This window comes from Lampetra planeri, chromosome 1 (assembly GCF_965212315.1).
Source record: "Lampetra planeri chromosome 1, kcLamPlan1.2.h2, whole genome shotgun sequence".
Classification (NCBI taxonomy): domain Eukaryota; kingdom Metazoa; phylum Chordata; class Hyperoartia; order Petromyzontiformes; family Petromyzontidae; genus Lampetra; species Lampetra planeri.
In genome coordinates this window covers 38,025,903-38,168,873 of record NC_136107.1, presented here as the reverse complement: position 1 = coordinate 38,168,873, position 142,971 = coordinate 38,025,903, and the positions used below count along the sequence as shown (strand labels likewise).

At 50.3% G+C, this 142,971-nt stretch overlaps 5 protein-coding genes across 6 annotated transcripts; 1 reads left to right on the top strand and 4 right to left on the bottom strand.

The window, feature by feature from the left end:
* Positions 1–51,444: 51,444 nt before the first annotated feature.
* RPS15A (ribosomal protein S15a) lies at positions 51,445–57,314 on the bottom strand. The gene is made up of 5 exons (XM_078600265.1): positions 57,033–57,314; positions 55,331–55,478; positions 53,915–53,994; positions 53,242–53,327; positions 51,445–51,587 (listed from the first exon to the last, which is right to left on the bottom strand). The coding sequence occupies exons 2-5, from the start codon at positions 55,461–55,463 to the stop codon at positions 51,494–51,496; spliced, it is 393 nt and encodes a 130-aa protein (XP_078456391.1). The 5' UTR covers positions 55,464–55,478; positions 57,033–57,314; the 3' UTR covers positions 51,445–51,493.
* Positions 57,315–58,079: 765 nt separating this feature from the next.
* Positions 58,080–63,855, top strand: LOC144722094 (uncharacterized). Its single transcript, XM_078600239.1, has 5 exons — positions 58,080–58,882; positions 60,956–61,216; positions 61,775–61,942; positions 62,408–62,609; positions 63,309–63,855. Exons 1-5 carry the CDS (start codon positions 58,838–58,840, stop codon positions 63,419–63,421), a joined length of 789 nt encoding a protein of 262 aa, XP_078456365.1. The 5' UTR covers positions 58,080–58,837; the 3' UTR covers positions 63,422–63,855.
* Positions 63,552–68,468, bottom strand: ARL6IP1 (ARL6 interacting reticulophagy regulator 1). Its single transcript, XM_078600252.1, has 6 exons — positions 68,284–68,468; positions 66,578–66,711; positions 65,886–66,005; positions 65,318–65,435; positions 64,717–64,801; positions 63,552–64,377 (listed from the first exon to the last, which is right to left on the bottom strand). Exons 1-6 carry the CDS (start codon positions 68,323–68,325, stop codon positions 64,259–64,261), a joined length of 618 nt encoding a protein of 205 aa, XP_078456378.1. The 5' UTR covers positions 68,326–68,468; the 3' UTR covers positions 63,552–64,258.
* A 654-nt stretch (positions 68,469–69,122) lies between these two features.
* On the bottom strand, positions 69,123–120,298 carry SMG1 (SMG1 nonsense mediated mRNA decay associated PI3K related kinase). 2 transcript variants are annotated; one of them, XM_078600215.1, is made up of 65 exons: positions 119,800–120,298; positions 118,211–118,329; positions 116,596–116,754; positions 116,024–116,157; positions 115,501–115,559; positions 115,182–115,395; positions 114,694–114,819; positions 114,170–114,242; positions 113,578–113,675; positions 112,718–112,891; positions 111,995–112,219; positions 111,398–111,499; positions 110,423–110,701; positions 109,886–110,016; positions 108,994–109,155; positions 108,380–108,498; positions 108,177–108,264; positions 107,207–107,308; positions 106,160–106,309; positions 105,453–105,661; positions 103,310–103,509; positions 102,595–102,759; positions 101,817–101,971; positions 100,944–101,086; positions 99,791–100,010; positions 98,941–99,050; positions 98,190–98,343; positions 97,927–98,086; positions 97,098–97,224; positions 96,252–96,542; positions 95,676–95,845; positions 94,273–94,396; positions 94,027–94,171; positions 93,708–93,846; positions 92,532–92,792; positions 91,865–92,051; positions 90,883–91,044; positions 89,885–90,117; positions 88,956–89,110; positions 88,327–88,549; positions 87,217–87,463; positions 86,584–86,813; positions 86,113–86,361; positions 85,823–85,961; positions 85,490–85,599; positions 85,098–85,319; positions 84,556–84,749; positions 83,802–83,974; positions 83,022–83,301; positions 82,458–82,730; positions 81,871–82,111; positions 81,031–81,257; positions 80,070–80,226; positions 79,305–79,494; positions 78,532–78,785; positions 77,633–77,875; positions 76,756–76,893; positions 76,096–76,248; positions 74,587–74,766; positions 73,482–73,712; positions 72,887–73,098; positions 71,844–71,950; positions 71,502–71,675; positions 70,877–70,983; positions 69,123–70,748 (listed from the first exon to the last, which is right to left on the bottom strand). In XM_078600215.1, exons 1-65 carry the CDS (start codon positions 119,871–119,873, stop codon positions 70,671–70,673), a joined length of 11,130 nt encoding a protein of 3,709 aa, XP_078456341.1. In that variant the 5' UTR covers positions 119,874–120,298; the 3' UTR covers positions 69,123–70,670. The 2 variants fall into 2 exon arrangements, with proteins under 2 accessions (XP_078456341.1, XP_078456351.1); XM_078600225.1 differs by having other exon boundaries at positions 99,791–99,989.
* Positions 120,299–125,457: 5,159 nt separating this feature from the next.
* LCMT1 (leucine carboxyl methyltransferase 1) lies at positions 125,458–139,795 on the bottom strand. The gene is made up of 11 exons (XM_078600202.1): positions 139,592–139,795; positions 137,948–138,039; positions 137,310–137,431; positions 136,572–136,648; positions 132,860–132,921; positions 132,586–132,688; positions 131,364–131,484; positions 129,265–129,366; positions 127,869–127,960; positions 126,969–127,066; positions 125,458–125,976 (listed from the first exon to the last, which is right to left on the bottom strand). Exons 1-11 carry the CDS (start codon positions 139,687–139,689, stop codon positions 125,948–125,950), a joined length of 996 nt encoding a protein of 331 aa, XP_078456328.1. The 5' UTR covers positions 139,690–139,795; the 3' UTR covers positions 125,458–125,947.
* Positions 139,796–142,971: the final 3,176 nt, after the last annotated feature.

Below are 142,971 nucleotides of genomic sequence, written 5' to 3'. Positions count from 1 at the left end.
GTTCAATTGCTAGGAGATGTCAACTACCTCGCCTGGTATACAGGAGGTCATGGGTTCATATGCTAGGAGATGTCAACTACCTCGCCTGGTATACAGGAGGTCGTGGGTTCAACCCCGACCATGACGCCTGCTCTCTCTCCCCGTGGCCGCGTGGATTTTTCTCCGGCTCCTCCCGTTTTCCCCTCCACATTAAGAATCAACGTCACCACGCGTTGAGAGTCTTTGGCTGCTAAAAAAAAGTCCACACGATGAACAACCGACTTCGTTGAGCTATCATTTGTGGCCAGATCGCTTCTGAAAAAAGATCGACATCGCTCAGTGGGCCTTGCCAGCTAAAATAACAAAAAATATAAATAGTTCAGTTGAATTGTTTTTACTTATCGGCATTTAATTAGAACCCTCGTCATGGAGCGCTGGGCACAGAATTCTCCCGGAGCGTGCGAGACGCGCTCTCCTGTGCTGCCTTGACCCGAGCGAGCGGGGAGGAGTGGGGTGGGTGGGTGGGTGGGGTGGTCCCTCTCCGATTCGGAGGGATGCCGACCTCGCCGCGCCGAGTCAAGCGGTTCCCCCCCCCCCTCGCTCGCTGCATCCGCGTGCGGACGCCGGCCACTGATTTGCCGGCCCACGTGGCATTCAGCGGAGGCTGTGGTTTTTGGGTCGCGGTGAGCGGAGAGACGGAAGTGGGCGGCAGAGTGTGCAGAGCGCCATGCTGCTGATGATGCTGCTGCACAATGCTTGCTGCTGATGATGATTCTGCTGATGCTGCACGATTCCGCTGCTGCTGCAAGATTCTGATGCTGCTGCTGCTGCTGTAGCTGATGCTGCTGCATGCTGCACGATGCTGCTGATGCTGCTGATACTGCTCGTGCTGCTGCAACCATTGAACAAGGGGCGTGATGGAGGCGTGAGAGGAGAAGCATCAAAGGAGAGATAGAGAGGCAGAGGTAGAGCGAGAGGAGGGTGAGAGTAGCGTGGAAGGATTGCGAGAGGAGCACGAGGGGGAAAGATGTGTCGGAGTCAGAGGAGCACCACGGGGTGTCAGAGAATCACGGGGGGAGCGTGAGATGGGAGTGAGAGTTGCATGGGAGAAGCATCAGCGAAGCGTGAGAGAATCACGGGGGGAGCGTGAGATGGGAGTGAGAGAAGCGTGGGAGAAGCATCAACGGAGCGTGAGAGAATCACGGGGGGAGCGTGAGATGGGAGTGAGAGTTGCATGGGAGAACCATCAGCGAAGCGTGAGAGAATCACGGGGGGAGCGTGAGATGGGAGTGAGAGAAGCGTGGGAGAAGCATCAACGGAGCGTGAGAGAATCACGGGGGGAGAGAGCGAGATGGGAGCGACGTGGGAGCCGCAGGAGGAATTGGGAGTCGTCGTGAGAATTGGCATCGCCGCTGCTGATGGAGGCCTCCGTGTGCCGGGATACCCGTGGCCGAGGCGAGGCGACACGTGATCGGTGTCCCCGCTCCTGATTCAATCGCCGACTTTGCCCCAAACAAAAGCCATCGGAGTGTTTCAAGTTTAAGGTTTTTTTTTTTTGGTCAACCAGGTGAGCGCTCGAAAGACCAGGATCGGAGCGTCATTTGCGAGCGTGACCTTGGGCATTCGTCCGCCAGTACGGGCCGATGATTGCCGCCGCCGCTGCTGCTGCTGCTGCTGTGTAATAATTATACTCTTAGGTTTTTTCGGTAAAGTCACGTAGGTAAAAAATTAAAATGAATAAAAGTAAAATAAATTAATTAGAATTTTTTACCTACGTGACTTTACCGAAAAAACCTAAGAGTATGAATCCTTGCAGTCACGAAAGCTTCAAATCTAGAAATGTGTAATAATTCCCACTGAACAATGTGCTGTGCAATTTTCTAATTTGGCAACTTTGAACCCCTGACGCCGCCGCACCAATGGCACCCACTCTGAGAGGGGGGGTCTTTAACGTCCACTGCGCGTGTAGCAGACGGCGTGTGACGTTTATTATAGTAGATATTGCAACCGCGATAATAACCAGGGCGGCCACAGGAGTCGAACCTGTGACTCCCAGCGGCGGGCGACCAAGGGGAAGACCTCAAGCCAGATGATTGAGCTGACTGGAGACGAAGGGCAGACCTTCAGAGATGCGATGTTAACTCTCAAGCGAATTCGAGCTGGCAGAATGAAGGAAGCCATGGCGATTCGTGGTGGCATCGGCGGTAGCGAGATGTTAAACCCTCGCCTGGTATGCGGAAGGTCGTGGGTTCGATCTCTACCCTGACCCTTGTTGTGTATTTGTAGTTTCCGTGTGCTCGCTCCTCTGCGATGAACACGCGTGGCCACGTACGGTGCGACAGAAGTTCAACATACATGCGGTACACATTTAGACACACGCGTTTCGAGTATTCGGCTGCCGCAATTGTCCGCACGACGATGAGCCGCCAACTTCGTCGAGCCGTCATTTGTGATGGCCAGGTCGCTTGTGAAAAAAGAGCCACATGGCTCAGTGGAGTACCTGACTTGGTAGAGAAAAATAACAACAAATAAAACATAAATGGTGACCCTCCTCGAGCTGTCGAGGTCAGGTCCAATCGCGTGCGTCGTGAGAATGTCCGCGGTGGCCCCTGGGGGCTTTGCGGCCCCATCCCGCACCCTCTGGGCGTGCACGCGCGATGCTTGCCGTGCATCATCGCGGTGATTTGGGTAATTTGCGGTATCGGTCACACCCAGATTGTGTTAAATGATGACTAATTGCGGTACATTGCGCGCATTAACGTTCATTGAATAATCACATCGCGCGGCCCAGCTCCTCCTGCACCGGGGTTGGATCGTCAGCACGTTACCGATGTGCGCTAGATCGGCTCCCCCGCATTCTTCCCTGGTTCCGGCCCTTTCAAATTGATCGTCGCGAATTGTAAACATTTGTGTCACGCTGGTAGCGGTCTGTGCCCTCTGTTGCGTCTGTAACCTCGTGGTGAGAGAGAGAGAGAGCGAGAAGGGGGGGGGGGAACCTGGCTGGAAATTGGACCTCTACATCACACGTGCGGCGAATTACATGATGATTTAGAGGGTAGCATCCGGAGCGCTTTCAATTCTCGCAGAATGGGGGACATAAATAGTTTATTCAGGTGATTTCACGCGCCCGCGATGAACACCCACGGTCGCGGAATGATAATGTGGCCAGGCAGAGGAGACATTGCCCCGCCCTCGTGATGAATAATCAGGACACACACATACGTACAGACACACACACACAGACACATACGTACAGACACACACACACACACAGACACATACGTACAGACACACACACACACACATACGTACAGACTCACACACAGACAGACACGTACGTACTGACTCACACACAGACACATACGTACAGACTCGCACACAGACACATACAGGCACTCTCACTTAAAACAAAGATCTCCCGTGTAGCCTTAACAGACTTGGGGCAAGTGCTGTTTGCGAGCACCTATGAAGGCCGGCACGGCACACGAAGGGGTGAGTGGCCAGCACCACGCCCGGCCGCCTTTGTCTTCTTAGTGGCGATGTTTTCACATCGGACCAAATACTCATTTGAGGCTGTGTCGACCTAGGGGAGGCCCAGGACTGGTTCAAATGTTCCTCGCTAGTATTGGCCGTGAATCAAACTCGGGTCGCCGGGTTCGTAGCGCAGCGTGCTAACCGCTACACTACCGCTCCCCACACCCCAACGCACAGTGAGACACACACACACACCGAGACACACGAACCTACAGGGACACGCCGCGCCTCCCGGCTTTCGTCATCACCAATTCTCGTGGGGGAGCAGTGACGATGGTCGGGGTGGCGCGTTGCCCCCTCGAGTCGACGCGAGTGACGCCAACCCGCGTGTCCGGTGGCACAGAGCCTCGGTGTGAGCCAGAATATTTATTTGGACTGCAGGAGGAATCCGATGAGCTATAAAGCTCTTTTTGTTATCACAGATTTCCAGTACGGGCACGGGGTCAGAACGTTACCACAACAAACAATAAAAACGATAGGAGTGCAAAGTATTGTAAAGGTAAACAAATCACGTAAAATATATTTATATATGCACATAAAAAACTAAACTATGTTTTATTTTACCAGGTAAAGCCCACTGAGGTATTGACTTATTTTTCAGAAGCGATCTGGCCGCAAATGAGAGCTCACCAAAGTGATTTTATCACCACCACGTGGAAATTTCTAGCAGCAAAAATTGTCTAAATAATCTTAACTTATCCCTCTCTTCCCCCCCATCTCATCATCACCGTCTTTGAGCCACTGCGGATCGTGGTGTCCAATCAATGTCCGTCAATGACGAGGAAAGCCCCCGTCGCAACAGAAAATGAACGTTGGTCACGTTCATTTAAGGACCACACCAACGCTTGCAGTTATTTTGAGCTGGTGGTGTGGATAAGGCTGCCAGCGTCTCTAGGCGCAATGATGCACACCCCTGCGTATTGCTGAATCTGTTTCGGTGTTCAACGATCGGCAGATGCACTAGAGTAGCCATCGAGTGTACCTCGGTCATGGAGATTGTCTGAACATACTTCACCATGCTGGTCAGTGCAGGCTTTCAGTGGCCCGCTTCGGGACTGATTTGGGACCGGTTCAGATATATGCTTTGCCACTTTATCCGCGGACGGGTTTTGAAGGGCGGTTGCTCGCCATTGCGCCGCCGGTCCGCCAAAATAACACTGCAACGAGCTCGTTTCTCATTCAACTGGGGGAGCCCCCCTTTCTTCATATCGTCCAATTTGGCTTCAAACAAACAAAAACACCAGGATTAATTTGCTGCGTCTTGGTCAGATGTGAAGATGTAGAGAATAAGCGATACACAAACGAGTCCTGTGTATGCGCTCGTTTTCTCACGGCAAGGCCCCCCGCTTGCTTCTACAACAACAACAACGGCGACATTTGACACAAACGAGAAGCGAATGCCAATTCATTAATTCGGCCACAAGGGTTTTATTTTTGGTCTGAGCTCAGCATTTCTGTCGCCCCTGAATACCACGTTGGCGATTTGTGTTTGTTCCTTGGCTATTTCGTGAGTGTGCACGCGCGCCAGCAGGAGCGAATGAATTACAACTTTGACCACAAAGGGGCATTAAATTATTTTCTCTGAAAACGTTTATTTTTATTTTGTTTATACCCGTGGCAGCACCACGGGAAATGGGGATTTAAAGCCAACGACGTAGAGTTTGGAAAACAAAAAGAGAAATGAGCTGCAGAAGAAAGGGAAGCCGGGATGGACAAAGAGGAGGAGGGAGGAGGGAAGGAATGACCGGGTCAAGGTGTCTGGGATGAGAGGGTGGCTGATGGTGATGATGAGAAGGGAGGGGAGGGAAGAGACGGAGAAAGAGGAGAAGGAGCGAGCACGAGTGAGCTTCACGAAGGATCAGCGGCGTCTGTTTTCACAGGGGGCGGTCGGGGAGAGGGGGAGGGGAGGGCAGCGTGGGGGCTGCCACGCAGGTCACGTGATTTACGGCAGGCTTGAGCTATGGAGATGACTGCGCTTTCACGAACGCAAACGATATCTCCTTCTCGTTCAGCATCCTCAGCACGTTTTTCATACAAATTAAGGGCATAAAACAAATAAGCGGGCCTTCGGTGGAATAAATAACGTTCGAGAAAGTTATACATATACAGAATATTTATTTTGACGGGGGTTGGGGGAGGGGAGTGGTGGCGCAGCGGGTTACTCGCCACTTCACGAACCTGGCGACACCTGAGTTTGATTCTAGGCCACACAGCTGAACTACAATGGTGGTCGATACGTGAAGCGTTTTTGGGGCCTCTCCTCTTCACCAACCGGTGGAACGGACCGGCTTGGTGAAGTATGGTCAAACAACCCCATGACCAACAACAGGCTGCGGAGGCCTTGACAAAGGGGTGTTTCACGTGTTTATTATTATTAAATAAACTCTCCAATCCTTGCCTTAACAGCACTTATTCAAGTAAATAAGCAAATTGGAATACCCAGCCATGTGAAGATCATGCCCCGCGTAGGTCTGCACCTCTCTGCCACGTCAACAACTTCTCCTTGTTGGCGTTCGACGTTTTTTGCTCCACGTGCTGGGAGAATCTTCAAGGGAACTGAATTATTAGAAACCCTGAAGAGGAAAAACAAAACACATCGAAGAGGAAGCTGGGCGCCACGGTTGGCAATATGGTAACTACCTCGCCTGGTATACAGGAGGTCGTGGGTTCCATCCCGACCCTGACGCCTGCTGCTGTATATTTGGAGTTTGCGTGTCTATCTCTATCATCATCAGGGTGGATAGGAGATGTTAACTACCTCGCCTGCTATGCAAGATGTCGATGGTTCGATCCCGACCCTGACGCCTACTGCTGTATATTTGGAGTTTGCGTGTCTCTCTCTCTATCATCATCATCATCATGGTGGCTAGGAGATGTTAACTACCTCGCCTGCTATACAGGAGGTCGTGGGTTCCATCACGACCCTGACGCCTGCTGCTGTATATTTGAAGTTTGCGTGTCTCTCTTTCTCTCCCCGTGGTCGCGTGGATTTTTCTCCGGGTCCTCCGGTTTGTTTGTCTCCGCGCTTGGAATCAACATCACGCGTTTAGGGTATTTGTCTGCTACCATAAATCCCCACACGACGACGATAAGCCACTTTGGTTGACTCTACCATTTGTGATCGCCAGGGTCGCGTCTGAAAAAGGTTACATATATAGCAGCACAGGCGGGCCCTACCTGCAAAAAAAAAAGAATAACACGGAGGCTTTCGCGAACAATATTATTCATGATAAAGGTTTTTTTGGTTAGATCGCGTTATTTATAAATGTGTCGTAACCCTCCACCACCCGACACGGCCAAACAGTAAAACATGTGCCACGTTTACAAAGGACAAATAGTTCACTACTTTAGCCCACCGGTGTGTTGAAGAGTGAATTAACATCATTTACAATTTGAGAACGACGTTTCGCTGGTAATGACTCTTCAACACACCGGTGGGCTAAAATAGTGAACTATTTGTCCTTTGTAAACGTGACACATGTTTTACTGTTTGGCCGTGTCGGGTGGTGGAGGGTTACCCCACATTTATAAATAACGCGATCTAACCCAAAACACCTTTATCATCAAAAAACAGTCCACTACCCTCCCCCGCCCCGTAGTTAGTTGCTTTGTTTGAGACAGCACATCAGCCGGGGGGGAGTGGGGATGGGGGGAGGGGGTGCCGTGAGACACGGAGGGAGACGCAACGGCCAGCCAAGCCTGCCAGCCTCTCGTCATCCGGGCTGTCCGCGAGCCCCAACAGCAATGTCCCCTCGTTGCCCTTTGCAGAGACGAGCGCGCGCCCGTGACGGCGCTGGACAGATACAAATATCATCGCAGCTTCCACGACCTTTCACCTCGCCCCTACCCCCCCTCGCCCTCCCCCCGTGTGCTGGGCCACGTGACGGTTCGGGTTGGTGGCTTCCCAACGCGCGGTTAATTGAACCCCCCCCCCTCCCCCTGGCCCTCTTCTTTTCTTTTGTACTTTCAATACGTAATTTAGTCTTGTGGTAGAATTTTAAGCAAGGGGTTGTAATTAAACAACCAAACTCCAGCCCTGGAAATGCCACGGCAGCTATAATTGTAAGCACAAATCGTTCCTGAAGTTTTAAGGCGATGGACTTCCATTAAATTTTGTTTTAATGTGTGTCCTTTTCTGGAAAGAAAAAAAAACAACTCGGGAGCTAATTTCTTCCTGATTTATGTTACCCAGGCTCGCCGCTCGTCACGTTCAGTCGTAGATCGCCCCGGGTTATTGTACCACATCATAAACATTTGAGTAATTAGACTGCATTGCACGTCCTATAAAGAAACGGAACTAATTAGCCTGGCGATACTGCTGTGCACAAACAACAACAACAACAACATTCGTCAATAATAATATCAGCTCGTAACGCGCCACCGCTGCTGCTGCACAGCGCTCTCTCGCTCTCGCACCGACAGAGAACGACTCGGAGACGCGAGGAGGAACCACAGACACACCAAAGATCCCCCGTATAGCCTGAACAGACTGTTGGGGCAAGTGCTGTGAGCGAGTAGCACCTATGAAGCACGGCACACCGAGGGGGTTTGTAGCCAGCATCACGCCCGGCCGCCTTTGTCTCCCCAGTGGCGATGTTTACACACCGCACCAGGTACTCGACCTAGGGGAGGCCCAGGACCACTTCAAATAATCGTCACTGGTATTGGCCGTGAGCGGGAATCGAACTGGGTACGCCGGGTTCGAAGCGCAGCGTCGCGCTACCGCTCCGACGGGGAAGGCGGCAGGAGTAGCGGCCACGTGGTTTTATTCTTTCGTACATCTGCTGATGTGGATGCAGGACAACGACTACAATGTCACATTCAGGTGGTCAAGTCAAGATAAGCGCGTCCAGAGCAGTAGCGGAGTAGTGTATCATCGCCGTGATGTCTCCTTCGTATTTGTGAATCGGGCGTTGTGCCGCTCTACGTTGTGCGGTCCCTTCTGGATGACCACAGTTGCACACTGATGATGATTGCTTGTGTTGCAATCGAAACGTCGTATGCTATTTTTTAATTTATTATTTTATCTTTATACGTGACTTTACCGAAAGAACCAAAGAGTAATTCCTACAGTCACGAAAGCTCCAAATTTAAGATCGATACTCATGGAGAGTTTTTAATTTTCCACTTGTGCATCAGGTATCCGCATCTACTGCCATAATGATTTGTGCCGATTCGATTTAGAATGGATCCATGAGCTTCGTGCAAGATCAATCCCAGCCAGTGATGATCTGGCACAATCAACAATAACCCGAGCTCTGCGGTCCTCTATGTATTAAGGGTGCTATTGGTCAATCAATCAGTGTTTACCTTAAGAGCACATGTGATGTAAGTGCTACGAATGAGGAGCATTGCTTGAAACGTTGCCTATTATATTTCATCGTAAGGACACGGTGTTGTTGACGAATGTCGTCTTTGAGTTTATGTATATATCTCCAACTGAAGCCCCTTTGAGAAGAGCTATGGCTTGAACATGATCAATTGAAGACGACGCATCCAAGCTGAAGTGGCTCAATTGGGGGCCCGCATGGGGACTCCCTCGGGCGGGGTAGCTCCCATCGCCCCCCACTTCAACCCCCACTTCACCCCCCCACCTCACCCTCCACCTCACCCCCACCCCAACCTTTGCCAGCCGCAGTCCAACACGCGTCTCGCTCGTCTGCGAACTCGCCTGAATTTGATTCATTTCCGGAATTAGGCCGCAAAGCTAAGCGGTGGGTTTTATCATCGCGCGCGTGCCGATAACGCAACATAAATTACCCGAGCCGAGAAGATGAATTGGTTTACTTGGCAACGCAGGAAGAGCTTCTGCTCAAGTATTCTGCGGAGATTGCCGGCCATCCGTCATCTTTTTTATCCTAATGGGTGAAAAGGCACGGTATTTGTAGGGATGTGTAATTAAGCATGAGATTGCGCGCTTAATAATTGATCCGTAAATCGGCACCGCCTCCGAGAAAGAGAGAGAAAGTTCCGGGGTGCGAACATCACGGTGGTGACGACGGCCTCGGCAGAGACGAGCTCCACGTGGCAGCCTCCACACCTACGTGACTTTACCGAAAGAACTAAGAGTATGAATCCTTGCAGTCACGAAAGCTTCAAATCTAGAATTAACACCCTCTACGGGGAGGAATTCCACCTATCTGTTAGAATTTTTAACAGACAACGAGACAAGAAGTCACAGCTTCTCGAGACGCTGGCCTTCTACATTACAAAGGCTCAGTTCCAGCAGCAGTACTGACCATCTCACAACTCCTCCTCTCCCGCGGCCCTTCCTGGCTCCTCCCCCCCTTAACCAGTATATAAGGTCGTACCTCTTGGGACTTCTCTCCACTTGATACAGATTTTTTGCTGTGACAGTTTCACCTGAAGACGGAAGCTTGTGTTGCCTCCGAAACGTCGTGATTTTATTGTTTTTATTTTTATTAATTTTTATTTCATTTTTTACCTACGTGACTTTACCGAAAGAACTAAAAGTATAAGCCTCCACACCGCCTCCCCTCGCCCCCCCCATCTCCCGCGGCGGAATCGACGCGGTTTGTCTACCGCGCGTTCTGCCCACCGGCTGTCTCTGCGTGAGCTGCGGGGTGAACGCGTAGCTTACCACGCAGCCTCAGGGTCACGCGTCCCTCGCTTCTCCATCGTGTCCCCTCCCGCTCCCCAACCCCGGAAACTCGCCTCGTCCCCCCCCCCCCCCTCTCCGTGCCGCGTCCTCGCAGAGCCGAGTGGCGCCACGGCTCAAGGCGACTCGCGCCTCCGCGCGGCGGTGGTGCCAGCCCTCGCTCCGAGAAGGGGCATTTTAGCAGCAGCAGTGACCAGTCATTTTCTTATTATTCCCGACGCTGACTTTCATTAACCAGCTCAGGGGTCGAGGGGATAAAAGGTCACGTTTCTGGATTGTTGTGCAAGTGGACAGAGATAAAAGTCAGGAGGCTGGGTGCATCAGTGATTGTCTGGGTAGGAGCGTAACATCGCGCCGTCAGTTTTACAGATGCGCAGAGTGACCCCCATGATTATAGCAAAGACGCCTGCTCCACAGCAACACGATCGTTGTATGTTGAACTTCGTTCGCACCGTACGTAGCCAACCGCGCTAATGCAGGGTGCAGGGGAAGGACAACAAACTAACAACAACAAGCAGTTCTAAAGAAATTAGTTCGTCAATCTAGGTGAGTTAAAAGTGCATAGCTCCAGTGGCTTCCTAACATCGGAATGGAAGAGCGTTCCAGACGGCCGCCGAAGCTCATCTGAAAGCGTCGCGCGATGCGGTGAGCACCGCCTTTGTTCGGTGGTCAGCCACAAGCCGCGGCCGATGCTGCTCCGAGGATGACCGCGTGATCATGGTTTATGCTCCTTGACAAGATGGCCGAAATGTTCTCTCCACCTGAAGCAGGGCTTCTCGCCCAGGTGCCGTCCCTTGCGTGGGGCCGTGGTGGTGGCGCGGGTTGAGCTGCGTGAGGCCTCGAGAGGGGTACGAGAGAGGTGGAAGTCACGCAACGTTGACCTGCTATGGTAAAGCACACCTTGGATTGGACGTGGCCTGTGCAGATCAAAGTGGAGAACGAAAAGACCCGAAAAAAAAGTCAAACTTGGCAACTTTAATGACCACCGGAAGGAATCGGCTTCAAAAATAAAGGAGTAACTTGATGTGTGTCAAATTTCGATTTAAAGCTTTCGTGACTGCTTTCCGACAGACCTGTTCTTCACCTGAGGACGGCTGCTTGCGTTGTGGCCGAAACGTCGTGAGAATTATTTTATGTTTTTTTTTTACGTGACTTTACCGAAAGAACCAAGAAGATGAAGGTTGATGTGTGTCGTCACAAGTTTACATCCAGTGCGTCTTGCATCAACGCGTATCGATGGGCAAGGTTCGTTCGACAATCGCCGATCAATGCATGTGGAATTAAAAAAATAAAAGATAATTTCACCTCTCCCGCACATCCAATTAGCACGGTTGAGTACGTACGGTGCGAAAGAAGTTCAACGAACATACATAGGACCCGATGTCCGCCTGGAGCAACCTGCACCGGCGAGGAGCTATGCGTGTTGAACTTCCTTCGCACCGTACGTAGCCAACCGCACTGATCGAGCAGTGCGCGGCGCCCCTTGAGCATCCTGGAAGCGGTGCAGCAGCCAGTCGGGAGACTCGCGGGGTCAGTGGGGCGTGGTGCGTTTGGCTGCCGGGCCGTGCGATAGAAGAAGGTGCCGCTGGATGGGGGAGGTAGCAATAGGCGCTGTACTGATGACCGCGTCAACCCTGACCACGGGGGGTGGGGGGGGGGTGTCTGGAATGATGTCGCAGTTTGTGTAATCGACCAAGTGAGCCGTGGTGTTTGTTGCCTCCTCCCCCCCCCCCCGCTGTGCACGCGGCACCGCGTAGCCGTCGTCTTGCCGCGTGGACTGGCAGCGGGAGCTCCACGACTGAGCGCACGCGGCATCGGCCGCGTCCACCCTGGGTGATAGCGCGTCCACCCTGGGTCACATTCGTTTGTTCCCACGTCGCGAGGCTGCAGAGTAAACGTTTCTGCTCAGTCGCAAATGTTGCCGTACGTTTGCGGTGACTCCGTTGTTCTGACAACTTCTGTCGCCCCCACCACCACCACCACCGCCGCTAGCTACCACCATCCCAGCCCATCGCCAGCCAGGCTTTGCAGTGCGATTGTCACGTGCCACGACTGACACCAGCGGACACGCGCACTCTGCCAGGGCTATAACAAATTTACGAGGGCGAACACAAACATACCTTCATGCACCATTAACTGGCTTTTTTTTTTACCGCACGCTACACAGATTATTTCCCTGCTCCTCCTCCTGGGTGCAGGGCGCACGGCGTCATACTCCCTCGCCACGCCATGCCCCCTTGCCCCGCCAAAACCCCCTCGCCGCACCTCCCCGGCAAAGGGGGCGTGCGTGGGCTAGCAGCCGCGTCCGCGTGGCTGCTACGCGCAAGAGAGGGATGCCGTGGAGAGATGCCGTGGGGCGATGGAATCGATGCTTCCCTGCTGAGGAATTCGACTCCGGGGTCAAAGATCGGCCGTGGATTCTTGGCGCTTTGAGATTTTCTGGGAAGGGTCGCTCCCTTTTATCGTGAAGTTTTTTTGTTTTTTTGCGGTTGGGCTGGATAGGTCTTCGTGGTATGTTTTTTTTCGTGTTGTTCGGCGTGATGTCCGACGTTTTGCACAATGGCCGATGTGCTGAGAGCTGCTTCAGTGATTGAGGGGCCTGCCCGTGTTTGCTTCCCTTGTGTCAGATTCCCACCTTCGTGGCGAACTTTTTAAATTTCTTTGCCACGGCGCTCTTATAACATTCACCTGAGGAAATGAAAATATATCACAAAAGGGGATTTTCATTTCAATTCTAATCTTCATCTTTTACTCAGATGCATTATACGGGGGTTACAATGCCCTCTGCATAATTAATAGCATTTATCTCTTTGGACTTGGAGAAAAAAAAATTAGGCCATTAACTTGGAAGGACTTTATAATAAAGGGAGAGATATCTCCACGTTGAGATGCACTTGTGTTACTAAATGCCCCCTCTACTCTCCGAGCCAAGCCTCGCGAAAGGTTCCCATCAACGCCGCTACTGTAGCCACGAGCACCCGCAGCCGAGAATCAGCATTTAATATGCAAAACGACTTCAATAAATATTCCGCAGAAATTGTGTAAAGACAGCCTCGCATTTGCATTTAAATAGAATTGCGTTAGTGCCCTACTTTATGAATGTAAAGTGCCCACGATGCCGTGGCACGGACCGCGGAATTCCAAGTAGGGCCCGGGCGCGGTGGGGACGCGACTCCCGCTTCGGGCGGCGGTGTCTCTGGGGCTCGGGGTTGGTCCGGGGTGGAGGGGGGGACCGAGGGAGCGGCACCGGAGGTCGAGAGGGTGGTCGGGCGCAAGGGTCTACACGGGAACGGGGGGGAGGGGACACGCGCTGTGACCCAGGATGGACGCGTTGTGACCCAGGGTGGACTTGCTGTGACCCAGGATGGATGCGGCGTGACCCAGTGTGGACGCGGCGTGACCCAGGATGGACTTGCTGTGACCCAGGGTGGACGCGGCGTGACCCAAGGTGGACGCGGCGTGACCCAGTGTGGACGCGGCGTGACCCAGGGTGGACATGGTGTGACCCAGGGTGGACACGCTGTGACCCAGGGTGGACTTGGTGTGACCCAGGGTGGACGCGGCGTGACCCAGGGTGGACGAGGCGTGACCCAGGGTGGACGAGGCGTGACCCAGGGTGGACTTGGTGTAACTCAGGGTGGACTTGGTGTGACCCAGGGTGGACGCGGCGTGACCCAGGGTGGACACGCTGTGACCCAGGGTGGACGCGCTATGACCCAGGGTGGACGCGCTGTGACCCAGGGTGGACGCGGTGTGACCCAGGGTGGACGCGCTATGACCCAGGGTGGACGCGCTGTGACCCAGGGTGGACGCGGCGTGAACCAGGGTGGACGCGGTGTGACCCAGGGTGGACGCGCTATGACCCAGGGTGGATGCGGCGTGACCCAGGGTGGACTTGGTGTGACCCAGGGCCGACGAGACGTGACCCAGGGTGGACTTGGTGTGACCCAGGGTGGACGCGCTGTGACCCAGGGTGGACTTGGTGTGACCCAGGGTGGACGCGCTGTGACCCAGGGTGGACGAGTCGTGACCCAAGGTGGACGAGGCGTGACCCAGGGTGGACGCGGCGTGACCCAGGGTGGATGAGGCGTGACCCAGGGTGGACGCGCTGTGACCCAGGGTGGACGAGGCGTGACCCAGGGTGGACTTGGTGTGACCCAGGGTGGACGCGCTGTGACCCAGGGTGGACTTGGTGTGACCCAGGGTGGACGCGCTGTGACCCAGGGTGGACTTGGTGTGACCCAGGGTGGACACGTTGTGACCCAGGATGGACGCGCTGTGACCCAGGGTGGACGCGCTGTGACCCAGGGTGGACTTGGTGTGACCCAGGGTGGACGCGCTGTGACCCAGGGTGGACGAGGCGTGACCCAGGGTGGACTTGGTGTGACCCAGGGTGGACGCGCTGTGACCCAGGGTGGACTTGGTGTGACCCAGGGTGGACGCGCTGTGACCCAGGGTGGACTTGGTGTGACCCAGGGTGGACACGCTGTGACCCAGGGTGGACGCGCTGTGACCCAGGGTGGACGCGCTATGACCCAGGGTGGACTTGGTGTGACCCAGGGTGGACACGCTGTGACCCAGGGTGGACGCGCTGTGACCCAGGGTGGACGCGCTGTGACCCAGGGTGGACTTGGTGTGACCCAGGGTGGACGCGGCGTGACCCAGGGTGGACACGCTGTGACCCAGGGTGGACGCGCTGTGACCCAGGGTGGACGCGGCGTGACCCAGGGTGGACTTGGTGTGACCCAGGGTGGACGCGGCGTCACCCAGGGTGGACGCGGCCGATGCCGCGTGCGCTCAGTCGTGGAGCTCCCGCGGCCAGTCCACGCGGCAAGACGACGGCTACGCGGTGCCGCGTGCACAGCGGGGGGAGGAGGAGGGGGCGGCGTTACCCGCCCCCCCCCACTCGCAACAAACACCACGTCTCACTTGGTCGATTACACAAACTGCGACATCATTCCAGACACCCCCCCCACCCCCCGTGGTCAGGGTTGACGCGGTCATCAGTACAGCGCCTATTGCTACCTCCCCCATCCAGCGGCACCTTCTTCCATCGCACGGCCCAGCAGCCAAACGCACCACGCGCCACTGACCCCGCGAGTCTCCCGACTGGCTGCTGCACACCGCTTCCAGGATGCTCATTGCTCCTCGCTGGCGCTGGTTGCTTCATGCGGACATCGGTTCCTATGTACGTATGTATGTACAGTATCTTTCGCACCGCATGTGGCCAACCCGTGCCAATCGGAGGTGCGGGGGAAGGACAACAAACGCAAAAAGCGGTTCTGAAAAAAAGTCTTCATAGCTCCTGTGGCATCCCAATATCGGAAGGGAAGAGCGTTCCAGACGGCCGCAGCAGCGCATCTGAAAGCACCGCGCGATGCGGTGACCACCGCCGTCTTTGTTCGATTGCTAAGCCAAAAGCCGCCACCGCTGCGGCGAGGATGACTGGAGCTGGCGTGATGATGGTTCATGCTCATGGACGAGATCAGCGACGCGTTGTGGGTTTATTTGTGGCGCGAGCACTTTGTGTGCGTGATGAGTGCGACCGAGTGCGGGGGAAGGTCGAGGGTTTGTGAAGTTCGCTGTGGCCCTGGTGAGCGTGGGCCACTGCAGCACCGACAGTGGCAGCAGCAGCAGCAGCCTTAATGAGGTAACTTAGCGTCCAATTAGGGCACCACGGTCGCACACTGATCATCGGGCCCATAATTCTTGTTGACAGTAATGCATAATGCAGCCCTAAATTAAACTAAACCCTGTAATGGTTTTCCTTAAGGAATGTTCATCTCTCCGTGGCTCGGAAAAAAAATAACACCATCAGGACCGAGTTATTCCAGAGAAATGTTAATTACATTTAGCGCGTAATTTTCGGATGATAGGGGCCAGGCTGAACGAATGTGGCAGGCCTTCAGATGTGAGAGCGTCGTACAAGCGCGCAGATTAGATTAGCCCAGCAACAGTTAAACATCAAAGGTATTCGATTACATACCAAGGTTAACCTCTTTACTTACAGCAGCGGCAGAATGTGTTGAAAGATTTATCGCCTCCCAGATCGTTCTTCGGTCCCAGATCCGTGGACCCATACCAATGAGCTCCACCAGTCGCTTCTCCGTCTGGGAGACCGATGATGTTTGGAGTAAAATCACGCCGTGGCATCCACGGTGCGAGATGACGGAACGCAACCGGCAGGACACCGTGAATCCACTCCGACACTCCAATACCACCTACACCCGCACTCCCCGACCACCACCAAATCCACAACCCACTCCCCTTACACCACCACCAATCCGATCCCAAACCTCACTGCCACTCCCCCTATACCACCACCACTATCAACCCCACCACTCGCCCCACACCACCAACCACACTCCCATAACCAATACCACCTACATCCGCACTCCCTGACCACCACCAAATCCACAATCCACTCCCCTTACACCACCACCAATCCGATCCCAAACCTCACTGCCACTCCCCCTATACCACCACCACTATCAACCCCACCACTCGCCCCACACCACCAACCACACTCCCATAACCAATACCACCTACACCCGCACTCCCTGACCACCACCAAATCCACAACCCACTCCCCTTACACCACCACCAATCCAATCCCAAACCTCACTGTGCCACTCCCCCTATACCACCACCACTATCAACCCCACCACTCGCCCCACACCACCAACCCCACTCCCATAACCAACTGCACCACTCCCTCTCTGTACCACCATCAACAAACACCACGACCAGCATCCCAGAAGGAGTTCTAATCACACCAGCAACCTCGCAAGCCAGTCAATGAGTTTCGTCCCTAAGTGTAACCTTAATGTGGCTAATTACAACAAATCACCAGCTCGCCACGATAGCATACACGATAGCATACACGATAGCATACACGATAGCATACACGATAGCATACATGTATAGCATACATGTATAGCATTCTCTGCTTAATGTGCCATGAACTCGCAATGTTTTTCATCAGGACCGCCGCCGCTAGTTCGGAGGCCCCTTACAAGCTGCCATCGGGGGCGATTCGAAATTCGCCGATAGAACAACGGCTGTTGTGTCGCCTGTACACCCTCGCGGCTTTTACAGACGATCTCCTCGGGGCATTTTGTTTTTTTTACTCGCGAAAGCTCCTTCCTTTCTGTCCGCATCGCTATTTCGCACCCCGAGTAGGCACTTTTCCCTTCATTGAAATGTAACGTTGGCCGCGCGAAGCGAATCGTCGTGCTCGAGGTTACGCACGCGATCGGGCAGAGGTGCGAGAGACGGCTCTGAGCTTCCCCCACCCCCCATCCTTGCGCCACGGTGGGTAGGAGATGTTAACTACCTCGCCTGCTATGCAGGAGGTCGTGGGTTCGATCCCGACCCTGACGCCTGCCGCTGTATATTTGGAGTTTGCGTGTCTATCTCTCTATCATCATCAGGGTGGCTAGGAGATGTTAACTACCTCGTCTGCTATGCAGGAGGTCATGGGTTCGATCCCGACCCTGACGCCTGCTGCTGTATATTTGGAGTTTGCGCGTCTCTCTCACCGTGGTCGCGTGGATTTGTCTCCCGGTCCTCTGGGTTGTCCCTCCACATTTATAAACACGCGGTGAGAGTATTTGGCTGCTATACATTTCCACGTGATAAGCCACTTGATTGAGCTATCATTTATGGCCAGGTCGCTTCTGAAAAAGAGCCATACAGCTCAGTGGGCCTTACCTGGTTAAAATAAAATTAAAAGTTTAGTTTTTAAATAGGTTTAACATAATCCGGGTGACAGATCCACATCCCATTTCTGCGTTTTCCATTCATTAGTTTTGTTCGTATAATGAGGTCGGTGCGCCACGGCCCTTGTCTCATTCACCCAACGCGAGCGGCTATGGCATCGTGGTGGTGAGGCGGGGGTATCGATTACAATCTCACGATGCCAAGCGGTGGCAAGCATGCCACTGCCGGGTGCGGCGGGTTGTGGGTTTGTGTTTGCTCCGGGTCGCTGGAGCCCAGCACCCTGCGACGCGAGTGATAAAATCTATGAAACTATTAAAAACATTTCCTTCTATTTTACCCGGTTAAGGCCCCATTGAGCTATGTAGCTCTTTGATTCAGAAGCGACCTGGCGATCGCAAATTATAGCGCTAACGAAGTGGCTTATCGTCGTGTGGAAATGTACAGCAGCCAAATACTCTAAACGCGTGTTTCTAAATGTGGAGGGGAAAAATCGGAAGACGCGGAGAAAAAATAATCCACGCGTCCACGAGAAGAAAGAGACATGCAACCTCCAAATATACAGCAGCAGGCGTCAGGGTCAAGAACGAACCCACGACCTCCTGTATACCAGGCGAGGAAGACATCTCCTAGCCACCGTGGTGATAATGATGAAAGAGAGAGACACCGAAACTACAAAAATACAGCAGGCGTCAGGGTCGGGATCGAACCCACGACCTCCTGTATAGCGGGCCAGGAAGGCAACATCTCCTAGCCACCGTGATGATAATGATGATAGAGAGAGAGAGAGACACGCAACCTCCAAAAATACAACAGGCGTCAGGGTCGGGATCGAACCCACGACCTCCTGTATAGCGAGCGAGGAAGACAACATCTCCAAGCCACCGTGGTAGCGAGAGACGACCAATCATGCGGCGAGGAGGAGGAGGATCTGCGGCTGCAGCGGCGGCGTCGAGCAGCAACGGAGCAGTGGAGAGCCGAGTGCTGTCCGGGGTAACTAATGAAGACGTTAGGAGGCAATTACGGCGCCGAGTCGCGATGCACGCAGGCGCTGACCCTTGGGCCCACGCGAGCGGGTTGGTTGCTTTATTTATTTGTCATCGGCGCGGTAACGAACCCGGCCCCCGGTGGCGTTCCCCCCCCTCCCCCCCCCCGTCCCCGTGGCGAGGGCCCCGAGATGATGTCCGCGATGTTGTTGAGGACGCGCGGCGAAGGAGGGAGGGGGAGAACGAGCGGTCGATGAGGACCGTGGCCGCTGTTGACGCCAGCGAGGGTCTCTCTCTCAGCTTGCTGGGGGGGGCGGGGGGGGGGGTTACGTTCCAATCGTTGCGCGTCGCGGTGATGGGTGATGCGGCGGACGAACACTTGAAAGTCGGAGACAATTGCGTCCCTTTCAGAATCATCAGAACGTTTGTTTGTGCTGGAGGAATCTAAAAGTGTTTTAACACGATAGGAGTGCAAAGTAACTGGTAAGGAAAACAGATCGCTTGAGAAAATATACACAATGAAACTAAACTCTGTTTTTGTATCTTACCAGCTAAAGCCCACTGAGCTATTAGTTTATTTTTCAGAAGGGACCTGGCCACCAATTATATCTCAAAGAAGTGGTGTATCACGTGGCTATTTAAATTATTTAGATTAGTTTGCTCATCTAAATCATCTTAACGGGTGTTTAATACAGACGCTCAAGGCGACTCTCTCATTCTTTGGATTTGTTTACTCCCCAATTTTTTTCGAACTGTACTATCTTGGCGTCGTTTCAGGAGAGGTAAAATATTTCCATCCCAAACTCGCGCGGCATTTGCAATGTGCTGCGGGAGAGGCCGTGGAAGATGACATCACAGAACTACTCAGAACTACTTTCCAAGTCACTCTGAAGAGCCTCTTTGTGTATCCAACAGGAGCTCGCTTTTGCACAAAGTTCTGCAAAGAGCTTTGGCAGCTCGAACCAACGTGGTTTTAATTCTCACACCCGCTGGGACCCGTATCATCGCGAGGATTTTACGTGGAGATTCGTGCCACCAAGGGGACCCATGTCACATGTATATGCGTGGAGATTCATGCCACCAAGGGGATCTGCGTCGCGAAAATTCGTGTGACCAAGGGGACCCATGTCACATGTAGACGCGTGGAGATTCGTGCCACCAAGGGGACCCATGTCACATGTAGACGCGTGGAAATTCATGCGACCAAGAGGACCCATGTCACATGTAGACGCGTGGAGATTTGTGCCACCAAGGGGACCCATGTCACATGTAGACGCGTGGATATTCATGCCACCAAGGGGATCTGTGTCACCAGAGATCCGTGTTACACCGAAATTCACGTGATTTAAAGGGATCTGTGTCACGTCGAGATTCATGTTACCAAAGGCGACAGAATCAACATCTGAAATCTTTATTTAGACTGCATAAATCCGATGAGCTATGAAGCTCTTTTTTCACAGATGTCCAAGTATATCACAGATGTCCGGGCATCGGGGAAGACGACACGGGGAGCTATAAAGTGTTTACGGGGACAATCGACGACGAGTCGCAACCGGCAGAGTGTTTTGATCGTCACGGCGCCGTGGTGCGGCTGGCAAACAAACGGGCGAAGCAATTGATGCCGAGACGAGAAGAAACGACCACGACTCCGATTTCGCGGCTCTGTTTGTCTCCTCCTCCGAGATAATAGCTTGAGCGAAGCCCTCCCTCCCGCTCGATAAGATTCTGAATATGGACGTCCCCGCGCCGATTACGGGGAGGAGGCATAAAAGCAATTAAAGTGTACAAATGAGCGCATTATGAGCATTGTTATTTATAGAGGGGAGTGTCGCGACAGCCGCGGAGTGAGTGATGTCCGCGGCGCGTGCGTCTGCCCGCGCCGCTATTGACTGACACGCGAAGAGTTCCACGGTCATAATTCCTCGGCGAGCCCCATGCATTTTGCATGAAGTGGGAGTTGGCATGAGATTGTGAAGAAAAATAAATGAGATGGGGGAGACTTCATAAATCTGGCCCGATACGTGGCGACGACACATCTATTCCCAGGATTTATCGGGAAGCGCCGAGCCATCGGTTATGCCAGCTTATAATTTAAACAGCCGTGCGCGACAACGTGGCCTCGACGCCGCCAATCTACGATCCCTCCTCCCCCTCCTCCTCCTCTCTCCCCCGGGGGCCTTTCGCTCCACGGCCACTACCACGGATTTCCTGCCGCCGTCGCCGCTTGCACGCCCCCACCCACAGCGGTGCCCTCTGTGCCCACACACGTCTGACCGTGGGCACGGAACGCAACAGATTCCGCCGAGAGCGTCGTGTGTGTGTGTGTGCGCCCTCTCTCTCGCGTCGCGCTAATGCAATAATATCTATTTAGGCGAGCGCCCACGAGCCAAGCGGCCTCGTGCAGGCAAAGCCGCCGTCCCCGAGACGCGAGACTGAAAATTGTAATTTGCTCACAGCGGGGCGAAGCCGCGGTGCCATTTGCCGCAGATGGAGATAAATGACAGCGCGGCCGCTTGCGCCCATGTGCGTACGACAACATTTGCCCCCCCCCCCCCTCTCGAGTCGAGTCGGAGGGCTCTGGCGGCCGCCACGACGGTTGCGAGACGCTCACCGCCGGCGACGCGGATTGTGACGAGCCGTGATTGCTGCCGGTTTCATGGGAGAATCAAAAACGCAAGCCGCGTGCTCGCTCCGTCTACGGTCGCATTGACGGCGAACTGCGACGTCCTTGCGTGGTGCTGAGATGTTGCGCCGCGTCGGTCTCTGCCGCTCGTTGTCACCTCCGGTCGGCAGCACACGGTGACCTGACCCGGACATGGAGACATGACCCCCACAGTTCCGCGGTGTCGCGTCCATCTCACTCGCCCGCCCACTTAACCCGTACACTTCTGCAGTGTCAGGCCCGTATACCTGAACACATTCCTGCTGCGGAGGGAGCTGGTAGGAACACGTTGGGTTGCTCGGTCAATGGCCAGGGTCAACGGCGGCGTGGTGTATTCCGCAAATATGCCCGACTGCGAGGGCGGGCAAAAGCCGGCGTGAGTAGGTTAAACGCTTTATAAGGGCACCACGGGGTGACCAGCCCCTCCCCACCCAGCCCCTCCCCACCCTCCCCACCCAGCCCCTCCCTGCACGACGGACGGACGGACACAATAATCCCCTGTGGGGCTGGTGTAACCAGGAGGTTCCTACCAGTAAAACCCCACTTCCTATCCCTGCGAATGTCACTAAACCCTCAGCGAGTTCTGTAATAGGGTCAGTTCGGTAACATTCTCCTAGAGCTGACAAAACACGATAAATAAACACCTTCGCGCGCGCCCGTGTGCTTTATTAATAACGGCGTAAACACGCAATGTGTACTTACCATTGATCTCCACGCGAGTCTCTGAGTCTCTGCGTGAGGCTACATGCATCTCCGTGCTAGTCTACGCGTCTCCGTGTGGACTCGAGTGGGGGGCCACGTTCTGGCATTTAGCGATTTACGGGAACGGCGCGAATACCAAAACGCGCTTCTTGGTATTCGCATTATAATCGGAGGCCGAATTGGCTCTCGCCTCTCGATCCTCAGCCCTCCTCCCCGCTCCCCACCCTCGCTGCAGTATTGGACACGAAAGGACAGAGCATATTTCTCGGCGGTCCCTGGCCAGACGTTAGCGTGAGCGATGGGCGGTGGGGAGCCGTGTTATTGATTGTAATGGTTCGGAACTGTGTGGGGGCCGAGCCAGGATGAACGCGCTCATGCATGCAATTTATTAAACCGCAGCGAACGCCGTCTCCGTGCGTGCGCGTGTGTCTAAGGGTGGACACGTGAGTAAACATTCGCAACGTTTGAGCTTGCAACCAAATTCGTGTCACTCGTGCGGCGATGATTGAATCGCTCCCCCCCCATCGGAATGCATCGTCCGATCTGCTCGGAGCTCGGCAGCTGCGGCGGGGTACGAGCCCGTGGCTAACGCGTCGTGTTGGTGACCGCCGTGACATTCAGCTACGTGGATGGGGACATCGGAGGACGACGTTTCGACATCGGCGCTCCACCGCCTTGAGCAAGCCCCACTGACGACCAGCGCTGTCGAGGTGTGGGGTGGAGCGGCGTGCTTCATTGCAAGGCCCGCGGGCTACTGGCGACCCCTGGTGGTCTTTAGTGCGGGCCCCCGACGATACACGAAGAGTGGCAACACTCCCATCGTGATGCCAGCTGTGTAGCGGCCCTCACACTGATGATGTCTTACCGGCGAAAGTGCTCCGCCCCCCCTCCCCCCCGCCTTGTAAAATTAGTGAAGAACGTAAGCCCCACTTATTTTTGGTAAATCTGTCGGTCGTCCCGGGAAATTAAAAGTCCCCGGGTTTTTTGCCTGTTCCGTAATAATAGTCAGACGCCAATTCACGTGGGTATGCATGTTAAACTTCTTTCACACCGTACAGAGCCAACCGCGCTAATCGTAGGTACGGGGGAAGGACAACAAACGGAACACAAAAGCAGTTAACGTCGAGCTCTCCCATCTCGTGGTATTGTGGGGGAAAATATATTCATCTTATTCGTCTTCTTATTGTTGATGTTGATGTTGTTGTAGTGTCATGGCCCCGTGCCTTGTACCTCCCATTGAGGCGCAGGGCTGGGTGCCAGGGGAGTGCTGGGTGGGGTGGGCCCTGCGCCTCCACGCACGACGGTCGACTTCTCCGTCGCAGTATAGTCACTGTCTCGACGGGGGTGGTGCGCGCAGCGGCTCTGCGTGAACCCACGGTGACCTCGCTCATCTCGTCGAGGAGCCTCATAAACCATCGCCAACTCATCCTCGCAGCAGCAGCGGCGGCTTTTTGACTGACCTTTAGAATTATATCACGGGTGACTTTAACGTCCGCTGTGAAGCAAACGGCATGTATCATTTAAAGGTTAATACGGTACTAAGAGCACCCGTAGCAAGAGCCGGGGCGGCCCGTAGGAACCGAACCGCGCAATCGTCGGCAACAAATGGCGAACGCGCGACATGGCACCGCTACAGAGAGCGACCTCGTGCAATGTCGATCTGCATTGGCTTCCCGGTTGCCGGACGAATACGTTGCACGGTCGCGCTAATGACACACACCACAAGGTGCTCGTCGCAAATGAACCACAGCACCCTGCTGCTGATCCCGTCAAGGCGCATAAACCACGAACCACGCGGACTCCGGCCATCCTGGCAGCGGCGGCTTGTGGCTGGCCGTCGAACAAAGACGGAGGTCCACCGCATCGCGCGGCGCTTTCAGATGCGCTTCTGCGGCCGTCTGGAACGCTCTTCCCTTCCGATGTTAGGAAGCCAATTGGAGCCCGTCCGCCTTTAAATCATCATCTAGATTGAAAACTCATTCATATAGAACCGCGTTTAGTGTTCAGTTTGTTGTCCTTCCCCCGCAACCTCCGATGAGCGCGGTTGGCTACGTACGGTGCGAAAGAAGTTCAACGTACACACACAGTACATACTGGGGGGGGGCCCTCCATCCGACAGGCGCTTCTCACGAGAGAAGCGGTGGGCCCCACAGCTTCGATTGTTCTCGACGGACCGGTCACTGCCCCCCTGCAACCCCCCTCCCCCCTCCCTCCCACCATGACCCGACCCCCCCCCCCCCCCCGGGTCACGAACGCACGGCGACTGTGATCGTCGCGGTGTCTCTCTCCGGGCTCGCGACTGCCGCTCGGGGGGAGGGGGGAGGGGGAGGGGTGAAAGTGACCGCGCCACGGCGTCCTCGACACCGCCGGCGACGTTCTCCCCGCACCGCGTGCGTCGGGGGGGGGGGAGGGAGAAGGGAGAGGGGGGGTTAAGACGGATGATAGATTGTGCAATATAGCCATCGCGGTGGTTTGACAATATTGAATTACCGCGGAAAAAAATGTTCCACCATGACTCATTTTGTCTGGCTGCTATACATTCTGCAAAAGTTGTGCGGGTCGGCCTTATCGTATTATGATAAAGGTTAATTATGACACCCCCCCCCGCGGCATCGCTCTGTCCATCAGGAGAGGTTCACTCGTGCACTTGGTCAGCTTCGTGTGTCCATCACGAAAGTCAACGTCACTTGTTGCTCAGACGAGCCACAGTCAAACAGTGGTTGTCCTATGGAGAGACACTCCCTGTGGCAGTGAGAGTCTCTGCCATAGGCAGTGGAGGGACACTCCCTGTGGCAGGGAGAATCTCTCCACAGGACAACCACTGTTTGACTTCCCCACAAAGTGGTACCTTGAATTTTATCGACCTCCAGACGGATAATGCTCTGAGCTACCGGGGCCCGGGTCCGCCCGAGTGGTGCACGAGGATCTCGCAGGAGGGAGCGCAGCGCGCCCCGGGGTGTGGGAGCCACCACCCCCACGTGCTCATCGGAGCCCAAGGCCACACTGAGTCTGCGCAGACTTCAACCGCTTGCCACGCGGCTGAAATTTAATTTACATTCCAACGCAAGGCGAATACTTTTTTGCACTTCATATATATATAAAAAAAATTTGATATTCAAGATATAATTCCTTGTTAAAGCTTGAAACTTGCGTCGCGTTTGAATGTGCAGTGCTGAAATCAAACTTTCGAATTCGTAATCGGTTTAACCTTCACGGCGCCGCGCCGCGTGCACCTTAATGTTCAACGATAGTTTCTTCATTGCGTACTAACGAGCACCATCACACAATTCACCTTGAGGAGCCCACGGTCTGGAGTGGGGAGAGGTGGGGGGGTGGCTTAGTTTTCTTTTGGCTTGAACGGCCGCATCATACGCAATCACCCCGGCACGGCTGACATCGGTGAGCAGCATTTGGACCGCGAGGACGACACGAGGCGTCCAGTTGTCGATGCTTCGTTAATCTTCAGCCGCCTCCCGACGGCTGCCACTCTCGCGCCGTGCCACGTGACCAAATCAACAACAAAAGGGGGGCCTGCCGACGCGATTTCGGATTTTTTTTTGCCGTTCGGCAACACAAAGGGCGCGCGACTTTCCGAGCCTCTTGGTTTCGTTTCACTCCCCGTCATCTCCATGTCGTTCCCTCTCCCCCCTCCCCGATGCCAAGTAGGGGACGTGCACGCAAACTGCTTCACAAGGGCAGGTGGGGGCGTGGGTGGGTCAGTGTCCACCGCAGGCAGTTTCTGTATTTGACACAGCGATGCTATCGCCACTGCGAGCCCCACACACCCAGAGATGCTCACGACGCCTCGATGGGCGACGATGCCTCTCTTATCTCCGCCTCACGGCCAATGGTGGAAGAGCAACGCGGGGGCAGCGCGACTGTGGGCCGCCTGACCTCCCTTCACTATTGACGGACCTGCAGCACAGCACACGGCGCAGATGCTTTCACAGTGCGACTCACGACCTCCTCTCGTCGATACCAAGACCCAGGACGGTCACGGCTACGCGCCGCTTCTCGGTGGCTGCCCCGCAGAGTCTGGCACGCCACCCATCCCCTCCGCACATTCGCAGCATCGCCTCCATCGCCTCCTTCAAGAGACACTTAACAACTCACCTCTCTACAACCTGACTTTCGAGTGACTCTGAGCTTGGCTCCGCGCCTCTGAGTTGCGGCCATTCCGTCCGCAACATTTGCGAGCGTTACAAATTGCATCTTTATTATTATTAGAGAGAGAGAGGGAGAGGCCTCCACCGACGCCCCTAATAAAGAAATCGCCGTTCGCTTCGTTAGATTGTGCCACGAGGCGTTGTCGCCGTCATTGTGGTGGTGGGAGAGAGACGCAGCCACGGTTTGTTTTGCTGTGACCCCCCCACCCCCCACCCCTTCCCCCCGCGGTGGTGGCAAACCGAACGGAAAGGCGAAATGGGGCGCCCTACGCGAAATGCATTTTGGCCCCACAACTCTGAACTCTTAATGGGTTCTAATTTTTGTAGAATGCGCAGTTCATCAGCTGCTTTTATTTTTCTACCCTCCCACCACCCAACCCCTCCCCCCGCTCCCCCCCAAGCATCACAAAAACTGAATTCTTCAATAATGTATGTGTTGAAATCACGTGAAATGAATAACGCAACAGTCACCACAAAATCCCTTTCAACTCATGTTTCCTGTAATCCTGTGGAATCGCCTCCCACCAACACCCCCCCCCACTCCACAGGCCTACGCAGGGCCCCACTGAGATTCCTGCTGGGATCTGGGAACCGGGCTCTGGTGTCAGCCGTCTGTCCGTGCTGTAACGAGGCCGTGGGACCCCAGCAGCGTGGGGTCACCGGGGTGGGGGGTGGGGGGGTGGGGAGTCCCTATAGAGACCCTGAATTCATTGTGTGTGAAATGTCCACCTTTGATGGTCTAATCAGAGGCAGCGGCTTCGCGGTGCCATTGATCCATCAGTCGGCCCGCCACTCCTAAGCCTCTGTGCAGCGCGACCACTCTACCCCCGAGACGTGAGAGTTGAAGCGAAATGAAACCTTCCCTCGTGCGGACGCGGACGTGAGCGAGACGAGAGGCGCGCGTTTGTGTAAGCGGGGCCGTCGGTGCGAACACATTTTCAAAAAAAAATTTTTTACCAGGTAAGGTCAACTGAGCTATGTAGCTTTTTTTCAGAAGCCACCACATGTGATAGCTCAACGAAGTGGCTTATCATCATCATCATCACGTCGAAATGTATAGCAGCAGCCAAATACTCTAAACGCGTGATGTTGATTCTAAATGTGGAGGGGAAAATCGGAGGGCCTGGAGAAAAATCCACGCGACCACGGAGAGAGAGACACGCAAACTACAAATATACAGCAGGCGTCAGAATCGGGATCGAACCCACGGCCTCCTGCATACCAGGCGATGTAGTTAACATCTCCTCGCCACCGTGATGATGATGATGATGAGAGAGACACGAAAACTCCAAATATACAGCAGCAGGCGTCAGGGTCGGGATCGAACCCACGACCTCCTGTATACCAGGCGAGGGAGACAACATTTCCGAGCCACCATGAGTGAGATGCATGTCCTTCAGACGTGAACTGCGTGCGCTCGCATCTACACTGTGATCCAGATCTTTGGAGACGAGGGTTGGAGGATCACACAAAGAGCTGTACAACTCTCCCAAACGCGCTGCTGGGCCGCGTCATCCTCCCACGTGCTCGAGTTTTCTCCGGGTTCTCTGCTTTCGTCCCACACTGAGAACGCCCTCGATAGGAATCGCGAAACACGCGAGTGGGTAGGGACCTCCTCTAAAAAGCCCCTTGGGACTGAGTTCAGGCGTTTTTGAATAAATAATTATAATGATGATGATGATGACGACAACTGACGGAGCCTCTTGTTGGACGTAAAATTCCCTGCCGATGTACGCAACCCATCGCAAACCAGCGGCTGGCTTCCCCATGCAGACTCCGCTGTCCCATCCACACGGAGCCTTGTGTATTATTGACATGGCATCTCAATCCAAATGGCCGTTGTTGCGCCGGGAATCGGGCGGTAAGAGGCTTTGAGCTTTAAAAGTGCTTCTTCTCGAACAAAGGCAGGAAGCTCTCGGGATGGGGGAGTGACTTGACATCGGTATTTGTGTGACATCTTAAACTGCGAAGTGTCAGTGCCAGGCATTTAAAAAGGGGGATTTAAACTCACGCACACGTGTTCCAGGAGGTGGTGGTGGTGGTGGGTGGGTGAGCGGGCGGTGGACACGACATCTCTGGCTGGGAGAGAGCGATGCCAAGACGCAGTGGGTGGACTACTGTGGGCGTCGCAGCGTCCTCGCCGGGACGATGCTGTGCCACGAAAATGCAGGATGAGTGAGAGAGCCACGTGGGTGTCTACCCCCCCCCCCCACCACGTGAGGATGGTGGTAGCAGCAGCAGCAGTGCTCGCTTCGAGCTCGAGACAAATCCGCATGTGATCTCTTCATCATTCGCCTCCCTCTGAGATGGAATTATTATTTTTTAATTCGCAATTGGATTGTCGATTTAAAAAAAAAACGACGCAACAAATTTTTAATTAAGCACACACCGTCTGATGATGCGGTTTTAGTGAATTCTCAGGCACGCAGTACCAACGCAGTCGCAGTGTGTGGGCACCCATTGAACCTAAGTATCGGCGGACACGCCTCATTAACATTTAAAATTAATTTGGCGATAAGCTTTAATTGTCATTAGGGACCCAAGTGCCGACGATTGATGCCAAATTCATTAGGGCCGAGTGCCGCCACCCCCCAAAAAAAAATCTTCTACGCGTCACTTTGATCAGTTTGACTTTCCACTCCGTGCCCACCGCCTTTGCTTCTGTGGAATTGCTCTGTTGGCAGGAGAGGCAGGAGCCTTCGGGAGAGCTCCTGGGGGGTCATTTCTTTTGTTTTGTTTGTCTAAACCCTTGGCAGACGCCGGTCAGAGACGGCTCGGAGGACTCTGCGTGATGCCAACGGAGGCTCCGCGAGAGGGCCCTCTGTGTGGCAATACGCGGGCCCGACCCCCCCCCCCCCTCCTTGTCGGCGAGAACGACTTTAACCACATGGCCACCAGCGGCGTGGTGACAACGACATTATCGGCTCAGGGGGGCGGGGTGGGGTGCGGCAATCGGTCAGGTGGGGTCTCCAATATTTGCTTTGTCTCTCCATGGCGGTTGTCAGGGGATTTGGGGGGGGGGGGGGGGTCCAACTCGTAGCTGTGGACACCACGGGGGGAGTGGTGGGAGGGGAAGGCACTTTACTCTTTGGTTCTTTCAGTAAAGTCACGTAGGTAAAAAAAAATAAAAAATAAAAAAAGTTTTTTTTTTATATAATAATTTTTTACCTACGTGACTTTACCGAAAGAACCAAAGAGTATGGATCCTTGCAGTCACGGAAACTTCAAATCTAGAATGAAGGAGAAGGCACTCCCTGCCCCCCCCCCCCCGCGCTAAGTCACGCTCCTGCTGCCCGCAATGCTCCATCGCGTGGCCCCCTCTGCCGGGCCGAGCACAGCGGGGCGAGACGCCGACACCTCCCGCTCGGGGTTCGCTCTTGAGCCACTCTGATCGCATCCACCGCTCCTCGGTGGAGTTTGTGTTCTCTCCCGCTCTGCCACCTGCAACGAGAGAGGTTCTTTTTTCACGGCGGCAAAATTCGCACGCGCGCGGCGTCCACTGCCCTCTGCAGGCTGCCCGCGGTGGCCTTGCATGGGGGATGCTTTATATATTTATATAAACTTAACTATATATGTTTTTTTTTTATCTTACCAGGTAAGGCCCACTGGGCTAAAAAACTATTTTTTCGGAAGCCACCTGGCCACAAATGATGGATAGCTCAACGAAGCGGCTTATCTCGTGGGCATTCACAGCAGCCAAATGCTCTAAACGCGTGATGCTGATTCTAAATGTGGAGGGAAAGAACCGGAGGACCCGGAGAAAAATCCACGCGACCACGGAGAGAGAAAGACACGCAAACTCCAAAATATACAGCAGCAGGCGTCAGGGTCGGGATCGAACCCACGACCACCTGTGTACCAGGCGAAGGAGTTCACATCTCGCCATCGTGCCGCCAAAAAGAAGACGTTTCCTCTGCTAAAATCACCCGGCCTATGACCGAATCATAGCCGAAGTTCTGTCGATCTGATCAGATCTCGGCAGGATAGTGCCTGGATTTAGAGACCACCACCGACTGCAGGTTGCTCGTAGCCGCGGGACCCCGGGGTAGGCAGCAGAACCAATCATACTGAACTTCTATGCCCCCCCCCCCCCGACGTCGTTCCACGCTCCCCGCCTTCACCAACCCCATACCGAGCAGCGTGGCGTGCGTCGTACGGTTCAACAACTCCCCTGACCCGCGCGACGTGGGGAGGCACTCACCCAGCTTGAAAACAACACAATCAGCACGTGTACACATCGGTGAGAATGTAGGTAAATATGTTGAACTTCTTTCGCACCTTACGTAACCGATCGTGCTCGTCGGAGGTGCGGGAGAAAGGACAACAACCTAAACACAAAAAGCAGTTCTCAAGAAATGTGTTTTCAATCTAGGTGATTTAAAACCGCATTGCTCCAGTGGCTTCCTAATATCCGAAGGGACGAAGAGCGTTCCAGACGGGCGCAGAAGCGCGTCTGGAAGCGCCGCGCGATGAGGTGACCGCCGTCTGTGTTCGACGGGCCACCTCCCACGCCGACCATCGCGCGAGGCAAAAAAAAGACAAAGATCCCCCGTATAGCCTTAACAGACTGTAGGGGCAAGTGCTGTTAGCGAGCACCTATGAAGGCCGGAACAGTACACGAGGGGGTGGGTGGCCAGCACCACGCCCGACCGCCTTTGTCTCCCCAGTGGCAATGTTTACACACCACACCAGGTACTTATTTCAGGCTGAGTCGACCTAGGGGAGGCCCAGGACCAGTTCAGATAATCGTCACTGGTGTTGGCCTTGAGCGGGAATCGAACCCGGGTCGCCAGGTTTATAGCGCAGCGAGGCGCACACCTGCCCACGTGCAACAACAACGAGGAGGAGGTGCCACACCGCGCGTGTGGCGAGGCGAGCCCGGGGACGCGGCCGCTCTCGTCACTCCACCGCGTCCCCGGTGTCGCCCCATCCGCGCCGCCCCCTACTCTCCCCCCCCCACCCCCAGCGCAGCAGCAGAGTCGTTGTAGGGCGGGGGGGGCTAGATCCCCTTGAACAGGGGATCAAACGACGCTGTCGCCCCAACCATATGCCACCGCCCTTGGTGAATTCCGACGTCCACGCTGCCTACAGCCGGCACCGCCAGGGCCTCCAGCCAACCACCCGTCAGCGAACCCCCCCCCCCCCGTCTCCACCCCCCCCCCCCTATTCCCCAGCCTGTTCGTAGCCTCGCAAATTGGGCCCTTGCCGCCCCGTGGGTCCCGATGAAGTGCTGGCAATTGCTGACAACAGAAAGGCGCCAAATCAATCTCAACGTCGCTGCACAGTAAATATGCAACGTTGGGCCAAGTTTGGCGCGTTTACTTGGGGTAGGCGTCGCTAGATAGACATTCTAAAGGCGTCAACAATGTCTCGAGACAGCGTGCCGAATAGCATTTCGTCAACAAATGATGCGGAATCATTGCGGAACAAACCGAAACTATTTTTTATATTTACCAGGTAAGGCGCACTGAGCTGTATAGCTCTTTTTCAGAGGCGATTTGGCCATCAAAAATGAGAGCTGAACGATGTGGCTTATAATCGCGTGGGCATTTATAGCAGCCAATTACAGTAAGCGCGTGATGTTGATTCTAAATGTGGAGGGGGAAAACCGAAGGAGCCGGGGAAAAATCCACGCGACCACGAGGAGAGAGACACCGCAAACTCCAAATATCTGGATCCGCTCCGATGACATTTACATGTTGTTCATAATATACGTTTTTCGGGTTAGATCGTGTAAATATACATGTGTCGTTAAACCCTCCACCACCCGACACAGCCAATTAGTAAGGTTTGTCACGTATGCAAAACATGGCAATGAGTTAAAAGTTCAGAACACCGGTTGTGTCGGAGAGTAAACCCACAACATTCACAACTGCAGGAGGTCCTCGTCCCAGACAGTCGCTGGTCCCCCTGGTGAAATCTTCGCCAAAGAAGCCCCAACCCCCCCAAAAAAAAAACATCCGTCGACAAAATCGCTAATGTTGGAAAAGACTGCCCCTGTGCAGTTGCACCGCCTGCGCACTCGAAAGCGGCACCACTGCGTGCGTGGGTGGCGACGGGGACGACGAGGGGATATTTGCCCATCTTCATTTGTCTCGCCGAATGAATCGCGACTGTTAGAAATTTCAAGAAAACAACTACTTGTGGCCTTAAAAAGACAAGCTTATAGTGTAATAGGAGACGTTTCGGGCAATGATCCTTCTCTGGAGCACACAGAGAGGAGATTTCTCTGGCTTCTCTGTGCTGTCAAGAAATTTGTTAGCATCTCTGTACCGTGAAGAAGGACCATTGCCCGAAATGTCACCCTATTACATACCTACTTCCGATCTTGCGTACAAAGAGTGCCGGCAGATTGAGAGCCGGTGTGGACATGCGCCTATTCCTCCACCGCGGAAGGAGCGTAGACCACCGCGGTTTACTCCACAGTCCACGGAGAACTTAGGGCAGTGTGGCTGACGAATGCGTTGAGGGTTTATTTAGTTATTATCTGTGCTTGAGCACCACTACAACTGCAGTAGCAGCAGCAGCACAAAATAATAGCAAAAGACATTTTTTATTTATTCGAGACTCAGCCGTGAAGATGACGGCGCGCGCGCGCGCGGGCTGTGCCTGCAGACTGGACGAGTCATTAGCAGAAGATATTTCTCCGAAATACATTAGAGAGGGGGGGGGCGGGTGACGGGCGGCTGCCGTGGAGCTGCGACAGTGAACAATGTGAGAGATGGTCACCTCGTTTTGCCTTCACAGCTTCAAGCAATGCCATCGCAATTTCGGCAACGGAAAGTCATCAACGTTCACGAGACGGCTCTACTAAATTATCCAGGTCAAAATAAATAAATAAAACCCAGCAGCGCTTTTTTTCGGAATCACGTGCAAAATATCGTCAGGTCTCTGGACTTTTATTATCAGGACAGCTACGACACATTCGGCCACTATTAGGTCGTGACATAGCCAACACGGTGGCGTTGCAGCATAGTATCGACAAGGCTCGATTGTTGCAACTCACTACTGTACGGGACGTCTGGAAACAGAAAACATTACCAAGCTGTGTACAACATGATCTGGCGCGTTTAGTGACGGGCACTGCAAGATCCAACCGTGTTCGTCCAGCACTCGCTAAGCTGCATTGGCTTCCGATTGTTGACCGAATACATTGTTAAAAGGTCGCACTAATTACACAGACAAAGCGCTTGCCATAAATAAACCACCACTACCTCGCTGATCTTGTCAAGGAGCATAAACCATCACGCGAACTCCGGTCATCCTCGCAGCGGATTTTGGCTAACCACTGAACAAAGACGGTCACCGCATCATGCGCTTTCAGATGCGTTCCTGCGGCCGTCTGGAACGTTCTCCCTTCCAACAGTAGGAAGCCACTGGAGGTATACCCTTTTAAATTATTTTTGATTGAAAACTAATTTCTTTAGAACTGCGTTATGTTTGTTTAGTTTGTTGTCCTCCTCCTGCACCTCTGATTAGCACGATTGGCTACGTACGGTGCAAAAGAAATCAAACGTGCGTACATACGAACTTTACGTTATCGACCGCCGCACGAATATCGAGACGGGGCGAGCGAGAGAGAGACTTGCTGCGCGCATCTCGTTCCTCGCGCCGTTTGTTTTTGCGGGGTCGTTTTACAAATTAAGGAGGCGTCTTAAGCAGTTTGGATGTTTAAATGAGATCCGGTGGCTGCGTCAATCACCATCCCGAATGGCTGCGATGCTCCCTCGGTCTGCCACGCGTCACGTCAAGTGCATGCGCATCGCAATTATAACGCCGTTATTGGCGAGATGCTATTTCGGAGGTAATGCCTTCTCTCCAACCAAATAGACCCTTGACATAAAAAGAAGGCAGTTTCCAAACTGCTTCCGAGCAATTAAAGAGGATAATCAGGAGTCATTAGGCTCCGGCAGCAGAACAGAGGGCTTCTGCAGGGGCATTGTGTCTCGTTGATTTGTGACTCTCCTTGTTCCCCGCCAACGGCACGCGGGTCACAGCCAGGCCTGGACTGGGCCACAGGGCAGCAGTCCGTAGGGTAAATGCCTCTGTGGGCCGGTCCATTCCGAAGGGCCGGTGGGGCCGGTCTGTGTGTGAAAATTTCAAATGTGATCAGAGTAAATATATATTCATCTTCTTGGTTCTTTCGGTAAAGTCACGTAGAAGGGAAATAATAAAATAATTAAAATTAAACATAATAAAATACAATTCTCACGACGTTTCGGCCACAACGCAAGCAGCCGTCCTCAGGTGAAGAACAGGTCTGTCGGAAAGACAGCTGAGAATTGTATTTTATTATGTTTTATTTTTATTATTTTATTATTTCCCTTCTACGTGACTTTACCGAAAGAACCAAGAAGATGAATCCCCGCAGTCACGAAAGCTTTAAATTTAAATATATTAACACTAGCTGTACTACCCGGCTTCGCCCGGGACTTGGATCCACCACGCCCGGCCGCCTTTGTCTCCCCAGTGGCGATGTTCATACGCCACACCAGTTACTCGTTTTGAGGCTGAGTCGACCTAGGGGAGGCCCAGGACCGGTTCAAATAATCGTCACCGGTGGTGGCCGTGAGCGGGAATGGAACTCGGGTCGCCGGGTTCGTAGCGCGGCGCGCTAACCACGACACTACAATGCGTTACGCTTCCGTTGTAGGGTTTGTATAAGGCGCGCCGATCCGTTGTAGGATTTGTGTGAGGCGTACCGATTTGTGAGGCGCGCCGATCCGTTGTAGGGTTTTAGTGAGGCGCGCCGATCCGCTGTAGGGTTTTAGTGAGGCGCGCCGATCCGTTGTAGGGTTTGTGTGAGGCGTTCCGATCTGTTGTAGGGTTTTAGTGAGGGGCGCCGATCCGCTGTAGGGTGGTGGGGTGTCGAGGCCTAGTACCGTGCAGAGCCTCCGTCCTCGCCTAGATTGCCCACCCGGCTGAGGCTGGGTACTGGGGCCGTCCCCCCCCCCCCCGCGCTACAATAATACTATCTAATCGCTCTAATTTTATTATCTACCGAGCCTATAATATTAATTGCACACATTGTGGTGGGGGGGGGGGAGTGAAGAGGACGTGAAACTTTGATGAATTTACCTGAGAGTCGCGTGTTAATGCGTGCGCATATTTTTAACGGGAATTATACATGGCGTCCACCCGGCAGCGAATGCGTCGCTACCCGTTGCCAGGGGCAACCGCCGTCCAATGAAACTGCGTATGGTCCGGCGACACACAGACAAACAGACAGATTTGCGATTTTATATATATAGATTGAATTGCGTTTAATGTGAACGCTTCATGGCTTATTTACGCTCTCGGTTGGCATTAAGTTCCCATATTCGGCAGCCCCAAATATTCTTCCTCACCGGCCACCCATTTGTTTTTTGGGCCAGTCCAAATTGGCCAATGAGATCGCAGAGAAAAATCACGCTAATGCATAACATCGCAAATCTAGCTACTCGTACTATACAGTTTGTCGGACAACAACCATTTTAAAAATATATTGCCCCATATCCCGAATTTGGGCCGGTGTGTTTACAAATTCCTGGGCCGATTTGTAGCCCCAGTCCGTCACTGGCCACAGTGGCCGCGACTCACGCGGCGGCATTGGGCGGCGATGTCCGCGTGACTCCAGCAGCAGCAGCGGTGGCAGCAGCGCTGACTCACACAAACCCTCGACCCCAAATCCAGGAGTCACCGACGCCATCACCAATGTCACCGGTACTCGCGTGTCTGTGGGTCAAGCGACGCATGAGACCCGGGATTGGTTTTTAATTGACTCGTTTATCTTGAGGGTTTTTTTGTTGTTGTTGCCAATGTTGTTCCAGTTGTAGGGAACTATTTGAGAGATGTAAAATCACTTGAAGAAATACCCATTGGGAAATCTCGCAGAGCAAGTGCATTGCCCCGTGCTGGAGAACAGCCTGTGGAAGGAGACATCACACAGAACCACTTCTGAGATGTCTGTAAGTGCCCTCTTTATCCCCGCACTGAGGTTGCAGTACTTTTCCACCCACACTGCCGCAGAGAAATGTTGATTACATATCAGGCAAATATATACAGTATACACTTTGATTCTCAAACCTGGGATTTAGCTACATTAAGTGAAAAACCAAACTTAATGTAATGGGTTTTCTTGTGTGTGCAGTGGTTGCCAGGTTGAGACCATCAACTCAATACAGGCGTGTCTCGCTTAACGAGCGTTCTTTCGACAAGTATTCGCTTTAACGAGCGATTTTAATTCAGACCCATTTGTTCACAAAACGAGCAAAATGTTCGCTTTGCGAGCGGAGACCGATCGATCCAACGTGTCCCATGGCGGCAGAGGGCGGCACGGTGGCTGTTTGTTTATCAGCTCTCCATTGCTGTGCCCGCGTGCTTCGTCACGTGGGGGGGGGGGGGGGGTGCCTCGTGGTGGCACTGTAATGGGTGGGTGGAGGAAGGGTCGATGGCGGGAGGGGTCAGTGGAGGGGAGGGGTGGGTGGGGGCATGGAGGGAGGGGTGGCGGCGATAAATAACTGCAGACACTGAGGACAGGAAGTCGCCCTCTATCTCGTATCGTGGCTATGAACCGAGCAACCCTGGTTTGATTCCTAGCCACGGCTAACATTAGTGGCGAGTGATATTTGAGCCAGATGTTCTGCATGGCCCCTGCTGCTCCCTCCACCCACGACCAAATATCATTCAGATAACATAAATGCCAAGCACCTTGCAAGCACTGTGGTTCTTCATGTGCAGTGTTACATTTGATGTTTTATTACTTTATTTTGAAATGATAATTTGTATTTCTGACGTTAAAAAAACCTTGTTAACGAGTGGAATATGTTGGGGCAGAAACATCGCTCAGCTTTAAACGGGGGAGGAGTCAATGGGAAAAATGATCCTTTAACGAGTTTTTACCTACCGAGCAATTTTCGCGGAACCGTATCTCGCTCGTTAAGCGAGGCACGCCTTGCACGCTTAAGACCCCCGTTACATCGTGGCCGGGTGAAAGGCAGCTTTGTAACGCAAGTTCTCAGCGGTGCCAACTGTAAGCCCCGAGCCACGCGGTCACATCTAGGCCAATATTACTACCACGCAGGAACAACATTGGTCACCAACGCTGCGTGCCCCATACATTGCTAAGGTTGGCATCAACCAATCGGTCACTGCCAGCTTCTTAAGCAGAGCAGCAGCAGCCTTCCATTCGGCGCTCTTCATTATTTGACATTGTGAATTGCGGCAGCGGCGGTAGCGGCGTTGATGATGATTGTAGTGGGTTGACGGCAGACACGGTCGTGGAATTGTTAGATTCTGCCGAATGTGATCTCTCTCTCTCTCGGCACTGCAACGCATCTGTGGGGCAACGTTCGTCCCCTGGTCATCCTCGCAGCAACAACAGCAGCAGCGGCGGCTTTTGACTGGCAATCGAACAAAGACGGTCACAGCATCGCGCGCTTTCAAATGCACTTCTGCGGCCGCCTGGAACACTCTTCCTTCCGATATTTGGAAGCCACTGGAACTTTGTACTTTTAAATCATCTATATTTGAAAACAAATTTCTTTAGAACTTGTTTTTTTTGGTGTAGTTTGGCATTCCCCCGCACCTCCGATTAGCACGGTTGGCTACATACGGTGCGAAAGAAACTCAACACGCATACAGCCCTGCAATTCATTGCATACACCACTGCTGGAAGAAGGGGCCTTCTTCACACTCGTGGGAGCTCTAGGGAGCCCCCCTCTACTGGGTGATTTGGCCTACTCTTCCACGCTGTCCCGACGTCTTTCAAGAGGTTGGAGTGCCCCCCACACTTTACCCTACCGCCACACGTGCCCTGCCGATCAACGAAACTTGCGGTGCACCAATTTATACTGTTGAGTGGACAGAGGTGGGGGGGGGGAGAGGGGATTTAAAAACAAACAATTCGCCAATTGATTCGAGAAGCGCAAAAAGGAGATTGAATCGAGCGGGTGACCTGCGGATAGCAAGTCCAGTGTGCGAGTCATTGCACCGCGGCTGATCTATTGCCACACGCAGTAATAGGGGATGGGCCCAATATTATATTGTACCGTAAATACTGCTCATAGACACAGCGACACACGACATTCTGCGTGCTGCTCACAAACGGCAGGGAGGCACAACTCCCGTCACTGCTTTGCACGCACAACGCTCCCTCGGCCTTGTCGAGACCACGGAATACAGCGGCCGAATTCCGTGTTCGTGAAAGCAGCGACGTCCCCACCACCCCCCCCCCCCAACACGGACATGATTTATTACAGAAACAAAACTGCGGCCATCACCCCAATCGGCAGCCGTGCAACGGAGACGCGCAACCTGTAGGGCGGTTTCGTTCTCGCTGGCTCTCATCGGTGCAGACGCAACGATCGATGTGTTTCGTCGCTGGCGTTTACACCGGAGCCAGGAGAGCTTGAAGGCTGCAACCTCGCGGGGGGGGGAGGGTGCTTTGGGGGGAGCCTCGCGGGCTCCCCCTCGTCTCGCGGGAGGCACGGGAGGCTCTCCCGCAGAGGTCGCAAACGGGTTGTTGTTTCCTTACCCGTACCCGTACCCGGCCGCACCAGGGTCGCAAATGGGTACCCGATCCCGGCCGGGTACGGGTACCCGTTCCCGACCCGTACCCTACCCGAAATGAGTGACAAACGGTTACTCAGCAGTGACTCACGGCCTACCCGTACCCGGCCGCACCAGGGTCGCAAACGGCTACCCGTACCCGGCCGGGTACGGGTAGCCGGGTATCGGGTAGGGTACGGGTATCGGGTACCCGGTTGCGACCTCTGCTCTCCCGGCGGCGGCTGCGAGAGTCGCATCGCATTACGAGCCGCGCGGACTGCGCCGCGTTTTGGGGGAAAATATTTCAGGTCTCGTGAAGGCGGAGGATTTGTTCAGGTTTCTCAAAACAACGTTGGCATTCTTGGACGTGTCTTTCGCATCGTATCAGTGTCATCATCGTCGTCGTTGTTTGCGAGCTCTCGCACGCTGCTGTTCCTCGTGCTGAAATCTGGAAAAAAAAGGTTTTCGGCGCGCGTTGTAAATTCACAACGTGCGTTTTTGGATTTTTTTTAAATTTTGTTTTACATTTATATTCGTAAGCTTGGTCATTATTATATCCCCCCCTCCCCCTTGAACATATGAAGGCGTGGGAGGTGGAGAGGAGGCTGCTCGCTCGCAGGTAATTCTGAGAGCCCGCGACACAGATAGCGATTGATCTACGCAGCCAAACGGAATGTCACGCCACTAAAAGGACACAATGAATCACCGTAATGATTCTTTCCAATGGCCCACTGAGCTATTAAATCACATCAGATTTCACCCCGTGCACTCCCAAGCATCGCGGGAACGGCAGAGCATGCAAAGTAAGAGACAGCGCCTGAAGTTCGCCGTGAGCCCCCCCCCCCACGCGCCTCGCCTCCACAGCCGATAAATCTCCATCGCGAGGTCACGGAGCAGTACCCCGCGCGCCTCGCACCCCGGAGATGACACTGCTAATTGACCCCCCACCCCACCCCCCTCTCTCCACGCTCGACTCCTGCACCTCAGTGTCTCAAACAAGCTCGGTGCCGGATTCTACCAGTAGCAAAAGTAGCTACATATGTAGTAGCTGCTACATGTGTAGTAGCTACTACATGTGTAGTAGCTATATGTGTAGCATCTACTACATATGTATTAGCTACGGGCCCCGCACTTTCGAGGGCCCCGCGCTAAAAGCTTTCAAGCTATCAGTAATTCTGCACTTGCTCTATTACTATAGTACTATACTGCCTTCAACTTGAACGACTGGGTTATTACGGTCAGCGATTTGTCGTATTATCTGGCTGTATAGCAAATGAAAAAAATACTATTACATTACTGTGCAAGTAAAAAAATTTGTGTTTTAATATTTACGTGTTTTTTTTTTCATATATTTAGGGCCCCTTTATAACATCATATGCTACAGGCACCGCTTAATCCGATACTGCTCGGTGCACGACCGTGGCAGCCGGGTAAGAGCGATTCCCCGCACCGCTGATCTCTAATGAAGTCAACGGCAGTTACGCAGTCGCGATGTGATGACATTATTGTTGTTGTTGTTGCCGCACTGCTTTTAGAGATTTGCTAAACACCATCCTTGCTGTCTCGCGCGAGGCGTCCTGCGCCGCCTCGCCAACGTGTGCGTTGCGCGTCGTGCCGCGTCTTGATCGCCAGGAACGTGCAGCGAAACGTCGGACGTGACGCTCAACGACAACAACGCGCGGCACAACCCCGAAAGCATCACCCGGAGAGCCGCACAGCGGCGAAACCCTTCACGGTACAGCGCCCTTCCACCCTCTCATCACCCCCCCGCCTCCGCCCCGTCTGTTCCTCCTCCCTGATGCCCCCATCCTCGTCCTCTGCTGCTGCTGCAAGTGGCAGCACGGAGATGATGAACACATCCTGCAGGTGCCTCGGCCCCCCCCCACCGCGCGCTCTCCCATGTCACCTCCCCCCCCACCTCCTGCTCCACGGCGTCACCTCCCGCAGTGAGGTGGGGGCTGCACTGCAACCCCCCCCCCACCACCACCCGCCCGGTCTGCCTCTTCTCGCTCTCCCGGGCCGGGGAGTGTCGTGGTCTGAATGTCTCCTCGACTCAGCCACAGCGACGTGGCGAGACGTGGGTCCTTGTGAGGGCGGAGGCGAGTTATCCCCCCCCACCCCCACTCACCCCCCCCAAACACGCGCGCGCGCTCCGTCTCACTCAGCGCGCGCCGCCACGAGACGCACACACGCAGAGATACACAACAACAACAACACAACAACAAACATCCCCCTATCGCCTCTAGCCACGCTGTTCGGGCAAGTGCTGTGAGCGAGCACCCATTGACAGGCCGGCAGCGCGCACGGCAAGGTAGGGTTGGGGGAGGGCGGTGGCCAGCACCGCCCCCCGGCCGCCTTTGTTTCCCCAGTGTCGTCGTTTAATACGCACAGCAGTGCCGTGTGCAAATTTTAAGGCCGAGTCGACCCAGCGGAGGCCAAAGTTTAGACATTTGTCAACGACGTTGGCCGTGGGGGGGTCATCGAATTTGGGGTCGTCGGGGTTCGGAGCGCACCACTGCAGCCCCGGGCAGCCAGACACAAAGACGCGCACTCAGCTCTTCATTCTTCACAATCCATTTGGGCGGAAGGCAAAGGCGCAGCCCTGCAATTGCTCGCTCACGCCGCTGTTGGCGGAAGGTATCTTGGCCTCTTCCACGCGTGCCAAGACGCCTCGGCAAGAGGTGAACATTGAACATTCATTACGAAGCCAGTGGCGTGGGAAGATTGTAACAACAACAACAACAAAAAACTACGAAAACGGAACAACTGCAAAGCACACGAAGAAGTCCGGAGGAGAGATGCTCGATTGAGCTGACACTGAGACAGAGAGAGAGGGGGAGACGCGTGCATTCGACAACATCGGCGGCTTCATTGCATCATTCAAACTGCTCAGAGCACGTGAGTGGGACTTGGGCAGGCCGCGTCACGGCTGCGAAGGGACGATTGGCCGATGGTCAACAACCCGCACCTCCGATTAGCACGGTTGGCTACGTACGGTGCGAAGGAAGTTCAACACGCATACTTGCCTATAGACTAAACACATTCCTGCGGAGGGAGCTGGTAGGAACGTTGGGTTGCTCGATCAATGGCCAGGCTCAACGGCGGCGTGGTGTATTCCGCAAATATGCCCGACTGTGAGGGCGGGCACAAGCCGGCGTGAGTAGGTTAAACGTTGAGTTTTATAAGGGCACCACGGGGTGACCAGCCCCTCCCCGCCCAGCCCCACCCCTCCCACCCCCCACCCAGCCCAACCCCACCCAGCCTCTCCCCACCCAGCCCCCACCACCCTCCCCTCCCCATCCAGCCCCACCCTCCCCTCCCCACCCAGCCCCTCCTTCCCCACCCAGCCCCTCCCTGCACGACGGACGGACACAATAATCCCCTGTGGGCTGGTGTAACCAGGAGGTTCCTACCAGTATAACTACCATTGACACCGCCCATAGACTCAACACCACACCTCTGAGTATCACGGTTGGCTACGTACGGTGCGAAAGAAGTTCAACACGCATAGTAACGGAGTGGCACGCAAGGAACGGAACGTGTCCAAGAGCGTGACCTCTGAAGAGATGGAGCGATCAAATCAGCTCGCGTGCAGGTGCTTTTGCGACGGCGGCGTGGTGATGCCTTCATCCAGCAGTGGATGGATCATGTCTGATGATTCGCAGGGAGTGGTTTGCAGCCGCAGTCTATCGGCGTGAGCATCACCCTCTTCCTGCCATGGAGTAGCAGAACATTGATTTATCAGAAAATCTCATTTTAGATTTCGTTTCAGCTCCCTTCAAACGCTTCAGAATACAAATTATGTTAGGTAATGTAACAAAAAAAATCCACTACTTTGTCTAGGAAAGTTGAAGTGTGGGTGGAGTGGAGAGACCCACGTTTGAAGAATCTAAGCTTTTTATTATTATTAAATTTGTCTCGTTCATGACCAAATCAGGTGGAATCCGATGAGCTATAAAGCGCAGATGTCCAGTAAGGGGTACTGGGCCAGAACGTTACGACAACAAACGGAACAAAATCGCGACAGCAGTGCAAAATATAGGAAAGATAAACAAATGTGAGCCTGGGCAGTGCTTGAGTGGGTGACTATCAACGCATTCACGCGTGGGCAGAACAGCGGGGGGCAGTGCAGCGAATCCCATCGTTGCTCTATACTTTACACACATGCCGCCAGCACGGCGCACTGACCAGCGTGGTGAAGTATGGTCAAACAGCGCCCCCGCCATGAGAGACCGATAGGGCTGTCTTAATTCGCCAGTAGATTGACAATGCCCCGGCTCTACGATATTAACATTTTTTAACGAAGGGTAGGATATTAATCTTGATTTGAAGCTTTCGTGAATGCAGGAATCCCATACTCTTTGGTTCTTTCGGTAAAGTCACGTAGGTATAAAAATGAAATAAAACAAAAAATAATATATCCAGCTCGATATTTTTTTCCGCCTGAGGACGACCGCTTGTGTTGCGATCGAAACGTCGTGATCTATAATTATTTTTTTTCATTTTTCTACCTACGTGACTTTACCGAAAGAACCAAAAGGTAGGAAAATATTAAAATAAATTTGCATTCGATTTGTCGGGGCCAGACTCCGGCAGCCTAAATGCCCCGAGACACAGTCACAACAACCACCACCACCGCCGTCGCCACAATGGGTCGAGGTGTTCTTTTTTCTTACCCCCCTCCCCCTCGCATCCACGAGAGGAAATGAGATGGAGGCTGCGTGACATTTCCCCGAGAGTCGAAGTCGTGCCGCGCAGTTGCTGCAGTAGGTCCGAGGGTCTTTAGCCCAGGTTCAGGGTTGGCCCACGGGGGAGAGAGAGGGGAGGGTGACATACAGCGGCGACCTGGGCGGACGTGAAGGTTGTGTGAACAAAAACAACCTCCCCCCCGTGTATGTGTGTGTCTGTGTCTCCCGTTGTGTACGCGAATGTGTGAGGGTTGTCTCCAAAAAAAATCAATGTTTAGGGTCTTGCAATGTCACTGCAATGCCGCTCACTTGATCAGTGACAGCAGTGCTCGCAACGCCCAGTTTATAAGCCCATCACCACCACGCCCGTGTCTCACACTGAGTGCCCGTCTCAGTCAATCTGTCCCCGTGTCTCTCTCAGTGTGTCCACGTGCCTCACACTGTCTCACCGTGTCTCTCACAATGTGGCCCCGCATCTCTGTGTCCCGGTGTCAATATGTTCGCGTTTCTCAGTGTGCCCACGTGTCTCACGCTGTGTCCACGTCTCAGTCAATCTGTTACCGTGTTTCCCAGTCTCTGTAGGTGTCTCTCAGTGTGTCCACGTGTATCACACTGTATCCACGTGTCTCCCAGAGTGACCCTGCATCTCTGTGTCACAGTGTCAACCTGTTCCCGTGTTTCCCCGTTGCGTCCCTGTCTCTGTCAGTGTGTCCACGTGGCTCTCGGTGGGTCTCCGACCCAGACAGAACCGGGTGAAATGAACCCCTCGCTATGACAGAGACGTGTTACAGCAAGCGTGAATATGGAGGCATTGTAACGAATATTATCATAACTGGGGATCAGACGGAGAGGAGGCATTGCAACAGACAGCCCTGTCAGTCACGATCACGCAGACAAGGCTCGTACTGTGTGGGTGTTGCGCGGCCCCTGTTGATGAGGTCGGTGGTGGTGGGTCCCCTTTGCCCTCTACGAGACGTCTCCCTCCAGCTCCGTGTACCAGACCCCCCCCCTCCCACACACACCAATGGAGCCCCCACCCCGCACCTCCAAGTCAAGCAAGCCACGTCCGGAGTGAAATGCGAAGTTGTGCGGTGATGGCCCCGCTGGAGCCGCGAGTCGGTGATGTTAAGAGGCGAGATCCATATTCATGCCGGCGCCGCGGGCTTTGTTTGTCTAAAAGGTTAATGCGGATGTATACGTGCCGACCTTTACAGCGACACTCATTTGCGCCGTGAATCTATTACCAATGCGCACACAGCGCGCACGCGTGTGTGTGCGTGTGTGTGCGCCATACGCAGGTGTGCGTGTGTGTGTGCCATACGCACGTGTGCGTGTGTGTGCATACGCAGGTGTGCGTGTGTGAACTGGGGAGCGGTAGTGTAGCGGTTAGCGCGCTGCGCTACGAACCCGGCGTCCAGAGATCGATTCCCGCTCACGGCCAACACAGGTGACGATTATCTGAACCGGTCCTGGGCCTCCCCTAGGTCGACTCAGCGTCAAATGAGTACCTGGTACGGGGTGTAAACATGACCACGAGGGAGACAAAGACGGTCGGGCGTGGTGCTGGCTACCCACCCCCTCGTGTGCCGTGCCGGCCTTCATAGGTGCTCGCTAACAGCACTTACCCCAACAGTCTGTTAAAGACTATACGGTGGATATTTGTCTTTGTTGCGTGAATGGGGAATGGTGGCGCAGTGGTGGCGCGAGTTTGGTTACCGATCGCGGCCACACATCGAATGCGGTGGCCGTTTCTGCGCCTCCATTGTTGACTTCCTGAGTCTCCACTGAACATCCACTCGGTCGACTCAGCCTTACCAGATGGTTATTAACTCGTGTAGTCTGTAATTATCACCACTAGGGAGACAAAGGCGGCCGGGCGTGGTGTTGGCCACCCACCACCCCATCGTGTGCGGTACCATGTTTTCATCGGCGCTTTCTACCAGCATTTGCCCCAACAGTCTATTAAAGGCTGTAGGTGAGATTTCTCGTTGTTAACGACACACCGAGAGACACGTGGACACACCGAAGCATGTAGAGGTGCATGCTTGGATTGATGCAGAGTAGACTGGATCACCTGGATTAGAGAAGATACGCACATCCGAGGCGACAAATTTACTGTTAAGTCGGCATGGGCATGACACGTCGTGAGGATGGTGGCGAGATGGTAATTCCCTTGCCTGGTGTGCAGGTGGTCCTGGGTTCGATCCCGACCCTGACGCCTGCTGTATATTTGGAGTTTGCGTGTCTGTCTCCCGTGGCGGCGTTGATTTTTCTCCGGGCCCTCCGGTTTTCCCCTCCACGTGTAGAATGAACATCACGCGTTTAGAGCATTTGGCTGCTATACATTCCCACGTGATGAACAAATTATTTAATTTGTGATCAGGTCGCTGCTAAAAAATAGCTACATAGCTCAGTGGGTCTTTGCTGGTAAAATAAAAAAACACATTTGTTCAATACTGAAGTCGCAGCCAAGAAATGTAACGCGCCTGAAACCGGGGAGATGGAACGATTAAATGAGCGGATGTGCCATCGAACAAAGACGGCCACGGCATTCAGATGCGCTTCTGCGGCCGTCTGGAACGCTCTTCATTCCGATATTAGGAAGCCACTGAAGCTATGGCAACTTATTTTTGTGTGTGTTAGTTTGTTGTCCTTTCCCCGCACCTCCAATGAGCACCGCTGGCCACGTACGGTGCCAAATAAGTTCAACATACACACACACAAACTGTGGAGGCGGTGATGTTCTCCGTACGTACTGGCGGTGGGGGGGGAGGGGCTGTCTTCGTGTTCTCATGAATTAGCGCGTGGTGGAGGGGCACGTCTGGGGGGGGGGGGGGTGCAGAGGTCACCCTCCTCGGGGGGTCTGGGGCTGCAGCCCCCCCCTCCCCCTCTATACCTGGCCTCGCTTTCCTGTGCACCCCCCCCCCCCCCCGGCGCAATTCAAAGTGTCACATTAATATTAATGCGATCACCGGGCAACGCAAACCGCACATCGCGCTCCTCTCCACCGTCACTCGGCGCCCTTTCTCAATCCGCCGCTGGATGAGGGCCTCTCCACGCTACGTCGGCCACGGGATTTTTGTTGTTGTTGTTGTTGTTTTCCCATACTTCACCACGCCGGTTCGGTGCGGGTTGTTGGTGAAGTTGAGGGCCGTAGCTGGTTCAGCCACCACTCGTCTGTCGCTGATGGGAGCCGTGGCCGGGAATGGAACTCGGGTGATCAGGTCCATCCCAGGAAACCTTTGGCCCAACTTTGTATGTTGAACTTCTTTCGCACCGCATGTAGCCCACCGTGCTAATCAGGCGTGCGGGGGAAGGACAATAAGCTAAACACAAGACGCCGTTCTAAATGAACGAGTGTTTAATCGAGATTTAAAAGTCCATATCTCCAGTTGCTTCCTGCTTAGCTTACTCGATCGGGCGCATTGCTTGTTATTCGGTTATCGGTTCGAGCATAACAGCTGTGTGGCTTTAACTCGTGTGCGGCTATAACCCGCGCGTGATTACAGAGGTCCGGTCGTGCAGCGGTTAGTACGAACCTGGCCACCCGAGTTCGATTCCCGCTCACGGCTAAACACCAATATCTGAACCGGTCCTGGGTCTATCCCTGTGGTAGTTGGTGCGGCGAACAAAACATCACCGTTAGGGAGACGAGGGGAGGCCGGGCGTGGCGCTGGCCGGCCCACCCACCCACTGGTGTGCTTTGTCGGCGTTCCAAGCACTTGCCCCAACCTTGGCTTTACAGCTACGCGGGGGATCTTTGTCTTTGCGTGCTCACAACAGCTGCGTGGTTTGAGAATCCGAGCCTTTAGCGCCCTCTGCCGCTCAAACGGGGGCCACAGAGTGGCGCTTGGCAAAAACACGCGAGACACCGCAAAAACAATGCCGCACAAAAGTGCAATTTGGAAGGGCCATTGGCCCGAAAAGTCACCAATCAAATATTTGTTTTGCTCGTTTACGAGCGTGTTGTTGTTGTTGTTGTTTATGCCTGTGCACCGCTGCCAGTAGCAGCAGCATCGCCAAATAATTGGTTTTGGTTTCGAAGACGCAGCAATAGGACAATGCCTCCTCTATATTTCCCAATATTTCACTGAAATGACACGGGTTCTTATATCTGCATTCATCGGCGATGTCAGAACCGCTCTCGGCTGCTTTTTTTTCTTCTTCTAAAACGTTCGCAAATCCTCGCGAGCCGCGCGTGACGCGACGCGTTCCATCACTAACCACGCGTTCTCGTCAATCGCGAGTTTCCATCATTTGTTCTCTGCAACGCGAGATCGTTTGAAGATATTTGCGCACACAGGAACGCTGTAGTACTGCATTATTGCACGTCAAAGATGGACTGGAGTGGGTCCCCCCACCCACCCACAGCAATGCGTCTGTGACACCAGGGCTGGAAATGGGAAGAAATAACTGCGGGGGGGGGGGGGTTACTCATACGTTCTTCCGCCCAACCCCCACTAGATCGGGAGGATGGGGGGCAGGAGCTTCGCTCCATGTGTGGGTCTCTGTGGGTGTCTGTGTGTCTCTGTGGGTGTCTGTGTGTCTCTGTGCGTGTCTGTGCGTGTCTGTGAGCATCTGTGCGCGCGGGGAGCGGTAGTGTAGTGGTTAGCGTGCTGTGCTACGAACCCGACGACCCGAGTTCGATTCCCGCCCACGGCCAACACCCAGTGAGGATTATCTGAACTGGTTATGGACCTCCCCTAGGTCGACTCAGCCCCAAATGAGTACCTAGTGCGGTGTGTAAATATCGCCACTAGGGAGACAAAGGCGGCCGAGCATGGTGCTGGCCACCCACCCCCTAGTGTGCCGTGCCGGCCTTCATAGGTGCTCGCTTACAGCACTTGCTACAAGTATGTTAAGTCTATACGGGGGATCTTTGTCTTTGTGTCTGTCAGCCTCTGTGCGTCTGCGTGTCTGCGTGTCTGTGGGTGTCTGTGGGTTTCTGTGCGTGCCTGTGGTTATCTGCCAATCTAGGGTTCTATCTGCGAGTCAAATAAATAAATGCATCCTTGATTCGTGCAGGAACGCAGTCACAGGGTTCAAATGTTCACTCCGACCGCGGCGTTCCGGGGCATTCTGGCCCATTTTGACCACTGTCAGTGACGCCACCAAAAATGAGGCAATTACAAAAAAGAAATCCTCTACAATATTACTTTCACGAATTCTGCACGCAGGATTTGCTACGTTAGTTCATATATAGCCATGTACACTAAATATTACAGGTAGGAACAACAGATTCCACACTGCCCACCAGGGATTATGTCTGTCTGTCGTGCATATTTGTCTGTCGTGCACGAATGCGCTGTCCAACCAAGTTCCTACCTGCCCACTCCGAAGGAATGTGTATATTTGAAAAATGTGTCTTGTTGTTGCAAAACTCAACAAGTTCGTCAATAACACTGTGGCCTTAAAAGGAATATATATATATAAACATGTAATGTTTTGGGCATCTGCCCTTCTTCATTCGTTAGTAAAGTGGCGATGGCCCATGCCTATAACGCAGCAGTGGTGGATCGCACAACTGTTGTGAAACTCCCGTCCCATGGGCGTCGATGTCCCATACCCAGGTAAGTCCCCACTGAACTTAGTAGCTATTTTCCAGAGCTAACCAAATGGTCAACTCAACGAAGTGGCTTATCACGCGGACATTTATAGCAAACGCACGTTGATTCTTAAACGTGGAGCGATAAAACAGGAGGACCTGGAGACAAATCCACACGACCACGGAAAAGGGACATGCAAACTGCAAATATACAGGCGTCAGGGTTGGGATCGAACCCACGACCTTCTGTATGCAAGGCGAGGTAGCTAACATCCTGTCACCGTGGTGCCGCCACCTGTGTGGGAGAGCGTTACCCCCTTGTACGGGTGGGGGTTTCTCCCACATGTATAAGCGCTCATTAATTAAAACTTGATTTGAAGCTCATTCATTGGCTGAAAACATCCTCGTATATTGAGGACAGAGCCTGGACGATTGCTGGTCGTGTCGTCTCACCGCTGGGCTGCCTTCCCGCCCGTCTGTGGTGGCTCCTCCTCCCCACACCTCCCCCCGAGTCGTTCTCCATCTCCGATGGCAAGCGAATGCTGTATTCTTAGCATGTCGTTTCTGTCAAAAATGGCCCAGTGGTTTTTTCCACATTTTCTTTTTTTCTCAACACAAATGGGTCGGACACAAAACGAGGCCATTATTGTGAATAGAATTCGTGTTGTGATCCACCGGTCAATCAATACATGCCACGGAATTATTGCGTGGCAGCACGACACTTACACTGAACCCACAAGGCACGCAGCATTGGGCCAACGGGTGGCATGTGGTTGCAATCGTCGGACGAACGTCAGCACAACGTTGGGAGTACACGTGCGCTCTGTAAATGTGGGGATCGTCCCCTGCTCTGCACTTGCTTTAAAGCGAAAAGGCAGCAGTTGCTAAGGGTACAAATGTTGAGTGGTGGGTATTGTAAAGGGAGCATTGATCTGGGACACTTATGAACACAGCAGTCTAGACGGGGGTCAAGGAAGATGACCTGTGTATCAAAGTAACAAGCGGCCCTGTTTCGAGGCTCGCGTTAGAATCAAGACTTGGATACATTGGTCATGAGCCCACAGCTCGGTAAAGGAACAGGTGCCTACTAGCCGAGCATTGAGTCAAGAGGTAGGCAGTGTGGGTGATGAGATATTTCAACAGGGGATGTGCTGGTTTAGAGATGTTGGAGCAGATATGTCCCTGCAAACGCTGTGAAGTCAGTTGACGTAAGGGTCACGATCATGTGGTATGGGTTATTGAATGTGATCTCATGGTGGTCGCTTCGTATACAAAGCATAATTGTCGGAATGTGTTAGTACGTGAACTGTGCATGTTTGTATTCTGCATTGTATTTTCAGGTTGCAACAGCTCCTTCAAGTTAGGGTCTCTCATGAATCTCGGTTAGCTTGTATTGCTTGTGAAACTGCGCAGACATGATTTGAGCCGTCTCTTTTTACTTTGTTCAATGAAATACTAAACTATTTATTTTAACAGGCAAGGCCCACTGATCTCTATAGCTTTTATTCAGAAGCTACCTGGCCATAAATTATAGCTCAAAGTGGCTTATGATATGGAAAGATATAGCAGCCAAATACTCTAACGAGACCTCATTTGCCAGTAGCAAGATATAGCAATAGGTTTATTACCCTTTCATCTGGTGACAAAACCGACACCTTTTTACAAGGAATCATGTTTGCATCAACCACAATACTTGCGGTAAAAATGCAAAAAAAAACCTCTGGTAATGTATGCATTGTCCTTGAAATGCATACATTATCAGTATTGTGGTGTCAGTTTTGTTGCCAGATAAAAGGGTTAGAAAACCTATTACTACTCTAAACACATGTTCATTCTAAATGGAGAGGAAAAAACTGGAAGACCTGGAGAAAAATCCATGCAACCACAGGGAGAACTCCAAATATAAACTTCAGGGCTGGGATCGAAATCTTCCGCATACCAGGTGAGGTAGTTATCATCTCGAAATACATTGAAATTGTACTTTATTAGTTTTATTTATTGAACTTCTTTGTACTGTCCGTAGCCAACCGTGCTAATCGGAGGTGCAGGGGAAGGACAACAAACTAAACACAAAAAGCAGCTTTAAAAAAATTTGTTTGGATGAATTTAGCAAAACTCCAGTGGCTCCCTAATATCGAAAGAACATTCCAGACTGCTGCAGAAAGCACATCTGAAAACATGCAGCGATGCAGTGACTGTTTTTGTTCGGTGGCTAGCCAAAAGCCACTTCTAGGATGACCAGAGTTGACCCGATGGTTCATACTCGAGCATTACAACAGTAGCCAGTATAAGTTAAAACGCACGCACGAGACAGGAGAGTTGTAAATGGTGACGTTTATTCTGTTCCACACAGTGCACGGACGGCTCAGAAGAAGAAGCCCAGGATTTTGCCTCCTGTGTGTTTGCGCCTCGCCTCCTCATGGTCCATGATGCCAGCAGACGTGGTCAGCACAATGTAGCTGTCGGAGAGAGAGAAGTGGTCAGAGTCGGGAACAAGCAGAGGGTAACACGGACCCTGAAGAGCAAAAACCAGGTCAAGACAATGACCGTGAACAATTCTGCCTATAACCAAATAACCCAAAATACACCTAAGCTTTTATATTGGAAGCTAAGCAGGTTGAGCCTGGATAGTGCTTAGATGGGTGGCCACCATGCACAAAACATTGTTAAATGTAGTGGGCAGCATTAAAATCAATTGGTCTCATTTGGCTGCATATGTGAAAGTTCAACATACATATGAAGTTAAACTGTAGATTTCTCTGCTCCAATGTCTGCTTTCACCAACTGGAACTACCAGCATGGTGACGTATGGTCAAATAAGCTACAAGACCCAGAGCATGGGCAGGCCCTCATCCAGCAATGTGGCTTGATGAAGGGGCTGCGATGTGCACATAATGAACACTGCCAGTAGAATAGCTTTTTAGATTGTGCAACAGTGAAATAATTTAGTTAATACAGGTAGGAACAACAGTTCCACACTGCCCACCAGGGATTATTTGTATGTATGTCTGTCGTGCATAGCCACGCCCTCGATTTGTATTTCATAGAGCGCTTCGGGCGGGCTCAGCACCACGTGACGCGCCGCCCCACGCAGCTTGCGCCGCGTGACACGGATCGCACGAATGCGCTGTCCAACCAAGTTCCTACCTGCCCACTCCGAAGGAACGTGTTTCAATAATCCCCAAAATAAGTTTGAAATGGCACAAAAATAAATATAGAATAGGAGAATAATCAAGTTCAAGTTGAGCACAATGTACCTAAATGTGCAACCATTCACCACAAACAGATGTACAACGAGCAAAATAATATCTGCACAGGAACTGAAGGTGACCACGCTCAGAAAAACATGAGGTCATCAGAAATCAGCGAAGAACGCAGATTATGTCTCATCATTGCGTGTCTCTTCAAATTGCTCCTCAAACTAAACGTGCTGTTGTAACACCCCACACAAATATTGCAGCTGCATCACCATCACATTGGTCTAACAAGATTTAATCAATGCTGTACATCGATGTTTGACTTGTAGGATGATATCGCAGAATAAAGATTGCTCAAACTTTGTTTAATACACCCATCTTAAAACCAAGGGACCCTGTGCATAAATAGTAGCCTCCATAAAAACTTTAAAACCACGCAATTAAACTAGTAACTAGGTTAGTCAGTCTACAACTATACTTCTGCGACAACAAAGCAAATTACCCTCACAATTTTTCAATTTAAAGCTTTCGTGACTGCAGGGATTCATCATCTTGGTTCTTTCGGTAAAGTCACGTAGAAGGGAAATAATAAAATAATAAAACATAATAAAATACAATTCTCACGACGTTTCGGCCACAACGCAAGGACGGATCCCTTCCGTTGTGGCCGAAACGTCGTGGGAATTGTATTTTATTATGTTTTATTTTTATCATTTTATTATTTCCCCTCTACGCGACTTTACCGAAAGAACCAAGAAGATACCCTCACAATGTGGCCAGAAATCCTACGTGCTCAAGGGACACTGGGCCAGCAGGCCACGTGCTTAAGATACTAAAGCAAGTCAAGCAATGTATGTATATAGAACTTATTTCGCATCGCACTTAGCCAACCGTGCCAAAAGCAGTCCCAACTCACCCAAACTGTCTGGAGGGCAGGAGGTTGTTTTGCCACTTCTCCAGGTCCTTGATCTGGACATCGAACCTGGGGCTGATGACTCCACACTGTATTAAAGGAAACACACCGTCACCATTGGTTACACCCGTACTACTACTGTGTGGCTGCACAACAACTTGCAAAGCATTATCTTGGGAGAATTATGGGTAAAATCGTAATTAAGCAGAATGCCGTTCAGTGTATCTAGGTAAATTTAAAAAACGCTACATTTTACCCCATTGGCCTTCTGCCTTTCCAGACCAACATTCATCAGCATTTGTATCAGCAAATAAACTCTAGACCGATTTTGACGTTGTGTGTCTCATGAGAAAATATTCCCACTCCGAGTAATTTAAGAGCGTAAAAAAACATTGCATATTCTAAAATGTGGAGTTGTGGCATAGTTGTTAGCACACTGCACTATGAAGCTGGTGACATGGCTTAAGATTCCCAGCGATGGCAAACACCAGTGGGGTGTTATATCCAAACCAGTCCTGGGCTTGGCTTCACCAACACACTGACCAGCGTGAAGTAAAATCCAAACCCCACCCGTGGCTGACAGCAGGCTTTTATCCAGTTGCATTGACGGAGCTGTAAATTGTTACTTTATTAAAACGTGGTTGTAGTTGTAATGCAACCAAAGTCCACCTCTCACCTTGTTGAGCCTGCCGGTGAGGTTGACGACAATCTTCCCTGCTCTGTGATCGTCAATGATCTCAAATTCTCCGATGTAACCTGGTTGAGCAGAGACATCAATAAGCGCAAGTCTCTGGAGCCTCTTTATATCAATTAACACATTGAAATATTAACGAGATGTGTTTCGTGCAAAAGCCATTGCAGAAATAAGAGAACATTGTTTTACGAATCAAAGTACACTACAGTGCTGCTTCCGTGAGATAGAACTCCCTTCCCCCAGTTATCTGTGCTGTCAACTCCCTGCCCATTTAGGTGTAGTCTCAAGAGAATTCAGGTTTTCGTCTGCTCACGATTATCAACAAATTGACTTAATGTACAGCAACTTGTTATGCAGGCCTGCTTAGATATAAATCCACAATCGATGGTAAATGGCAAACCCACAGACCCCCCTTCAGTTTACACTATTTCCCATGGTGTTTAAGGCAGCGATACACTTGGGAGATTACTACTGGCAATTTCACTTGCAATAGTGGCCACATTGTCGTCTATTGTAAAACAATATAAGTAAATACATCCGGACCAATTTGACCACTGGGTGGACAACTTCCAATCAGATCAAAGTCAGGTCACAAGTTCGTGTGCTCTTGTAGACCACTGTTCGAAGGAAACCTCGTCATTGGCTATACACGTCGACACAAGTTGCCACAGTAAATGCGATTGGTGCCAAAAAATACCCTCGTGTATCATGGCCTATGACAATTCAACTGGAGTATGCCCGATCTCAGAAGCAAAGCAGGATTTGAGCCTGCCTAGTGCTTGTGGGTGACCACGATGAATGCCTCGTTGTTACAGGCTGTGGAGCTGTGTAGAGGCCAGCAGTGGTCAGGGCAGGAAAATCAGTAATTGTGCAGTACATCTCTGATCCCACATCTTATGCAGCCCCCTGCCTTTAACCCATACCTGACTAGCGTGAAGTATGATCAAATAACCTCCACGACCTGCAACTGCATGGGGGAAGGGCCTCATCCAGCAGTGGCCTCACACAGAGCTGTAATGTACATATCATTGACACTGCAAGATAATTACTTTTAAATTATTAGCTGTAAAATTATTTACAGCCAATAATTCCAGTCATCAACGTGGCAGAGGAAACCAAATAAATTTCACGTTGAGCAGAATGTACCTACATTTGCAACCATTCACCACAAACTTACAAAAGCAATCACACGCGACGCTATACAACTGAAAAAAATATACATCCGCACAAACTATAGGTGACCACGCTCAGAAGCATATGAGGTCATCAGAAATCAGCGAAGAACGCAGATTATGTCTCATCATTGCGTGTTTGCGATATCTGGCACCCCTGCCCCAAACCGCTCCCTCATTTATCAGTGTATTGATTACCAATGTAGACATGAGGGGGGGCTCTCACCGTGCTTCATCATGACGGTGAGGAACTTGACGATGACTTTGGAGCAGGGCCGGATGAGCACCTGCCGCTTGCCACGCTTCTCGGCATTGTTGATGCTCTTGAGCGCATCGGCCAGAACGTTCATGCGCACCATATTGCCTGCAGGGGGCTGCACGCACACCAGGGTAGGAGGGAGACACGTGTTCAAAAACAAGGCACCCCCCGTGACCCGCAGTACCATGCATTTTAATTGGAGGTGCGATGTTTGCATCTCGAGGTTTTAACAAAAACGAATTCGAGACAAATATCGCATCTCCTGGCTTTGACATTCCTCTCAAACACTCGTGTCACAATTAACCGCATTAGGACATCAAGAGGTGGATGCTGAACCACATCTTCATCAACGGGAATTAAAGTCGAGCTACAGTCGTGCAATTGTGGCCATCCAATCCCAACCATGGCCCACAGTTAACAGCCCCCCGTACCCCCGCATCGCCCTAAGACTGTAAGGGAAAGTCCCTTAGCGAGCACCTATGAGGGCCAGTAGAGCACACGAGGGGGTGGGTGGCCAGCAACACGCCCGGCCGCCTTTGTCACCTAGTGGCGGTGTTTACACACCGCACCAGGTACTCATTTGAGGCCGAGCGGACCTATTGAGCGAACCCATCCAGAGATACTCGCACAGAGACTCAAAGTCGAGGCCCAGAAACTGAGGTACATAGATTCAAGAGATCAATTAAAGGACAGGCCAGTGCGCAATGCGACTGCGTCCATACAACCCAAACTATAGACAATGTCGCAAGCAACGGTAGTCTGCGCTCCGTCAACAGAAGACGAACAGACGAACGACTCGCACAAAGGTTCTCCCGAAGCCCCTCTCGTGGCCAGCAGACCTCGGACATTAGAATTAAGCCCATGGACATATTGCTGCCAATACGTAAGAGCCGAACGGTGTGGGGGTGAAGGGGGGGGGAAGCGCACGAGTTTCACTTCAAAGACACGCAGATCGTAGCGGCTCAACTCGCACGAAAAGCGGGGCACTAGCACGCAAACGAAATGTCTGAGAGCGGAGAAAATTCGTAAGCGACACGAAACTACAAGTGGCGATCACCACCAGCAGCAGCAGGGCGATAGGGAAGCGAACACGTGCGGCGCGCCAAGGCCTTCTTCATTGCAGCTGTGGTCACTTTCCGGGTGGTCGACCCCCAGTGACTAGCCCCGTCCACTCCCGGCATGACCACACATCCAGTAGCACGGCACGACCAAGGCCTCCCCCATCGCTGTGGCCGATGGCTCACGTGCGGCCTAACTCCAGCCGACCGAAGCGAGCCGGGAGGGATAACCCGAGTGAGTAAAATCAAGCCCCGAGTGGCGGAGGAGGCGGGTGGCGACAGAGACGAGAACGGACGGGGAGCAACGAGCGAGGAGGTGCGATTAGTGCGGCAGGGAAGGAGACAAGTGTTGGAGCCGCGACCACCACCACCACCACCCCGCGCATTCATCGCCGCCATCTCAAGCGGCCCCGCGCCGGCAACTCGGCAGCCACCCCTCCCCCCACCGCCCGCCGCTCTCGGCTCGTCGTTCGCTCTCCGCGCTCTCATCGGGCCGCCCATTCGCCGCGCGGACGCCGCGCCGAGGTGTTGGGGAGCGAGAGGGCGCGCGGGAGGCGACGCTGACGCCGGGATGGCCGCGATGCGAAGCGGATGGCGACCGCGGTACTCACCGCGCCTCAGCGATGGCGGAAAGAGAGGCCGAGGGGCGCGCGAAGCATCACGGGAGGGAGGGGAAGGGAGGGGGGGCGGTCACCGACCCCGTGACGTCACGAGCACGCCCGCTATCGATTCGGATCGTATCGATTTATAGCGATTCCTATAATGTATTCGATTGCGTAATCGATTATAGGTTTTTACGGTCTGAGCTGGGGGTTAGCGTGGATGCTGCCTTAAAGGAATCGTCGCGTGATAACCGGCACAGCTGCACGCAGACAAAGTTATCGCCAACACGCACGATTTGAAATCGTGAACGAGAGAATCGTATTAATCGATTAATCGTAAATTGCCTATTCAGAGGGGAGCGGTGGCGCTGTGGTGAGCGCACTGAATCCGGCTGTTAGTTTCATTCCCGGAGCACGGCGAACATCAGTGGCGAGCGACACTCGAACTTGGTGGTGCGCCCCGCCAACCCCACTTCACCGACTTGCATTGACCCGCGCGGGGAAGTATGGTCAAATGACCCCCCCCCCCCCTATCAAACACGGCGTGGGAAGTTCCCAGTTAATCTTCTTGGTTCTTTCGGTAAAGTCACGGAGAATGGAAATAATAAAATAATAAAAATAAAACATAATAAAATAATTCTCACGACGTTTCGGCCACAACGCAAGCAGCCGTCCTCAGGTGAAGAACAGGTCTGTCGAGAAGACACCTGAGGACGGCTGCTTGCGTTGTGTCCGAAACGTCGTGAGAATAATTTTATTATGTTTATTTTCATTATTTTATGATTTACATTCTACGTGACTTTACCGAAGGAACCAAGAAGATGAATCCCTGCAGTCACAAATGAAGCTTTAAATCGAAATTCCCAATTAATGTTTCACAATCCGCCACTTACTGCCCATCATCCAGCAGTAGATTGACAAGGGCTGTGAGTTAGCGCTCCCCCTCCCTCCCACGAAGTGTTCATTCATCGATTAATTTATAGATTGTGGGTGGGGGTGAAGGGGAGGGGCGGGGTGCGCGTCCGGTTTCCCTGACAACAGCGACAACAGACGGAGCAGAGAAGGGGGAGATCGGCAGAGGAGAGTGGGGAGTGGAGCAGCGAGAGAGTACGGGAGAGAGAGAGACAGTGGGGCATAGGGGATCTAGGACAGAGGGGAAGAGGTGAGTGAAGAGGCGGGGAGGGAGGGAGGACAGGGCGAGGGGAGAGAAACGGTAGACAGGGAAGGGGGACGATATAGAGAGAGGGGAGGTGAAGAGCAAAAGAGAGTTGGACTGCGAGGAGGGCTGGGTGCAGATGCAGTACTTGTCGTAGTTAAAAAAACATAGAAAACAGGGGGAACATAGACATAGAGTAGGGAGAGAGGGTAGAGAGAGAGGGGGTAGAGAGAAAGGGGGTAGAGGGGGGGCAAGATGAAGGAGAGCAGAGCTTGAAATATTTCGTAAAATATTTCATTTAAACAGGGGGGGGGGGGGGGGTGGGCACATAAAACAAAGCATTGAAAAAAAACTAAATGATGAACGAAGCAAAGTGTCGACTACCCCGAGCATCTTCTTGTTTCCTCTGATCGTGAAAAAAAAGAGAGGGGGGACACGGGAGAGAGGACAGAGAAGCGATCAGAGAGAGAGAGAGAAAGAGGGAGAAAGAGACGGGGACCAGGGTCTCGGATCAAGGAGCAGTGGGGTTTCTGGTGTTAATGGTAGGACGCAAGACCAGGGACAGATCACAAGGTCCCAGGGAGTGTAGGGACACCAGGGAGAGGAGGTGGGGGGAGGAGAGGGGAAGCAGGAGAGCCAGGGATCAGAGGGAGGAGACATGGACACGGGGGAGCTGGGAAGGGACGACGGAAGGGCATTCAAGGTAAGGCTCCCCAGGGCAGGGCCCCCACCCACGTGTGTCCGTGGGGGGTAATGGGCGGAGTCTAAGCAGAACGGGGCGGGGCCTAATTTATAAGGGGTGGAGCCTAGAAAGGAAAGGCGCGGGGTGCCGAAAGAGGGAAGAGCTGGAGAGAGGGGGACGAGGCCGAATCGGGAAGGGGTAAAGGGGCCGTCCATAAATGACGTCACGCACCTGGGGGGGGGGGGGGTCAGACATTTGTGACGAGGGGGAGGGGGTGTTTGAGAAATGTGACGTCACATCAAAACGCGCAACTTTAAATAAATATAGGCAACACGTTCTACTTACTTAAATATACTTTTAAATAAATGTTGTCTTCTACAACATCAGATTGCAGCGCCACATTAAATACGCACTACAATGACAATAGTTTAAAACGATTTGAAGCATGTTTTATTTTCAAATTGGAAATATTGTTTTGGGGGGGCGGCAGATCTTCATGACGTCATATTTGAGGGGGGGGTCTGACTTTTTGTGACGCCGTGTGACGAGGGGGGGGGGTCAAAAATCGTCAAAAATCGCGTGACGTCATTTATGGACGGCCCCTAAGTGTCCCGGTAAATGATTCCCTGACCCGGCACACCACATCATAGACGTGCCTCTCGCTATGACTGTCTACCACAGTCCCTGGGTTAACAGTGACAACGGCTAACGGTTTTTTTCGGTTAACGTTCCGCCTCCCATAGGAACCCCCATGGGGTTCGACGAACGTTGAAATGTTGATGTGACGGCACCGTGTTTACGTTAGGGGCCGTCCATAAATAACGTCACGTGATTTTGGACGATTTTTGACCCCCCCCCCCTCGTCACACGGCGTCACAAAAGTCAGACCCCCCCCCCCTCAAATATGACGTCACAAAGCTCTGCCCTCCCCCCCAAAAAATAAAACATGCTTAAAATCGCTTTAAACTATTGTCATTGTAGTGCGTATTTAATGTGGCGTTGCACTCTGATGTTGTAGGAGAAAACATGTATTTAAAAAGTCTATTTAATGAAGTAGAACGTGTTGTCTATATTTATTTAAAGATGCGCATTTTCATGTGACGTCACATTTCTCAAACCCCCCTCCCCCTCGTCACACATCGTCACAAATGTCTGACCCCCCGCCCTAGGTGCGTGACGTCATTTATGGACGGCCCCTTATGCACGCGGGCGCCAATTACGGCCAAGCCGAGAGCACTCGTTCAGCAGGGGCTGAGCAATGCACTCGGCCAATTCACGACGCCCATTCGCGAGCCGTTTCAGACCACGACTGGCTTTGTTTATTTCCATCGTGGGTTTTTTCTTCGGATTTGGCAGTGGAAACAGCTCTCGTGCAGACTCATGTAATTCCTAAGAATAGGTTTTACCCTTTCTGGCGATAAAACAGGTGTTAAGATTTTTAAACACAAAATAGAAACCTTTTTTTGTAAGGAATCATGTATGCATTAACCACACGTATTTGGCGTGAACATGCAAGCAAAAACATGTTCGGGTAATAATGATTGGCTTTGAGACTCATTGGTCAACACCAGAGACAGTCTTCTTTTGGGCAGAGTATCAGCAGTGTCAGACCAGAGAACGCCAAAAGGCGAACACTACTATAACAGTTGAGTTTGTTCAAACTATTTCGTATTTTCCATAAAAGTTTTTTTTCCTTCCGTGTAATTCGATGAATAATAGTTGTTTCGGTCGACGGTAGTTGTCGTGGAACTGATTAAAAACGTTAACCGAGGGACTACTGCAGTCACGTGCCACATCTCCTGGACGAGATGTGGCACGTGACGGAACCCGCGCGGCGCTGTCCTGGCTGCTTTCAGATGCGCTTCTGCGGCCGTCTGGAACGCTCTTCCTTCCGATATTATGCAGCCACTTGAGCTATGGCTCTATTTAAATCAGGATTGAAAACTAATTTCTTGAGAACTGCTCTTTGTGTTTCGCGCGGTTGGCTACATACGGTGCGAAAGAAGTTCAACATCCATAGTCGCAGTGAGCAGTGACCCCAACCTCATCCTCAATCCCGCTGTGCCGCTGCTGTCGGTGCCGCTGCAGCAGCAGCAGCAGCAGCAGCAGGGAGGCCGCGGTGGGGCCGTGAGGCCGCGTTGCGCCGCCGGGCTGGGCAGCAGCACCCGCGCGGCGCTCACGGACTCGGGCTCCTGGCTCCTGCTGCTGGAGGATGCGGAGTCGAACCGGTCGCGCGGACCTCCGGGGCTTGCGGACGGCAAGGGGAAGCGGCGGGGAGCGCGGCCCATGCACGCTTCCACCCTCTCGCTTGGGGGCTCGTCGCTTGGAGAAGAGTTCCGTACCAGCCATCGCCATGTGGGTGCCCTGTTTTGTCTCGTGGTTGTGGGCACATGCGGGCACAAGTGTGGGCAGTCATGCATTCACGGCCAGGACCCAGGAGTGCAAGGTCGAGGCCGAAAGCCATGAGACCAGAATCAGAATGTTTATTGAAACTGGAGGAATCCGATGAGATATGAAGCTCTTTTTCACAGATGTCCAATAAAGACAGGTCAGAACTTTACAACAATACAAAAGCACGATAGGAGTGCATAGTATGGGTAAGATAAGCAATTCACTTTTAATATATAATAAACACAACTAAACTATTTTTTATACCAAATAAAGCCCAGTGAGCTACTAGCTTATTTTTCAGAAGCGACCTTTCAACAAATGATAGCTCAACGAATCAGTTTATCATGTGTAAATGTATAGGAGCCAAATAATCTCATCTTAACGCATGTTTCTGCATTGGTCTCCCAACACCAAAATCCTCATGTGCCAGCCTGTGGGTGCGTGGTCACACACCTGGAACCCAAGCTCTCGTGCAGTGCGACTTTATACGAGTTGTCATGTCAACTTGTGTCTGGTATGCAGTTCTTCTCCGGGAGAAGCTGGGATGAGCGTCCTTTGCCGGCCCAGCCACGGCAGGGAATGTTTCCATCTCTGCACCACCACTCCACCGTTCAGCTGTCGGCCGGGCTACCCGACCACCCTCCACGCACCCACAACTGGGATGAGTTCAGGCCCAAGCAGCTCACATTGGTGTGCGGTAAAGCATTGGCATACGCACGTGGGATTCTGAAACCCATTATCTCAAGAGGTCAGAGTGCTAAGCTGGTACCGTTGAGATCCTGGGTTTGAATCTCTGTTTCAGCCATCTGTGATTAAATAAGGTTCTCAAGCAGAAAAAAAACCCATCAGGTCAAAATTTGTTCTGCAGTTAATGTCTCAATTTCAGCTAGGAGAATCAATGCATCAGTTTGAGTGTAATTTCATGAACATTCTGCATCGGGCAGATGATAAAGTGCTCCTCTGCTGTGGGGATACCACGTCATTTTAATGGATATCAGGGATGACAGCAGTTCTTTGGAACATTCTCTCATACGGAAGGTTGCACTGCTTCGAGTGATGTGAATGGATAGTTTGCCTCATGACATGACACTGAAAACAACTCTAAAACCTCGCGTTTGTCAACTTTCTTTCCAACTTCAAAATGTGCTACCCTAGTACCACGTGCTTCGGCGAGCTGGCATCAAAAACTGGCAGCACAACACGACCGGCGTGGACATGTGGACGGTGACCACCCCACAGCGGTGGGCACCTCCGTACCGCACCACCTACACGGTGATGCACAGCCACGGCGACACGCCGGTTCGCATGACAAGCGCAGGCCTTCCTCTCCCACGGCACCAGCACAACATCCTCACGGGTGAGGCTAACACTGCGCGACCATTGCCAGCATGTCAAGGCTCACGCTTAAGGCTTTCCTGTACGTGTCTTCCACTTTGAAAGTTGTGCGTCAGCAGATATTTATGAAGAAAAATCACACGTAGACATGCTTTTGTCCTACGAACAGCAAGATCTTTACGTTCCGAGCTGCATGAGATGTCACATGAAGTACGAAATTTGACATGGTTGCCTTTTTATTGGGCAATCCCCTTATAAATGGGCCGGTGTTCTATATCCTTCAAAGGAACTTCACATTATATTCAAAATGTATTTATATGATCTTTATAAAGGATATCGCGACCCCATGTTCTATAGAGATGTATAAAATGTATGCATTACCTTTCAACCTTCGTTGGAAAACATTCAAACTGTGCTGCTTCACCCAAGTTATTTGTTTTAATTACTTTTCATTGTTCAAATTGTTGTTACTCATGCTGTTTTAACTGTATATGTTTAACCCAGGACAGCCCTAGAGATATATCTCATGTTTATGAAATACAATTTAAAAAATAATATTGATTCATATAGCCCCTGTGACTGCATCTCGTTTATATTACAGAGACAGTCAGTCATAAGCAGAGGAATAAATATCAATCAAAAGTAACAAAACCAATTTGACTATTTAAGCAGCTCCCTCTGTTGTGCAAGCACACACGTGACGTCATCTCTTGCCCTGCAGGAGAGGTGGTTTCTGGGAAACCCACCCGGCAGACGCAGAGGGTGTCGGGCAACATCATCCTGCAACAGCAGAGGCTGCACACAAGGCAGGAGCCGTCTGGCAACCAGTCCTAATGGCCTAGGCCAGCAAGACAGCTGAGGAACGCTCAGCCATGCCTATGGCACTTGCACTTTATACCTTTATTGAAAAATCCAAGAGCTGCTTGCCAATACCACATTTTGAGACAGGAGGACGTAGACAATGTAACATTCACGAAACGTTTAATGTGATGCGATAAATGCTTAATAAAAAAAAACCTTTAACAACCATGCTTTTTGATAAATGATTTAACAAGCTCACTTGATTTCTGCAATATTAATAGTAAAACTGTTGTGCGATTAAAAAAAAAAGCTAAAGAATTTCGTATCGCGTGAGCAGCACTGCAAAAGTGGTGCGGCAATGTGGACACTCGCGAAAGCAAATTAAATTACATCACCACATACAGTATATTAGCACTGAGTAGTATGACATGACTGTAATTAATACAAATTCAATGCATTTCAGATTGGATGGCTTTTTGTCTGACTTTATTCCATCTGTTGTGTGACAACTGGCTTGAAATGTTGGATGATAAACAATTCCTCAGGGCAAATTCAGCTCCAGAAAATACAAAACAGCCAAAACCTACCTGAAGAGTTACACGTGCTACGTTTTACTACTCACAATTAGCATCCACCATACATCTTTGGTAAACACAAATTAAACTGCACACACACCATTCAAAAAAACTTTCTAGCAAGGTCTAAGCTATGGGTCACAAGGCTTTCTTATCAGACACTGGGATGTCCCGTTTCTTGTCAAATGTTATGCGTGGCGATGACTGGTGCTGAATGTTGATAATGGCTTAACATGAAAATAAGCTGCAGAAGCTGGGTGGGGGAGGCTGGGCAGGAGTCCTTGGCCGGTGTTCTTTACTCACGCTTGACATCCTTGCGTTTCAGCAGTGTGTTTATCCTGTCACGTGCCATGCCCACGTACTTGCTGAGCACGCCGTGGCGGTTAAGGCCAGGCAGCAGCAGCAAGGACATGACTACAGCACAAACCAGAAAGGGAGAGCATGAGACTTGTTTATAACACACGTAAAGTCAGCAGGCAGTAATCACTTGGTGAAATGTCATTTATTTTATGTACGTATACCAAATGAAGTTCTACGTGAAACTCCATAACATGGGAGGATCACGGGAGATGATGATGGCTTGGGGAGGTATTTATACAATACTGGTTTGATCACGGCTCTGATGGGAAGATCCTGGATGACCCGCTAACCCAGCAGTATCTATATATTTAATTATATACAGGTGCACTGTCATTATAGCAACTTCAAAGTCACTGTAAATACCCGAGGCAAGTATTGTACACAACCACTCACCCAGCATGTAGGTCAGGAGGAGATTATGGAATTGCTCCCCGATCCACGCCAAGACAAGCAGGCCCACGGTCACAGTGGCCAGGTACTGAACACCAATGAACAAGAGGTAAAGCAATGCATCTTACTTCAGTATGTTATACGAACGGTCAGATATCACGTGAAATCTCGCACAATGGATGTGTTTAATGAGGCTTCTGCAGACGTGCATCATTCATACATTCGCCCGCACACAACTCAATGCCCTCCTTGCTTCCAAAATCCGCTGCTCCACCATTGGTGGATGGTCTTTTAGCCACTATGCCCCCCACCCCCCTCCCTAACCTCTTGAACTCTCTCTCAAGGAAACTGGCTGGTCCTCTGTCTGCATGCAAGTCTCTCCTCCAAACTTTCCTCTTGAACCGTGCTTTCACACCCATCTTAATTCCTTGTCTTCTCTCCTTCCCTCGCTTGGCCCTTCCCATTTCCTCCTTCACGTTGTTACGTTAAGACTGCATTACGAATGTAAGTTGTGATCTTTATGAGTGAACTGTTCTCAGCATTTGCTTCATACGCAAGTACACAACTCCAGACGTTTGTACGCCGAGGAAACAGTTGTGTTTACCACGAGGGGTTTCTCTTCGCGCAGGTCTTGCAGCCGGAGTCCCCAGCCATACAGCCTGCGTCGCAGGTTTGCCAGCTGCTTGCACACATCATTGAAGTGCTGCTGCTTGTCCGTGGTCCTGGGGAGGGGCAAAAGCACAAACTAAGTTTCAGTTCTGCATCAGCGGAAAATCCTCAAAATCATGCAAATGATACCGAATGTAAATTACAATTGGAATGTGGATTTATGAAGTGTCTGAATGCAGCCATATCTCAGGATACTGCACAGAGGTGGAGCAAGCACACTAGGCTAATAATTGATGTTTGGTTGAAGGGGATAAGGCATTACAGGGCAGAGAAGATGAACAGGTATTGGTGTTATGTAGTAAGAACATAGAACTTTGAATACTTCTACAAAGGTGTCTTGAGTCTAGATTTGAATACTTAAACAGGGAATTGGCGTGTGGACAACCACGGAGAGAGAGTTCCAGACAAGGTGGAAGAGCAGTAATGACCACAACCCATTCAATTGCTGTGTAGACTGTTGTGTCAACACTTGAATTGACCTAAGTGGGGAACAATGAGCTCACCAATGGTTTGGGCTGAGGAACTTGGAGGTGAGGGTGGGCAGCAAGAAATCCACAACGCACAGCGTCATCACAAAGGTGGAAACCCCAGTGAGGAGCGATGGATCCAGCCAGTAAATCACCCTGTGAAAATTACATGAAGCATTAGTCAACAACCGCTGCAGCACAGTTGCATTGTATGTATGTTGAACTTCTTTCGTACGTAGCCAAGCGTGCTAATCGGAGGTGCGGAGCAAGAACAACAAACGAAATTGTGCTGTGCATGCACTTTGCGATATACCACACTGGTGCTCTTTAAACTTCGAATACTATAGCTATACGCATTACATTTAGAAGTAGGTTATGTTCAATTAATAAAATAAATTTTGCCAAACAGCCCAATGCAGACACATAATAAATGCAATAAAAAACGTCTAGATAAATAACAAAGACATGTACAACAGCCCCTTTGTCAAAACATTGCTGGATGAAGTCCTGCCCACACATGGCAGTGTGGGTCGTAGCGGTAACGTGACCATATTCACGCTGGTCAATGCCGGTTTAAAGCTGGACGCAGATACGTGGAAGCATAAAGCACACAAAACAACAGATTTTTCTACAATTCCCTACTTGTTGGTAGGGGAGGGGATACAGTTTAATGACATTACGCCGATTACTACAGCATGGCTCAAGGAGTGGGTGCTCAAAGGTCGTACAGGAAAAGCAGGGAGACGGCCCCAGCGATGGCCACGGGGTAGACGGGCTTCTCCCAGCGCAGGGCTCGCTCTGCCGCCACCAGCACATCCCCCCAGCGCTGCAGCTGCTCCTCCAGCCGCGCCGTCTCGACCACCTCCAGAGGGCAAACACGGACATCGCTGGTTAATCTTTGTCGACCACACACAATACACACCGTCGTAGTGCACCACCACGGTCAACCCACTGTCGACCACATACACCACGGTCAATCGGTATCAACCAGGGACGTGCGGTCAGGGGAGGCAGAGCCTCACCTGTCATACTCCAATGGAAATAGCTGTTACGAAAAGTAAAACAAAGAATAATCAAATCAAATAAATATTAAGATTTTTCCACTGATCTGTGTTATAAATGTAATTTCTGTACGATTCCAATAATTTTTTTCTAGTCAAAATCGCCACATTTGCAGAGCTCCGCTGCAAATACAGGAAGAGACGAGAGGTGAGGCAGTGACGAGCTCAGCCTCCCCTCTGATTGCGCAACCCCTCAGTAACTGGATGGAGCGTGGGCAATAAGTGCATGCCTGTTACTATCTCAGTATATCACCAATGCAATGTTTGTAGACCCCTTCATTTCATGTCCTCGCCTTCCATACTCCAGCTAACTTATATCACGTATGTGTATAACGATATTTAGGCTCGCTGGTCTCGTCATGAAACTGCAATGAAAAAAAGAAAAAGCACCAGGGGAGGCAGCTATCACATCTGCCTCACTGAGGGTGACGTGTCTAACACGCCCCCCTCAGTGAAGACACGCCCCCCATCCGTGAGGCCACGCCCCCCAGTGTGTGAATCTGGCTCTCACACGAACAAGTGCCTCCCCAGGCATTGACCTCACCGCACGACACTGGCATCAACCACACAAAATGCGGTCAATTCTTATTGTAAAGCACACACCACGCTAAAAACAACTATACACTCTAGTCAACCACGGTTGAATATAATTAACCACAACACCGCGAGGTATCCCCGCTTGGTTTTTTTGCGTACATAATGAGCATTTAATACGATAGGGATTGGAATGATTAATGCAGTAAAAATAACCCACAGCTGTTGCGATTCTGCAAATCGCTGCAAATCGCGCGCCCCTTGCGAGACGTAACGGGAACCGAAAATCTCCGCCGTCTGCAGCTCAAGGCCCGTGTCCCGTACGCGTTCGTTGGCGACCCAGAAAAACACAAAAATATAAAGTCACCTTGTAGCTACCGCGCCCGGGTAGCTACACACCCACAACTGGAAACAAAATTAATGTTTACCCCCCCCCCCAGGCGGGAATAACGCCAGAGGCACAAACTGCGGTGACTTGGTTTTTAAAAAAAAAATATAAACCACGGGGAGTAACACCCGCAATGACGTCTGTAAAATAGCTTCAGAAAAAAAAGATTGCACACATTCTCACAGCGACCTTCACTCGTGTACGACGGGCAACGACACTCGCCTCAAGACGCGTTCTACCCAACAAAATAAGAGAATCTTATTTGGGCCGCGTCTTTTTAATTTGAGAGCCAGAATCGACCGCCGCCCCACCCAGGTTGGCATTCCCACGCTGCCCGAAAAACTGCGCCTCTCCTGGGCGGGGCGACCAGGAAAACCCTGTGGCTTCGGCCCGCTTCCCCCACCCACCCCACCCTCTCGGTCTTAAACGCGGCCCCGCGGCGCTCGCTCACCAGCAGGTTCTCCTTGCTGACCTCCATGCCGGCCGTTGCCATCGTTGTTGCGTCTCAAAGTGCAACGCGGCAGACGAACAAACGGAGATGTGAAGGGAGAAGCACAAAAACGCCTCGGCCAAGACCTCCGCGCCTATACCCCAACTGCGCTTTCAGAGCCCCCGCCGCGCAGCCAATCACAGAGCGGCGGAGTGACGTCACGAGTCCAACGGCTCAGTACACCCCCCACCCTCCCGTGAGTGGTAAAGTCCAAGAACGTAGCACCCCCCCGGCTAGCACTGCGAGTGGTACAGTCTCATCTGGAAACATTGGCCGCAGGGGGTGGAGCAGTCCATGCTGCATCTACCGCAGGGTGGGAATTATCCCCCCAGGTAAATGTGGCCCGGCATTGGGTGGTAGTCAATCTTGACGTGGTGTAAACCTCCAATTCCCCGTTATAAAGCCTTGCCTTCACATGTAGTTGTTCATTTTTCGATTTAAAGCTTTCGTGACTGCAGGGATTCATCTTCTTGGTTCTTTCGGTAAAGCCACGTAGAAGGGAAATAATAAAACATAATAAAATACAATTCTCACGACGTTTCGGCCACAACGCAAGAACAGGTCTTTCCGACAGACCTGTTCTTCACCTGACGGCTGCTTGCGTTGTGGCCGAAACGTCGTGAGAATTGTATTTTATTTGTATTATTTCCCTTCTACGTGACTTTACCGAAAGAACCAAGAAGATAGTAGTTCATTGTTTTAATTTAGTCACAGGACGGAGACCAAGTGATGCATTCTGTTTGCCCAATTCCCCACAAGGCATCAATACTGTAATCACAAGAGACCAGTAAGCTGGCGCGTCGGTACATGTGATTATCCTTTATTGAACATGTAAAACAGATTTAAGCGTAATTAAAGCCATGAACATATACACGCGCATTTTAGGCGACCGCAGCACAGACAGGCGCTTACACAAAATCCCACGTGTTATCCACTTACAACCAAGACCAGCAAAGGCAGTCACGGATGATGTAAAACGAATTGACATGCAGCATTGGCCTAAGCTCTTCCAGACACACTCAAATCCAGAAAATGCGAGTAATTGTTTTGAAAATCATTCAAACTTAACCAAAATGAATCCGTAAATAAATTGTCTGCTATGTGTATGCGCTTGAATTAATTAGTAGCTCTTGCCATCTGCACTGGGGCGTTAAAATAAAAAAAATTAGGAGACATTTAATACATTTCAATTTGAACCTTTATAACAGTGTTGTTAGCTGTTGAATGAACTCGGAATTAAATAACAACCGATAAAGCGTTGAGGCTGCAGTACATATTCCAGCAACACTCCAACGCATTTGGCCAATGTCTGTTGTTACGAAGGCTGGTGACATGGTGGCCTCTTGCTGTAACAACCACATGACCATCACGCGGAGATAACGGTGCTCCATATGCCAAGTGTCAAGATTCAGGAGGGGTTGGGTGCGAGTTAAACGAAGATCAACAAACAGCTCGAGTTACATTCTGTTACCAATCACTAACATCAAGAAGCTATGAGACCACATAAAATCAGAATTTTGCCACCATTGTACCGCATACAAACACAATGTCTACGAATATTTTTGTTGTTTTTATTTATATAAACGTTAATAGCTTTTGCCTCCTCACACGGCAGGCACCACCTTTTTTATCACTGCCACAAGATGTACTCCCAGCACAGGATGGTTTACTTTTGCACTCACGGACAGACCAACTCAACAAGACCACTTCACAACCAGCAGCTACTGCGACCAGTTTCACACCGGGCTGTGTGAACGGGTTCCTGTTTAAAGCAAAGTTTTTTTGTTACGATCTGCTGTTCCACTGTGCCTGCCGTCCCCCCACACACACACTTCAGGGCAATAACTTTTTATATACCCTGTTTGAGCAGGTGTTTTCATGGTTTTCCCACTTGTGGTTTTTGCAAGTCGTCTTTGATGACTTGGACACCCCCTCATCACAGAATGAGTTTTCGCACCAAGAAAGACCTCAGGCTGAGCAGGACTACCCCTGTCTGGGTGACGGCGAGAGGGTGCAACGTGGAGGGGGGAGCGGACGTGTTGCCGTGTCGACGACGATCCCATCGCAATTTTGCCTCCTCCACTCCTCTCTCGTAGACGTAGCTTTCCTAAACTCGGCGTTCTGGGGTTTTGCCTTCGGCGTGACGAGCAGGCCGCACCAGCCTGGTGCTCTTTCCTCCAACCTCCCTGCGACTTGGCGGGAGAGGGGGCTGCGTTTGCTCTCCGCCGCCCTCCCCTTCCGAGGAGCCTGGGCCTCGGGCGCTGTGGAGGCCGGGTGTGGGGTCAGCGCGGGCCACACGGCCGACCGACCGACTTCTGAACCGACAGATTTTCGTTCTCCACGTTGATTCACACCCACGCTGTCCAGCCCTCATACAGCTGGGCCAAGTTATCCAGGCTGGTTGCCTCTTTGATGACATAGTCAACCTGTAAACACAGAGACACAGGAGCCAAACACGTGACACGCAGGGGTTATTAGGGCCAAGCCTCCCGCTGCAATGCTGCGTGGCACAAGTGGCGTTCGGTGCCATGGTGGGAGCTGCGCTGTCCTGTACCTGCTCCGTCACCGTCATCCTCCGACTGGGGTCCACATCCCGACCTTCGAGCTTGGCCTTCACGCGCTTCCACACGCTCACCGCGTACGAGTTACGCTCTTGCACCGCTGTAGCGACAAGTCACAAGAGTGGGCATGAGACACCTAGAAGGTCAAAATGCCGAATGCAATTCTTATCTGGGATAATAGGTTCGGTAAGAGTATGTTGTAGTGGCTACATTTTCATGTTAGTGGGCCACATGACATCACGTCACATATATACACTGTCATTTAGTTTCAGAATGCCTGGAGTCACCATTAAAGTGCACCTCTTGTCTACAGTTCTTTTCCCTCCCTCTTGCTCATCTTACCTCGAGCACAATTTTACCTCTTGCCTGCAGTTGTCATCACTATTTCTTTAATTTCACTCATCTGTATCTGTTTACATTTCCGTGAGCCATATCGCTCAATGGGCCATAGCTGGGCAGGCCATTCCATAAGCAAATGCAGCACACGGCCCCGTCAGTTGAAGAACCCTGCTCTTGGCAGTTCTCAACGATGAACACGTTTTATTAATGCCAATGAAAAGGTTATGCGAATACAGTCGTTAAAAAGAAAAACTGAAAAGGTTACGCGCTCGTACGGACCTTTCCCGGTTTTGGGGTCCCGTGCAGTCTTGCGTGGGCTGGTTCCGGCTGGTAGCTTGGAGCCGGGGGGGCTGTTTCCGGAAGCAGCTCCGCCCTTGTGAGAGCCGCGTTTGGCGGAGGGCGACAGCCCCTCGGATGGGGTCTTCTGCACAGGCGCAGAGCTGCTACGAACCACTGACAACGAGATCGCAATAGCATCACCGCCACTGCGATTCACCTCCTGCAGCAGGTTCATTAACTGCGCCATTACCTAACCGACTGCTCAGGTGAGCACATCAACTGGTTTCTTAGAAGAAAATTCTTTGCAAGACGCTGGGATGCTACATCGTGTGACCATCTCACCTGCCAAGATGTTTGGTGGGAGGGCTGGCGCTGGAGTGGGGCTGGCACACTCCGTGGCTCTGTCCGTTACCAACGGGGATGCGAAACTCACCAGGCCGTGGTAGACCCTGCAGTGGAGGGCACACAGTGAGCGAGGCACGTTTGGAGTGCCGTAATCTTTTTCCCATTCCAATGACTTACGTGTACGTTACCAGAATAGAATCTAAAGAAAAAAAACTATAATAAATTATCTTGATCGGTACGTCTTCCAGTTGGAAGATATACCGAGGATCCCAAGGCCATGCGGGAGGGTGTGTGGCACAGTTTAGTGCCAGCTATTATAGATTGAGGTCGTGTCGCTACAGTTCTCTGCGGTGAGTACAAGGCGCTATGTCTCTCTAAATAAAATTAACACGAACTACTTGCGCCTTCGCAAATTTAGTGAACAGAACCCACCCTGCAATTTGCATATGTCTTGCAAGGGGATAGGGTTAAGATGCACCCAATTATTATGAGAGCACAAAACAGGTTTTCCAGGTTTCTGGAGAAGGCCATATTGTGTAGTGTGCAAGCAGTGCCAAAAAACAACTCCGCCAGGAAAAGGTGGTTCTATATAGGACTGCTGATGGATATCTTACCCACACCCAGACATTGTCTTCATAGTCCAATCCTGGCCCCCAAACCAGTTCTGGATCAATTTCGATATCTCAGATTCACCATCTTAAAAATCCTCCATGTTATGTTACATCATATCATGTCACAATTATTGACGTGACAACGTTAATGATTGGCTGTCGGGTGGAGGGGGGTGTTTGTGTTTAGTTTGTTGCCCTTCCCCCACGCCTTGATTACCACAGTTGGCCACGTACGGTGCGAAAGAAGTTCAACATACATAGGCGATCTATAACAAATCACAAGTTCAAATTATAACGCAACTGCTTTTGGCGCTTAAAAGACTAACATCATTTTTAAAAAAACACAGAATGCCTCAATAATAACTTCACGAATGTGACAGCATTTGATTCGGAAACAACGCACGAAACACAAGCACCGTGCGTGCGTACCCCTGGCTCTGTGCTGCAAGCTCCTCGAGGCTGGGCGCGATGCTCTGCAGCATCTCGACGTGTTCGCGTCCCTGTGCCTGATCGCACGCCTGCAGTACGGTGAACAGCACGGTCTGCATGTTCTCCTGCCACGCGCGGTGCTGCGCCAAAAACTCCCGCACGCTGCCCTCGTACGGGCTCGCCTCGCCCTCAGCCAGGGCAGCTTCCTCGTCCTTACATGGGGGAAGGGGGGAGAAGGGGGGGGGGTCAGGGGTCAAGCCCTGTATGGTTAAAAGCTCCTTCTTGAGGACTAACTACTGCCTATTCTGGCGCTCAACAGAGCTCTAGGAGTAGCCAAGACTAGGGTGAAAGTGCAAAGCAGGAAACACAACTGAAAACCAGTGAAGAAACACACTCTTCAAAAACGAATTGGCCAAACATCCCATGGCACTACACACGTGTGAAAAATGTATCCTTAAATCTCCATGGGGCTTTCTTGAATAAAAAAAAATTGCGAGCGATATTTTACATTCACACAGCAGGGGATCCTCTTTGAACAGTTCACACATCTCGACACCGATTCTTCACACCTCAACCCCAGCGGAACTCGCCTTACCTTAGCCATGGTCTTGAGCAAGTACTTGACGTCGGACAGAAGTTTGTTGTGGCCCGTGAGCACCATCTTCACCAAGTCCACGAGCTCCTGCAGGCCATCAAGTGCTGCGTCCGCCTCCTGCTCCTTGTCTGCCTGCGCCGTCCTCAACGCCGCCAGATCCGCCGACAGCTGCCGGTGTGCGGCTAAGAGCCACTCCCCTGAGCCCACGGGCTGGGGGGGGCTCGACATCATCTAGTGAGGGATGCACGGCAATCAGGAGGCTCATTGAGGACAGGGCCCAAGGGCTAAACACGCACACTGCAGCAAAGATGCTTTGAAACATTTTAAGAATCGAGGTAAAAGATTGCGTCAAAAACAGCTGGGATCTGAGATAGAGGCATGCCCACATCGAGACCCGAGGGCACATCATGCTCGCCATTGTCATGATAATCAGAATCAGTCAAATCCACTGCTGGATGAAGGTCCATTAGAAGACGGTTAATGCTGAGGTTAGGGGCTAAAACTTTTATTAGGGCTAGAGAGAATGGTCAAACACAGTAGTAGGGCAGGGCTAAGGCTGAAATCAGGGCTACGGTGAACACCTTTATTCAGGTAAGCCGTGCTAGTCTCGTGGACATCACAATGGCCAGCAGTGCCTGGCCCTGGCAGATGACCTGGGATGCATACCAAGTGTCACTATTATTTGTAATAAATTGCAATCACAATGTAATTGTAATTTGTAGTTAACATTGTTTTTGTAACTGTAATTATATTTGACCCTGGGTCTGCCTGGCTAATACAACTCTGGAAACATCCCCCCCACCCCACGCCCCCCCCCCCCTCCCTCCCGATCTGTGAGATCCTCCAAGCGGTCTGCTGGAGAACCAGTCCACACAAGACTACACGGGACCTCAAAGCCTGGAAAGATTTTGAACACGTGACCTTTTCAGTTTGGTTATGAACAATGTATTTGCGTAACCTTTCCCCTTTGCATTTATAAAACGTGTTCATCATGGGTAACTGCGAAAGGCAGGGTTTTTCAACCGATGGGCCTGTGGGCCACATTTGCTTGTGCAATGGGCCTGCCCAGCTCTGGGGGGTGGGAGGGGGGTCTTGGTCGCGTTACCAGGCAACGCAGCAGCTGCAGTTCGAGGGGGGAGACGCTGTTGCTGCACTGCGCCACGTAGGAGCTCAATCCCTGGCAGCGCTGCAGCAGCTCCAGGCACGCCTTGTCCAGCACACTCGACTCGGGCGTGCGTGTGCGCAGACTCTCAAAGTGCAGCACCGCTCCGCACAGCATCGTCACCTAATACACACACATTGCACATGCGCAATAAGGGGCCCATGACTCAATATACGTTTACATGACAACGGTCCAAGTTATTTCTTGCCCTAACGGACATTGCAGCCAGGGCCGGTGCTAGGGTGGTGCTGGTGTAGGCCCTGCACCACCAAATGTCCCTTTAAGAACCACCGAAATCCATTCACGAAAGTGATAAACCACTGTCATGGTGGTCCGCACATTAAGTCTACTGGCCCATCCCTTCCGAGAGAAGCTGGAGCTGGGCCCGATTGAGGCGGTGCTCATCTCCTGTGTACAGCCCTGAGGCCAGTGGTGGAAATTCTGCATTCCTATTGCATGAGTGAGTCTACCCGATAAGACCACCATTGTTGACTTCTGCAAACTTTATCGATCCCAGAAGGATGATGGGAATGAGTCAATACCCCAACCAGGACTTGAACTCGGAACCTTCCGATTGCGAGCCGCTCACGCTACCGGTGAGCTAACCGGCCGGTTTACATGACAACTCTGTGAATGTCTACGGTTCTGCCTGTGTTACTGCGAGTGGATAAAATGTTGACGTTAATGTGCTGTTTTTGCGACTGAGTATGGGGTTGCTATGAACTCATCAACTTGAGTTAAATTCCCTGCCATGGTCATCCACGTCGAATTTGTGACTTTGTCCTGTGCCCTTTAGGTTGAATCAGCTTGAATAAGTGGTTGCCAATGGCCATTAGTCCTTTCTTGATCTTCGGGTTTGAATGTGTGCTTTATGTCTTTTTTTAGGAAGGAGTGGTGGTACAGTGGTTAGCGCTACAAACTCAGCGACCACGGTTTGATTCCCAGTCACAGCTGACATCAGTGGCGAGTGGGATCCGAATCGGCCTTGGGCCTCTGCGAGGTCGACCCTTCTAACCGAGTACCTGGTGCGGTGTGTACACATCAGCACTGGGGGAACAGCGGTAATTGAGCGTAGTAGTGCTGGCCTCCCACACCCTCGTGTGCCATACTGGCCTTCATAGGTGCTCTCTAAGGGCGCTTGGCGCTTACAGCCACACAAGCTGTTTCCGGCCTTAATAAAAATGAATAGTTGTACATAACGCCTTTATACTTGGATAAAATTCAGACGCTTTAAAGGAACAACTGTATAGGGTTAAAACAGTAGGTTGCTCACTAAATTTGGATTAAATAATAATCAGTTTTCACAAATAGCACTTGCTTCAAAGGTCCACAAGGTGTGAAAAAGAGCTTTATAGCTCATCGGATTCCTCCAGTCTTAAATCAAGATTCAGATTCTGAGTGCGCGAGTGAAAGTGCGAGTGCAAGAGCAGTTGGGACAGGTGGAGGCCATACCTTGGACACGCGCTCCTTCTCGGTCAGCAGGGTGCCGCGGCGCTGGCAGATGGTCGCCTCGAAGTCTTGCAGAACGGGAGCGAGAGCGGGGTTGGCCCCGCCGGCCCACTTCAGCCTCTGCTCAATGCTGCCCTCCAGCACGGCGACGCGCTCCTGTAAATTACATTACCACGCCTTCTCACTACCGTCCCCCCCCCCCACCGTCACGGTGCTGCAACTGCGTTCGTTTGTGCGCAACCTTCGAATTGTAAGGAATAATCCCATCCAATTTTATCACTCGATTGAATCAAGTACCAACATGCCCCAGAATGCAGTTGCTTATCCTAGTGGACCCCCCACCCCAAATGGAAGCTTGTCCCGTTGCGGCCACAAGGAGAAAATAGCAACGGCCTGCAAGTGGTCATTAGTCTACCAATAGGGGTCAATGATTACTCTGCATCTTCCCAATTGAGTACTTTGAGTGTTTTTAGTGTTTTATGCGAAACGAGCGGTTCTATTCAGGACGCAAAATTTTCACTGCGGCTTTCTCGTAGCAAGTGAAATTGACACTTGGGAGTTGCTGCAAGGCTCTGCACAGACATCTGGGGAGAAGTCCAAAAAGCACTGCGGCACGAAGAATATTCCAACAACGGCCTCCTGCTGCTGCAGCCCCTTGCCCACCTGCAGCGCCGCAATGGAGGTCTCCATCTGGGTCAATGCGTGCAGTTTCTTCTTCATGTTGGCCAGCACGCCGGTACGGGGGAGGCCCACGGGCACCATGGGCTGGCCCCGGCTCATCAGCACATCCTCGTGCAGCCACTGTGACGGGGGGGCGAGAGCGGCGAGCGTGTTAAGCAGGGTGACGTAGATGCACACGGCATCAAATCAAGCACAGGCGCCAGACACTTTCTAAAACGTGGCCCTTTTTGCCTGCCGTTGTGGTGAGGCACCTGCAACGTCATGTTCATCATCAGCTACGATCTATCCACTGCTGGATGAAGGCCTCCACAAGCCATCTACATTGCACACGGTTACGCAATGTAACAATCTACTTAGAACTGGCACCACAAGGTGGTTGCAGACTTATATAATACATTCATTTTTTATTTCTTTATATTTTGTGACTCGCTTACCTTTTTCTATATTTTGCACTTCTATAGTTGTTTGTATTGTCTGCCGTTGTAACTTTCTGACCCGCCCGTACTATTCACGTGAAAAAAGCTTCTCATAGCTCATCAGATTCCTCCTGCAGTCCAAATAAAGATTCTGATTCTGATTCCATAGTAGCTCCACCTCTCCGATGGACTTCCTCAAGGACGCGTTCCATTGCACGATCGCCACTGCCACTACACTCTTGGCCCATCGGCCATCATCCCCGTCCAGCAAAGTGTCCTGCCAAAGCTCATTTCGTTTTCTCCAGTCAATAATGACGTCTCCGATTTGCGCGTGTTCCCCGGTCAACGTACTCGTCTTTCCCCTTTCAAGCATTCACCCTTCTCTCTCTCTATCCACGCACATTGTTTCCTCTCTTTGGCGTGCTTTTTCAGCGTGCGGGCACCTGGAACATGGCGACGTGAATCTGCAGGCGCTGCAGGCCGTCCTTGCTGGAGGCGATGCCCCCGTCGAGGCGTCGCGCCAGGTCTTGCCGCTTCCACGCGGCGTCGAACGAGGCGGCCAGCACGGCCGCGCGGTTCGCGTCCGGGGTGGAGAAGCGGCCCTGCTGCAGGCTCAGCTCCGCCACCTTCTTGCACAACTCGTCCACGGACACCTTGCTCTCTGCGCCAAAGTCGCGAGCCTCCACCTGCGATTGTTTAAAAGGACGGGGAGGGGTGAGGGGGGGGCAATGCCCTTGAAACAATTCTCTTCACTAGCACAGCGCAGACACGTTAAGCCAACGGGAAATCTGAAAATGTATTTATACTGGAGGAATCCGATGAGCTTCATAGCTCATCAGAATGATTGGAGCCGTGCTAGCCATCCACAACCCTTAAAGCCACAACATGAACTTGGGGAATTCTGGATTTGATGCGCAGTGCGCTAACCACTTTGCCACTGCTCCTCACTCCTTCAAGAACACATGCTTGCGTGTTCACAATAAACAACATAGCTCTGTAGATATGTACTTACATTGTGTGTATGTTGTGGATTGTCCAACACAAGTCTGACGCTTTATCAACAAGATATAAGACTTCAAAGTTAGGTTAAAGCACGTAGTTTTAAGTCCGCTATTGGCATCGCTCCCATTCGTTCGATAAGGTCAACGCAACGGAATCACCAATGCGCCGAGGCAGTCGCACCGGAAATACAATTTCAGTATTTTATGACTTAGGAAACATAAATCTTGCGTGGGACAGTCAAAGGCACAAAGGCCTACGCGTGTAGCTACGTGATAACTACGTTTGAGAATGTTTTTTCCGGGAAGCCACAGCCCTACACCACCACCATGGACGCCCTCACCTGTGCCGTGACGTCCAAGCCGAGCACGCCCAGGTAGCTGCAGACCGTGAGGCCCAAGGCCTGCGTGGGCAGCCCCACCAGCAGCATGCGCACAAAGTCGGCGGTGAACGCCTTCACGGGACGCGCCAGCTGCTCCTCACCGAGGCAGGTGGGGCGCAGGGCGACCAGCGCCACTTTGCTGGTAGCGGATAACGAAGGCCCGTTGAAGGACCCGGCGATGATGCTACCGCCGCCCTCCTCCATGCTCCGAATGCCTGACACAACACCCACGATGCCGCAGCATACAGTCAGAATCTGAAGCCGCAACAAAAGCGTGGGGTTCACGCAATAAAGCTGGGCGACATTGGCTGAAGTCGTTTTTAATAACGTCGAAGTGGCCTTTTAAATTACCCTGACCTTGACCACCCACACAGCCCACGCCAGGACCGCTCTTCGTCACAGATGAGTGGTCGGTGTGGCTAAGGTCATTGGCATCATAAGCAGCATACGGCTGAGAGCCTCGGCTAGGTTGGCTGCTGGATCGACTGCTTCCGGCCAGGCTAAAAGTACGTTGGGGGACACACAAACTCACACATACTAGCGTTGAGCAACTTAGCAGACCAAAACATATAACACCAAAGTCCTTCACTTCGTTCTATATATATATGACCTGGACACTGTATTGGCGTCATACGTCACCCAGCACGATTACTCAACCGGCCCAATGATAGACACCGTGTCCAGTCCGAACGGCTGCGTCCACGCGGGAGACGCGTGCGCCCGGGTGTCCACACCTGCGAGGGTCTGCGCGTAGGCCCGGCATTGCGTGAAGAACTCCTGGATGGTCTGCAGCCGCTTGAGGAAGAACACGTCCTGCATGAAGCGGCGGTTGAGCTCCAGGTCGATGATGTGCGCCTGCAGCGCCCGCGCCTCGCGCAGAACGTCCACCTTGCGCCACGCTGCTGGCACCTCAAGTTGGACCAGCTGTTGGGCAATGGTGCACGGGGGCCATGAGTCTCTTTGCCAAACGCTGCCTGCCATTCACTTGGTGCATGCTGCGCTTCTTCACTCTTTTCACAGCCGTGCATATTTCAATTCTACTTCACCCTGCAGCCAGCCACGTTTAAACATTAATTCTGTAAACCTGGTCGGATTTCTATTTGGCAAAACAATGGGGCGTGATTTAGGTCAATATGTGCAACACTTTTCTACAACAGATTTTGCCACAAAATGGCGGCAAACATAAAGCTTGTGGCCCACAAACAACACCAACACATTTGGTCACATGAACCATCAGGACCAGTCACAGCAAGGTGGCATCGCTAGGTTCTTTGAATTAGACCTGTTCTTTCAGATCTGTCCATCTCAAAGGTCCCCACGACTCGCATCACATGCAGTAGTATACCGCTGGCTGTGGCTATTAGTAATGTGCCTACTCTCATCTACGAGCCACCCATAATATATTCCATTAGAAATGAAGCCCTGCATAAGACACACACAGCGCTGAATTTCAGCGCTGCATGGGTGTGGTGCTGGAGAGTGGCGTGGGGGGCGCTCACCTGCTCTGTGAGCTGTGTAAAGGAGCTGTCCACTTGAGCAAACATCCCATCAAAGGCCATGAGCAGCATCTGTCCCGCTGACATTTTGGGGGGGTCCTCCACACCGCCATCGTGACCCCGCGGTTGGATGAAATCACCGTACTGCGCGCGAAGCTCCCTGGCTCGCAAGGAAAGCGGTGAACCGCCATGGCATTAAAACAACAAGTGGCAGAGTTCATACAGCCAAACTGTCACACCTACATGAGTTTATTATTCATGTTGCGGATTAACAGATTGACGTGGTTGGCTACGAACGGTGCAAAAGAAGTTCAACATGCATACAGACAACCATGCTTGTGAAAAAAAATCTTTACATATGCCATGTCTGAGTAACTACTCCTTACTTGGTGTGGGTCATTAACTCAGTGCCCACGTGACCACAAAAGCATCAATGAAACACGTATGGTCAATTCTACATCTCCACTCCCATTTTATGGCGGTAAACAAATGCATCTTAACAGCCTAACGTTTTTCATAATCAAGTTTTTGGGTTAGATCGCGTTATTTATAAATGTGTCGTAAGCCTCCACCACCCGACATGGCCGATCAGCAAAAAAGTGTCACGTTAACAAAAGACAAATAGTTCACTGCTTTAGCCCACCGGTTTGTTGAAGCGTGAAACCACAACATTTACAATTTTTGAGTACGACGTTTCGCTGTAAATTGCATCCAGCATCATCGGGCAATTCGCCAGAATGGTGAGGCTCTGGCTCTTGCTCCCGGTCTTAAATAGAGCAGCAGCAGCGGGGTGACGTCATCATTTAACTCATCAGGTACAGCAGTGCCTATGCAGTCCTCCGACGCCCGTCGGTGTGCTCTCTCATTACACATTCACTGAAACACAGCACAGGCACGCGAGCCTCACGCCACCAGCTGAAGCCATCAACTGCTCGAGAGCGGTGGGTCTCTCGGCTGCGCTCACCTGACGATGCTGACGAGGTGTGTGCCAGCCTCGTCCTCGATGCCCATGGCCTTGTTGCGGAGGTGGCCGTGGAGGCCGTCAATCAGGGTCTGCAGCGGAGCTCCGTCGGTGGCCTGCTCCACCAGGGACCCTAGCTCTGCCAGGAGGCCCTCCAGGCTCTCCTCCTCGCGCAGCAGGCAGCGCAGAGCCTCGGGAAATATTATCTGCCGGAAGTTTGTGTTCAACTCCTGCCAGTGGAGGGGTAGAGAGCCACATTGTGAGAGCACGAGGTCGGCTGTAAAATATCTATATCCCACAGGCTGCATGCATGCGTGCGTACATGTGTGTATGCTGGAGGAGTGATGGAGTAATGGTGAGCACAATGTGCTACAATCTCATTGACTTGGATTTGCTTTGCAGCCATGAATAACACCAGTTGCAAGTGCTTTATAAACCAGTACTAGGCCTCTTTTACTGGTAGGAACCTCCTGGTTACACCAGCCCACAGGAGCTTATTGTGTCCGTCCATCGTGCAGGGAGGGGCTGGGTGGGGAGGGAGAAGCTGGGTGGGGGGTGGGAGGGGTGGGGCTGGGTGGGGAGGGGCTGGTCACCCCGTGGTGCCCTTATAAAACTCAACGTTTAACCTACTCACGCCGGCTTGTGCCTGCCCTCACAGTCAGGCATATTTGCGGAATACACCACGCCGCCATTGACCCTGGCCATTGACCGAGCAACCCAACGTTCCAACCAGCTCCCTCCGCAGAATTGTGTTGGCCAACTCGGCCTTCTAGGAGTATTCGGCATGCGATCTGCCGCCTCATTAACATTGCCTTTGCATTTGTGACTCATGCGTGTGCTCACCTGCAGGGAGGTGTATACGCTGTGCGCCAGGAAGACGGCGGTCGTGGCCTCGAGGTGCAGGAGAGGCGTGTCGAGGTCGCGCAGGGCACGCAGCTTGCACTGCGCTAGCAGCTGCACCAGGCTGGCAACGTTCCCGCTCATGCTGCACAGCTCCTCCAGGAACCAGTCGCCGTCACGCGACGTCAGGTCGGCCAGCTGGTCCCCGGCTCCCGAGGCCGCGCGCTCCATGTGGAGGGACCGCCTGGCATGGTGGCCACAGTCACGTGTTAGCCGTGTTCACACAGCACACGTCCGTGTGATTCTATGTGTGTGGGTGTTTCAGAGCCGATGGTGGGGTCAGTGTGTGTGGGTGGGGTTGGTGGGGCTGACAATGTGCATTGAGGGTTTGGTGGGATCATTGGAATTCGTGGAATTCGTGGAATCATGGGGGCCAATGTGTGCAGTGGAGGTTAATGGTCCAGTGAAATTGGTGAGGTCGGTGGGTTACGTGTGCTCGGTGGGGTTGGTGGGGATGATGGCGTGCATGGGTACGGTGGGGTCAGTGGGGCTCAGTAGGCTCGGTAGGACTCGAGAGTGAAAGCGCTCACCTGGTGAGGGTGCTGAGCGCCCCGACGATGACGCTGGCGAGGCTGGTGGATCCGCAGCCCCTGTCCTCATCGAGGAAGACTTGAATGCAGCGCTCCACCTCCTTGGTGTGCTCCTCACAGGCGGCCGGCACCGCCCCCTCCTGCTTCAGCCGCTCGCACTGCCGCAGCAGGCGCCCGTTGAGCTCGGTAAGCGCCAGCTGGAGCGCCGCCTCCATCCCAAAGACCCACTGGGCACGCGCAGAGCCCGGCTGGGGCAGGTAGGCGTCCTCGTAGCTGTGAACGCAAGCAGAAGTTTGTTTTTTTTCTCTTCGGAGAGACAGATATAGGAAGGAGACATTGTCTTGTCTATTTTGTATAGACTTGAAGTCAATTTGAAGGGATCTGAGGTAGCTCTATAATATCAGCTTTTATGGGCAGTTTAAAACAAATGATGCACTGTTCTGGGACGGTTCCGAATGGGTACTTGGTATCATGGCGTGAAGCCGATAGCAAAAATTGTGTTAAAATTTGGAAAAAATAAACACAAAAAATTTGTTTTAAACATTTTTGTTGCGGCGCTGTCACCTTGCGTAGATCTCCTGGCAGCGCGTGGGCGCCCCCTCGCACAGAAGCGCCTGCAGCCAGCAAGCCCAGCGGTGCGCGCGGTGCGTGTTGAAGGCGGCGCGCGGGTAGTGCAGCCCCACGGCCGCGTAGTTGTGCAGCGCCTCGAGGCAGCCTCGCAGGATGCCTCGCCGCTGCTGCAGCGCCGTCACCAGCTCGCACTCGGCCGCCTCGCTCTGCGCAATCACCTGCGCCTGCCCCGCGCTCTGCAGGAAGCCGGTGGCCGGCACGTAGCTGGGGGGGCCTGCGCGAGAACAGCAACACACAGACCAATGAGAAAGCAGCTTCTACCGTCATCATCATCATGATTTGTATGTACATATGTTGAAATTATTTCACGCCATACGTAGCCAACCGTGCTAACAGGAGATGCGGGGGAAGGACAACAAACTAAACACCAAAAGCAGTTCTAAAAAAACGAGTTTGCAATCTACATGTAAAAGTGTATAGCTCCAGTGGCTTCCTAATATTGGAAGGAAGGAAAAGTGCATCTGAAAGCACGCGATGCAGTGACCGTCTTTGTTCGATGGCTAGCCAAAAGCCGCTGCGAGGATGATTTATGATGTACACTGCAGCGCCCGTGCAGTGTACATCTCAATGGTCACTTCCTCATTATTCACAGCAAGTGTTTGAACTGGTTGAATGGAGGTTCCATTTAACGTCGTTAAGTGGCGAAAAACCGTCCCCCAGACTGCCCCTGCTCCCCTCCCCAAGAGCACACGTCGGCGCTAAAGAAGACGTTACCCAGGTCGATGGGCGTAGCAATGTCATCCAGCAGAGCTCCCAGACGGGCGGCCTCCATTCCGCTGCTCGCCTGCATGTACTGTGTGCTCCAGGCCTCGCACTCGCTCAGCTTGAGCGTCACCGCCTCGTGCACCGCCTGCTGCTGAGTCTCCAGGCGCGCGTACTCCTCATACCTGCGGCACACAGAGGGCATGGGCGTGGCCAGCGGCACAGCGGTGCCGTGTCCATCATCGTTGTCGTCATTAACACTCAACATTTAGACCTCGCCTCCCACGCACTACATCTCGAGATACCCTGCGGCAGTGAATGCCCAGTGGCAGCTGTCCCTGTGAGGCACAAGGTGAACATTGCACAGACCAGCAAGTCGGCATTGGTCAATCGTAGTAGGTGTTGCTATGTGGTTTCGCAATTAAGCAATTTATCAAATCTCACATATTTGGAACATTTTTCGAATAACTGCATGGGATAGTAAACATTCTTGGTAGTAAACCAGCAGTATTAACCAGGGTGGCCACTGGGCGAAAGTGAATCTCTGTAACAAGAGGCAAACGCGCCAAGAAAGTGTTTGAAAAGCCAAATAATCACGGTAGTCCACCACAGTAGACACGACGCACGGGAGGGTTAAGTCACCCTCAAGGCACGTGTGACCTCGTGTGACCTCCCTAAAATTCCCAAGAGCAGTTGCTGCTCTATGACATTCCCCATCACCCGCTCCCGATCCACCAGTGTCCACCGCCCCGCGGCGGCCGTGTACCTGTTGTGCAGGGAGTGCGCGGGGTGCTTAGCATCGCGGCTGGCCTTCTCCACATACTCCAGCTGCTCCAAAAGCTTGTCCTGCAGGCACTGTCCGGTGGTCAGCGTGTCTTGCAGGCACACATAGGCCTCCAGACCGGACTTCAGCCGAGGCAACACTGCCAGCATCTCGTCACGATTCCTGAACCACGACACCTGCAGGGGGCAACACGATGGAAACGCGCTCGTGCGGATATGAACTCGCAAACGTTCCCGGTCAGTGCACTACTCGACCTAAACACGCTATCACTGCTCAATCCTTCTTATCATAAGTCTAATTACATGTAACATGAAAAAGTAGGCATTGCATTTGTGATTGGTATCTAAATTACATGGTAAATAGGTAATTTACATCTGCTTCGGTCATTTTAATATAGTTTTAAGATCACTGCGGTAGCAGGGGTAGCAGGGGTAGCCCCACCACATCGGCGCTCACGCCACGCGGAGTGCCCACCCTCCCGACCCCCCCCCCCCTCGTCCGTGCGGGGGCCCCACGACACTCACCTTGATCTCAGCGACGCGTGACGAGAAGAGGCTGCGCGTGATGTCGCGCTCCATGTCCCGCTTGCTCTGCTTGCTGTCTGGCTGCTGCCCGCCGCCACCCCCGTACACGGCGCCGGCGAACCCGGCCTCCCCGCCGGCCGTCCAGTCCACGAGCGGGTCGTACACGAAGGCCTCCAGCAGCGTGAGCAGCGTCTCTCGCCCGCGCCGCATGATCTGCAGAATCTGCCCCGCGCGCGCGATCCCCGTTACAAAAGCTCCCCACACCGAATCTCAAATTTCTCACTCGCTGCCTAGGCAGACTGATCCTTGCCACGATAACATCGCAGCGAGTAAGACAATGTACTACTTGGTGTTCACGATTGGGTTTCGTCTTTGGCAGGAAGTGCGGGTACCTGCTCGCAGGACAGCCGGAATATTCCCTCCACGCCCGTGACTCCCAGAGCTCTCTCGATGTTCTGTGTCATCCGGAATGGAACTTTTTCCGGAACTCGAAGGCTCTTGCCTGCAGGAAGAACAGCGACCACGTGCTCAAACAAACTGCTGTCACATGCAAGCATTTAACAAACGATGCATAATTGGCCGTTTAACCAATCCCACTACAATGTCAAAGCAGTTTTCAAGTAATGAATGGGGAGTAGAAGGGTTTCTATACGGAACAGGGTGGTTTTACAATGTGAATATGCCTCCCCAAATTCAGTGGTCAAGAGCAGTGCGATGTGACTCACCTTTCTCAAAGCAGACATTGTAGTCAATGTGCACGACCTCGCCAGTGGTCATATCAATCAGCACGTTGTCCAAGTGCCGGTCGCCCAGTCCGATGATGTAGCCCACCATTGACATCACGGCCGTCGACCTGCAGTACATCTGGAGCAAGCACACACACGCGGTGGGTCAAACGGGCAGCATGCGAGGCACCATTGCACACCTGTATCGCTATCGAGCATGACGAGGGGGGGGCGGTGGAGTTTTCTGAACGCGTGTGTTACGGAGGCAGGCCGTGCGGGTCACAGCGAACCTGCGTCACTCTCCACCACTCGTCAGGGCTGGCGCTGGAGCACCACAGCTCGCGTGCCAGCAGGTCGGGCGGCGTCTCGTCCATCAGCTCCAGCAGGACTGAGCGCATGGTGGACAGCGGCCACTCGCGCCGTGCCACCTCGCTGTTCAGGCCCGCCGCACGTAGCGCCGGTGTCATCTTTCCGTAGAAGAGGTCGCTGGGCCGGGGCACGGCCACGCCGGTCGGGGGCAGCACTTCACCGCCCGGTGTCTGCCGTGCCAACACAGGGGAAACGAACAACAGCATTGCCCCATTCTATTTACATTTTACATTGCGATGTTGTTTTTTTAATCCACGAGTTACACGAACGCTTTTGAAGGAGCTCACCGCGCCATTCTCTCAAGCGTCTCAAATTCTAGAAATGTCACCATCTGCCTTAATTTGTTTCCGAGGATCCGCAAGCCGGATCCGGCTGCATGGCACGAGCTCTACCTTGTGGCCAGCGTTGAGTGTCTCGCGCTGCTGCCAGCGCTTGTAGAGGCCGAAGAGCGGCGTGGCGCCGTCCACCCACTGGATGAGGCCTGAGCGCGAGCCCAGCGGCGTCACCGAGTAGTGGCGCGCGTGGAAGCGGTGCCACTCCCGCCCGTTCCCCTTCACGAACATGTTGTTGACGATGGAGAGAAATTGCATGATGCGCTCATCCAAGTGCAGATCCTCCAGACCTGCGGAATACGAGAGACACGCACCCAGCATTTGAGACCACAGCTGCCACTATGTATGTTGAACTTATTTCGCACCGTGCATAGCCAACTGTGCTAATCGGAGGTGCGGGGGAAGGACAAACTTAACACAAAAAGCAGTTCTAAAGAAATTCGTTTTCAATCTACATGGTGTACAAGTGCATTGCTCCAGTGGCTTCCTAATATCAGAAAGTGCATTCCAAACGGCTGCAAAAGCGCATCTGAAAGCGCGCGATGCACCGATATCCACACTACGCAATTACATCTTCAACTAGCATTCCCACTCAACACGACACCCACTGGGGGACCCAAACACCACACTACATAGTGCTGGGCAGGCAGCACCAGCACTAGTAGCAGCAGCACTAGTAGCAGCAGCAGTTACCTTTGAAGAGGTAGGTGTAGGTATTTCCGTCAGAGGCGAGGAAGGACAGCTTCTTGGGCTTTGTTTTGGTGGGCAGGATGGAGACACTGGGCGCCAGCGAGTGGATGCACACGGCCTCGCGCGCGTGACTCTCCCCAGGCAGCGCCATTTCCGTGCCCGCTAGGGCACTCAGCCGAGGGCTCATCTCCGCCAGACGCAACAGGTAGCTGGTGCGCTTCTGTGCGCGCTGCTGCAGGCTCTGCAGCAGCTGCAGGGAAACACAAGAGAGCGAATAGATTCAATTTAAATGCGAGTTTTTCGGGTTGGGCTGTGTATTCCCTTCAAGGTTGCCACGCGCTGCTGCGAAAGTCTTCAAGGAGCTGAATTCAATAAGCGGCTGTGAAAATGTGCGTAGCGTCAGCAGTCTCCGTATTAATGTGTGTACACAGTGAAGCATGCTTGAGCTTTTTGTTCCAATTATTTTCCAACTGTGTCAGTGTTACGTAAACGTGTGGATACATTTATGTTTAAAATACTCACACAGTAAGAAATGCATTACCTTGTATGAGATAGCCCAGCAAGATGTCACAAAACAAATGGTCACCAACACCTAACTAAACTTTTTAAATTATTAGTGCAGGAATAAGCAGACTTAAGTGACAAACTGGGTTTAATTACGTTTTTGTGCAGTTATCAGCCCACGGAGATCATCAACTCAGTTAACCTCAGGAGGATGAGACCCAGATTTGATCCAACAATCTCAGCAGTACGGGCACAACAATGCTCCTTACATAGCATTAACCCCCAGAACGAACCAGCCACTTCACAAACACCAGTTCTTACAAATGAAAAAGATTGAGAGAACCTGGACTCAGCAAGACACCTTTTCAACGGGGTCCCCACAATTTGGGTAACGTTTGTCATTTCTTCAGACCAGGGATGGGGGCTCTACAGCCCCATGACTTCATTTGATAGGTGCAGGAAAAGCCTCCCCTCAATCCCTGTTGTTATTTATACTGGAGGTATCCGATGAGCGATAAAGTTCCTTTTCACAGGTGTCCAAGTAGGGGGTGTGGTAACGCGAGCGAGGCATGCGCCGGGCGAGCAGGGTGCAACGTGTCCTCGCCGTGCCTGTCGGAACGGAGCCCAGCTGGCGCCGGGGCTGGCGGGGTTGGGCGGGTTCTTGAGGCGCTCCAGGGCGGCGGAGATGGAGGCTCCGTACGTGTCCTGGAACCAGCGCTCGTGCGGAGTCTCCGGTGGAGCCGACGTGATGCTGTGCGCGTGTTCAAGCGCAAACACCACCGGCTTCATCAGCGCCGTGTGCTTCTCTCGCATTATGGCCAGCTTTTCTTCCCTGTTCACACGAGCAACCGGGGCCAAGCACGAGATAACAAAAAAATAGTTCATAAAAATCACGTTAAAATGCACGAAAAGCTTTCCACCATGCATTTGTCTGTGGATACATTTCATCAACAGTACGGAAGCTGATGGGTAGCTGTCAGGACATGCACATCTGCAATGTTCTTTAAGTTTCAGGCAAAAACCCTCTGATCAACTTGACCAGTTCCTAACAACAACTTTATTCTACAGGTTGGTTCGCGCTGAATCATCTTTACAAAAGTGCCGTCCCCCCCAACCTCCCGACCGTCACCCCGTTATGGATCGACAAATAGTACAAAGGCATTAATAATGATGAAGCAGACACCACACGATACTGACGATATCAGAGAAGGCGCGCGAGTCATGAGAGGTGGCCATACTTGCGCAGCGTGACGTTGGCCTGCACGCGCTTGCCCTCGTCTTCCAGCTGCTGCACCCGTCGCAGCGCCATCATCTGCTGCTGCAGCAGCACCCCGAGCCACAGCTCGTCCCACAGCACCGTGATCCGGCGCAGCTCCGACACCAGCAGCTGCACCTGAACACACAAGACAAGCGCAGCGGCGGCTTCAACGCAGCGGCCCCAACAACGGCACCCACCGGGCAACTACTGGTAAATGGTAATGAAAAGGACAAGGCAACGATTGCTCAGGGGCACTGTGATGGAAGGGCCTCTCACGAGAACAGGGGTCGGGGCAACCAAAATAACAAGTGCCATTTTTGGGGAATTCAGTAAAAAAAAGCCTCAATATTTCAATAGCCGCATTGCAGTCCTGAAACAGCCGCAGGTTGTCAATCCCTGCACTCGAGGAAGCTCGAGGGAGCGCCCTCTAAAGACTGTACTTTGGCCTACTCTTCCACACTGGCATCTTGGAAAAGAAAGCAGTGCCCACACACAACTCCACTGCAAAGTGACCTTCTGATCAACTGTGGTGTACACATTTACACTGCTGGGTGGGGACAGGCTGGAGGGGTGGGGATTTACAAAAACTTGCACCATTGTTTCAACCGCCACACTGCAAGATTGAACTGGTGACCTCCGGATTGCAAAGACCGGTGCACTAACCATTAAACCATGATAAACATCTAATTCCTGTGAGGTAAAATGTATTTGCAGAAGAGGTTAGTCACACAAACTAACAGTGGTTGTAGATACACGGCTAGGGTATGCGTTCCAGTTTGTCCCACAAGAATTTGGAGCTTCTTTTGTGAGAAAGAAAGCAATTTGTTCAATGGGCTGCGCCTTTGTTTAATCGCGAACACCTCTCCCCACTCCCCAATGTTTGTGTCTGGACATGGTGCTGCACGGAACCTGTGAGACCATGGTGGGGCTGCTGGCCATCAGCTTGTCCACAATCTTGCTGTAGCAGTCTTGCATCATGGCCTGGTCCTGACTGGATGCTCCCACCAGCGGGGGAAGCGCCTCCGTGCCCTCCCCGTCTGCCTGCGAGGGGCAGCTCGCTGCCCCCTCGGGTCCCGAGAGGCCGCCCTCGCGCTCGTTCAGGCTGCCCAGGAGAGACGGCAGCGCCGACATGCGACCGCCCACTGCGAACACACGGGGAGAGAATGTTCGTCATTCATTAGCGCAGGGTATGCAAAGACAAAGAGATCCCCCGCATAGCCTTTAACAGACTGTTGGGGCAAGTGCTGTAAGCGAGCACCTATGAAGGCCAGAACGACACACGAGGAGGTGGGTGGAGAGCAGTAGCTGCATTACGAACCCGGCGTCCCGAATTTGATTCCCGCTCACGGCAACACCGGCGACAATTATCTGAACTAGTCCTGGGCCTCCTCTAGGTAGACTCAGCCTCAAATGCGTACCTAGTGCAATGTGTAAACATTGCCACTTGGGAGACAAAGGCGGCCGGGCAGAGTATACAGCAGAGGGTGCGACACACTTGTTCGGTGATTACTCAAACAAGAAACAAGCAGCATGCACGTGCATGGATTCTGTCATGCTTTCTAAACATGCATTTGTCCTTGAAAGTATTTACCGAATGATGAATATGTTCCCTTACGAGAGGCGCACCATGACGTGCAACATCGCGATAGGGGGTGACATCAACACCTCGGCCAAAAAGGCTTATCCATATATAATGGTGTTGTTCTGTTTGTTCATAGCCACATTTTAGACAGCCCTTTCATCAATTGGCCATTTTTTATCTTGGGAAAGTCTCAACATTTTTTTCTTTCTATTGGATCTTCACGAGAGTTTATCGTGGACCCATGTTACAGATGAACACACACACACGGATCTAAAGCATCAATAATGAAACCGATGGTTGAATGTCGGCTCGGGGGGAAGCCTACCCGAGCCAGGCGCGTCACCGGTGAGCGAGACGGAGCCCACGATGGCAGGGTAGAGCACGAGGTGCGGAGAGTCCTGTGCCACGCGGCACAGCAGGTTGCAGATGCTCTGCCTCACGTACGCCTCGGGGTGGTTGAGCCGTGAGAACAGCTGAGGGATGATGCCTGCAGAGGGTGGGGGAATGGGGCGGGCAGCACCGAGGGAACCACGACGCATCACAAACTGACACGATCCACAGGACAGAACATGCATACGTTTGCTTATACAGGAAGGAACAGCAGTTCCACACTGCCCACCAGGGATTATTTGTCTGTCTGTCTGTCGTGCATAGCTACGCCCTCGATTTGTATTTCATAGAGCGCTTTGGACGAGCTCAGCACCACGTGACGCGCCGCCCCACGCAGCTTGCACCGCGTGACACGTATCACACTAATGCGCTGGCCAACCAAGTTCCTACCTGCCCACTCCGAAGGAACGTGTTATTAAGTGAGCATTTTACTGCCCTTTTGAGCACCCCTGCTGCTGAATCAGGCCTTAGCACGCTGCGCGGGTCGTGGGGTTTATATGACCATATTTTGCCACGCTGGTCAGTGAGGGTTTGTGAAGGCTGCGAGCGGAGATGCACGAACATAGACGTAGAAAAATTATGGATTTTGCCGACCTGCCCTCGGCTACCCACAACGCAGCCCTAAAATGGAGCTAACGTACTTGGCGATAGATCAAACGCTAATTGGCGATGTGGTAAATGCACTTGCAACACCTTCCATGGTAAATTTACACGCGTTTTCTTTGCGATTCTATAACGAGCAGTTTAAGACATTTATGGTCAACGCATTCGAGGTCTTAAAACAGGGAGGCCGCTCGTCCCGAACAACAGGACATCGGCAACGCACGGCAAACGCGCAATCACCCAGTCGTGCGACCGGTTGGGCTGGGATAAGCAGTCAGGATATGGGTGGCATTGGACGCGAACGAGAGGCTCACCGCGCCAGGGAGACGTGGGCGTGCTGGCGAGTCCGTGCTCCAGCTCCTCCCGCAGCTCCGCCGCGTGCTTTACCAGCAGCCGCAGCAACCGCAGCGTCGCCATAACGATGAGGTCATCTCCACTCTGCTGTCGGTTGTCCGGAGCGGCCGTAGGTGTCTTGGAAAGATCCTCTCCATTGGCCCCCACCTGTGTTCCACACGGGCACGCCATTATGTCGTGCTGCGATATTGCCCACGGCACAGGAAAGGTGAGGCAGGCGCCCGCGATGACTCAAGGGGAGAAACTTTATGAAGCGTGACACGAACACTCCTGGTTACGTAAAACTAATCACCCAGAATGCAGATTGATCCTGGGAGCTCAGCAGGTTTGATCCTGGATAGTGCTTGGATGGGTGACCAACATGCACAGCACGTGTTACAGGCAGCAAGATTACATTGTGGGTAGCAAAGCACAGACCAGAAAATGCTGTTGTTGTACTCATCTTCTATGCGCCCAGGATCATGCATCAGTTTATATCCGGTCAACAAATGACAAATGGTCTCGAGACATTTTTGATGACTGTAGAAAGTCTATGTAGCCACTTTTTGAAGTTAGTTTGGCAAATTCCCGCTTTCAGGAGATGGCAACCCTGACGCCAACCCATATGAGATGTGGATCACCGCGAACCTGCCCAGCGTTGAGCCTCAGGAAGATGAAGTAGGCACGGCAGGAGAGCTTGTAGAGGCCGAAGATGCGGCCTGCGACGGCGCGCCACACGGACAGGAGTCCGTCGAGCGCCGGTTCGGGGTCCTCGTCGGCCAGGGCTGGACATGCAGCCAGTAAACGGCGCCGCACGGCCCCCTCGCCCTCCCCTTCCGCGGCGCCCTCCACAGCCTCTGCGCCACCTCCCTCATCACTCTCGGGAGTCTGCACCGATAGCTCCTCATCCTGTGCAGTGGGGTGGCAGTGGCAGTGAATGCGAAGCCGCCAGCGAGAGGTGCGGAGGCAAAGCCGCCTTTACGAGGACAGTCTGACACGAAGGCTGATAAAGCCGCTCGTTATCCGAGTGTGGTTTAACAGGTTAGCTCACCTGCTGAGCAAACCTCGCACTGTTGCGGGCATCTCTAGGAGAGATCCTCAGCACGTGGTCTATCACGAAAGATCACACTTGTTTTATCAGATTCAGGCTTTGGAGCTATGGAGCTCTTTTTCACAGATGTCGAGTAGGGGAGGGTCAGCAAGTTAGAGATTTAAGGAGAGACCAAACAAGTTGGCCAGAGACCACTGCCTTCATGAGCCCAAGCGATGCACAATTACAGTAGAACCTCGGAGATCTAACGCACCAGAACTCGAACAAATCGGTGTTCGAACGATATTTCCGAACATTTTTTGCCCCGGAAACCGAACGAAATTCGGAGGTCGAACGGGCAATCGCGACTTGAAAGAACCTGTACGGCTGAGACGCGTATGGCCAGCGTGCATGACGCTTGCCCAGACCACCTTCCACTCAAGCCATCAACTCTCCATACGACAGGTAAAGTGAAGTTCAATGTTCATTTATTTCATTTATTCCATATATGTATTCATTTATTCCATTTATTTATTGTTTCTTGTTTTTTTGTATGATTTTATGCATGTAATTACTGTAAACTTCGTGTAAAAATGCTTTTGAGAGATTTATTGTGTCTGGAACCAATTAATGTCATTTACATTCATTCTTACGGGGAAAATTAATTCGGTGTTCGAACAAATCGGTGTTCCAATGGCCTTCTGGAACGAATTAAGTTCCATCTCCGGGGTACCACTGTATAAGACGAATCAACACTGCTGCTGGTGATGGTAATGCGCGTGTGGGACGGTCACCTGCAGGCCGGTGGCCCGGCAGACGGCCTGACCCAGAATGCTGTAGACAAGTGCCCTCTCCTCCTCTGGGATGCACGCCGGCAGCAGCGTCTCCACCTCCGCCTTCTCCGTGCCGAGCAGCGGGATGCTCGCCCCTTGGCTGCAAGACAATCACACACGCTCACTGTGGTGCACACACTCCGACCAGCACCAACAACCAGGGCCAGCTCGTCGATGACAAATACAGACGAAAGACTCTGCTGCTTGTGGGCCCATGGACCGGGCTGCCTCCGTAACAGCTGGAAGGGAGAGAAGAGTGTTCACTTGACTGTCTCGGCACCTGGAGTTGTCGACGACTTTTCGTCCCCAGCGATAGGCCCAGCTGCCCAGGGAGGCCCAGGCTTTAGCCGATTCAGGGGCGCGCATTGCCGTCAGTTGATAGAGCTGCCCCATGATCACGTCCGACTCCCCCACGCCCACGCTCACTGCAAAGAAAACAACCCGATGAAACTCGCCACACTCAGGTGTAAATTGAACAGCGTTCCGTTTCTCCGGCCACGTCGAGGTGAATTGAGAGTGCCGTCACCTGATGTCTCGGGCGTGAGGCGAGGGCAGGACGGCGCATGGTCTTCTGTGGGCGGTACCGCGCGACTCGCCTCCGCCAGCGCGGAGATGTTGGTGCCGAGCGGGGAGAGCGCTCCGCCAACCGCCTTTACCAAGACACACGAGAAAACTAAGCTATAACCTATTTTTATTTTACCAGGTAAGGCCCACTAAGCTATACAGCTCTTTTTCAGGAGCGACCTGCCCACAAAATGATAGTTCAACGAAGTGGATTATCATCGTGTGGAAATTTATATCAGCCAAATACTCTAAACGCATGTTTCCAAATGTGGAGGGGAAAACTGGAGGAGCCGCAGGCCTGGCTCACCGGCACGGAGCAGTGAGACAGCGCACATTGAACGAGTCGTGCAAACTCCAAATATTGAGGCGTCAGGGTCGAGATCGAACCCACGACCTACCAGGCAAGATAGTTAATATCTCGCCACTGAGAGCTTGTGTCACCCTGCCCAGGCATAGGATCCCTCACTTGAAGGGAAGAGCTCACCCGGTAATGTGGAATGCGTGAGAGATCCCAGACATGCACGCCACCACCCAAGGTGGCCGGGTGGTTACAAGAAGCCGATGCCGTGTAAAAGTACCGAGTGAGCACTGACAACATCACCGAGTTCAGATGCAGTTAACCCCCGCTCATGCGTAAGCTGGGTTCTTTAGTTTAGCGAGTTCACAGTCTCAGGCCAGACAAACAAAATATCAAATGAAACGTAGTTTATCACTTTCAGGATTAAAACGGTTTGTTTGAATACTATGTAATGAATATTCTTTGGAGACCATACATTCAAAAAGGTGTTCCCTTCGAGCATAAAGAGAGGCCTAATGAAGCAACTTTAATCATTTCGAACTACTTTGTGTTTAGTTTGTTGTCCGTCTTCCGCACCTCCGATTAGCACGGTTGGCTACGTACGGTGAGAAAGAAGTTCACAGTAAATATATACAGGTAGTCCCCGACTTACGATGGAGATGCGTTACGACGACCCCATCGTAAGTCGAAGATGGCCTCGCCTACCCAGGAGTCTTAGAGAATGGCGATAATTTAGCAAAACAGAGCAATTTACAGTACCGTACTGTATAAACTATATGCGTAAAGTACATCCCGGCAGCGTCCCAACGTAAAGTATCGTACCGCGTACGCTGCTGCGTTTGCCTGCCGCGCGAAATGTAAAATATCGTACAATTTTGTCATATCGCTATCGCCATCGTAAGATCGAAATATCGCAAGTCGGACCATCGTAAGTCGGGGACTACCTGTATAAGGTGGACTGCTTGGCTGCGATAGTTGCAAATACAAATTTTAAGCATTTTACAACAATATTACTCCAAGAGCTACGACTTAAATAAAGAGGTTTTTAAATATGTTGGTGAGGGCACCTCCAGCTGAGCCCGGAAGACCTGGCGCAGGTGGACCGAGGCCTCCTTCCAGTCGCCGTAGAGCCACTTGGTGAGGGTGAGCAGGGAGCGGGCGCAGGCCTGGCTCGCAGGCCCGGAGCAGTGCGACAGCGCGCACAAGCTCAGCATTTCCATGGCGCGAGTCGTTTGGCCTGCACAGCACACATGCGGAGCCACAGCGAGCACTCAGCGCCTTCACGTTTAAGAAAGCAGACCGAGTAAAAAGCTCTGAAATGATCGCGTGTCATAGGACACACACCCGTGCCAGTGTTGTTAACCTAAGCCATTTGGTTGCTAGATCGAGCAACTTTTGGGTTTCCCAAGCAGCAACATTTTTGTCAAAGCGATATACGACAAAGAGCGATTTTCTGCAATGAGAACACAATGCAGAATGAGGACACATCACCGGAATATATTAAGAGTGCTTCCAGTTTATGTGTAACACTTGGTAAATGGTATATTTACACTTTTTATAGGTTTGGGTCTAGCTAGCAACACCTGGCAAGTTATTGAGGCTCGTTTGGCGACTTTACGCTTCAAGAAGTTGCCGACACTGACCCATGCAGTACAGGAGTTTGGCCTTCTCAATGTCCAGCTCGGCCACCCATTTCTCCATGCCCCCGTGATCCTGCTTCAAAGTGAGTCCGGACAGGAGATCGGCCAGGTCCTGAGTGCCGGCAGCGATGACCTCTCCGGCCACACCAGCATCCATCCCTGCGGTGTTATTTGACGATCCGGCAGCCTGGGTCAGCAGCCGCGTCGCCAGCGCCACGTTGCCGCGCTTGCGCGCGAACTTAGCGGCGGTGAGACGCAGCCCCGTGACGTGGAGGTCCACCGGGATGGTGGGGCCTGCGGAGCGAGTAGAATAGAACGACGATCACTCTCTCATAGTAATAGGTGTTCACCCTTTCAACTGGTACACAAAAACTGACACCTTTATGAGGCATCATGTTTGCAATAACCACAACACAAGCAGTCAAAATGCAAACGAAAAGAAACAACTCTGATGATGATAATGATATGCACTGTCCTGAGTTGTTTCTTTTGTTTGCATTTTGACTGCTTGTGTTGTGGTTATTGCAAACATGATGCCTCGTATAAAGGTGTCAGTTTTTGTACCAGTTGAATGGGTAAAAACCTATTACTATATTTTTCCACTGGAGGTCTCAGTGATCATTCTCTCCTTACCTAGACCCTGGGTACAGAGCAACAGTTACAGGTATGAGGGCGACCACCATGTTTTTAAGAGTTCCGAGTAATTCACCATGAAAATCATCCGGAAAGCACCCAAGCTTCTACATTTCACCCTTCTGTTACTCCATCAACAGCTGCAGGCAGCCCATCACGATGCGACATCATGCCACGCCGAGCCGTTAGCAGCAGCGACGTGGAGCTCCGTCTGACCTGTGAGTGTGAGGTTGGGCGCCAGCGCTTGCTGAAAGGAAGCGTAACGCAGGGCCTGCAGCCACGGCCGCACGTCCTGCTGCTTGCAGGACTTGCGCACGCGCTCGCTCACAGGCACCAGGCACTCCTGCACAGGCACACACGGCCACGCGTGGCCACACACCGCAGTTATACCAGGGCTATTGTAAGGACATGTTAACACTCACCATCTGTCATGTAAGTATCGGCCATAGTGTTATAGTGTACAGAGCAACAGTTACACAAGAGCTACAAATTTGGACACAGTGCTGCTATAGTTATCATTCCTACATTACTGACCATTTGTAGATTTAACACTGATAAATGTTGGTTGTCACGAACAATTAAGATAGGCCTCGAGTTAAACTAGTTACAACGCTGCACAAACGAACAGCTGGGTATAAAGCAGAGTCAGCGAGACGCAATGAAAGTAAAACAGGCCGGTGAAGAGTCAACTGAGCATTGTAAGGTATTCCACATTTTGCGTGTAATCATTTACAGTGGCGAGATGTTAACTACCTCGACTCTTATACAGGACGTGGGTTTTATCCCAACCCTGACGCCGGTATATTTGGAGCTTGCATTTATCTGGGTCCTCCAGTTTATCCCTCCACATTTAGAAAATTTGGCTGCTATGCATTTCCACACGATGATGAATATTCACTTTGTTGAGCTATCATTTTGGGCCAGGTCACTTTCGAATAACCAAATAGCTCAGTGGGCCTTACCTGGCAAAATAAAAATAATTTATAATTGAAGAGTTTTTTTTGTAAAAAGTGTCAAAAGGGTAGAAACAAAGTGGACACCCCACCTTGGTGCCCATCTGATTGGCGATGGTGTTCTGCAGGCTGCTTGTGGAGTAGAGCTGCAGAGTGGGGAGCGCCGGCAGCCAGGGGCGCAGGCTCAGCAACGACAGTCGCAGCGGCGTCACCGTGAGCTTGGCCGTCTGCTTCAGGTACTTGGACACTTGCCTGCGGCGGCAGAGAAGCGGCAGGGTTTAGGGCTCGGCGTTCCACGGCATGGATCGTGGTCTCCGCGTGGGCCCACCCTGCGAGTGTCGCGTCGCAGACTCACTCTGTGACAGCCGCGAGGTGGCCCTCCTGCTCCGCGCCATCGGACCGCGCGGCACCCATGTAGCACGTGGCCGCGCGCATCAGCTGCGTCTCCACCGCCTTGTGCAGCTCCGTCGGGTCCGGACTCAACACGCTCGGCAGCAACTTCTTGAAGTCTGTGCACGCACACGACATTTTTAGGAAATTTTCCTCGATTTTTTCCACAGTGTGCCGTTTACTACGTGTCAAAGCATTCGTTAGGGTCTCTCGTGCTTTAGACAATGGTCCACAAAAGCGGACATCACAAAGTTACCTCTGTAAGGGGCAGTACTTTCTCACCTACCCTGCCACAAAGTTTCATGTTTTACACGTTTCCACATGCGTGAAACCGATATTTTCACAGCTGGAATTTAGACCAATTAAGTACAGAAGCACATTTAACTTGTTGTTCTTTTTGCAGTTATTGGTGACCGGGTTGAGACCATCAACGCACTGCTCGAGAAAACCTGGTTTAACCACGGGCTGCAATCGAGCCCAGGTTCTCAGCGATGCAAGCTCTGCACTCTGAGCCACCACACCCACTCAACCCCACACACTTAACTTTTATAGATTTTTCTAAAACTCAATCTGGCACTACCCTGATTTGTACAAATTCAGTGGTGCCATTTTAATGCTTTCATGATGTGTATATGTACGTTGAACTTCTTCCACACCATACGTAGCCAACCGTGCAAATCGGAGGTGCGGGGGAAGGACAACTAATGTGCCCGTACCCATCTTTTCCTTGACGGTTTTGGGCGTGATGCTCAGTCCTTCTCCGGGCAGAAGATCCAGTTGCTCCCGACATCCGGTGAAGTCCCCGTCTTCAAAACGGCTCAGGGCACTGTGCGGTCCATACACAACCGCAAGTTCTAAAATAACTAAAAGCGCGAACCTACGTTTTGCTTACAAGACAAACCTCACTGGCTGTGTCGGGTGGTGGAGGGTTACGACACATTTATACCTACGCGATCTAACCAAAAAACCTTTATTATGAATTGTTACAAATTTTTTCCAATATTTAGGGTTCCACTCCAAAAGAACGGTCACGATATGCAGAACGCGAAATATCTGCTTACGTTCTCAGCTTGGGGACACGATATACGGCAAGTTCTCGCTCGGCACATTTTTCACAGCACGGCGTTATCGCTATAACACTTTTTTTTCTCTATTAGGGAACACTTTGGCACAACCACCGGGAACGCGATGAGCGGTCAATGACCAACTACTTTCTTGAGCTGTGCAGCAAAACAGTGTGGGAATGGTATCCGCGTGAAATTACATAATACGCAGCGTACCCTCATCTCAGTTCTTTGCCCCGCAATTAGATGAACTGAAGATTGATTATATAAACCAAATGTGATTACATTTTGCATAGTTTTTATTTATGCACCGGAATGTTTGTATCTTAATTCCTTCGCGTAACGCATTTTCGCTTCACACGGCACTTTTCCGGAACGCGTCTACCGCGTTAAACGAGGAATTACCGCATCGGCTATAACAGCAGCATCCATAACCCGGCAAACTGACGCACCCCCCACCACTCCTCGCCAGTATCCCCACGCTAAAAAGACGGCGTTGTACCGAATGTAGTTCATGTCCACTTTGAGGGCCAGGGCAGCTGCAGTGCTGGGCTTGAGGGCGGCCGCGCTGGTTTGCCACTCCTGCACGGCTTGCCAGTCGGACAGCGCCACGTAGCACTCTGCCGTCCTGCTCGCCAGGTACCCGACCATCTCCCACGGCGGCTCGCTCGGTTTAGTCAGCACGGTCTTCTTGCCTTCGCCTGAAACGGCAATGCGCATGCCTAGAGCAGCAGCAGCCACACAGTGAAGGCTTAAACAAACGAATTCTCTTTGGCTTTTCGATTACCAAGTTGATATGTATGTTGAACTTCTTTTGCACCGTACGTATCCAACTGTGCTAATCGGAGGTGCGGGGGAAGGACGACAAACTAAACATAAAAATACGTAGATAGATGAGCAAGCGTAAACACAGTGAGCTTTATCTTAATGTTTGTTTCAATTTAAAGCTTTCGTGACTGCAGGGATTCATATTCTTGGTTCTTTCGGGAAAGTCACGTAGAAGGGAAATAATAAAATAATAATAAAACCGCCACTTTTTTCAAATTTTCTTGCTGTGGTTTTCACACCTGATGATGATTGCTTGTGTTGCAATCGAAACGTCGTGAGAATTGTAATGTTTTTTTTAATTCCCCTTCTACGTGACTTTACCGAAAGAACCAAGAATATTAATGTTTGTTACTTAACTTGATCTGTTTACATTCCCTATGGCCACCAAGTTTCATGGCACTCTAATAACAAGTCCTGTCAACTCATGATTATCCAGGATAATGTGGGAAGTGGCCCAAACAACAGATAATGCACACAAATTTAAATTAGGCGATAACAGTTTTTATTGTTTTCCTACGCAGAATGGGATGAAGATGTCGAATGCGATGTCTCTTGTATTTTGTTACTTAAAGTGATCCGTTTACTTACGATCCAACACGTTTGCGGTCACGTGGGCACTGAATCACAGACCCTCGATAAGTGGTGAACAGCTAATAACAGCGCATATGTAATCATAATTTGTTAATTTTTCACAAGCACGGTTAATCCGAAACCCGTATAATCCACTCACGCAAAATCGAGAGTTAACATACACACGTGTAATATATGCGTGTGTACACGTGTAATGATTGCACAGCGTTCATTTGTTGGTGCTAGTGCTGAAGTACCATTGGTCGTGTGCTTAGGGCTCGTCGTGCTGGTGCTTGGATTGGCCAGCCGTAGCACAGCCTTGTCCAGGCCCCGGATGCTGCAGTCCACCCCGGTGAGCAGGCACACCTGCTCCTGGTAGTCCATCGCTGCCTTCTCAAAGCTAAACGCAAAAATTATATAGCGTTATTCTTACACTCACTCTTCAATTGACAAAATCAGACACTCTTGCACAGGTCTGCAAAGTGTTTATGTAATCACACGCCAGGCTTTATTTGAATTTCCACTTTCATTTACGTTAAACTTATTTCGTACCTTACGTAGCCAACTGTGTTAATCGGAGGTGCGGGGGAAGGACAACCAACTAAACACAAAAAGCAGTTTTATAGAAAATAGTTTTCAAATCTAGATTTAAAAGTGCATAGCTCCAGTAGATACCTAATATCGGACGAAAGAGCTTTCCAGATGGCCACAGAAGCGCATCTGAAAGCGCGCGATGCAGTGACCATCTTTGTTCGATAACTAGCCAAAAGCCGCTGGCCAGGATGACCGGAGTTTGCGTGATGGTTTATGCTCCTTGACGAGGACGGCAATGTATAGTGGTTCATTTGTGGCAAGCACTTTGTGTGTAATGAGTGCGAGCTTATAATGTTTTAGTTCAGCAACTGGAAGCCAATGCAAGCTCGACGAGCACTCGACGGACAAGGCCGGATCTCTTTGCTGTACCCATTGATATGTTGGTGTTCACCAAATTCTGTTGCCATTTCTTTGAGGTACCAAAGACTGGCCAAACAGCTATGCCAAAACGGCCCCTTCTCAGGGCCATTCGACTCAAAAGGAACCATGGAGTGTAAATGTCAGGCCCAGTGTGGGGGGGGTGGTGGCATCCTCACCGGCCCTCTGCATGCAGCGCCACCGTGCCGATCCACTGTAGGTTCTTGGCAGCGAGGCCAGCGCACCACACCGCCATTCCCGTGATAGCGTCAGGGCAACGCAGGTCCCGCAGGGCCTCCACAACCATCATCACCGCCGACTCAAACTCGCCTCCCTGCGAACGTCGCACAACCAGGGCCACAACGATGTACAAACACAGCAGCTCAGCATTAGCGTCACTTGTCACTTATAACCATGACACGAACCCTGTCCTCAACTTAAATATTTACTTCATCACCATCATCTTCAGCCGTAATCTATCCACTGCTGGATTAGAGTCTCTCCAAGTCATCGCCAGGCCTCGTGCTCCGGCGGTGCAAGAATCACACGATCCGTTTTCATCGCTCCATCTCTGTGGTGAACGAACCTCCCGGGCACGAGCTCTCCTTTATCTGCCGCTGTCGTTAATTTGGACCACTCGCCATTATTCCTTTTCATGACATGTCTGGCCCAAGTCCACTTATTTAAAATATGAATATATTTCAGTATTAAATATAGTTATCTATCTATTCGTTTCCTGTATTGTTTGTTGTAACTTGCTCACCCGCCCCCACACTGAGCATCTGTGAAAAAGCTTCATACATAGCTAATCGCATAAACATCCAGGAGGGGAAGCTAGTTAACAAATGAGTTTCACTATTATCAAGACTCACATAGGGAAATCGCTTACCAAGCGCTAACACGTAGCCAACTACGGAGCAGTGTACAAGTTCCCTCATGCCCCCGTTGTCGCATCACCTGTGTGGTGCCGCCGGCCTTCATCTCAGCCAGCAGGTGGTAGCCATGCCGCACCGTGACGGCCGGCTGTCCCGCCAGCAGCCCCACGCGCATTGCCGCCAGCCGGATCCGTGTCAGCCAGTCCTGGCAAGTCTGCCGGTTCGTGAAGAAGAACGTCCGGATGGCCTACACGCACGCGGCAGAAGTGTCCAACGTGGTGAATGTGTGGGGCCAGCGGAAAGCATGCCTTTCCGTAGAGTTGCAGCTCAAAAACTTAGAGCAAAAGACCAGATTTGTTGATAAAACTGTACATAAACATGCACACTCCTTTTCTGAAGCCACCGGTTTCCCATGCCGTGTGAGACATGGGGGATATATGACCATACTTCACCGTGCTGGCCAGTGCTCGATGGTGAAAGTGGGCATCATAGAAGTGGGAGCATAGAGGTAGAGTACCATAACAGATGTGTTCCACTGCTCTCTGCTGGTCACAATGTAGCCTCAACAACCACCAGTGCATGGTGGTCGCCCATTGAAGGACTATCCATTCTCAACCCTGCTTATCAACTAAAAGCACGATACCAGTGATGTCACAAATGCCAGCCCATCACACACGTGGAGCGGGATTTATTTTTCCCCCACCTATTGTCCCGTTGTACAATTAGCGGAGTAATTAGATAACCGGTGTATCGCTCGATTACATGTTTCTCTGCTGCACACAGAATGCAAGTGTTACCTTAGGCGGGGGCATGAGGGCGGAGGCACAGCCCTCGTAGGCGTTGTACATCAGCTTCTCCAGGGCCTCAAGGTAGTGCAGCAGCAACGTGAGCCGAAGCTGCGAGTTGCTGTGGCCTTCGTCGGCCTCGGCGTGCGTCCACGAGCCGCCCCCGTCGCCCTCGGGGTTCAGAGCCACTCCGGCGAGGCTCCGCACAGCTCCTGCAGCCCCCCCACGATTCATCGTTAACCATGTGGGATTACGGAACGTCTCAACGCTACCGCATCACCCAGACGCCGCACATACACATTTGTAGTAATGCTTATGACTCGTTGACACCGGAGTTGGAGGCACACTTGTTTATTTGAATACCAACTTTGTGACATACACAATTGAGGGGGTATCGGCCCCCTCACCCGTCTATCTGAGGACACACCTCTAGGCTAACCTTAGCCTGCCTCTGAGTCCTCCACTAATGGGCTAGGGGAGGCTATCTTGGCCCGACACTGGTCAGTCGGGCCCGGTACCCAGAGTCCAGACCAGCACTGGCTCTGGCTCTGGTACCACGCCACTGGCTCGAGCCTGCGCGGTCCTGATAAGGACGGCGTACCAGGGGGAGTCCAGGGCTCTATCTCAGACGTCTTCCGCCTCCTCTTCTTTAGCTAAACATCACTCCCGAGCCCCCCGATACATTCCCCTTTTATACACCCCCCTCCCTGAGGGGTGGGGCCCCGGGGGATCGTAACGTCCGAAGCGCGGACGTCGTAGAGGGCACCTGCCCGTGCACTGACGTAGCCCCGCCTACTGTGCTTGTTTACCATAGGCTGCCATGCATAACGGGCTCTCTGTAACAGCCCTACACATTTACGACGACGATTGTGCTGATCGAAGTGGTAACGGTGGGAATTATAGTATGTATAGTGATACACTGGCTATCTTACAGTCAAGGTGATCAATGACGATTATAGTCGTGGGGTTGATGATGATGATGATGATAATAGTGATATTGACGGTTATTATGCTGACCAAGGTGATGGTGAAGGTATCGATTATAAATGTGCTGGGTTAATTTCACTGGGACAGTGGGTAATAAAATCAAGAAGGGGAGCAAGATATATTTTGTAAGTGTTGATGTTCAACTTTTCATCTCCAATTAGCACGGTTGGCTACGTGCAGTGAGAAAGAAGTTCAACATACATAGCCGTAACAAACCTAAACACTTAAGTAGACACCCAAAGACTTGCGTGTGTGATGTTGCAAGATGACTCGTCAAGAACTGCGCGATTACGGTATGCGTAATGACGCCATCGCCTTGACTTCCAAATATAATCCTCTTAGCTGGTTGTTATTGCCACGTTTTGGACAACCCTCTCGTCAATTTCACCGGTTTTGAATAGGGCAATTCCATAACAGCAACACTTTATACTAACTTTTCATTCACGGTGGATCATCTTTACGAGTAATCGTGACTCCACTTTCCTGACAGATGGACAGGGATGGTGCATAAATATGTTCTACCCGAGGTGGAAAGCATTAAAAAGATACCAGCGGAAAGAAAAAAACCGACTGAGGTCTGCAGTAAATGAAAAGCACACTGAAATACAAGTGTACTATAAGTAATAATCAATATAATCGGGGCAGTAACGTGGCCTCGTAGCAGCCGGTTCCACAGCTTGTTGCAGAAATTCACGGGGGGAATCCAGCGGCCGCCCTGATTAATATTGCGGGTGTAATAACCACAATAATAATAATTAGTTTGCTTCACGGTGGACGTTAAAGATAGTCTGAAGTCATTCGAAAGAGAAGGCCATTTGTCTGCTGGCGTCAGGGTTCAAATTTGCCATATTCCAAAATCACCCAGAAAATTATCAATTGGCACTATACAAAGCAATCACCACCCCCTACTGGCAGACCAATGCCCCAGGTCACTCTTGCAAAAGATGTATATTGAACTTCTTTCATACCGTACGTCACTAACCGCGCTAATCAGAGGTGCGGGGGGAAGGACAAACTAAACGCACAAAAAACATTTCTAAAGATATAAGTTTTCAAGATACTTTCCTGGCCTCTCGAGTTTTCACCTGATTAAACAAAACACTTTTGAAAAACGATTTAAAAAGAACCGGCGATGCGCCACGGGACCACTTGTGGAACGTGCGCTGACCTTCGATGGTCTGGAACGTGTCCTGCGCGCGTCCAAGAGGTGTGCGCAGCTTGGAGAGAACTGTGAACTGCGCTGCCTCCCACACGGCCCACAGCCACAGAGCCGCCTCGCAGCGCAGCAGCCGCTGCTGCTGCGTCACGCCGGCACGCACCTCCACCTTGTCCTGCCGCTGGCAGCTGTGATACAACCGCTCGAGCCACGGGTCCTTCCTGGAGCCGACAGTCCACGCGCAAGGGGAAGAAACGTGGGAAAGATTGAGAAACAGAACAAGCTGGATATGAGCACACAGCTTGAGAGTCAGTTCACTTATATCCCAAGTGTGTGTAATGCAAATAAATGTTGTTTATATAAGAACTGTGCTTAAATCTAGTTTGTACTATACAATAAAACCAATGTGTACAGCACGCTGCAGTCCACGCTCCCCAGACACATGCACCCACACCAACCTCCACGTCCCTGCGGAATATTATTAAAGCCTGGAGGGTGAACCGCATCACTTCACATTTCGGGTGAAATAATTTCGGCAAAGATTATTGGTTTCATTTTTATAAATAAGTTGAGAGTTATGCCGCAAGCCGGATTAAACGCGTCGGGCGAGCCGCATTTGGCCCCGTGGGGCTGCAGCGCGCACAGCCCAGAAGTGGTGGACGTCTACGGCGTTCGTGGCGGGTGACAGGAGGCTTGGTCGCCGTTTCGTGCGGACGCACCCGGAGCGGTTGAGCGTGCCATAGAGGATGAAGGCGAGGATGTCGGAGAAGTCGTGAGGGTGGAAGGTGCCGCTGGCGGGGCGAGCCATGTGTGCGCGTAGCCCGAGGGACACGCTCTGCACCTCACCCCTGCAGCCGCCGTCGTTGATGCTGCGCCCAGACAACCCACGGCGCATGCCACGATCCGCTCACAAACCCGTATTTAAAAGTTGCAAAATGTAAAAATCTTATGGAAAGCATAATTGTACATTTTATCTGTCAAACATGCTGTTTATGCTCCAAAGGTTCACTGGCCAAACATATCTGACTTATGTCATTGTATTACTCATGTCCCTCCTCCCGTCATATTCCTTTTGAAGGGTACATTTGAGAATAAGTTAGAACTATTGCTTCTCCGCCGATGACCAAATTTCCTGAAATGCACCCGATCTCATCAGATACCAGATGTCATGCAGATCTGTGCCTGGATAGTGGTTGGATGCAGAGGCAGCAGAGGCAACCCAGAAAAATCACTTCTTGTACTGGGCTTTGCACCAATGTCTAAGCTCCCTGCATTTATATTCTTGGTTCTTTCGGTAAAGTCACGTAGAACGGAAATAATAAAAGAAAAAAAAGAAAACAATAAGATAAAATTATCACGACGTTTCGATTGCAACACAAGCAATCATCATCAGGTGAAGAACAGGGCTGTCGGAAAGACAGCGTCCTAAATTAGGACGTCCTAAATTTTATCTTATGGTTATTTTTATTATTTTATAATTTCCCTTCTACGTGACTTTACCGAAAGAACCAAGAACATGAATCCATGCAGTCACAAAAGCTTTAAATCGAAATCTCCCTGCATTTGCCAACCCACACTGACCAGCGCAGTGAAGTATGACCAAATAACCCCCTCGACCTGCATAGGAAGGCCCCCGTCCAGTAGTAGATGGGGGAAAGGGCTGAACATACACAAATTCTCCACTGAGCGATAGACCTGATGATCAGGAATCGCCATCCCTGGTTTTTCATCTCAGGATTGATCGTAGACACCCCCCCTTCTCTCACCAAAGCACGATGTCGACGGGGAGAGCTTTGAGAAGTTTCCCAAAGGCCTGCTTGACACGGCCGGCTGTGTGGAAGAGCTGCACCTGGCAAACCCCGGCACACCTGCAGGTGGGAGTCGCCCAGCAAGGAGAAGGCAGCAGCAACCAACAGCGCATTAACCACATACCAAGCGGCACCCTCATCAGTGAGTGGAATTACAATAACCTATTTTGCACGGGTGACAAAACAAGTGTGTCGAGATGTCGTTTTTATAGCTTTGCCCCATTTCATTCCGATGATGCAATTGGTGCCAAGTCACAAAACAAATACAGTAAAACCTTGGCTTGCGAGCATAATTCGTTCCGGAAACGTGTTTGTAATCCAAAGCACTCGTATATCAAACCACTCGTATATCAGTCGTGATCACTTGACGCTCGGCAGACAAAGCGTATACACGTACTACTCGTATTGCAAGACCTCGCTCGTTTATCAATTTAATATTTATTTTAAAAAATTGCTCGTCTTGCAAAACAAGTTACTCGCAATCCAAGGTTTTACTGTAATCAACCTGGAACTCTCACAGAGAAGTGACCACTTTCAAGTTCGAGAATGGCCCCATTGGAGGCAGATACCAGGGAACAATTTTTTAGATCTCTTAAGCAGCCTCAGTTTGATATGTTAGGGAAGGGGGCACAACTAGTTCCCACCACTACTGCCACAGAAGGTATGTTTTTTGGAAACGAGAGTTAAACCTCAGTATTTAATTTTCAAAGCTGCAATTAGCCCTGCATAACCACATTTAATGCGATGGATTTATTTTGCGTCGTCATTCATGACCGGGCTGAGAACGCCCTACACTTCAAACATCGGGTTTAACTACAGGTTGGCCGAAACCTGGATTCAATCATAGGATGTCAGCAACGCAGCTCTGTGGCCCTTGACATCTAACACCACCCAGCCACCTCCGTGTTCAAATGTCCCCAATTCTCACCGTTGCATTTCGTCATGGGGAAGGGATGAGGCGAGGATCTGGAGGCTGCTGCAGCTCTGCAAGCAAAACGATGGCTCCTCGTGCATCGCTGTCAAAAAAATACAAATAAATACTCTTCATACAAAGGACACAATTATTCAGGCATGCTGCCTTCCCTTTACATGCACGAATACAAGTTGTCATGAACCCACTGAGGCACTTACCAGTGACTAGAAGTCCTTTGACAAAAGTGTGGAAAGCCGAACAGGAGAACAAGGGGCTGTAAGTATCGGACTTTTTCATGAGCACTGCAATCTCCTGGGCCCAGGTCAACAGCATCTGCCTGCACAACACGAAAATAAAAGATAATTGAGGCGGTGAATGCACAGACACACCATACACCTCCTGAAACAATACAACAAAAACTGTATTCGCATGGATTCTATAACACGTCCCAATGCGAGTTTTTCCTCAAAATGATTTAATTGGCAGAAACGTAACCTTAGGAGCAGCACATTTAACGCGGCCATGGTAAAGCGTGTAACATCATGGCCATGGCCAAAAGGGATTATCCATTATCACAAGATTTTATCACCAAGTTTTCAGCAGCCCTTCGATCCAAATAGAAACACAACAATACATTCAAATCTTATTTATATTGGAGCACCTTTACGAGAATTACCGTGAACCCCCCGCCCCGCCACTAGACAGACGAACAGAGCTGATGCCTTAACGCTTTCAACCTGAGTTGGAAAGCGTTAAAAACCAAAACGCACTCCCCAACGGTGCCCGCGAGTTCAGGAGGAAGCAACGTGTCGCGGCTCGCTCGCATGTGGACCTGCTGTCGGGGGCCAGCTTGTCGCTGCACAGCAGGGACCCCAGCAGGTTGATGATGGTGCTGAAGTGCCTCTTCGTTGCCATGGTCACCGTGCTGATGACGGCGCCGTCAAAGAGAGACGGCGACAGTGAGCTGAGGCTGCTCGAGATGAAGTGCTCGTGGCTGAAAACAAAGACAAAGATTCTCCGTATAGCCTTCACGAATGTATGGGACAAGTATTGTTGTTAGCAAGCACATATCAGGGCCGGCACAGCACACGAGGGGTAGGTGGCCAACACCTTGCCCGGCTGCCTTTTGTGTCCCCAATGCTGATATTTACACACCATATCAGGTACTAATTTAAGGCTGAGTCGACCTAGGGGAGGCCCAGCACCGGTTCAAATATTGGTCGTGAATGGGAATCGAACTCGGGTCACCGAGTCCGTAGCGTAGTGCGCTAACCACTACACAACTGCTTCGCCCAGAAACACACGCACAAGCATTACCGCTTTACAATAACAAGCCACTGTATTGACAAATAATATTTAAAGGCTCAAGAGGACATGACAGACCGTTTATCAGCTGGGCAAGCAATGTCTAAGAATGGACCAAGAAATGGAAACAAAGCAGGGATGGAAACGTAAAACAGAAAAACAACTCGAGATGCAGCAACATACCGAGGAAATGAGAGCAGGAAAAGATTTAGCACCAAGGTTGTGAAGACCAAGGGGTAGATAGAAACAGAAAATATATATCCAGGTGTTGAATGCATTTTCTGAGTGTGCCGTGCCTTCAAGACGCTTAAGTTTGTGTGCGGTGGGTTTCTCCAATTAACACACAGAGAGGGCGGTCAACACGCAGGCATGCAGTTAACACACCCAAGATTGGCAGGTGAGAAGCAGGGAGAACTCACCGGGTGCAGTGGGAGTACAGCGTGTAGAGTACAGCGTACTGCACCGCGGGGAAGTGCAGCGCGATGTTCAAATGCACGACCGTGAGGTTCTCGCTCAGCAGCGCAAACACGGTCGGAGACAGTGCCCACATCTGAAAAAATACGCGAGACATGATAGAGGTGAGCACACCAATCTGCCGCTATGCACTTACCAGTTCAGTTGCACACAATGTTATTTTGCTTAATTTGCAATTATATTCCAACAGTACCATTCGTGTCGCGACAAAGATATAATTTCCGAAACCTCACAGGGTATGCCCACGAACAGTGTTCATTGCACACTGACCAAACCAAAATGTTCTAATTTTCAAATGTGGAACACGCACAATCAATAGTCCGAAGACCATAGTCCCCTGCAGCCATCCCCACCACATAGACCCCTCATTCTTTAGCTTCGTTAACCTATTCGACGAGAAGCGTCTGAACAGTAAGGGCGCCCTCACTGGTGACGATCTCGATAAAAAGCGAACGGGTCACATAGGCGGCAATAGGACTCACGCCAATGATGGAATTTTTGGCGTTGCCGATGGTGGTGAGAGCACACAGGTTGAAGACCAGCGCTGCCTCCGCCATGTCGGCACTGAGCACAGTGCCAGCGAACGAGGGGTGGAGGAGGTCGACGCAAACGGAGTCTGTGTCTTCCGCCCCGAGTGACGCCAGCAGGCTGTTGACGGCGCACGCCACCTCGCCCAGGATCAGCCGGTAGGCGCTCTCCAGCACCGGGATGTTCTTGAGGCCAAGCACGGATTGGTATACGGAGAGGGCTGCCTTCACCACCTGGCGGCAGCAGCAGCAGGACCAGCAATAAAGCGACACGACTCCTTTCTGGTCCTCAAGGGATATAATTCTTGAAGAAACTGTCGCTATTTTTCGTTGGAAATCAATTCAACATTCATTTTTTTTTACATGCTAGTGAATATAGCACCTCTACAGGCTGTATGGTTCACATGAACCCGTTACATAAACTAATTGAAAAGAAACAATTCTTACACGCACAATTTTATTAATGTATTACGAGCATAAGAATATATTAATAACTGTATAGTTACATTGTTCAACAAGACAATAAGTACACAGTAATTAAGACTTGTGCACCACTTGCCTTCTTGCAGGTATCAATGGCAAAACAAATAAATGTTTTCAAGCAAATTTTAATGCACCTTATCAGCATTATAAAACAAAAGGCAGATGAGTATGTGGCACAAAATGTATCCTACTACCTATTTGTTGGTTTTGCTTAAGTCATTTTTGGTGACGCAGATCACTCTTGCAAAATAAGACTATCCTGATCTCTGGAGGTCTCGCTTAGTAAAACAAGATAGAATTGAAAGTTGAACTTCACTGTCCTCCGAGTGTTTCCCAAGCAAGTCATGTGCTTTGAACACAACACTCCCAAGTGCTTCCCAAGCAAGTGTGTGTGCTAGCAGTTTCAAGTCTCATCCGTGATTGCAGCAGCATTGCTGTTAACGTTACCTGGTTGTCTCTGTGCAGTCGTAGCTTAAGTAGATTTGAGTCACGAGAAAACAGCTTCTCCACAAACGAAGAGGGAAGCTTACTACCAAACTGTTCCACGATCTACACAGAAAAACAGAGAAATAGCATTGGGATTCATGCTCGGTGAATATATTAGACTTTACCCATGATGAATGGTAATCTACTACACTTAAAGTTGACTTCAGAATGTTGTACATAAGACATTCAAGCAGAATAAAAAGACAACAGTGCTCTTGTGAACTAGCATTACTGGAAGAAAAAAAAAAAATCGAAAACACTGCATGAACATATATCAACATAAATTAAAATACATTTCCTGCAATGAAATAGAGCTTGGACAAATAACTTTTAAAAACCTGTTCCGAGTAAATTTAAGTAGAATATACATTAAAATGGAATGGGGGTGACTATTGCAAGTGAAGTTTATCGTACAGCATCGACAGTTTAGCATCAAATTGCGATTTAGACGGAAGAGTAAGAGATTATCGATAACACAAAAAAAAATAACACGAGCGATGACGCTCCTGCCGCTGTGTGGCATCGGGGGGGGGGGGGGGGGGGGGCTTTCTCCCTCACTAGGGCTATGAGGTTGAGGATGGACACGGTGTATCCGATAGCGTAGGTGTCAGGCTGCTCCAGCTGGCTCAGGCCGAACTCCACGGGGCCTTCCACCGTGCACGCGAGCTCGGGTTCCAGGCTGCCGAGCAGCACGCACACGCACTCGTTCCCCGCCGTCATCACCGCCTCCGAGAAGTAGGCCTGCTTTGCCACGCTCACGCATATCACCACGCGCTGCAGGATCTGCAGCGTGGCCAAGGGTGGAGAGAGGGGGCAAGGAAAACGGAAACCGCTCGTTAAACGGTGAAAACACCTACTTGAAAAATCGCAAAGACCTCAGGTTGCCTGGATTTGAATCCAGGAAGCCGAATATGACTAAATAGAGTTCTTCACCGCACCGCACAAAGAAATTACATTAATATGGTCAAGCAGTTAAGTTGCCTAAATGCCAGCACTGATCATTAAAAACATTGGTTTGACTGCCATGCAACGAACATTATTTTCAGTGGCAGAGCTGGGAGAAAATGTTGTGTGGACCAGAGGTTACTTAGGGATCTCAGAGGTCGCTCTGTAATATCCGCTTCTGTGGGCTGTTCTCCGACAAATGGTTGCACAGCTCTGAGACAAATCCGAATGGATTGTCTCATTACACGACAATACCACAACTGGGATAAAAGGAATTTTAAATATGAAAAGACAGTTATAAACACCAAAGCAAAGAAATTCTCGCTGTTGACTCACCTCTGTGACGTAGGCCTCTGTGATGGGAGGGCCCTTGATGGGGTTGAATCGCTCCCCAATGCTGCGTACCACGGTGCTGAACACTCGGAGCAGCGCTGCCAGTTTAGGCAGCGACACAGACGGCGGAGGAACCTCCTCGTCCATCGAGTCCCCGCTCACAACATGCCTCAAATCCTGACACCAGAATACATTTCTAAAATTAGTACGCCACATTGAAGCAATGCAACACTCTATTATTAATTATCAATGCGCGTAAATAAGTGGCCTGCCAAAGGAGAAAGTGATTCATATTAATTATATGAACACCTTATTAATAATGTATATTCTTGCGTATGGCAATGTTCCATTATTCATAATGTACAGCCCTTTGCCAATGCACTGCTGGATGAAGGCCTACTTACACCATGTGGGGGTTGTTTGGCCATACTTCCCTATACTAGAAAGTGCAGGTTGGTGAACGGGTGTACCCAGAACAGGTTCAAACATAATTTGCCCACTAATGTTCGCCGTGGTCGTTGATCGAACTCAGGTCGGCAGGTTTGCATCTTGTTGACATGACAAAGGGGCGCTCCAAACAGCAGGAAGGCACCAACCACTCCCACCGTGCCATTCATGCATATGAAGTGACCACCACATTACACGAACAATGATCTCAGCCTTGTCTAAGCCACCAGCCTTGAAGCTGAATAATGTGGCCATTAATTCTACGTGTTTACAGCCTGCACATATCTGCATGTTGCGATGGGTTTTCTCATCATTTATATAAAATGTTAAACTTGGACTCTAGTGAACAGCAGTCAGTGTGAACAATAAACCAACGTTACGAATGCCACCACCACCCAAGACTTTTGATCGTCTACCTCTGCATAGGCCTCCATGTCCTCGAGGAACTGCCCAAGGAGGGTGATGGAGAAGGCGAGGTCGGCCACCCAGAACTGTTCCAGACACTGCAACCAGCCTGACAGCACAACACAAACATTAGCCACACACACACACGGTGGTCACGAAGCACTTAATTTAAACATAGCAACCACTTGTTTCAGAGACACATCGTGTACATGTGCTGCCCTTTTATCAATCCACTGTTGGATGAGGGACTCCCTACGCCGCGTGGGTCGTGGGGGGTTTTTGACCATACTTCACCACGCTAGTCACTGCAGGTTGAAGGCGAGAAGGAGCATAGGTGTGGAAGTATAGAATGACAGTACAATGGATTTTAATGCACTTCATTGCCTGCCATATAGCCACACTGCCCTATGACAACTTATCAGTGCACGATGGCCACCCGCCCAAGCACAATGTGGACTTAGCCGTGCTTTTAATAAAAGATCTTATTCGATCACATTCTGGGTGATTTGGTCATAGGTATAATGAAAACCAAAACTAAACAAATCGAAGATACAAATTTATCAAATAACATGCTTAATAGATTAGTCTTAAAGTCACTCTTACCAGAAACCTTCTGTGTGAGGCTGCTGGTCTGCGTGTGGTCTATGTGCCATCCCACCAAAATATCCACCGTGTCCTAAAAGTGCGGCAGAGGGAAGCGAAAAACAACAAAACAGGTGAGGATCAACACCATGCTGGGTTGACTATTGATGATGCATATTCAGGTCATCCAAGGACGTGGTTCGATGATGGGAACGAGCAGACGGAACGGCGTTCAAGACGGCGGGGGGGCTGCTATTGAGTGACGGTCCTGGTTCATGGTATACAGAGAGGACGTGAGTCACGCCACGGAGAGCTCTACCCCGAGTTGTAGTGTAGGGTAACAGGATTGAAGAAATATACAATAGATGACCGAAAGAAGAGGCGTGGTGGTACAGGTAGGTGATCTTGTATCTGACACCGCTTGTGACTGGAAGCCAGTGGAGGGAAAAGAGGGAGGTGAAGGCATCTAACTGAGGATAATGGAGGGGGTGCTGAATAATTGATTGTGTATTCATCTTGAAGGCACAGGGGATAAGAGAACGCACCCTGAAATTAGTGCTGAAGACGTGCGGGTAGCTGCGTGCCAACAGGAGGATGCAATGCACGCAGTGGCAGAGCAAATCAGGGGGGTCCACATTCTCCAGGATGGACTGTAAGCTGCTCATTACAGACTGAAAACACAAATCACACAAGGTATACCAAGGGAAATGCTTTTGATGCAACTGTTATTAAACATTTATACACATTTCAAAACAAATATACAAGGTATAAAGTAAAAAATTCGGTGAACTTACACAATTAATAAAATGTTAAATATAAATCACACGGATATGTACTGGAAATAAACAACTTCATAAATGTCGACCAATGCTTCGATAACTTAATTTCCTTTGCGATAGAAAACCTGCTATTAAAATATGAAATGAACTTATACTTAAATGGCTATTAACTCGTGTGTAAAGTGACGTTGTCGAATCAATATTTTAAATACAATGAGGCTATATGCCACCAATGTAGGGGAAAGGACACTGACCGGCATGACGCTGGTGAAAGTCTTGCTGTCGCCGGCAGCCTCCAGGCCCCGGTGCACAGCGCACAGGTACAGCATTTTCACATCGTCTTTGCTGGACAAGTCAAACTTGCCAAAGATCCATGTAAAGACCTTCTCAGCATCGTAGCCCAGGGTGCAGCAGAGCAGCCCTAGGCAGGCAGCAGCTTCTTGGCGCAGTTCCAGCAGCAGTTTACTGCTGCAAGGGTCAAGGGGAAATATTTGGACACCTCAGCACCTGGCCAGCTACTGATGATCAAAGGTCATTAAATTGTGACAAAGTGACTTGAGCTCCAGTACATACCTCTCATTAACGACATCCTCAAGGACTGCCAAAACATTGTCCAGCTGTTTAAAAAGAACCTGAAATAAAACAGACAATTAATCATGTAAACCAGGGAGGTATTTGTTGGCTTTACGAATGGCACTTCATTGAGATTGAGCCACTTCAACACACAGACGGGTTTATGACTACTCTTAGGTTTTTTCGGTAAAGTCACGTAGGTAAAAATAAACAATAAATAATAGAAATAATAATATAAATAAAATAATAAATCACGACGTTTTGGGCGCAACACAAGCGTCCGTCATCAGGTGGGACAACCACAGCAAGAAACAAATGCTGAAGTGAGTTGCTGTGGTTGTCCCACCTGATGACGGATGCTTGTGTTGCGCCCGAAACGTCGTGATTTATTATTTTATTTCTATTATTATTTCTATTATATTTTATTTTTTCTTTATTTTTACCTACGTGACTTTACCGAAAAAACCTAAGAGTATGAATCCTTGCAGTCACAAAAGCTTTAAATCTAGGGTTTATGACTCACCAGCCTATTGTCTGGCTGCTGGATGAATTCTCTCAGCTGCCGGGCTGTGTTGAGACGACGTTCCCTGTCATCTTCCCGAGACACTCTCCGCAGGAGATGAGACAATCGAGAGTCCTCAGAGTAGGACTGACGCTCTGAGGCCAAGCAGGATAAGAAGCACAAATTAATTCATGGCGTGGAGGGGCCCACGTATTTTCTATACTGCACTCTCACGACAGTTTATTTCCCTTGTACAACCGAATCAGATGCAACTCAACCCTGAGTATATTCTTACTATACTAAAACATTAACATGCAACCGAGTGCATCTATTTGAATAAAACATTAAGGGAGTGTTGGCAGTGATATGCAGAGTTATACAAAAACAGGTGATGCTTGTTTTTTTAAGTAGACAGTGTTTATATAATTACAGACCGTGAACATTCTGTAACATGGTATTTCTGATAATTATTATAATATAATTATATTATAATATAGGAACCGGATGATCAGTCTGTGTCGAGTGTTGCACAAAAAGTTGGAGCCCACTGGTGCGCGGACCACACCGTGATGTCAGAGGCCGATCCATCTCACCTAGTGGTTTCCTCATTTCTTTGGAAGCAGAGGCACGGTTGCCATGCTGTACGGTTGTGGATCCCTCGGCGTTCACATCCACACCCCTCAGCTCTTGCCTCGCCGCCCTCCTCTGGTAGGAGCTCTCTCCTGGGCCCCCATTAACCTCATACCTCCCTCCTGTCCAGCACGTCAAACACAGGACGCACAAACCACGCAGAAAACACGTGAAATCTCTTCAGAGCATTTAGAAGAGCTTGTGTTTGCAGAAAAAGAAGTGTCCACCTTTGCTAGGTGGGAAAACATTTAATGACTTCCTGTTGCAATTTGGTGGAAACGTCTTCTCCACCAACACATGAATTAGGCCTGTGATATCTTCTGACTGCACAAACCCTAAGTCACATTTTGGTGAACGTTTCTTATGCCCAATTTTGAGAGAAAAAAACATGCCGACGCCTTCATCACGAATGAGAAGGAAAAATAAAAAATGCCAGCTATATATTACGGTAATTTCATAAATAACTGAAACATGTATTGTCCACTATATATGATCTCACTATACATCATTGAACAAAGAGTTCAAGAAAAGCATACGAGTCACAACAGGGTGGGGTTAGGAATCCCCTCTATCCCAATGAGTTCAATGGCTTGATTGCAGGCAGATTTTTGAATTGGGGCAGACCTGATTTAGAATCATGCGTTTAGTGTATTTGGCCGCTATAAATTTCCACATAAGCCACTTCATTGAGCTATCATTCGTGGCCAGGTCGCTCCTCAAAAAGTGCTATTTTAGCTCAGTATGCCTTACCTGCTAAAAAAATAAAAACATTTTATAGTTGTTTTATAGTTTTATGAGGGGAGTAAATAGTGACTGTATAGGGGACCCCAAGTCCAGGGGATCTCCAAAAAATGCACGATCATTTGGGAAGTAAATGAGACACCAGTATTTCATGAAATTGGTTTCAAAATGTATTATTGCAACTAATGAAAACAAGCCAAGTATAAACCGAGAACAAATGTACGTGATTTATAGTGAATACAAGACTGATTATTCCAATATAAATACAGTGACTGGGAACGGATGGGGGCCCAAAGCCCACATTATATACGAGGGAGCCCGAATTAAGAATTAAGGTCCCAAAGATTTCAAAGGACCATGGATAGGGGGTAATAAGTAATATTTTAAAAAACTTGTTTAAAAACACGCTTTAATTAAATGTACCCTACTAGTAATGGAAGAACTCCACGACTCCAGGAAGTGGCCCCGAAGCTTGCCATAACGTAAGGAACTGTGGTGATTTACAGCCAACGTCAGTTGAGCGTAGACAATTAGACCCAAGCCGAAACATAACATATAAAAAATAATGTTTTAAAATATGTTTTATATTTTTTATGATAGAATATAGTATTGTCATCAGTATGACATAAGTATACCAAGTTTGCAGTTGATACCACATTGGGAAGTGGGTAAAAATTGAGTTACAAGATTTGAGGATACAACAATGATAACAGACAGTGAGTTAAATAAAAGTGTGTAGAAAGGGTCTTCCTGTCCACCCTGTACAACACAGGAACATCTTGGCCCCATCGCTTGAGAGGCAGCGATGGGTAGAGCGCTGTGTGGCTGAAACGTCACCTCTGTCGTGACTGCGCGACTCAAAGTGGCCTCGGCCGGACTCATGCTTCTTCCACGCCTGGTGGGATTCGCCAGAGAATTGTGGCGTAGAAGTTCCACTGCTTCCTCGCTCCCTGTCCCTGTCCACAGACAACGATTATGGTTGTAATGTAGTCCTTCACACACTCGAAAAGTGCCGTTAATTTTACCGCAAGATAAGTATCAACTCGAACACTGCACCATTCATAGGACATAGCATATGGTGTCATCATAATACGGTGCGCCATGCAACACAAACTATGGACCATATTAGTAAACCACAATAGTCTGCACTCCTTCATACAGAGGAATAAAAAATATACGAACTCTCTCCTGAAGCCATCTCGTGGCAAACAGACCTCGACATTGATATTTAGTTTAGCTCCTGAACAAATTGCTGACATCGGCAAGAAGAGTATACAAATATCATATACGCAAACCTTTCACCCCATAGGGGTTTACCAGTACAGTATGCTTGTACAGGGAAATAGATTTTTCAGGTCCATACGGCGTACAGCCGTTTGAATACGGGCAAAAGAATGTCTATTTGTTTGCGTTTCTACACTTGTGATAGGACTTTGTAGGACGAACGTCGAGATGTATAAGGGCGCGGGGTGACTAATAAGGTCTGAATTGGTCTGTAATAAGTGAGGCACTGGTAAGGGATTGCTATGTATGTATACGAAGAAAATTGTGGTGGCACAAGGCTGTGATCCTCTACTTTGAAAGCAAGGGTTGATGGATCACAAATTATATTTGAAATTCCCAACCCCATTTGGATTGCAGTGGCCAGGAGATGGAAGTACACCAAGTGGGTTCATGAATCCGTGTGTCCAGACGCTGACGGATTATCCTCTCGCATGATATCCCAACGTGGCAGGACCCTCTTGGAAGAACAAAATGTTGTGGTTGTTTAGCTACTGCGCTAATAAGAAGCCGGCAAACTCGAGTTCGATTCTCGGTCACGGCAAAGATACATGAGGAGTGAGAAATCCTCTCCCTTCACAAACCCCCACTGAACAAAGTGGAGTTAAGTAATGAGAAATCAACAACCCCTTACCACCGACACGGCGTGGGGGGGGGGGGAGACCTTAATTCAGCATTAGAATCACAAAGGCCGTACATTATTATGAGTTCACAGCGTCATTACTCGCACACGTTATTTTTTAAAACGTTAAAAGATAAAAGCAATCAATGCCTCGTTAACGTGAGTCGGAGCTCCACGCGGTTGGTGCGCCAAGTCCCGCCAACAGCCCTTAGTCGCACACTGCTAATTGCACGGAGTTCTCTCACACTAAAATACCAGAATACTTTACCGATGACAAGAAGTATTTTATTTAATTAAAAAAGAACAGCACCGCCCTCTACAGAAGCCACGAAATACGACTCGAAAAAGCGCCGAAAGGGTTAGGCCCAGAACCACGGCCTCGCCTAGCCGCGTAACCGTGCGAGCTCGGCCGAGCACGGCAGGCGAGGTCGAGGCTTCGGCCTCGCTCGCGTTGCGTCCCGGGGGTGGGGGGGGGGTGTGGGAAGATGGGGAAACGTGGAACAACGAAGCGTCCAACACTCACCTGGGCTCCCACTCATTCCAGCGCTGCGGCTGCTGTCGCTTGCTGCCGCGAATGCTCGCAGCTCTGTTGCTCATTACCCGCGCACACGCATGTCCCGCGGGGCGCGACAACAGAGGAGCGGCCTCCTCCTCCTCCACCTCCTCCACCGGTTCCTCTCCCCCTCCCGTTCCTCTCCTCTTTCTCCACCACGTCCTTCTCGTTTCCCTTCGTTACAGGCGATGCCACTGGTAAGTTTGAAGATGAAACCCGCGGTAACCGCACCCTTCTCCTCCTCCTTGTCTCTTTTATCGTCTTCTGCTTCTCCTCGTCCTCGTTGTTGTCGTCGTCTCCGCTGGACTTAGAACCGCCGATAACAACGTCGTGGTTCCGCCCGTGATGGAGGATCTGTGATGTCGTGTTGGTGGTGGTTGACGATGATGGTGGTTGGTGGGTGGGTGGTGGTGATGTTGCTGATGACGATGTTGATTATGATGTCGCGTCACGGCGATGTCTGCCCCCCCCCCACCTACTCTGCCGTGTTTGTCCAAAGCGATGGTCGAGCGCCTCCCCGGGTTCAATGAGGGGAGAGCAGCAGCGGGCAGCTTCACACGTGGGGGATGTGGGGGGGGCATGCCGTGTCAACGCACGCGGTTTGTGACCCCAGTATTCTTTGATTTCTTTCCAGATTTGAAGCTTTCGTGACTGCAAGGGTCCCATACTCTTTGGTTTTTTCGGTAGTCACGTAGGAAAAAAAAGGAAGAAGAAAATAAGAAAAGAAAATTAAAATAATAGTATTTTTTTTAAGAAATTTTTTTTTTAGGAAAATAAAAATACATTTATTTTTCTTTATTTTTTTTACCTACGTGACTTTACCGAAAAAAACAAAGAGTATGGACCCCGTATTCTTGTTTGTGTCCCAGTATTCTTGTTTGTGTTTCTCCCTTGTGATGAGACTTGATGAACGTTCAGATTAATAAGGACACGGGGTGACCAACACGCTCTGAATTTGTATGTGATAAGATAGGTACTGATAAGGAGTTGACAGGAATGTAGTGTATAGTGTATCGTAGCATCAACCCATACGCTTTTTTGTACAGGTAAATTTAGTTTTCAGGTCCATACGGCGTACAGCCGTTTCGATACGGCAAAATAAAAATGTTTGTCTCTTTGTTTGTGTTTCTCCCTTGTGATGAGACTTGATGAACGTTGATATTAATAAGGGCACGGGGTGACCAACACGCTCTGAATTGGTATGTTATAAGATAGGTACTGATAAGGAGTTGATAGGAATGTAGTGTATAGTGTAGTGTATAGTTACATACCTGTCAACCCATACGCTTTATCCTGTATGCTTGTACAGGGACATTTCGTTTTCAGATCCATACGGCGTGCAGCCGTTTCGATACGGCAATATAAAAATGTTTGTCGATTTGTTTGTGTTTCTCCACTTGCGATGGGACTTTGTGGGATGAACGTTGAGATTTATAAAGGGCACGGGGTGACCAATAAGGTCTGAATTGATCTGTAGTAATAAGGTAGGGCACTGATAAGGGGTTAACAACTATGCGTTGGTGTCAATCCACTCCTATATAATGTAGGAGGTTGTTTGACCATACTTCACCACGCTGGTCAATGCGGGTTGGTGAAGGTGGGTGGGAGGGTGGGCGCATAGATGTACAGGACAACACAACGGGTTGTGTTGTATTGTTCGCAACGTATGTTCAACTATTAAAACTAAACTATTTTAAATTTCACAAGGTAGGGCCCACTGATCTATGTAGATCTGGTTCAGAAGCGACCTGGCCACAAATGATAGCTCAATGGAGCGACTTATCATCACCACGTGGACATTTATAGCAGCCAAATACTCTAGACGCGTGATGTTGATTTTAAATGTGGAGGGAAAACCCGGAGGACCCGGAGAAAAATCCACGCGACCACGGGGAGAGAAACACGCAAATTCCAAATATACAGCAGGCGTCAGGGTCAGGATCGAGCCCACGACTTTCTGTATACCGGGCGAAGTAGTTAACATTTTACCACTGCGGATTATGAGCAGCCCCCACCAACCACACTGGTCAATGCGGGTTGGTGGTGGGTGAAGGGGCTCATAGATGAACAGGACAGCACAACGGATTGTGTGACACTGCTTGCAACGGCGGTCACCAATTCAACCACAATTCAGGCAAAAAACCCTGCTTGGCTTGAGCTCTGAGATCCACCGGTTTCGTGATTTGGCCAACGCAAACCTGTCAACACCTTACCAGTGCCTTATTACAGACCAAATCAGACCTTATTGGTCACCCCGTGCCCTTATAAATCTCAACGTTCATCCTACAGAGTCCCATCACAAGGGAGAAACACAGACACATGTTTTACTGGTAGGAACCACCTGGGGCTGGGTGGGGAGGGTGGGGCTGGGTGGGGGGTGGGAGGAGTGGAGCTGGGTGGGGAGGGGCTAGTCACCCCGTGGTGCCCTTATTAAACTCAACGTTTAACCTACTCACGCCGGCTTGTGCCCGCCCTCACAGTCGGACATATTTGCGGAATACACCACGCCGCCGTTAACCCTGGCCATTGACCGAGCAACCCAACGTTCCTACCAGCTCCCTCCGCAGGAATGTGTTTGTTCCTGGAAATTCCGCGCCCGGCACACCGCATCCAGTATACTTTCGCGCTCTGGCTAAGGCCACTCCTGGTCACGTACCACCTACTACTTTAGTCTTTTAACAGCGACTCTGAAAATATTAAGTGAGAAATTAAGCCCCCCAAATTAAGGAATTATAGCTTTAGTAAAGGCATGTTTCATCAAAATATAACGTGGCTTTAAACCTTAATAGATGCGTGGCATGTTCAATCACGTAACTGCTCGCGACGCCGAATAACGACTTTGCGTAGTTTCGTTTTTAAATCTCCCCAAATGACGCGAATGTTGACGGATACGGTACTTCTATTTTAAACCAACTTGAGTGTCGTATCGCGCAGGTGTGTGGCTGAACATAACCCTCATAAAAATTAACCCGTAAAAACAAAGCTTTTCACTATAAATCCTTTATATGCGTGGCGGCTAGAGTCCTCTCGTCCTCTGGCTTGAGATGGCTGCCACCTATGGGTCAGATGATTGTATTGCACCATTAAGCAATTGGTAATAAAATATAATATTTTTGTCCTAAAAAGTAAAATTTTTGAATTTTTTTTCACGAACATTAATTGTCTCGCACAACGAGTCTGTGTGGAAAATGTCAGCTCGATTGGATCACAGGAAGTGGGTTAAAAAACGACCGAAAGATTTGCACAGTCCTAAGCAAGCAAGCGAACTTAATATAAAGGATTTAACAAGTAAACCCGTAAAAACAAAGTTTTTCACTCTAAATCCTTTAAATGCGTGGCGGCTAGAGTCCTCTCGTCCTCTGGCTTGAGATGGCTGCAATCTATGGGTCAGATGATTGTCTGCCAGTATTAAGCAATTGGTAATTAAATATTTAATTTGTTTTCCCTAAACAGTGTAACATTTTGGAAAAAAAATTTCACGAAAATTAATTGTCACACACAACGAGTCTGTGTGGAAAATGTCAGCTCGATTGGATCACGGGAAGTGGGTTAAAAAACGAGCGAAATATTTGCACGGTCCTAAGCAAGCGAACTTAATATAAAGGATTTAAAATATATTCACCTGTGGAGGACGCGGGGATCGATCCCGCGACCTTTGGCATGGGAAGCGAGGGCGCTACCAACTGCGCTACTTCGCCACGGCCTGTGGAGGGGTTACGCTCTGGGCTCTTATACTGTGACGTTCAGCCAAAGTTCTATTTGAATATATGTAAAATAATTTTTTTTTGCCTAAAGTGTAAAATTTTGGGAATTTTTTTTTCACGAACATTAATTGTCTGGCACAACGAGTCTGTGTGGAAAATGTCAGCTCGATTGGATCACGGGAAGTGAGTTAAAAAACGACCGAAAGATTTGCACGGTCGTAAGCAAGCAAGCAAGCACGCAAGCAAGCAAGCGAACTTAATATAAAGGATTTAAAAATACCTTTGGTGTCATCGACGCATTAACTGACACGCGTCACCGTCAGCTCTGTCGCTGCAAGACGAGACCGAGCGAAAACGAGAAACACCGCTGCCACGTGTCCGATGAGTGCGGCTAAGAAGATTACAGCGACGGATATCATTTGTGGGCCAGGTTTCGAAGTGGTCGACCGGATTCAATTAAGTCGTGGGCCGGATGAAGTGAAATTGAGGGCTGTTTGTTCATAAACCCTTATTACGTATAGACTCTGAACAAAGGATATAAGGACCTGCACAATCCGGCTTGTGGATAACTGACACGGCTTGTTTTGCACCAGATCTGTTCATTGTCTACGCGACACATTAACCCCCGTTTCATTGATCATTGACTGCGGAAGGCAAGAGCAGTACCCGCCACTAAAATTGTTTACATCAAAGGCGCTATTTGTGAAATAAATGATGGATGTGTGTAGATTCCAGAGTCTGGACACGTTCATCAGAAATGCCCCCCTTTGCAGTGCCCTATGACCCCCGATCACCGACACTCAAAATGTGTAATTACTTACACGGGCTACGTGGCATAACACACACCTGATTGCTCTTACCATGGTTGTATGTTGAACTTCTTTGGTTACTGTTACCATGAGCTTCCCTCGTCGATTCCTCCACCCATATTGAAGACTCAAGTCAACTCAGACAAAAATGGCGAGATGTTAACTACCTCGCCTGGTATACAGGAGGCCGACAGGTTTGATCCAGACCCTGACACCTGTTGTATATTTTGAGGTTTTTTTGCCCCCAAGTGTTTTATTATTCAGGTACACACATGATATGAAAGAGCTGTATATTTTAAGTTTGCATGATCTCCCCGTGGTAGCATGGATTGTTCTGCGGGTTCTCAGATTTTTCCCTCTACATTTAGAAACGTGCTTTTAGAGTACAGTATTTTGATGTGATACATTTCCACGTGGATAGCCACTTCGTTGAGCTATAATTTGTGGCCAGGGTCTCTTCTGAAAATAAGCTAAATAGCTCAGTTGGCCTTACTTGGTAAAATTAAAAGTTTGTTGAGTTTTATTGAATGTTAACCATACCATATTCAACCAAACACGTTTCGGAGGCAACACAAGCTTCCGTCTTCAGGTGGAACCGTCACAGCACGATTTTTTTTTACTTGATACAGCAAGCGTGCTGTGACGGTTCCACCTGAAGACGGAAGCTTGTGTTGCCTCCGAAACGTCGTGATTTTTATTTTATTTTACTTTTATTAATTTTTTACCTACGTGACTTTACCGAAAAAACCTAAGAATATGAATCCTTGCAGTCACGAAAGCTTCAAATCTAGAATTTAACCTTGGCTGTTGGTTTATTAGTTAACCCGGGGCTGTAGATGGTGGGTGTCCACCGCGCCAGTTTTCATTAAATTTATTTATTGCGTCAGAAGAGGACTAAATTAAATATATCTCTTATGCAAAGTAGACCTGTGGAAAGACAAGGTGCAGACTAATGTTAAGGACTTAATTTTTGCTTTCGGCCACGTAATGAATTGACCAAATGCATCACCAAATCCTCCAACTCGAAACGGAAAAATGCAATTGTCACATGTACACATCAATTATGCATCATATTGGCAATGAAAACCTAAGTGTTATTATATTACTGTGGAGGGTTTCCATAAATTAGTTTTAATTCTGTACAAATCTATACATTCCACGCAGTTTATACATACTGCATATCACATTGCTTATCTTGATCTTGAATGCAATTGATCATTTACACATAATGGGGTAACTAAAATACACTTACTTTAATTTAGAAATGAAACATATACATCATGAAATTCACTTTGAATGAGTACAGCACTTAAAATTGAAGGTTCTTAATTTGCGCATTAAACTGTCAATCTGATTTCATCACATGACAGTCCTCATTTATATCTTCTGGCAGTAATATAATCCACCATGGGATATGAAAATAAACTCTTACTGGAGCCTTTCACAAGTTGTAATTTTTTTTTACATGTTTACAGAGTTCTGCTGGCTCTGCTGGAAGCCTGTGAAGTGGTTCATGACCACGTTACGGCGTGTGCTCTGGTGTGTGCTAAGGTCGATGCGGTGTGCTTGCGGTGCGAGTCCAACAGTCCGCCTCATGCTAGTTATTCAGGAAGAAAATCCAATCGTAAACAACCCTGCAAAAGAGAAATGAACACAGGTGACAGCAAGCAAAACCATTAGAATGAAATGCACAAAGTGTGAGATTGCGACTGTCCTCTGGAAGGCAGATGTCTGATGTGAGGAGCCGAATATTTATTCTTGGTGGAGGTTTTGTCAAATTGGATGTGATGAGGGGGTGTTGGCTTGGAATGGATGGTTGGTTGGATGCTTTGCTCGGATTGTGGGCTGAAACGACTGGCCGGAAATTTGCAGTCTTGTTTCTCGATATTCCAAGGACATTCACTAACACCTTCTTTCGTACCACTATCTGTGTCCCACATGTTTGTTTGCATGTCTCATTTTTCTGCCTTCGACCGTGTGCTTTGTGTTGTCCTATTGACGATGTTCTTTAATGTCTGTCTTCCTTTCTGTATATTTCCTTTTCTTCGCCCAGTGAAATTGTATTTCTAGGATGAGTACGGAAAGTGCTTGTGAAATACTGTTTGGACATCAGCTCAAAATAAATGCAAATCCTAATTGAAAACAGTGAATACCATGGGAGTACAACATTTTTTAACTCAATACCAACTATGAACAACTATAATATATCATTCATGTTTGATAGGTCATTGTTGAAGAGACACTGACCATTGTACAGTTTCCATAAAACTAAGAAGAGAGTCATGGCCATTGATTACACTTAAATAACTATTTAACGTTTTATTTAACCAGGTAAAACCCACTGAGCTATTAGATATTTTTCAGAAGCGACCTGGCCACAAATGATAACTCAACGAAATGGCTTATTTGGAAATGTATATCAGCCAAATACTCTAAAACTCATGTTTCTAAATGTGGAGGGAAAAATCAGAGGACCTGGAGAAAAATCCATGCGACCACGGGGAGAACATGCAAACTCCAAATATACAGCACGCGTCAGGGTCGGGATCGAATCCACATCCTCCTGCATACCAGGTGATGTAGTTAACGTGTCGCCACTGCGATAGTGCTTCATGGAAGCTCTTACCCAGCTCTCTTGCATCCTTGACGGCCCAGATCAGGCCGTAGTGCTGCAGCAGCTGCTGCAGCAACTCTCCCTCATCCAGAAACTCAATTTTCTCCATCCTGTCCAAAAATTCCAGACGCAAAGCAGTGTTCACTATTTTATCAATCTTGGCTGTACAAATGAGGTTTACCTAGCATATTGTCATTACTCGCATCTGATATTTAAACATTGCAAATCTACCAAATAGGTAATGAATATTCGTTGGGTCTTTCGGTAAAGCTACGTAGATAGAAAAAATAATACAAATATCACGACGTTTCGTCATCAGGTGATGACGATTGCTTGTGTTGTGATCGAAACGTCGTGATATTTTTATTATTTTTTCTATCTACGTGGCTTTACCGAAAGACCCAAAAAATATGGATTCCTGCAGTCACGAAAGCTTTAAGTGAAGGTAATGCATACTTTAAATAGTCTGTCCAGGTGCTAATGTATGTCTAAATGATAATATGCAAGCCATCCGTATGGTAATCCCATGCTGACCTATTACTATATCACTGGGATGTGCTTGATCTCATCAAAACTTAAAATCTAAACATTGTTGAATCTGGATAGTGCTTATATAGGAAAACACCATGCATAGCATCGGGATTTGTATACTACTGTGGGGCTACATTGTCAACAGAGGGCAGTGCAGCAAAATACATTGTCATACTGTACCATGCTCCTGCATCTATGCCCCCTGCCTTACTCAACCTACGATGACCAGCGCAGTGATGTGCGGTCAAACAACTTCCGCAACCCGCACAATACGGGGAATGCCCTCATCCAGCAGCGAGTTAACGACAGCGTTCTACAATTAAAATGCCGTGCCAGTGATTAGGTCTCAGTGGTTGTGTAACGGCCGTGAAGCTGAGCTACCTTCTCCTGTCGGTGTGTGGTAGGCAGTTGTAGACCGTCATCATGTTCAGGGCGTCTGCCTTCTCCCAGCCGTTGTCAGAAAACCGCGCCATCTGCACAGAAACACCAGTTTACATGCGGCAACCCCCAGTCGCCAGTGTCTTCAAACGTAGACAAACCAGATGTCATTGGATGGACTGCAGCATGGGCTGAAACTGCCAAGTCAAATGTCGCAATGTGCAATTGTCAGGTGGTTGCCATATGGAAGCACATACTGAAGGCAATAGAACTTGTGTGCAACTGAAGCTTGGGTTTTCAGTTCTCTCTATAAAACAACAATCCCCGACTTTCGAAAATCTGCACTTAGGAACGAACCGCTATAAGATATATATTTTTTTTAACTATCCGACTTGCGAAAGTTCGCTTGTGCTTGAGAACCGAATCGTGTGTGGAGCAGTAGTGTGCTATGAACCCGGCTACCTGAGTTCAATTACCGCTCACGACCAATAACAGTGACGATTATATGAAAGGGTCTTGGGCCACCCCTAGGTTGACTAAGCTTCAAATGAGGACTTGGTGCGGTGTGTAAACATTGCCAGTTGAGAGACAAAGGCGGCCGGGTGTGGTGTTGGCGGTCCACCCCCTTGTGTGTCGTGCCGGCCTTTATAGGCATTCGTTAACCACACTTGCCCCAACAGTCTGTTAAGGGTATACGGGGGACCGTTGTCATTGTTGTGCGTCTGTGTGTGCGTCTGTGTGTGCGTCTGTGTGTGCGTGTGTGCGTGGGTATGCGCGCGTGCCTCCATGTGTGCGTGTGCAATTGTGGGGACTCATTAGGCCCCGTCTGACAAGCAAGCCAGCATCATGACTCAAGGTAAGTGAAAATAAAACGTGTTTTTTCATTTTATGCTACTTTTTTATTTTATTTACTATATAATATTACAGTATTCCATGCAAATGTTCAATATTTCTTCTTATTTATGAGTCTAACAATGCTTCCTTTTTTTGTAGAACAATAACATATTTTGTGTACAGTATGTACACTACATACAATTAAATAATGAGTTCTAGAGGTACGAACAAATCGACTTGCGAACGGGTCTCAGGAACGGAACCCGTTCGTATGTTGGGGGCTGCCTGTACAGAAAAGGACTTACCATAATAAAAATGAAGAAGTATTATGCAAACTAGGCAAGAAAACAAATGCAGGACAATCGTCAACATCGGGAAGTGTTTATTTGTTCTAAAGATTTAAATCTCACTTGCTAAGCAGAAAAGGCAGGTTTGACCAGAGTTTCCCTTACAAGACAAACTTGCAGAGGCATTTTACATCATCCTCTGCAGACAACCTGACAGATGCGCCGAACGTGAAAGGCACATCTCAAAGACAGCAAAAGGTGTTTGGTTTTGTACTTGCCTGCGTCTGTAGACTCCGGCAGGCAGTCACACCAGCCAGAGAACACTGCCTGTGCTGCAGGTTCTCAATCATCACCTGCCCAAACCGGTCCTCCATGTTCACCTGCCATAACACACGTACCATCATCATCCGCCATGATCAACCCCAGCTGGATGAATGCCTCCCCAGGCCCTCACCATCTCTCACAGTCCGGAAATGTAACAAAGCAATAAGTACCTGCACACACGTATGGGCTCAAATTTGTCCACCGCAATATGGATCTTAAGGTTGCAGGGTAATTTCACTCATGATTAGAAATTACATTCATTTTCTTCAATTAAAGACATTTGTCACGAGGCCTAAAACCTAATCATCCAGAATGAGCCTGATCCCATAAGATCTCAGGAGCCAAAGCAGGGTTAAGCCTGGATAGTGCTTTGAAGGGTGACCACCATGCACAAGCATGTGTTATAGTCCGTAGGCTATGTGGTAGACCGCAGTGAGCAGTGCAGGAAAATTCACTGATGTACTTGACTCGATGCTCCCATGTCCATGCTACCTGCCTTCTACCCTCACAAGTGCACCAGGGTGGCTAAGTATGATCAAATAGCCCCCACAACCCACACAGTGCGGAGAGGCCCTCATCCAGCAGGGGACTGACATGAGTTTTCCAAGGGTGTCTTATCAGTGGACTTCATATATTGTTGTGAAGCATGGTGGAGGATAAGCTTCTTCTATTGCATGGCATGGGGGGGATAAGGCGAAAGCAACAGTTTGTATAGATGTCATCGCTGAATGTTAAGCTCCTTCAACCAATCCAAAGCGGCAGTATGCGCTGTATGGATTGCAGCGATACCGTCAGGGTGTGCGCGGTGACGTGATTTTGATGGTTTGGGTTTTGCCACAGTCAAGATAGGCGATTCTTTGATTTAACATTCATGGAGAATAATGATCTCATACAACAGCTGACATCCAATCACTGGTGGAAGCAGCTCCATCTGGCATCAACAACCAACTTGCCCGCTCGCTACTCTGCGCAAACCACACCCTGGGTGGTTCTCACCTCCCAACAAATTTCCTCAACTGCCCCTGATGACCACCTATCTCGGGTTGGTGTGAGCAATGTTCACTTGTGAACATGACTTAACGGACACATTTAGAGCGAGGTCTTTAAAAACACGGCAGTATTTTATGACAAGAGGGCTTGTCTGAAAAATACCAGCCATTTAGTTTTCATACAAGTATGAGTTATGTAAATGCTTGGCCACGGTGTAGACAGAGCACAAACAACTGATAAGGTTTTGCTTATTCTGATAAGGTACAGTGTGGGGTATTTTACATGCATCTGCAAATTCACATTTTATACACATACACGTGTATTTGAAAAAGTTTTGCGTTGTTCTCGGTAAACAATATCACGTGTTCCGTTTACTTTGAAAGTCGGTACTATAACGAATAATGTTATTTGTATTCATATTTTATTTTGTAAAGTTTTAATGTAATACATGCCAACTATATTTTACTGCTAATGTTTTTGGTACATTTAGTTTTCCTTGGCCATATTTTGGACGGTCTTTGAAAATTACCCTTTAATTTCTGGAACGCATCATGGTGTTAGGTACAACATTGTCTCGTATTTATATATTGCATTTCACCGTGTATGTATTTACTGTGACATCCAAGGTAGGACAACAATTTGCACTAGAATATGACCTTCCATAAAATGTTTTTTTCCTCCAAAATATGAAGAAGTATCCATTCTGATCTGTCAAATGTGTGGTGGCTCTCATACCGATGCCTTATTGGTGAAAGTGCCCGCCTCCCCCCCATCTGACAATTTGTGAGGAACACTGACATACAATGTAACTGCAGGTATTGATGGGCAAACATTGAAATGCTGAAAGATTACCTGGAAATTACTCACTGGGGATCATACATAGCAGCAACGTCATCCCCTACTGTAAAAAAAACTTGGCAGGACACTACTGAAAACGAGTCCGAAAACTAAGTGAGGCTTTCCTGGGTAAACAAGTGTAATAATTTGCAGTGAAACTACAGAAGCTTTGTCAAAAATCACCGCGCGTTGCCCGTGGCTTGAGGCGTGAGCTGGAATCGCACACCTGCTCGTAGTTAATGAAGAGGGCAGTGGGGAAGGTGTCCGCTGCCCAGCGCACGAGACGAGACGAGTGCTCCAGCGTCATGTACACCAGCACGCACTCGGCCACCAGCACCGTAGGGAGCCTGGCCCGGGTACATGCGCACGGACACGTGCGAGCTGACACGCTTGGGGAGTGCGCATGTGTATGTTGTGGGTAGTGCAGTGGTTAGTGCACTAAGCTATGAACCTGGTGACCCAGGTTTGATGGATGCCACTCACAGCGAATAACGGTGGCGAATATTTGAACTGGTCCTGGGGTTCCAGTAGGTGGACTCACCCTTGAATTAGTACCCGGCGCAGTGTGTAAACAACAGCACTGGGAGGCAAAGGCGGCCGGGCGTGATGTTCCACACCCACCTCCTTGTGTGCAGTACCGGCCTTCATGGGGGCTCGCTAACAGCACTTGCCCCGACAGTCTACTAAAGGCTATACAGAAGATCTCTGATGCAGCAGCAGAGAGCAGTGCAGCAAACACCATTGTTGTAATGTATTATGTTCAGGGCTTAATATACCACTGAATATTTTCTTGGTTGCTGATAGACTAGAGATGGTATGGGACTAGCAGCGACAGTCATGTAAACAGAGATATAAAACGATGTGGTGTTATTGAAAGGTGCAGAAACATTGGCCTACAACAAGGGTCCGTCAACCAAAACAACAATAATTATTTTAGAATTTGGGGAAAAAAAAACATTTCAAGAACCGAAATGCATGTGAACACGAGACGGTCCTTAATAAACATCGTCACGAAACAGCTCTTAATGAGCCACATGCATCTCCGGAGCCGCAGGTTGCTGACCTCTCCCCATGGTAAACCGGACTTCCATGGTCAGGGGTTGGCAACCAAAATAACAAGAGCCATTTTTTTCCCCAAATTTCAAGAGCTGCACTACAATCCTTAATGAGCCGCATGCAACCCCTGGCCTAGACAATATCGGCTGAAATGAAGCCCCGACTACGCACCCACGTCTACGCTCCCCGCCTTCACGAACTCGCACTGATTATTACTATCGTGGTGATGTGCGGCAAAAATAAACTCCACAACCCTCATGGCGTGGGGGAGTTTCTCATGCAGCAGTGGCCTGATCAAAGGGGCTTTACATGTAACACATGTGTGCACACGTGTGTGTGCACAGCAGCAGCAGTGTGGGCACGCTTTGTTGGTGCTGTACGTTTGCGCTCACTGTGGGTCGAGCCCAGCGTCTCGGAGCTTCTGCTGCACAGTGGCCAAGTCCCGGAGATCCACTCCCAAGATCGCAAAACGATCCGAGTTCAGATTGGCGCCATCTGCAATAAAGGATGAACTAAGGTTTTAAAATCGACAGTTTTCAAATCACAAACGACAAGTGAGCATAATGTCCATAATTCAGATGGATATTTTTTTTTTACTGAAATAATTGAATCTTTTTTCTTTCTAAAATACTTAAAATTCAGTTTGAAATAAAGTAATATTCTTACCCAGGGCCAAGCTGTCAGAGGAATGCGTCTCCAATACAGCTTTGGACAGTGGTGCTTTTGTCCTGAAATCAGTCCAACAAGAAACAAGCGCAAGCATCTGAACACAACGCCACAAGGCTTCTTCCCTTATTTGGAGCCATCATGATTAAGTCATAACTTTCGATTAGCTGCATCTATGTAAAGCTTACACATTTAAAAATGCTCATATATTAAGGACAGTACCAGTCTTCAAGTTTCATTCAGACCACAGCAGAGGATACTTTCACTCCAGAACCCAGTTAGCATATTGTCAAAAGAGTTAACAAACACCATTTTGCCGCGTGGTGGACAGCAGAGGGCAGTGGATGTATGTATGTTGAACTTATTTCACACCGTTCATCGGCAAGCCGTGCCAGTTGGAGGTGCGGAGGAAGGACAACAAACTAAACACGAAAAGCATTTCAGCAAGATCCATTATTGTACCGTGCTACGCTCTCACGTCTGTGCTCCTCACCTTGCACCAACTCGAACTGAACAGTGTGGTGAAACATTGTTAAATAACCCCCACGACGACTTTCACGGCATGGGGAGGCTCTTGCCCAGCTACGGACTGGCAAAAGGCTGCGCGTGTACATTGCCACCTCCTATAGGAAAGCATTGTTAGCCTTTTACAATGACAGCTGTTCTGTGACAATGCCAGTTCACAGTCTGTTCGATTCTGCCGCGCCCCCACCCCCTCTTTTCCCACCCCTTGTGTGTTTATACTAAGAAAAGTTTAGCCAACCCTATGAAATCCCAACAATCAGCTCTGTAAATAAGGATGCACACGAAACTGTAACACTGGACCGTATGTTTATTTTTAGGAATGTGCCATGCAGTCGGAAATGTAAACAGTGAAAATATTTAAGAATAAATATTTTCGATTGTCATCATCATTGTCGTGCCTGGGACACACCATGTAGTCGTACATCAGTGTGCTTGGCTACACAGACACAGCGGGGCTTGGATCTCAAGGTTGGGATTGGCACCACGTGTGCCCTGCTGCTTTCAGACATTTCCTCTCGATCCTAGAAGCTTCCAGGAAAAAAATAAAATAACTCTTTGAAGTAAATTTATAAGACAACTACGGCCTTTGTTCTCCAAACACTGAGAAACGACGTTTGAAGATGAGCTTTGCAATTTTTGACGATCCAAAAAGTTAGTAACACATGACTCAGTCTGATAGTAACAGGCACCAGGATGCATTCATCTATTATTTCCTAAAGAGCTCAAATATTCTAAGTTCAACCGCTTGTGCAGCCGTATCGCTAGTCGCCCTCTTGTGGTCACAACTGAAGGGAAATCTGGCCAATACACCACAGCTTGTCTTGAAAAGTGAAGCTTCTTTTACATCGCACGTGACACCAAGCTTAACATGCTTGTCATCTTCATCATTGAAATTCTGTTTAACGTTTGTAAAGCACATCATAACAGAGGCAAGATCAGGACACGTGAATGAGTATTTGTTCATCGGTTTAAAATTGTTCCACTCAAAACTAAAATGCGAAAAAAAAAGTTCGTTTCCTTCCATACACGCATAGACACTGGAAAAAGAGTTTGGCAATGTTCCAAGCCAGGCATTCCCATAACCCCAGTTCTAACGCCTGGCACATGGCCACAGTAAATGCATTTTCAGACAGGGATGGTGACAAGGGCAGCTGCCGAAATTCCCAAGACAAAAGTCACGTGATTTACTGTAGCGTAGGAGTTGGAGCATACAAAACATTAGAGTACCGCGGAGGTATGTTTGTTTCCGTTGTCATTGAGATCAAATTCGTAACTCATCGCTCGGTGGGGCCCGAACATATTTCTGGCCATGGTTCTCTTTCTGTCGCCAGCATTACTGCGCTGTTCAATCTCCATCATTTTCCTTCTATATCTTTTACGACTTCATCTATCCATGAGATTTTTTTCCCATCTTCCCCTACTTCTATTTCCTTCCACAAGTATAACTGTGCACAAAGTCTCATTTGCAACTTCCAAATGGCCTATATGGTCGAGTTTCATAACACTAGCAATTATAGAGACAGACAGAATGGTTCCACCCAGGCTTAGAACTCTCTGCCAGTGTAACAGCTCGCTCTTGATTGGATTTAGGCACAGGGAGACACGTCAAATGCAGAACACGAGCAGAGTAAATGCGTACGCTTCACTAACGTTGCTCTACTGGCCGATGCGGAGTCACAATGCATTGTTCCTAAGTTTTCCATGCAGGGGGTTGGGACAGCTGCACTTTTATTTTGAAATGCTCTGGAGGGTGATTAAAGTGGTTTCCTTTTGCTTACATAATGACCTGTAGGTCCGTTAGACAATATTCTATGTAACTGAGCTATTAATGAGGGGATGCAAGCTATACGTAAGCTTTCTACTATATTTAAAGCATGCCTTTTTTTTAACTAAATATACGACTAAATACACATACATTGATGTTTTACATCTTAAGAAGAAGGGTCGCCCAAAACGTCACCTTATATACTTTTGCTATTCAGGCAGTGCTACTGATGAATGTGTTGACCCGCCTCTACTGGACATCTGTGAAAAAGAGCTTCATAGCTCATCAGATTCTTCCAGTCTAAATAAAAATTCTGATGAAGATTGTGAACCTTAAGCAACGGTGTGGATGTGTCTGCCTTCTGTGACCCTCACTCAACAACAAGTTAAATAAAACCCTTGAAAAACTTACAAACTGGACGCTTTGAAAAGCGGTCACAAAGTGTTTTGAGACGTTTTTGTAAAAAAAATATGAGCGCATTATGACCGTTAAGTTGCTTATTGCTGCTTCTGATTTTCGGAACATGGCCGTGGTGTCCTAAAAGCGTCCGTCAGTGCTCCACGAAAATCCTTCAGTCTCACGTGGGTAGATCTGCGCGCCAATGGCGAGCAGGGCATTATTTGCGTTGGCCAAGTTTGAGCACCCCCCTCCCTGGGAATGACTCCTGCTGAAACGCAGTGGAAAAACACGGGGAGGCGAGTGCCCAAAACGGGGAAAACACGCGGTAGCCGTGGAGATTGTTTACGTGCACCGCCACACTCACGCAGCAGCCGACTGCCGTTCATCGGAAAAACCTTAGGAAATGTGCAGTCATCAAAGGGCTCACATGTTTGCTGGCTTGGATAATTTTCAAGGAGACACGTGTTTACTTTGCGAAACCGTATGTCTAAACAATATAAGTTACCTGGCCACCACACGGCCGGGATAATAAGGAGATTCAGTCGACTAATTGACTATAAATTGCCATTGACTACTTCTTTTGTGGTTAATTACTAAGGCCCCCTTTTGAAAATAGTGGTTCACCCCACCAACCGGCCTCAGGAAGGTGGGAAACCCCCGCCTAGCCACACCCAGCATGATGCAGACAAATAATGCTTATTACATCACAAAGTTTCCGCCCAGCACCTCAAATCCAACGACACACATGGGAACAGAGGTGATACATTTCCTCCCCCCCCCACCAACTATTTTCGTGTTTCCCAATTATAATTGAATAATCGATCCTATAATTTGTAGAGCAACCGATTACGTCTATAATTGCATAACCCATCTCTATTCATGACAAAGTTGAGCCAAGACAAATACATTTATTGTACAACTTAGATGGGAAATTATAGACGCTACTTGCTCGGTTTCAGCTTCACGCTCAGTCACAAAGGTGTTTGCACACACAGCAGCGCGCACTGCGTATTATGCGCTCACTTGATGATGTGTATTTTCCTGGACGTGATTGCAGGGAAGTCGAGCTCAAAATATTTCCTCGGCAGAAGGTTAGCGTCCTGTGAAAATAAACATGACTTTAGCATGAGAAGGCACAAATCAACTCACAAAAAACATTCTTTACACTGTACTGCACCGTTTAAATATTACTCTAGAACAAAGCAGTGTTTATACAAGCTTCAGTGATTGTACATTATCCCTCCCCCGTCTGCACAACATTAAACTACAGGCTACACTGGCAGGTCTATTCTATTAAATAAGTCAACCCCAAACACAAGATATTAAACAAAGCTTCACATTGTACGAGCATAAATGTACAACCTTTCTGTTAATTCACAGCTGGATGAGGACCTCCGGATGCTGTATCGAGCGTGAGGTTATCACCACGTTAATTATTGTGAGTTGATGAAGGTGGTAAGCATGAGGGCACAGAAGCACGAGGGCACAGAAGAACAATGGAGATATCTGCACTCCACTTTGGTGCCCACCATGTAGCCCTGCAACCTATGACACCGGTTATAGATGGCAGTCACCCACACAAAAAACTATCAGGCTATATCCTGCTTAGTTTCCAAGATCTGATGGGATCAGGCACATTCTGTGTGATATGATCACAGGTATGTGACATTTAATTGGAGTGAATCTAAAACACAAACTCCTGAACAAGGAAACTAAATGTCCAGCAAATGACCTCAAAGATGCCCGTGGAGCGACACACACCTTCAGTCTCCAAAACGTCGTGTCTAACCCAGCACCGATGCCAATCACCTGGCACTGGCACTCCGTCTTCTTCATGAAGCTCTCCAGTAGTCCCCACACGCCGTGCACCCTGGCGTAATAACCTGCCAACACCGGAAAGGGAAACATTCGTCCTTCCACTGTGTTACAAGTTCCAACATCCAGTTAGCAACGCGTGAATGAGCAAAAACATGACGATGTTCAACACAAGACGAATAAACACAAGGCCCTATGAAACACAAACCCAAGACACAACAAGACCATGGTTTAACAGCAGACTACGAAATATAAAATACAATATCCTAAACCTAAAACCAAGAATATAGAAAACACAAAGCACCTATCAAATACAAGACCAAGAAGCAGCAAACACAAGCCGGTATCAAACACAAGACCATGTCCAAAAAGCAGACAATAGAACAGAAGTTGGATAAAAGCACACCCTTCAGATGGAGGCCATGTGTGCTTTATTCCAAGTAGTGTGCTTGTATCAGAAGCTGCCCTTCCATTCCCCCCCCCCACCAGTGTAATGTAAGCACGTGTTGATTATTTCAGAACTGTGTTTATATAAGGCATAATTATATCCAACTTCTAACTGTAATTTAAATTGGACATTTTACCTCTATTGATTTCAGGAGCCTTCCTTTCCGACTTCTGCCGTACCATGTGCTGGATGTAGGGGTCCACCCAGTAGCCCAGGTTCACTGCAAATCTGTGGGAGGTAAACATATAGACCCCATTAGTGTCAACTATCCCCAGCACGCACATCAACCCAACAGGCACATCACTCGTCAGTACAGGTAGTCCCCGACTTACGATATTTCGATCTTAAGATGGCGATAGCGATATGACAAAATTGTAAAATATCTTACATTTCGCGCGACAGGCAAACGCAGCAGCGACTAGGTACGATACTGTACGTTGGGACGCCGCCGGGATGTACTGTACGCATATAGTTTATACAGTACGGTACTGTAAATTGCTCTGTTTTGCTAAATTATCACCATTCTTTAAGACTCCTGGGTAGGCGAGGCCATTTTCGACTTACGATGGGGTCGTCGTAACGCATCTCCATCGTATGACGGGGACTACCTGTATAATGAAGGCTTAATTTATAAATGGGTCTCTGACCACATCCGAGACATAGAAACCATATCCGCACCCAGCACACCACATCCAGTAAACCACTGTTTAAGGGCGGCTACTTAGTCAAGTGCCTAAAGTCTACCAGTGAATTTGAACATATTATGTGAGAAATTAAGCTGCCATGTCAGATTTATATACAAAAGATGACACGTACCAAATTATTCCTTTCTTTCGTCAGAATCAGAATCTTTTTTTTAATACCGAAGGAATCCAACGAGCCATGAAGCTCTTTTTCACACATGTCCATACCATGACGGAAATGCACAGATGCCCTTCCCATGGGAAATTAGCAGGCAACATCATACAGCAATTCTTGTAAATACACAATGGGGGGGAGGGGGGGTTCTGCCGGTGAGATAAAGCCACGGACAGCTTATAAATAATCATCTAAATCATTTTGTCTGTCCACTGCTGGACGGTCAAGGGGTTTGTTTGGCCATATACCCATCACAATTGTGGTGTGAGCCCGTGAAGGTTGGGGGTGGGGGGGGGTCCAAGGGTGGTTGAGATGTCACTCGCCAATGCCAGACGCGGCATTAACCACTGCACCACCCGGTGAGATACAATTGCAGCTAAATCGCTCCCTGCTCTCTCGGGGTTTGAGATGAGTTAAATGTTGCGAATCAGGTGGCGTGAGACGAACAATGGGGGTGGGGGGATGGCAATGCATGACAATCGAATTTAAATCCCATATTTGCATGTAGCAACATTCACAACTCAGCCATTTGTGTCACCGCAAGAAGACAAGCGTTAGAATTATAAACACAGTGCTGCTGCCAGGTCGACATTAAACAAAGATATCCCCCACCCACCCCCCTCTCTCTAGTACCCAATGAGTGCGGCTGAAGACGCATGCGGTGAGGGGACGCAGCAGCAGCAGCCACGATCTGACCTCACGGAAGGGCCCTTGAGCCGCGTGAAATAAAATAGCCGGGGGGGGGCATTGCGAGATGAAGTCGTGGGTCGAATTTGATCCACGGGGCCGCACGTTGGACCCCCCACTACCACCCACCGACCCCCCCGAAATATGAACATCGACGGAGTTCAAGAAGTGGGGGGCTGGCGAGCAACGGGGGAAAGCTGCGGAGGAGGGGAGCAGGAGTGAGCGCGGTTGGGACCTCTTGCAGGCGGTGGCGTCATCGCACGTGGACCGCACCGCCTCGTCCCCTTCGTCCCCATCGGTGGCCGGGCCCCTACGCCGGATCGGGACGCTCATGGCGCTGGCAGGGGAGAGGGCGACGTAGAGTGACGGTGACTCTGAGGGGAGCGGGGCGGTTCGAGACAAAAACACGCCGGGGCTTGACAGTCAGGAATCGATTCGTCGATTCGCGTCGCATCTGTAAGCGATTCGAAACCGCATCGATTCCTGTTGATGCGTTAGGGGTAACAATGCAAACATTTACGATTCAATGGTCAATGTCACGTGGTTAAATCTTGACTTGAAGCTTTCGTGACTGCAGGAATTCATGTTGTTGTGTTGCGATCGAAACATCGTGTTTTTTTGTTATTTTCTTTGAAGCTATCTCCGTGACCTTACCGAAAAACCCAAAAATTGTCACGTGAATTTGTTTTTTTATTACTTTAGTAAAATTGTACGAATGATGGATGTAACTAAAGACCCTGCAAATTAGACTGACAGTTTAAACAGTGCAACAAGCGCACAGTAAATGAGTCAGTATATACCGTATGGTTGACACTGATAGTGTAATTGATACTACAGGTAGAACAAATGAGAGTACAGGCGGGCCAAATGTGGTAAAGCAATAGAAAGTAGAAGACATTAACACAGAAACTACCAAAACAAATAAAATCGATTCCTGAACCGATTCGTAGATGATTCGACGCCGAGTTTGGAATCGCGAGGCGCGGATCGGGGCTTCTGTGCACAACGCCTCGAAATCGGCGGCCATCTTACGTAAGGGGTGGGGGTGCTCACAGAGCCCAAGCGACGTCGTATTGTGACGACGTCACCAACATTTCCCCTGACCAAGATGGACGACTCGCCCACTGCGTCACAGCGGGGGGGGGGGCAGAGCTCACAGAGCACAAAGGACGTTGTCGTATGATGACGTCACCAACATTTATTCTCGGGGGGTGGAGAGAGAACTCGGGCAGCTTTCCCCTGACCAAGATGGACGACTCACCCATTGCCTCACAGTGGGGCGGTGGGGCTGGGCAGAGAAACTCACAGAGCACACGGAACATTTTGTTGTGATGACGTCACCAACATTTCCTCGGGGGGGGGGGGACACTGACGGCTTTCCCCTGACCAAGATGGACGACTCGCCCATTACGTCACAACGGGCGGAGGAGGGGGGGGCAGCTTCGCGTGGTGATTGGCTGGTGGTGCGTGCTACGGAGAAAAAAGCGCGAATTTGATTGGCGCGATCAGATCACGTGCGTCGCCTTCTTCAGCTGAAGGGATTGCCATGACAACAACGCGCTTGTCACGAGCTTGGCAATGTGGTTGGGTTCTGCGTGGAGGTTGGTGCCGATTTCAAGTTTCCAAGTTTCATTTATTAGGTTTAGCCCTGTGAGCCATTCGGCTCTTGAATCGGGTGCAACCGCAACAAACTAAAAACATGAACAAGAAAATATCTTAAAGTGACTATGTTCAAACAGAAAATCCAAGAAAAGACAGCAAAATATTGCAGGAAAAGCACCGTACACCAACACTGTGTGCAAAAATCCCAGTGGGATGCAAGTCAAACAACAACAACCACAAGACAACTTAGATTAAGGCCATCAGTCTAACTATGTACTACAACAAACAAACAAACATGGCCAAACCAAAAAACTTTTCGAAAATCACCAAAATAAAGCCATAAAAGCAATGAAACAGTGATCATAGGAACTGTGACCAAATTTTCACAATAAACGACATAAACAACATGTACTACCAAACTCTGCAGCCATAGCTGGCTGCATGAGTCACTCCACAACAGCAGGAGCATCAGTCGGAGAATCAACATGTTTCAATGCACCTTTAAGATCAGCACGCTAAATCAAAACACAGATCATACTTTGCAGCGATCATCCATGGGTGGTGGGCACTAGTTGGCACAGCAGGGGGTACAGCTGGTGGTGCATCTACAGCTCATCTCAGTCAGCCAACCCATGGGCACCTGCTGGGTCTGTCCCGAGATCTCCTCCTGTCAGCAGCGAGCCTTCGACACTTCACGTGGCCTCAAAGTGCACCTGGCCTGGCACAGGCGCCGTGGTGACAGTGACCGACACTTTTAAGTGGCGTGTGGCGGGGTATTGGTATTGGGCACTTGTTTTTTCCTGCTAAAGTGGACTGCTGGTGGGGGGCTGCGTGAGCCCCCCTAGGCTGAGATGGGACGACTGGGGGTGGGATCCGCAGGAATTGAGCCCGGCACGAGGGCACGCGGGAAGCACGTGTCAGATTGTCACGCGGGCCGGTGGCACGTTCCCAAAGGGGACACAAGACGACATTCAAAGCTGAGTGACCCCAATTAGGGTCAAGGTCAGAGCATTCCCCCCCCCCCCCCCCAAATAACGTTAAACCAGGTGAGCCCACGTGTTGGGCTGTGGTCAGGGTGGCGAGATGTTAACTCCCCTCACCTGGTATGCAGAGGTGATGGGTTCGATCCGGACCCATTCATAGCAATCTCGGTTGGCCGCATGAACGATGGTGAGGGCCAATGCCTTTTAGGGTGAGGGTTAGAGCATCCATCTGCGGCTCTTTAAGGACTGCTTCGTGGCGTTATTTATCAAGGGCCCCCTCATATTCACATGTCATGTTGAGGGTTTTTATTTTACCGAATTCGAATAAAATGGCTCTTGTTGTTTTGGTTGACGACCCTTGGGCTAGACCGAGAAATGGTTCGAGTCATCCTTGTGCTGGCAAGTGGCCGATTGCATTCAACGCCGTTAGCAAACATCTCCTGTGGCAGGGTCTAAGGAATAGAGCAATTTGCGTTTTATGCAACTGACCGCATAACCTTGGGCGTAACCGTGACCTGGGATAACCGCCTGAGCTAGCGTCAAGCAAATACTGAGGTTCACCTTGTGTGTAAGGTTAAGGGCTATGTTAGTGCATGTTAGGGGCGCCACAGTGGCAAAATGTTAACTACCTCGCCTGGTATACAGGAGGGTGTGGGTTCGATCCTGATCCTCACGCTTGTATATTTGGGGTTGGCATGGTTTTTCCGTGGTCGCGTGGATTTCTATCCGGGTCCTCCGGTTTTCCCCTCCACATTTAGAGTCAACGTGCGTTGAGAGTATTTGGCCGCTTTAAATTTCCACACCATATTCCACTTCCTCGAGCTATTATTTGTGGCCAGGTCGCTTCTGAAAAAGTTCTATATAGCTTAGTGGGTCTTACCTGGTAAAATAAAATATAGTTTTACTTAACTTTCATTTCATAGTGCATAGCCATGAAGTGGGGTTAACATTGCGTCACTCGGGTCAGATTAGGGCATGACCCAATGTATAACAATGACCCAGGTAAACGTATTGCGTCGAGGGCAGGGCA

What these genes read in the sequence shown, in the direction of transcription:
- RPS15A (XM_078600265.1), bottom strand. Translation starts at nt 55,463, where the DNA reads ATGGTGCGCATGAACGTTCTGGCCGATGCGCTCAAGAGCATCAACAAT. An exon ending in CACCGTCATGATGAAGCACG is followed by an intron (nt 53,995 to 55,330) that starts GTGAGAGCCCCC and finishes CTGCTCAACCAG; the next exon opens with GTTACATCGGAGAATTTGAG. An exon ending in CTGCCCTCCAGACAGTTTGG is followed by an intron (nt 51,588 to 53,241) that starts GTGAGTTGGGAC and finishes TCTCTCCGACAG; the next exon opens with CTACATTGTGCTGACCACGT.
- LOC144722094 (XM_078600239.1), top strand. Translation starts at nt 58,838, where the DNA reads ATGGACACGGGGGAGCTGGGAAGGGACGACGGAAGGGCATTCAAG. An exon ending in ACGACGGAAGGGCATTCAAG is followed by an intron (nt 58,883 to 60,955) that starts GTAAGGCTCCCC and finishes CTGCAGCAGCAG; the next exon opens with CAGCAGCAGCAGCAGGGAGG. An exon ending in GGCCCAAGCAGCTCACATTG is followed by an intron (nt 61,943 to 62,407) that starts GTGTGCGGTAAA and finishes GTGCTACCCTAG; the next exon opens with TACCACGTGCTTCGGCGAGC.
- ARL6IP1 (XM_078600252.1), bottom strand. Translation starts at nt 68,325, where the DNA reads ATGGCAACGGCCGGCATGGAGGTCAGCAAGGAGAACCTGCTG. An exon ending in TCAGCAAGGAGAACCTGCTG is followed by an intron (nt 66,712 to 68,283) that starts GTGAGCGAGCGC and finishes TGCCCTCTGGAG; the next exon opens with GTGGTCGAGACGGCGCGGCT. An exon ending in GCCGTCTCCCTGCTTTTCCT is followed by an intron (nt 66,006 to 66,577) that starts GTACGACCTTTG and finishes TAATTTTCACAG; the next exon opens with GGTGATTTACTGGCTGGATC.
- SMG1 (XM_078600215.1), bottom strand. Translation starts at nt 119,873, where the DNA reads ATGAGCAACAGAGCTGCGAGCATTCGCGGCAGCAAGCGACAGCAGCCG. An exon ending in GAGGATGTCGTTAATGAGAG is followed by an intron (nt 115,396 to 115,500) that starts GTATGTACTGGA and finishes TGACCCTTGCAG; the next exon opens with CAGTAAACTGCTGCTGGAAC. An exon ending in TGAGGCTCAACGCTGGGCAG is followed by an intron (nt 92,052 to 92,531) that starts GTTCGCGGTGAT and finishes TGTGGAACACAG; the next exon opens with GTGGGGGCCAATGGAGAGGA.
- LCMT1 (XM_078600202.1), bottom strand. Translation starts at nt 139,689, where the DNA reads ATGAGCGTCCCGATCCGGCGTAGGGGCCCGGCCACCGATGGGGACGAA. An exon ending in GCCGGAGTCTACAGACGCAG is followed by an intron (nt 127,961 to 129,264) that starts GCAAGTACAAAA and finishes GTTTCTGTGCAG; the next exon opens with ATGGCGCGGTTTTCTGACAA. An exon ending in CCACACACCGACAGGAGAAG is followed by an intron (nt 127,067 to 127,868) that starts GTAGCTCAGCTT and finishes ATTTTTGGACAG; the next exon opens with GATGGAGAAAATTGAGTTTC.